Source organism: Apis mellifera, unplaced genomic scaffold (assembly GCF_003254395.2).
Source record: "Apis mellifera strain DH4 unplaced genomic scaffold, Amel_HAv3.1 GroupUN_248, whole genome shotgun sequence".
Classification (NCBI taxonomy): domain Eukaryota; kingdom Metazoa; phylum Arthropoda; class Insecta; order Hymenoptera; family Apidae; genus Apis; species Apis mellifera.
The window spans coordinates 66,389-188,284 of NW_020555859.1; the positions used below are offsets into that span (position 1 = coordinate 66,389).

At 19.6% G+C, this 121,896-nt stretch overlaps 2 protein-coding genes and 1 non-coding gene across 8 annotated transcripts; 1 reads left to right on the forward strand and 2 right to left on the reverse strand.

The window, feature by feature from the left end:
* Nucleotides 1–3,591: 3,591 nt before the first annotated feature.
* TRNAD-GUC lies at nucleotides 3,592–3,663 on the forward strand. Its single transcript has one exon. It is a non-coding gene; the product is annotated as a tRNA-Asp (tRNA).
* Nucleotides 3,664–62,216: 58,553 nt separating this feature from the next.
* Nucleotides 62,217–64,605, reverse strand: LOC102654216. Its single transcript, XM_006571914.3, has 6 exons — nucleotides 64,453–64,605; nucleotides 63,755–64,155; nucleotides 63,593–63,692; nucleotides 63,428–63,529; nucleotides 62,426–62,581; nucleotides 62,217–62,323 (listed from the first exon to the last, which is right to left on the reverse strand). Exons 1-6 carry the CDS (start codon nucleotides 64,603–64,605, stop codon nucleotides 62,264–62,266), a joined length of 972 nt encoding a protein of 323 aa, XP_006571977.2. The 3' UTR covers nucleotides 62,217–62,263.
* A 6,256-nt stretch (nucleotides 64,606–70,861) lies between these two features.
* LOC726834 (mitochondrial inner membrane protease ATP23 homolog) lies at nucleotides 70,862–107,115 on the reverse strand. 6 transcript variants are annotated; one of them, XR_003306402.1, is made up of 9 exons: nucleotides 106,775–107,109; nucleotides 104,440–104,485; nucleotides 99,257–99,338; nucleotides 98,966–99,190; nucleotides 80,620–81,017; nucleotides 80,452–80,534; nucleotides 80,275–80,376; nucleotides 79,435–79,590; nucleotides 79,123–79,349 (listed from the first exon to the last, which is right to left on the reverse strand). XR_003306402.1 is itself a non-coding variant. In XM_026445956.1 (9 exons), the coding sequence occupies exons 1-9, from the start codon at nucleotides 106,971–106,973 to the stop codon at nucleotides 79,290–79,292; spliced, it is 1,368 nt and encodes a 455-aa protein (XP_026301741.1). In that variant the 5' UTR covers nucleotides 106,974–107,115; the 3' UTR covers nucleotides 79,123–79,289. The 6 variants fall into 6 exon arrangements, 5 of the variants coding, with proteins under 5 accessions (XP_026301743.1, XP_026301741.1, XP_016772783.1 ...); XM_026445956.1 differs by having other exon boundaries at nucleotides 80,435–80,534; nucleotides 106,775–107,115; XM_026445959.1 differs by lacking the exon at nucleotides 79,123–79,349 and having other exon boundaries at nucleotides 79,455–79,590; nucleotides 80,275–80,294; nucleotides 80,435–80,534; nucleotides 106,775–107,108.
* Between the last annotated feature and the right edge of the window lie 14,781 nt (nucleotides 107,116–121,896).

Genomic DNA, 121,896 nt, shown 5'->3' on the forward strand with positions numbered 1-121,896 from the left:
AATTTGAAAAGAAAAATCGATATTTGGAAGAAACAAACGATTGTCATCGCCAACAAAAAAATGATCAAAAAAATAAAAAAAAAAATAAAAAATTCGATTATTTTAACGAAAATAAAATAATAATAAGAAATCTAATTTATAATTTTTATATAAAAAATTATTTTTTTTGGAAACAACATATTATACAAATTATTTGGAAATAAAAAATGCTTTTGAGTATTTTGATATGCAATTTCATTCTCCTTTATTTCATATGATTTATTTTTCGACTTTATTTTTTTAACTTTCTCTTGCTCATAGAATATTGATATATTCTTGAATATATTCTTTGAACTATTTTATTGTCTAAGTCAATTTAACGATGTTAATGGCCTTCTGAATGTCTTAATTAAATCATCATAATTCTTGTCAATATAAATTATTCTGTCTATAATGAACAGATAATGGAGACAATTATTTAAGAATAATCTAAATTCTATATTTACATGCAATACATATCCATGTATCTCAAAGAAATACATCTTCATAAGATTTGTAACATGATTGTAAGAAATTTTTAACTATTTGATTATTTTGACTACTTTTTAATAGAAACTTTGAAATAGTTATGCAATTTGTCAATATCTGTTTTTAATTTTTTTCTTCAATAGCGAGGATATAATGTAAACTTGATATTTCCAAAAGATCTCAATCGCTTATAATGACATTAAATGCCAAATTTCTAATTCTGAAAAAATACCATGATTCTTTCAAAAAATTTTAAGATTTCGTATATTTATAAATATTTGTAATGCAAGATAAATATTATAGCTTAAAAAATTAATTTATTCGAGCAATAATATTTTAATATAAAAGTATATTAAAATAAGTGTCATCCTTTCAACCGTTGAAATGAAATTATTTAGCAATTAAAAGATTAATAAAAAAAGAAAAAAAACATACCTTGGCCAATACTTTAAATTTCAAATCTCAAAATATGATCTCAATTTCAAATCTTAAAACAGTTATATTCGATTATATATTATACGATTTGTTATTGAACGATTAAAATTTTCTCTTATGTTGAATCTAAATTAATATTCTTTCATAATCTTTATAAACATTTGATTAGTGATCAATCTCAATCACAATTATACAGCAATAATTTGATTTTTTTTCAGATTCTAACGGCCAAAAACGCTAATTTATAATTTATAATATGCATATTTTCGAAAACTTAATTTAAAAAGTTTATAATCAGAGTAAGAGATATAATCACATATTACAGAATATATCTAATATGATCAAATAAAAACTATCAACAGTGTAGTTTAGAAATTATTATTAAGAACAATCAGTGTAAGAAGTAACTATCTTTTAATAATGATTTCAATTTATTATTCAAATTGAAGATACTAGTATTAGATTCAACTCTAATACAAATAGAAGGATAAATTGATTTTGGAATTCATTATACACACATATATATATAAAAACAAATAAATCATAAATTATTAATAATCAATCACTATTTCTTAGTAATATAGTATCTCCGCCTATTACGCGAAAGATTAGTTTGATTCTCCACTGGAGAGAGTTTTGAATATAAAATTTTTTTGTTTATATATATTATTACAATTATTATATATATATTATTATATTGATATCATATATGACATAATTTATCAAACTATACTTATATCTTATATTAATATCTAGATTAAATTTTATGCGTGTAAGGTATTTTATACTTTAGAAATGTTATATAAGAATATTATAGAATATTATATAAGAATATATATATAATATTATATAAAAATTATATAACATTTTCAATTCCATAAATAAATTATAATAACAAAATTATAATAAAGCAAACGTGTTTTATTAATATTTTGTATAAAAATACTGGTTAAGGAATAAAGAATATATATTATTACGTATTCTCTGTATATTAGAAATATTGAAATAACGAAAATCATATTAATCATTATACATAATGATATAATTCATCAATTTGAAATTAAAAAATTTTCTGATCAATTTTTTTCTTTATAATAATTTCTAAAAAGTTGATGTACAATTTTTTTTTAAATAAAAGTTAAATCATCGGTATTGAAATTAACCAAGATATATCACGAGGAGATTAATTGTATTAGTATATTTCATGCATATGTACATTTATACATGACATTTTTGATAATTTTATTATTTTATTGCTTTGTGTATTATTTGTGTATGTTAAAACTTTGTTATATATCGTTCGAAAATCTTCAAAAATTATCTTTCAATTTTTGTAAATACAGAAAAACTTTTAATGACAAAAAAAAATATTCAATCTTTTTTAAAATATTCATTTTGTTCATTCGCTTTGTTTATTCATCATATCATATTCAATTGAATTATTTATCAATCACTGAATTTACATAAAAAATTTTTTAAATATTAATATATATATAATATTAAGAGCAATGATAAAGACAAATTTATTAAATTATAGACATAAAAATGTCTATTGAGGAATATAATAGTCAATTATACAATAGTCAATATAAGATAGAATATGGATGCGAATCTGTTATGAATTGAACATGGTTTCGATATAGGACAAAAAAATAAAAGACGCGATAATGAAAAAAAATTACAGTGCAATATGTATCATGTAATTCTGTAATATATGCGCATCAAATCTATGATGAACTTCGTTCTGTTTCTTCGGAAATTATAGTACAGAGATAATCTGATGAAAGGTTTGAAATCGAAAGAGGATCAACACTAATATTCAATCATCACACAATTTGATTTATGTATGTAATTATGTGTCTTAAATTTTAGACACAATAAAATTGCATGTTATTCATTGATCAATGCGATTTTGTTTATACAATAACGATCATCACTAACGAGTTTGGCATTGATTTCGTTTTCGATTAATGATAAAAATCTAAATCCAATATGAGCTTTCAGAGATGATTTCATGCTAATATGAATCAATATTTCATTTTTTTTTTATCTATAATAATAAATTTAAATATCATCTTTAAGTGCAACATAATACGTGGATAAAATTTTAAGTTTACATATACTGCCAATGCAAGACAGAATCAGATCAAGATTCTTATTTATGTAAAATAATATTTAACAGCATAATATATCATCCGTTCTTTGGAATTATACTAGAATCCTAATTCTTGATCAGTCATCATAGAATCTTAATTTTGACTTAAGCATGTATGGAATATCATTAGAGAAACTTAAAAAGATTTATAATGCAGTAGTCGTTATTAGACATATTCCAACAACTTTAGAATAATATCGCAAAAGTAAATACGATGATAAATCAATTCATAAATATTGTCAAAAAGTAATATTTATGTCAATATTGTCAATATTTACGACAACAAAAGGATAATATTTATTTTTAAAAATATTAAATATTTTAATTTTGTTAGAGAATTTTACTTCAGATTTAAAGGATAAAAATATAAATAATAGTATAGACAATATATAAATAATTGTATAAATACTATTAATAACTATAATTATAACTAATAACTATAACTAGTATTATATATCTATAATACTATCGAAACAAAATCACCCCGCACAATTTCCTCGGTAGTATAGTGGTCAGTATCCCCGCCTGTCACGCGGGAGACCGGGGTTCGATTCCCCGCCGGGGAGAAATCTTAAATTTTTGCAATTTTTTTTTTGTTTAATATTATAATTTGTAATTATAATATAAAATAATATTATATTATAAATAATATTATAATTATATTATCATTATTATATTATAATTATCATACTATACAAATATCATTATTATTATATAATATTAAAACTGTATTATAAACCGTAATACAATATAAACTATATACAAAATGTTAACAACTATATAATATAATAATTCGTTTTTCTTTTTGTTATATCTTTTTTTTATATCTCTTTTTTCTTTTTTTTTTCCAAATGTATATTAATAGTACAGTTTTAATATCATTTTCTATACAAATAGTATAAATGATATATCTTTTCATTCCATTAGATTTTAATATATACATTAGTGAATTATATTTAAAAATTATATAAATTATGCATATTTCATAAAGGAATTTTTAATTTTTATAATTTTTATGCATTTCGATTTATTATAATATTCTATAAATTTAAAAGTTTTTTAAATTTAAAAGAACAAAATTTAATTAAAAATTGTATTAATTATTAATATATTTTATAATTAATTATTATATTAATAATTATATAAATAATTAATTAATTATATCAATAATTTATATATTATATATTATAATAATTAATAATTTATTATTTTTTATTATGAAATTTATCTATATATAACATGAGCAATAAATATATATATATATATATATTTATCGTTATACATTATCAGTTATCATATTTAAAGAAAAAATTCTGAATATTTGGCAAAATCAAAAAAATTAAAAAAAAAATATTATTAATATCAATTAGTATTTATATAATTAAAATTAATATTTAATAATCAAAATTTAAATTATTAATATTTTAATATCCCAGATAAATATTTCGAAAAATACAGAAGATAAAAATATTTTGATATATAAAAGTTACATATGTAGAATAAAGAAAAAATAATTTTATTTATTTTATCTTATGATTATTTTTTTTCTTTGATTTTACATAAAGAAAAACAACTTTGAAAATGTTCACAAAATTAATTTTTTTTATTAATTATAATTTTAAAATTATTTTTGAAATATAAACTGTATAATTTGACATATATTTACATACATTATAATATTGTCTTTTCTGTTGTTTATAAATATTTCGTTTTTTATTTTGTTAATTATATAAATTGCAAAATCCAGACAAAACATTGCTATGTTCTTTACGCAATTTCATTACTTATTTACTTATATATATATTTATATATATTTAGATTCTAAATTTTTTTATTTTTAATTATCAAATGATCATCTTTTGAAAAAAATTATGGATAAGAATAATTGGAACAAGTTCTTCATAAAACAGTTCTTCAAAAATGTTTTTATGTTGAATGATATCTAAATAGAAAATGTAAAGATTAAACATTATATTATGTATTGAAAGATCGAAATTTGAACATTTAAAACAATATTGATTGGTTTCATTCGTCTTCGTAAGTTAGATATATTAAGAGTTATATATACGAAATATTAAGCTAAGCTTTAAATAAAATTTTTAATTTACCACATTTAAGAACTTTATGATATCTCACAATTATAAGATATAATATCTTTATAATTTCCTCCACATTATATTTCATTGTATTTCAAAAATTAATTATTAAATATGATATTATAATTAAATGATTCTAAGTATTTTTATTAAGAATATTCATCAAAAAATAAATAAAGCTTCCAATCTATTTTCATACGACAAATAAAGTCATTATTAATCAGACTGTAATATCCATAGGCAAATATGATCAAATATCAAGATCAATATGTATGAAGTGGATTTATAATGGATATAATTGAGTTATAATTCTTTAAATTTTTGACAACTGATTATTATATAAATTTGTTGAAAATTAAGTACTAATTCTTTTAGAAAATATTGATTGAACAAGATAATATTTATGATTCTAAAGTGAAATTCTTATATTTATTCTTTGGAATATTAAATTATTTTAAAGTAATTGACTTGAAAAAGTGGAATTGTAGAATTTCTATTATATTTACCAAATTTAACTTCTTTAAATATTTTATGCAAATATTATTTAAAAAATAATATTTTTCAATCAACGATATTCCAAAAAATGATATATATGTGATTGTTAATTGATATGATTATTGATTGTTGTGTTAAAATCAAGTGGCAGCAATATTATAAAAAGTAAAAAACTTTTTTCGAAAATAAGCGATCAAAAATTTGAAAATTTATTTACTTAATTTGTTGTTTACTTAAGTTGTTTATATTATGATTTTTTTATAATTTATATATGTGCCAATAATAATCAATAATGATAACTTTATATTTTGATATATATTGATATGATATATCACAATGATATTATTTCAATTATCAACATTAAATTTATATAATAAATACCGAAGATAATATTTCATTAATATTTTTCTATAATAATCAATATATTTATATTCAATAATACCCAATATGTTTATATCCGTTTTTCCATATAACAATAATAATCAATAATAATACTTTATATTTTGATATATTGATATGATGTATCATAATGATATTATTTAATTATTATCATTAATATAATAAATACTATAATACTATAATAAATAAAAGATAATATTTCTCTATAATATCCAATATGCTTATATTCAATAATATCCAATATGTTTATATCTGTTTTTAAATTATTGAATGATTCTTCAGCTATATCAATATACTCAATATTAGTAATATTGAGAAATCGTGTTATTTTTTTTCTTGTAATGATTTTTTCTTATTATTTTCCTAATTGAAATACATCAGTGTTCATAAATTATATATTATATTCTTAATCTCTTATTTTGTCATCTTTTTATTGTCTTTTTGTTAAAATTAATATTTTCTATTTCTTAAATGTAAATATATTTTTATAATTAATTTGTATATCAGTAATTTGTTATAATTTGTTAATTGTATTATTAATTTTTTTCCAATTACCTTTTTTATATCTTTCGTTTAATTAATCTTTTATCTTGTGAATGTGTGAATAATAATTTTTTATTTAAGTGTATAAGATAAGATATTTCCTTTTTTATTTAATTATTGTTAATTTCATAGTATTTCTTGAGTTATGTGAAAATAATATAAATATATTTTATAGTATTAATTTTAATCTTCTATAATTAATATTTTAATTATTTTTTTAACTAATATTTTATTTTATTATAATAATGTTGTAATTTTTTTGAAATTTTAAATGCATTGATCGAAGAGTAATATAACAGAGTAATATAAGAGTAATATATCGTTACAGAGGCAGTTGTGATTTGACATTGAAAAATCTAAATTTTAATAAAAATATATATAATACTGATATAGAGATCTCAGTTAAATGCATTTTGATTATCAATCACATTTAATTTATACTAGTTTGTTCGTAACATAAAATTTTAGAAGATGATAAAACATTGAAAATAATAATTTTTTGATTTCAATTGCAGATTAGCACATCGAACTTCATTAAATGCCTAGAATATCTAGGAATGCTATCGATTATTTTTTTATCATTGAGATTTGATTTTCTTATTTTGTATTAAAAATTTGTATATTACAAATAATTATATATAAAATTGTTGACACTTTTTCAATATTATATAAAAAAATCTAAATTTTGATTTATAAAATTTGAAATTTATTTTACTTTCTTAAAATTTTTAAAAAATCAAATAAATAATAGCGTGTCTATTTCTTTTGATATCATATAATTTTCTTTGGGAACAGTTTTCTATATTTTTATATTTTTTTATATTTCAAAATATTTATTCCGAAAATTAAAATAAAATTACATGCATTTGAAATTTATAATTGCTGAACACTTGTGCAAATAAATTTCTATTAGACTTTTATTTAATTTAGTATTTATTTCAACACGATAATTGTTATTGAAAAAATTTCTAAAATATTTTCATCTTTTTAATTTGTTTAAAAATTGAAACAAATACAAATTACAATACTAAAAAATTACTTTATTAAAAATATAGAATATATTATTATATATATTATATTTATTATATTTTTTAAACTTAGTTTAAAATAATCTATCAAAATTCGGAATTATTCTAATTCAAAAAAATTAGCTGCTTTATTAAAATTGTGTAAACTTTGCGATATTATATATTAAAAATATATTTTTTATTAAAGTTATATATTATATTGATATTATTTATTTATATATGTTTTATATTTCCAAACATAATAATAATAAAAAAATAATTGTATTGTATTTTTATGATTGTTATTATTATTAACTGTTATTATTATTAAATATTCAATGACTTATTTAAAATTTTCTATAATTTTCATAATTGTAATATAGAAAGCAAGAAATATAAAATTTGCTAATTATAATTTAATAAATAATATTTTTAATTTTTATATTTTTAATAAAAATATTTGAAATATATCAATCTTTCCATATTTTTTTATATAATTTAGATAAATAAAAATTATTCCAAATCTATAAGACTTCCATTGATTTGATAATAAAAAAACAATATATTATTATTGAATTAATAATTAAAATTTTTAGAATACAAATAATAATATAGAAAAGCATGTAAAAAAAATATTTTATTAAATTTTCTGTATTAATTGTAAATAACTTTCATAAAAAAGTTTTTCTTAAATTTTTATTAAATTTAATTTAATTTAATACTAATTAGAAAGATAAAATTTTAAATCAGATATATTGATAATAAAAAATGCATTAATATAAGTTACATAAATATAAATTATAGCATGCTGAATATTCATTTTATAAGCATTATCACATATATCATTATATTATGTTAATCATTAACTATTATGCTATTAAATCAAGACCATCATTTTTTCATTTATTACTCTATGTTTTATATTTTTTTTGTTTACTCCAAACAATCATAAAATAAATCTTTTTCTTATGTCACATTGAATTTTATCGAATCTTCTAAAATACGACACAATATTTGTTTTAAATCTATAGTTGTTCTTAATAACCAAGTGTCTCATTGATTAAAAAATGTTCAAATATTCTTCGTTCAATAAACCATAAATAAATTCTTTCTACAATAGTTTTATTTTTTTCTAATATCTTTTAATTATTGTAAAAATCTGAAAATATTCTTCTATATCAGATAAATTGTTGATAAGTTAATGCTTTGTACTGATACCATGATGCTTTACAACAATGATTGAAATGATCTTAATATTTTAAAATTCTATAGTTATTATATGAATAAAGTTTTGTATTGATCTATTTGATGTATTATATTTTGTAATTCGCACTGTTTCATTCACTATTGGAAGCGTACAAAAATATACGTGAGTATCTATTTACATTTAATGCAGAATGTTAAGAACAAATTCAGATCTGTTCTGATGTATTATAGATGATCTATCTGATGTATTGTATTTTGTACTCGTAACTCGCACTGTTTCATTCACTATTGGAAGCGTACAAAAATAACTATCTATTTACATTTAATGCAGGTAATGCAGAATGTTAAGAATAGATCCAGAACTTGTGAAACGATCGAATAGCCTGGCTTTTCTTTTCAATAGCTCGAGTATTTCAATAACAATAATTTATGAATGGGTATAGTTTTTTAACACTTTTCAGAAATCAATTTAAATAGTAACAACGACTATTTCACAAGTCAGACTTGCATATCTTGCGATAGATATCGTGGAAATAAGCACAAAGGTTCTGATCTTCATACTACGACGCAACTTAGAAGATCCCTCCAACGCAACGATTGGTTTTTATGAGAATTCCTTTTAGTGAGAATTTTCACAAAAAATAAGGATTATAGAGAAAACCAAATCTTTTAATTCATTTAGAATAAAAATAGAATATAGTTCAAATAGAATTCAACGACGATACAATTCATATCAGAATATATTTAGAATCATAGTTACCAATCAACCACGAATATTTAAATAAACCATTCGTTCACTTTAAGTTTATAATATAAACGATTATATAATTCTATAGCAATAAGTAATCCTTTGAACAATAACATCAGTTTAGATATTTGTGCAATAAATCGTTCAATTTTTGATTTAATCCTTCGAACCAAATCGACAGTCGGATACAGTCAAAGAGTGAATATTCAAAATTGAGCTCAATTCAAGTAGTCAATGAATAATCGTGAATAGCAATCAAGAATCTTTATTATCAAAAAAGGACTCATTATAACATCAGACGGTCTCCATTGCGTTCTTGATTCGATCTATAGCGAAAGTCAATGCAATCATCAACACAGTAAGATTATGTCTGGATTTCCAATTGCGTGCAGCTAACAAGTAATGAAACGAACAACAATAACAAAAACGGTTGCAGAATTGAAGAAAAATAATGATCAAATTATGAATCAACTCAAGAATCTATGAGAAGAAATAGCGATTCTTTATAGTAGATCAAATCGAATCAATCAGGAATCGATTATAATCTACTAATGCAAATAATAATACTTCGAAATTTCGACAAAGATGATGGAAGGAATATTTTAGCACAAGCCAGATTTCTCTTATGAAAAACTTCCATTTCAACAATTGTAGCTGATTCCTATGATCGATGATGAGTTTTCTATCATTATAGCTACACATTCGCACGTGATTAAATGAGCAATACTATCCCAAATAACACAAATTTACAACTGTTAAGATTACTAGGATTAATAATTACCCGAGCAAAAATTCTCATGCAAGATTCCATAAGGAAAGTCCAATTAGAATAGAACGAATAGTTCCTCGAGAAATCTGATTGGATATTGTTTCGATCAGATTTAGAGCAATTAGCAGTTTTCAAAATTCCGTGCCGCATTAGCAACAAGCAAGGAAATCCAGAATTGCATGACTTCTCCGATCCCTCCAAAAAAGCTTACGAAGCATTTATCTGCGTTTGCCGATAGAAATGGGAAGCATGGCGCGAAATATAGAGTAATTCCTCTTAAATCATTTTTTTCCATGATTAGAAATGTAATACATTGTTATTGCATCACAATTGATATCAAAGGTTAAAATTTCATTTATATTAAACACTCTTCCTGAATATTACTAATCAGATTCCATCATCATGCTTGCATAAATAAATGATTAATTCAGCAAGTGAAAAACCTTCGTAGCTAATAGGATTGTGAAAATAAAGTGCATGCGATCATCAGGCATGGCATCACATAATTTCACTCAATAATCCCGCCCATTTTATATCTCACAATGCAAATTCCTAAATTCCTTCCAAACTAATCTCTTATGGTAATCAGAATTAATTTGATTAGCAGCAAATGCTAATGTGATTTTTTTCAGCAAATAATTGATATGTCAGAGAAAAAATTGCTTTGACAAATTATAGATAGAAAAACGATAACATTTATATATTGTTGGAGATATTCTGGCTATATGTGTTTGCTTCACACTTATTGTATTAGATTTATAAGAAATTCGCATATAAAGACTCACGATAGATATTCAAAAAATCAGAGAAAAATTGGAAATTTGACTATTACCAAATTGCAAATAAAACATAAAACATTAGAATTCAGAAGAAATCTTTTCAGCCGAGTTTATTGTAAAAATAGGCAAGTTGCTGTCAAAATCCAAATTATTTTCATTGTGTGATTTTTTTTATTTTTAAACAAGAATGGAATTATAAAGCAGATTGCAAAATGTACTCATACTCTTTCAGAAAACATCCTATAGCATTATCTTATAGCATCCCTTTAAGCATCTATTTATAGAAATCATAATAAGAAACGATTATATTAGAGTACATATGCCGAATGTTAACAAACAATAACATCATTGTAAGAACAATATTGACCCATAACCTCCGTAAAGAAAATTGTGCGAAAATAAAGTGTTGTAAAGCCATGAATCTTAGAATGCATAATGAGTCAGCTATCTACAGTCCGAATAATGTCCGTTTTTTATCTGCAGTCTTGACTACGTAGATCCGTTTTTAATATGTAAGAGACCCATAACAAAACTATAGTGAAACTCTGTTTATGTATTTTTGAATGCTTTATCATGAAAACCAGAATCTAGAATTAGCCACGGACTTCTTCACTGAGAGACTTCTTCTTTTTAAATTTTTTGCAGATTCATAGCTAGATATTTTAGATTCATAGCTCGCGGAGAATTATGCAGAACAATATTTTCAGATAATGAAACAAATTTCATAGGTATGCGAAATGAGTTCTAGGCGTGAATTCGAATTAGGCGTGCTCTTGGAAAGCAAAGAATTTAAATAATTATAGAATACAAAGATGTCAGATGCATTAGAAAAGTACAGAATGACGTCTGAACCCTTCGCAGATATCATATTTTAATAAGTTATGGGAGAGTATCTACCAAACATCAGTTGCGGTATGTTATTGATGAACAAAAATTGATATTCAAAAAGTTATACATTCTGTTGCAAATAGAATTTTGTCTAAACTTCCAATTTATCATTCTTTTGTCATCCGATCCAAACAATTTGAATCTTTTGATCATTTTTTGGTCGACAATATATTGACTTCATTACCAGAAAACGATTTATAAGAGATCAAAATGAATCGTTTCGCCCGATCATTTATTAATTTAACAAATGTTCCAGCATTTTTGGCAGCGTTGAAATAAAAAATAATTATAGCAGTTGCAACAAAGGAAAAAATGACACAATAGACAGCATGCAAAAAAAACTGACTTGATAATACAAAAAAAAAATCTTTCCCTCTAGAATAGTGCATGGATAGAGTGATACAGCTTCTTGGGATCATCTTGGGACGATATCCCGCGCGTGGCCATAATATGTGGCGTAAAAATCGCCGGCATTATCAAATGGTCAACAGCGAAATTATACATCTTATTTATATATAAAAATAGCGGATCCGATTGTCATCGGATCCAGGTAACGATCAAGAAGAAACGAATTAGCATATTTCAGCTCATTTGGATGACAGAGAGGCAGAAACATTTATAAAGATATTTTGCAGAATTAGTGTGCGTTAATAGCATATATAAGGTGTCCCAAAATTAACGCAAGATTTGAATTAAATATAAAAGAAAGTTTTTAATCTTTAGATATTTATTTTTTAAGTGAATCATAAAGTACATAGAATAGAATTATTTATGGAATAACACATCGGGCAAATGGCCTCCACGGCTTTGCTGGCACATATGCACCCTTTCGTCGAAATTTTTCATGATCTTTCTGCATAATTGTAGTTGAATTTCGTTGATGCAGCGTTTAATTTCCTCTTGTAATGCACATGTGGTTGTGGGATTGTTGACATAGATCTTTGACTTCAAATAACCCCATAAGAAGAAATCTAATGGTATTAAATCACATGATCTAGGGGGCCAATTCTGATCACCGAAACGAGAAAGTACACGACCAGGAAATATCTCTCTACATCAATTCTAATTGAATTGGCTGTATGGCATCGTCTTGTTGAAACCACATATTGGTCACATCAATATTATCCAATTTCGGCAGAAAGAACTGTGTTATCATATCGCGAATTGAGCACCATTAACAGTTGCTGCTTGACCAGCTACCAAAAAGTATAGTCCGATGATGCCTCCTGCCCAAAATCCGCATCAAACAGTGACATGTTGACACAGTTATGGATGCATTTGTTTCGCTAATCACACGTGGGTTCTCCGAATCCCAAACACGGCAATTTTGGCGATTAACAAAGCCATCGAGGTGAAAATGTGCTTCATCGCTTAGGATTATTTTGCTCGAAAAATCAGCATCCACTTTTTGATGATTGATTTCACGTTATTGTATCGTAACGCCCCATTTTTACTAACTCTAAACTCTCAGCTATCAAACTGTTCTTTTTTCAGGGTTACTAACAACTTAATGCAAAAATGGCGGCAAATTCAAATCTTGCGTTAATTTTGGGACACTCTTTATTACATATTGACATTGTCAATGATTTCAAAGCGAGTGCCATGTTTAAGAATAAATTCAAGACTTGTGAAGCGGTCGGATAGCTTCGCTTTTATTTTTAACACTTCGAATATTTCAATAGTCTAATAATAATTTACAATATAGTTTTCTAACACTTTCCATATCCTCAATTTAAAAACAAAGAGATAATGGCCACTTCATAAATCACACTTGCAGGATTTGTGATAAATCACCATGAAAACAAAAGCAAAGGTCCTGACTCGCATGCACTGCGACACGTCCATTCTTCGAAATCATCCTCTAATGCAATGATTGATTCCTCTAACCTTTTCTTAGTGAGGATTTTTACGAAAAGTACGGATTCGAAGAAAAACCAGTTTTCTAGTATAATTAGAATAATAGAATAGTAAAAATAGAATATAGTTCAGATAGAATTCAACGATCATATAATTCGCATCAAAATACAATTTCAAATCAAAATCATATATATCACCATTATCACTCAATATCAGGAATACCACCATTCGTTCACTCATAATATAAATGATTATATAGTTCTACGACAATAAGTGATCCTTTGAGCAATAGCATCAGTTTAGATACCATATTTGTATAATAATCCAAAGTCGTTCAACTTTTGATTTTAACACAAAATTTCTGAATAATTTATAAATTTTGATATTAAATTTCAACAAGGACAAATAATATATTTAAAATTTTTATCAATAAACTTCGATGATTGTTTAAATTTGTTATTAAAAAATAATTAAAAATTTATCAAAAATTACAGTATTAATATTTATATCGTAAATCCAATTAGTCAAATTTGTATATTTATATTTACAAAGAAACAAAGAAGTATTAAAAATAATAAAGAATAAAAGCAAAAAAACTGAAAAATTGAAAATATTAATTTTTGTATAATATGTATAGATAAGTGATATTAAATTCTTGATGTTCGATTTTATTTTTTAATAAAATAATATGGATCAAATCAGAATTTCTTAAAATAAAATATATAAGTTTAAAGTTAAAGTTTTTACTCTGAAGCATTCATGTTAATGCAATATCAAAATTTTAACAAATATTCAACAATAATTATTCAGTACTGTGAGCAAAAGAAGTCTTGCTGAAGATTAATTTTCCAAGCTAATAAAAATTCTTAATTTATTTATTTATTCTTAAAATATGTCTTTAATTTTTTTCTTGAATATTTTCAAATTTTGATTGTTCCATAAATTCATTTATCGCAATAACTTCAACTCAAAAAAATTTATTAATAATTTATGTCAAATATTTAAAAATTTGATATTCTATTTTTTATAAATCAAAATATTTTTATTCTTTCTTATTTACTTATATTTTTAGTTATTTTTCGATATCTTTCCATTATTTTTATTTTAAAAATTAAGATAAGATCTAATAATTTCTCTAGTTAATTATAACTTCTACCTTTTTTTATCTATTTTTATTCTTAATCCAAAATAACTCTGACTTTACAATTGCAAATCAATAATTTATTCTTTATTTATACTGCGATAGAGAATTTCTTTATTTAAGATGTACAAAAAAATCTTCCATCAGAAGAATCTTTCATTTTATAATTTTAATTAGTCATAGAGTTAACAGAAACTAATCTTCTTAAATGCTAAAATTATTAAATTCGCACGATTTGAGCGTAATCATTCTACAAATATCTAGCATTTTTATTTTTCTAATATCAAAGCAACAATTCGATTATCTCATATGTTATTTCAATCATTTATTTAATTGATTAGTTTCATTAGTTTAAATAATAGATTAGTAACAAACATTAACAATATCTTATATTTTTAATTTGAATAGAGTATTTTTTTTATTTTTTGAATATATAATGATTTGATGTATAAATCATAAAAATAATAGTTGTTGTGAATGTTCAAAAATGTTGTAATTCAATAACATAACGAACAATTTCAAGATCTATTGTTACAAAATCAAATTATTCATTATACAATTCATTATATAATTATTTGGCAATAATTACATAATAAAATCTAAATCCCAGTTGAAATTAATCTTCAAGTTAAATCGCATAAAAGAAAAATATTCTGAATTTAACAACATTCAAATATATTCGGAAACAACAACAAACAAAACGAAAGAAATCTAGCAATACGAATTGGATAAAATTATATATATTAATGCAATAATGGTTATACAGAAATTTCTAATAAATCACTGAAAAATCCAAATTTAAAAAAATCATCCATTTTGTTTATAAGCATTACAAAATTAATCAAGCTGCCGAAAATTTAACTTTAACAATTCTAAAAATTTATATTTACATTCCATATTATTCAATAATAATAATAAGCTCATTATATTTCTATTTCTATAGAGATTATTAGAATATGGATTTAAAAAAGCAGGCTAGTTTATATAAGAAAATATAAATTGAAAATTTTTAACTTATCAATATTCCATTTAGAGATTAAAACTGAATATTTATAATATATATCATGTGTCTGCGAATAACGATCAAACTATATCAATATGTTCTATGAATAAAAATAAAAAAAGAATATTATATAAATATAGATTCGTAAATATTTTATAAGAAAATTATAATAAAAATATGAAACTTAAGTTAATAAAATTCGTTGTTGGTATATTGGAATGAAACAATAAGACGACGGTATTTATGAAAGCTACTCCTTCTAGTCATATTACTATTTAAAATAATCAAATAATAATTAAATACGATAACAACAGCCATATTTAGATATCAGAAAATCCTTACATTTTGTGACAAACAGTTTTTCAATATTAGTTTCAATGTAATAATATATAGATGGAAATTTATAATGATACATTGCTAGAATCTTATATTTTATAAGAAAAATTGATTACATCTTTGTTTTTAAATTTTTTAAATAACATTTTACTAGATCTTTTAGAAGAAATTTCACTCCTTTATAATCAATGTATGTATGATTCCAATTAGATTGCTGTCTAGAATATCCACAAGACTTGTTAGAGAATAGTTAAAATATTTTCATGAAAGATGGATTGATCAAGGAGAACATATAATTTGGCTTCCGAAATCACTAGATCTTATATCGCTAAATTTTTATCTGTAGAAAACAGTGAAAGCGATTGTGTATTATTCAAACACGGTAAGAACTAATAGAAAAAATTAATAGTATATTCATTAAATTAAAACAAGATAACGATAAAATTCGGAAAATAATAAATTCAGTTTCTCTAATATGTTAAGCTTGCATTTGTAATATAATTTTGGGGGATGGCTTTAAAATGGAAACAAAAATTTCTTTTCAATAATAAAGCATAATAATAATTTGCAGTCTATGTTTATATAGCATTTTTTCTTATTTTTACTCATAAAACGTATATACATATTATTATATTTATTATAGTATATTTGTTAGTTCATTATGCTTAATTATTCTTATTATACTTATGAGAATAAAAGATAATACGAAGAAAGTATATTTTAAACATTATATACATTAAAGAAAATGTAATATGCAAGAATAATTTAGAAAAAAAAAGTTAATTATTGATAAATTATAATCAAATTTTGATTTAAACAATGATGATAATATGACTCATAAATTTTTTAAATTTTTAAAAAAAATTCAGAAATTATAAAAATAAATGTAATAATTAAAATTTAGAAATTTTATTGCAAACATTATCATGTAACTATATAATTAATGTAAAAAAATGTTAAACTATGTTAAATTATGTTAACAAGAAATTTATATTTAAATTATAATATATCAATTATAAATTATCATATATTAATCATAAATTATTTTTTATTATGTTGTATTATGAAATTGTCATTTTTATGATTCTTATTGGTCAAATATCAGAAAAGATTTAGACAAACACAAAGATTTAAAAAAAAAGTATAATAATATTCAAAAAATTGGGACTCGATTAAATAGCAACTAAAATCAATTAGATCACATTTCGAAGTCGCAGAAAAATTAGACGTTAAAAAATTCAAAAATTAGTCAGAATCATTAAGCTTACTCAAGATTCACAATATAAAAAGTTTCACACAGTAGATAATTTTATAGTTCCACATTATTTAATAGTGAATAATTCTTCAAGTATTCAATTGAAGTATTCTTTTTGGTATAATAGAATACAATATGTATAATCCAAAGTTATTAAATTTTAACAAATTAATAATAATTTTAATAATTTTAATAATAATTTATATATATATATCTAGTCACATTTTGTTAATATTTTTTATTAAAATAATAAATTAAAATAATATAATAAGAATCAGATTTTCTTTCTAAAAATTAAAACATAAATTTCACAAAACTGCAAAAAAAATAATTTTATCTCATTATTATTTAATAGTTGAATCATAGTGCGTTGCATAGATTTTTATTTTAACATCATTCTATGTATTTATATTATTATCAATATGCTAACTTTTAAATTTATAGATTTCATTCCATTTTTTTCTTTTTTGATTAATAGTAAAAATAAAGAGAAGATTCGATTTATATCGAAATTATATCTTCTAAATTATACAAATTGAAAAATAACGTGAAAAGCATTATTTATAATTTATATATATAATTTAGAAGAACAAATTCAAAAAGCAATAGATTAGAATGGTAATTACAGTTTAAATTAAATACTAATAGAAGCAATAAAAAATAAGTACTGTAGAGAAAGAAAATAAAACTTTTAAAAACAATACGCTTTCGTATCAAAAAACATAGAATTCTAAGATCTATTCTATATTTTGTATTTTACTATTTACGAATGTTACATTTGTCAAAATAAGATTCATTTCTTGTATTTATCGCAGTGAAAATAAATTAAATATAATTTTTTATCTTATATAATTACATAACTTTGTAAAGACTTAAACAAATAAAAATCAGAGGAGGCATATTTAGAGACACATATTATGCAGTAAAATTTCTCTACGTAACAAATGATTTCTTTTGTTGTATGTATTATAAAAAGCATTAATTTAAAACTATTTGTTTATGATTTTTTTTTAAATTTTGTGATTCAAAAATAATTGCAACAATTAGAATTGTTTCTTTTAATTTCATTAATACAATACTCTTTTCATATCCCATCATATGCAAAGAAATATCTCGACATAAATATGTTTTGCAAGCGATATAATCGGTTGATCAAAATCTACCTATGATTTTCTATGTTTTGGATTATAAATTTGGATTATAAATTTTTCATTTGTGACAATTTGATAAAAAAAAAATTTTTTTGTGAAATCAGCTTAATAAAGTTAGTACCATCTCATATCGACATATTTTATTTTTTTTGATCAAAATATATCAAATAGACATTTTCCAAATTTTTACATTTTACCCATTTAATATAAATGAATAATATTGAAAATGTTCTGCCAATTCTATTTATATGCCAATTTGGTTTTTATTAGATATTGCTATTTTATATTGCAAAATTTCTGAGTTTCCAAAGTATAGTTAATTTTTTAAATTAAATTCATTTTTTTTTAAACAATGATAAATTCCTGCATTTTCTATCACTTACAATTTTTTCATATGTACTACGAACTATTTGAATAATTCTTAAAAGTCTTTAAGAAATTAAATAAATTAACTACAATACTTAATATATTTTTTAATACGTGTTATTACCATACTAATTTAGGATATATGGTAATATATGTCTTATCTTTATTACAGATCTACTTCAGACCAATTATAGGCTAGAAATTATATTTAGATGACTATGAATGATTTTATTTTATGTGGAGTTTATCAAAAAATTGGAGTTTCAATTCTTCCAGATATTTATCAATTATTAATATTAATTAAGAAAATAATATTAATTAACTTATTAATTAATAATTTATTAGCATTATCTATGGCAGAGAACGAGTGATGAAACCAATTTTCTACTTTGTTCACTTCCTTATGCGATTCTTAGAGAATGTAATTATTTCCAGTTACGAAAATTTTTAATAATATTGAGGTATTTGTACATTTAGCATTAATAGAAAAAATTAACTTCTATACTATAATATTTTTATTCTTATCTCAAAAAAAATTTATATTCCTATTATTTTATTAATTGATCGCCACTGTAGTCATGTTTTTTTAGCAATTATTAAATACAAATATATATTTATCTTATATATAATAATTTTTAAAAAATACACAAATAATAAAAGTATTCATTATTCAATAACACAACTTACTTTTTTACAATAATCACATTTATCAAATCAATTTTTTAAAATGATTATATAATAAGTTAACATCAAGCTATAAAACAATATTATAATTATAATGTAATCTTAAACTATAAATTTATATGTTTATACTTTCTATAACACTAATACATAAATGAAATTCTATATTATATTCTATACGAAATTTTTCTCTAAAAAAATTTAATATTTATTAAATTATATTAATATATATTAATTATATATAAATTTAATAAACTAAAAAGAATAAAATATTAGATGACAAACCAATTTATCAAAATAAATATTAACAAATGCTGACTCGATGTCTCGATTTGTCCCGAGAAAAACATTTTTCGTTTTTTGAAAAGACTCTAATGATTTTTTTTTTTTTTTTTGAATCATAAAGTTTTAGAAATCATGATCAAAATTTTTCTCTTTTTTCATTACAATATATGTAAAATCAAGGATAACTCTGGAGATTCTGTACATGAAAACGAAAAAATTCATGTGAATACATGTCTTAATCAATTTTTAAATTATTTATAAAATTGATATATAGTTTTTGATATATTTCAGAGACCTAAAAAAATTTTGCAATTTACGTCGAATTTTCAAAATCTATTTTTTTTCAATTTTTAGATATTTTATGTCCACTGATACTGGCAATAAACTATATATAATAATTATCAGTTCAATAAAAAACAAATATAATTATAATAATATAAACAAATATAATTATTATAAATTTTACTTGGAGATAAATCTATCGAATCAATATTTTGCCAGAAGATTTGAAAAAGGTTTCTAAAAAAATCTGAATAATACCAAAAGAATACAAAAGTTAAGATCAATGATAAAAATTTTTAAACTTGTATTCAGATATAAGAATGTCATAATATTTCTTATAAAGATAATCAGAAACTTGTTACAACTCAAAAACAAAATCAAATAAAATATTCATACATTTCATACATTTTTTTATTATTTTCATGTAAAAATTCATTATTAATAGGTGTTCTTGATATTATAGAATATTTTATTATAAAATCGTTGAAAATATCATAAGAATATTCATATAAATAATTATATAAGAATATTCATATAGATAAGGAATATAAAACATGCTATTTTAACATATTGTAAAATATTTTTTTTTCAAATAAATTTTATTGAATTCTAAAATTTTGTTATCTGGACTTATTATTTGAAATATTTACTGACTTTTGATAATACTCATTATTTTATAATGATAGTAAAATTTCATTCACGCAAAATTTGACGTCATTGCAATATGTATAGCAGTATACAATATATATATATATATATATATATATATATATATATAACAGCTTTATACAAAGTTCATAAAAATATAAAACACCTTTGGAAGATGGATTCTAGACATCAAAATGATGAAAAAAATTTATATATATATCCGATACGAATTTGTATTGATAGAATGAGACAACAATGCTCAGCTGGATGCGCGATAGCACCGTATTGCAAGCAGAGTTCCTCAGTAAAAATAAATATTAATATTTTTTTTATATATAATTAATTATTTCAAATGAATCAAATGAATTTTAGTAAATAGTATTCCAAAATTCACGCAAGAAGTAATTTGGATATAAAATACAAATTTATAATAAAAAATTGTAAATATTTATTGATTCATAAAGTATATAAGATAATCATTAATGAATCAATTTGAAATTCACGGATTAATTGAAGCATCAGAAAAACTTTTGTTTTTATTTTAATTGAATTCAATGTTTTTTATTCCGATATGATATTACTAGACAGAAAAAAATAATAGTCGAAATACAATATTTATATTTTAATCACATCATACTAATACTAATAAATCTACTAATGTATAAATATATATTTTAATGTATAAATCTTATATACATTAAAAAATCATATAAACATTGCACTTTTTTTTCATGTTATTATTATATATTAGATATTTTTTTTATTCATTATTCACATTAATTTCTTTGAATAAAATTGTCTCGATTATTATTTATTATTGTATATTTTATATGAAAATTTAATTAAAACTTTATTTTAAACAAATATTCGAATATATATTATTTCATAACTCTGAATTTTATTCTGTGATATAACAATGTATTATTGAAATACATAATATTATTAATAATTGAATGGTAATTGTGGGCGTTAGAAAAAGAGACTTGATAGAAAGAAAAAATGAGATAATATTCGAAATCGAATGTTATATTTGTGTGTATTGAATATAAGAATACAAAAGTCTAAGTTTTTCCCATTAAGATAGTATTACTTTGTTCTAGGTTCAATTCATAATATTTGTGTAAAGTATAATATTTGCCAGTGCAAATTCACTTATATAAAAATTTTTCGCAGAAATTATATTAGTAACGTTTTATTTTTTATTGAACTGATAATAACATTATAGAGTGAGCAAATTTATAATAGTTTATTTGTTTAATTTTTTAAATTTATTAACAATTTTATTATGACTTGACTTATTCATTTTTGCATAAATTTTTAACTTTTATGCTTACAATGCAAAAAAAAATTAATTCTGAATTTTTTTGCATTAACATTTTATAACTGAAATTATAGTTTACAAACAATTTGAAATTAACAAATTGTTTTTCCTTTTTTATCTATCATTAAATTTTGATGACAGATAAGAGAATTTATTGATATTTTACAATTTACAATTTTATATCAATATGTACATCGTCTTACACAAATTATTATTATAAAAAAAAATTATATTTCCTATAATATAATTTCTACATCATGTATTTGTATTTATTGTTTTGAAAACTTCTATACTAAGAGAGGTCTCATATTTAACGTGTTTATATTATATTGCAAATGAGATTTTGACTCTAAATTTTTCAATTTCTTTAAATTCTTCAAATTTTTCAATTAATTTTTTATTTAGCTCCTACATATCTCTGTTGTATTCGAATGTAATGAAAAATAAATAGTGCAGTATGATGAAAAATATTTGAGATAATTTTTTCAAGCAAATATTTACATATTTATTACATATTATTTTTTCTTTTTTTTATTAATTTAAATTTTATTTTGTATAGTTTATAATTTAATATTTTATCTTATATTTAGTGTTATATATGTTATATATAGTGTTATATTATATATGTACATATATGTATGTATATGTATTTATTCAATTATTTGTCATTTATTTAAATTAATTATAATTTATATTGAAATTATATTTTATATTACATTTATATTATACTTTATTTTATTGATAAATAAAATAAAACATTTTAACATACAAAATATTTTTCGCGTTTAGTATTTTCCTCTTTATTATTCAAATATATGTTTTATTTTATATATATGATATTATTTCAAACTATTACAAAATCATCTAATCAACAAAAAATTAATGAAATCAATTGTTTGTATATAATACAATAATACCGCGCAAATATTAATAATAAATTAGAACTGAAAATTGAAAATTGAAAATTTTTTATTAATTTAAGATAATTACTCAAAAGATGAACGTAATATTTAAAATAAGATATTTTTTTTAAATCAGAATTATTTAGGGAAGTAAATAATTAATTAGAGAAAGAATTTTAAAATAAAATACAAAAATTAATTTACAGCCATTGAAATTCTTATAAAAAATATCTTAAGTTCGACATTAAAACTAAAACTTTCATTAATTTATGTAGATGAAGCAAAAAAACAAAAGATTTTCAAAAAAATAAAGATTGAAAAATTATATGTGCAACTTAGTACTAAGATCACTTGATTTAATAAATGTTATAAATGTTTCAATAGTATGTTATGGATAAATGTTTCAATAGTATTATAAAAAATTATGAAATTTTCTATATATGCAAAAAAATACATGTTTTATGATCCAACTATCTAAATATAATTTTAGAATACTTGGGTTAGAATGTCGATCTTAAACACTTAGAAAAATAAAATCTTATTTGTTTTCTTTAATTTAGAGTGATTCTTCGAATTAGTTATTGGAAAACTCTCGGTACTCCATATGCTAAATTAATCACTTCGAAAGATCTATTGATCGAGATATTAACAAATCAACAAATCAACAATCTACTCATTATAAATGAAGAAATAAATTATATATAAAATCAATAATAAACAACACAAAAATTGAAAGAAATAGATTTATTAAATATATTGTTTACAATAATAAATGAAAAAATATATAATAGAACAGTAAATTATGAAATATGATATATATGGATTAATTTTCAATTATTAAATTTCAATAATTAATTTCCATAATTAATCAAAAAGAAAGAAAAAATTTTTAATCCAATTTATTAAAATTTTTATATAATAATATTAATATCACATAATTGTAATTAATATAATTTTACTATTGCCGTCCCATCTGGCTTCGATTTGAAAAGGAAATAATAAAAACAAGAATAAATTAATTATATTCAAAAACAAATTAATAATTTACAATTATTAAAAATCTCATTTATAATTGAAATAAAATTTCATAGTTTTCAGACAAGTCAACAATATATTGAGCTCATCCAATTTTTCAAATTGTTTTTTACTAATGAATAAAAAAATAGAATTAGAAAAACAAATAAATATGCACATACAAAAATAGCGAATAAAGATCTTTCAATATATTCAACTTGGAATAGTTAAATTGATATTACAGATATTGAAATTTCTGCATTTCTGAGAATAATAATGAAATATAGGTATTATATCTCTTTCAAAATTTAAACATACGCTAAAATAGTATATTTTGAAGAAATTTTCAAAAGAGATAGGTTTTTTCAGATTTTTTTAGATGCTCTATACAAATAAAAAAAACAAAACATTAGAATAACAATTAAAAAAAATTATTTAGAGTAATTATTTAGAGTCTACTTCGAGAAAATTTTATGTCAAGTAGGGAATTATCTATTGATATGAGTAATTAGTAATAAAGATTAATAATAAAGATTAATAATAAAGTTCAAAGGAAAGATAAGTTTCATAATAAATTTTTTTTAAAAATCTATAACATGAGAGATTCGTATATATATTAACTGATGCTAATATTATATATGTTCAAAATATTTTATCCTATTACTGTAATTTGACTATTGAAAATTTTATAAGCCTTATTATGACTATTATTATATCTTATTATGACCCCATTAATTCCAAAATTGTTTTATAACTATCAAAAGGTTTTAGATTTATATTCTGATTTCAGGATATATCATATTTATAGATAGATATAGATATAGATATAAATATTTCAGCATTAATAAATGCTGTTGCAAAAAAAAAATATTATTTAACGAGTATTTATACAAATAAATACTGTGTAGAACAAAATGGTTCCTACATATGAAATTGTTTCGAAAAATATCATGTTATAACTTTAAAAATTTTTTAAATTTTTATCTTGTGAAGAAAAAACTAAAACTATTAATAAAAAAAATTATTAATATCTATACAATTATCTTAAAAATTCTATGAAATCCTTCAAAGATTCCCCATCTAGATAGTATCACAAAAGATAAAGTTATTTTGGCGGTAATATTAACTATAACATTAATAAAAATAAATTTAAAGTTTATATCACAAAAATAACAAAGTATTACATTATTTGTATCTGTGACATCCAATAATCTCCAAAATATAAGATATTTATATTCATACAAATCAGTAGTAGTGCAAAATGCATTAATACCAATTAGAATTGTACAAAGAAGCAGCAAGAAACGTGAAATAAACATATTTTTTTCTTCTTTTTTTTTTTTTTTTGCAAGAAAACTCCAGAAAACAATACAACAATTGTTGAAGTTGAAAATAAACGACTTTGAATATTGCACAAATGCCTAAACTAATGTTACTAATGTTCGAAAGATCACCTACTACCATAGGATTGTATATTCGTTTATATTATGAACTCTAAATAAATGTGATAGTTTGACTCTTTGCGGCTAACTAAATAATGATTCTAACTGTATTTTAATGTACATTATATCATCGAATTCTATTTGCCCTAGTTTCTATTTCTTTATCAATTATATTATAAGACTGTCGCGAATCTTGGTTTTTCCTCCAATTCTTGCTTCTCAAGAAAAATGCACAGAGAGGGAGTTGGAGGAACCAATAGTCACGCTGGAAGACGGTCTTGAAGGATGGCCCTCGCTGGATTGCGTTGCAGCATGTGGATGTCAGAACTTTCGTGTTCGCTTCCACAGTTTACTATCGCATGATGTGAAAATGTATCTCGTGAAATGGTCATTGCTGTGATATCTTTGTTTAAATTAGAAATATGGAAAAATATTAGAAAAAGCATGCCTGCTCATAAATTATTATCAGATCGTTGACAGTATTCGAACTGTTGAAAATAAAGGCCGACTGCTTCACAAGCCCTAGTTTTAACAACGATGATGCTAAAATTAGAACAATACCTTAATTTTTTAAAATTGATTATAAAATTGATTCAAACAATCAATTATATACTTTAATTATAAATAGATATTCACATCAGATCCTTATTTCTAGTAAACGAAAGATAAGTAAAAAAAAGACAGCAATTTTCATTTTCAAGAGATAATGAAATTATTTCTTTTAATGCACATTTTTGAAGATGAGGATAAAGATAAAAACGATAATATATATATCGAATGAAAAATATTGAAGCAATTAAAAAAAAAAATAACAAATATTATCTAAAGTACAAATCAATTATTTAATAAAAATATATCTATACATTACGAAATTTCTTAAAATTTAAAAAATTTGATGGACTGAGTGATATTTGTTTTATTTATTTTTATGTAGCGTATAATATTATGTAAAACAACTCTTTCTCTCTCTCTCTCTTTCTCTCTCGCTTTCTCTCTTGACTCTGTGTTCCTGAATAAGATAAATTCAAAATCAAGAGAAACAATAATAAAAAACAAAAAAATTATAATTGAATTTCAAAAGAAAGAAAATTTCTTCTAGAAGTAAATATAATATCATTGCAAAAAATTAACTGATTATTTATTGTTAAAAAATATAAAACGATACAGACAACAACAATAAAATTAATAAAAAAAACATTTTTTCTAAATTTCTCAAAGAAAGTTTATAGTTATTATTTATAGTATATTGGTTACTAAAATTCTGATAAAAAGTAATATTCTCGACGAAAATTTATGTGTAGAAATAGTCGCAAAATAATTTAAAGAAAAAATGAAAAATTTTTAAATAAAAATAACATTAGATTTAAAACAGCGAGAATAGCAAAATAGTATGGACATCCAACTACAAATGATATAGGAAATTTACAAATTATAAATGGAATATATATTTAAATATATATTTAAATATTTTAAAAAACAATTTATTATAAAATAACAAAAAATTTAATCTTTTCGGATTGTTATCATTTTTATCGAGACAATGACGAAATATAAATCATTATTAATAAGAATGGTTATTATATAATCCGATATATTCTATAACATACAGTTTCTGAACATCAATCCTATTGATTATTTATAAGAAAAATTCGACCAAAAAGTAAAAAAACATTATATAATAAATTAAAAAAGAATTAAAACAAAATTTTAATAGAATATAAAAAAATAGATAATATAATAAAAAATAATTTAGTAAATTATTTAAAAATAACGATAAAATCAAATATTGATCGGTATCCAATCAAATCCAATTAATTTATCATTCATTTTTAAAAAAAAAATAAAAAATATACTTTTTTCGATTATTATGAATTAACTTACTAACTTACATTACTTTTTTATTTTAAATTTAATAGATTTTAAAAAAATATATAATTCCATTTAAAAAAATATATGATTTCATTAAGAAAAACAAGTTTTATCTTAAAAATTTTGAAATTTTGAAATCCATATAAAAAAAAACTGATATGTTATCATCTGTTCACTTTTAAATTTATATAATTTTTTTATTTAATAATTCATTAGATGCATAATGTAAAAGTTATTTGCAATGTGCAAGTTATGTAAATCACCTTTATTCTTGTTAAGATTTCAATTTAATCAACATCAATTTAATCAAACATCATTATACCTTTTATGATTTCATCTTTCTTCCAATATTCTTTTTTTAAATTTTTTATATCACAATATTTTTTTTAATCATTTTCTGTTATTCTATGTATGGCATTATAAATCAATCGTTATAATTCAGCATGTGATAATATTACAATGTTCGGCGACAATCGCAATATATCAAAATTTTTTGATTTTAATATTTTATTAATTTTGTAAAATCTTTCTTTTTTTTTTCTTTTTATCTATTAATTCTATTATTGATATTTTTTGATTATGAATATTCTTATTCACTAATCTATTAATTATAGTCCTTTTATAGAATATTTAATAGGAATTTTATTCAATTAAATAGGAGGATAAAAAGCATTATCCATTATGATAATCGGCAATATAATATTAATTTTTCATTTTTCAAAATTATTTGAGTTCATTTATCTATGATAATCTCCATTTATTGTTCTTGATTAAAAATTAATTCTACATTATTAAAACTATATCTTTCTTTGGTATATACAATAAAAAATCAATATGATGAAGTTATTTCTTAATATTTCTAATATTAAATTTGCTTATGTTAATATTTTTGAAAATATATTATGAATCTGTAGTATTGAATAATTTTTAAATAATTTAAGGCTACAATATGATTTTTTCGTTAAAATTTTTCTAATAGAATTATTTTTTTTCTATCTGAAATTCATATTTTTGAACAATCTGTATAATATATTAATCTTTATTCCTATATCGAGTGTGACTCAACGTGATATTTTTTACATTAATTCCAATATCGAGCTAGACTTATTATATATATATAATATTATACAATACAACTTCTAAAATAATTTAAAATGTTTTTCTTTTTTTTTCAAATACTTTGTAATACTTAAATAAGCAACTAATTTGTCATATTTCGCCATTTTTACATAGTTTTATATTATTATATTATATTTTATATTATTATTATTATTATTATAGAATTAAAATAGTCATTTGTAGAATTGCCTTCAATGAATGCAAATCCGCTATATGTTGAAAAAAAAAAATATTTTTTTTTATGATGTTTCATATTTTGTTTATATAAAAACATATCAGTATTATTAATTAAAATTATTATCGTAATAATAATTAAACCATTACATTATTTTATTTGTTTTATGTGCTAAATAATATAAAAATAAAAATAAAAAGAAAACGATTAGTAACCAATGAATATGAAAGTAGTGATGACGAATATATGACTCAAACAATGAACTTGGTTTATTGGAAAACGATATAAATTTTACTAAAGCATCTGAGCTACTGTTTTCGACTCCTTTTCAAACTGATTCCAATTCTGATGAAAAAATTGTAAGAAGAAAGAGAAAAATTAGAAGATTTATAAGCGATGATGAGGATATAAATAGCATCGAGCAATCATTTACATCTACATATATTAGGCCATTTATTGGAAATGATGAAACATTATGGACAAATGTTACTGAGGATGAAAATTATTGTCATATCGTAAACTTCTCAATTGGTAAAAATGTATAATAACTAATTAAAAATTCCATCCAATTGTTCATCCATCATATTACCTCTTCAGTTTTTTGAGTTGTTTTTTACTCTTAAAAAAAATAATAAGTGAAATTAATGCATATAATATTAAAAAAATAATATTAAAAAAAACATTGAGAAAATATTTCATTTAGCAAAATTGGAAAAATATAACGGAAAGTAAAATGAAAGCCTTTATTGGTGTCATTATAAATATGGACATTCTCATTCAACCAAACTTGGAATCATACTGGTCTCTGAAGCATTTAATTTAAAAATGTCATTTTTTAAGAAAATCTTTTTATACAATATTTTCAAATATTTTGATCATTACATTTAGAAAAAATTTCGATGTCAAATATTGAGGATAAGGATATAAAGAGTTCAATAATTTTCTGGATTATCAATCAAAGATTTATGGAAAATTATATAATAATTTCGTGAAATTTTGATAATTGAATCTATAGTCTCGTTAAAAGCAAAAATAAATTTTTTCACGTTTTTATAACCTCAAAAAACCAACAAAATAGGGACTTCGATGTGTTTTTTCTTTTATGTGTTAGCAGATTCTAAAACAAATTACTTGTATATATTCATTCCATATTATGGTAAAATTACAACAGATTACAACAGGCTTAATTAGATCAGATCTTAATTTCACTAGAAGAATTGTGTTTGCAACTTTATCAAAATTACGAAATTCGATTTCTGAAGCCAAAGAATATCATATATTTACTGACAGATTTTATACGAATCTCATTATAGGTACAGAATTTCTAAAAGCTGATTACTTTCTTATTGGAATAATTATGAACAATCGAAAAGGATTTCCAGAACAAATTAAAAAGACCAATCTAGGTATTGAACAGAAAATCACTTACAGGAAGAAAGGAAAAATGTTAGTAATGGTGTGAGAAAAAAATCATAATGTTTAGTACAATACTTCTATTTCACAATTTGCGAGAAGAAGATCGAAAACTAGAAATGCTAATGATAAAGAAATAAAGGAACCATCATATTAAATTACAATAAGAATTTGGGTAAATATCACCAATAGCACGCCACATCCTATTATTTAAAAACATTAAAATGGTGGAGAAAATTATTTTTCTGGAACTGGAAACTTCCATTGTGAATTCATTTATTTTATTCAATGAATATACTACGAAGGAAAATATTAAAAAAATGTCACATACAAAATTTAGAGAAAAATTATTGATGAGTCTAATCAAAGATTTCGTGCTCCTATTCGAAAATTCGGCCAATTGTTCACAAATGATATTATCTAACGTTTAAATGGAAAAACTCATTTTATTTTATTTATTTATTTTTTTTTATAAAAAATACATTGTATAATGTATTCTAATCGGAAGATCAAAGGAGGAAGGAAACAATATTCTATGGTGATACTTGTGATAGAAAACCTGATCTTTATTCAAGAAAATGTTTTAAAAAATTTCATACTTTAAAAAATTATAAATAATTCAAACAAATAAATTAATTGAATATATATAGTTTATTTATTTAGTAGTATGCTTAATTAATATAAATGAAAATATTTATTACATACTTTGCATTGTTTTACACAATATTTTATTAAGATCCTCTTTTTAGATTTTTTTGTAAATGAATTAAGGAATTGTTGCTAGGTAAAAAAAAAAAAAAAAATTAAAGAGTGCAAAGGATTAAATTTCCAAAGAAAAATAATTTTTTCTCTAATGGCCATTAATAATTTGAGTCCAGGAGGTAAAATTCTTTTTTGTACAACATAAATAAAAAATTGTAGAAATCATAAATTTCTTATTGTTATTTTGTTTTTATCAAAACAATAGAATTTTTTATCTTCATTTGTTAGTTTTTTTCCCAGTAATAATAATCGTTCATCTCTTTCAAATATCGAATTCATGAAATTATTTTCGAAATAATCGACAATTCAAAGTACGAAGATTGGATTATTTTAATAGATAAAAAAACTTTTTCTCTTTTTTTTTCATTACTTATTATTCAAGAGATTATTAAGAATTAAATTTTATATCTTACAATAGATTGTCCTTGTTTGTGATCCATAACAATTTTAGAGTATTTAATAATAATCAATCAATAACAATAGCATTATAATAAAAAAATTAAAAATTATAAAATTAAATTAAAATTAAAATTATTAAAAAATTAATTTAAAAACAAACATTAGGAACTATGATAAACAAATTATAAGAAAAAATTAAAAAACAAGAAATTATCACTGTATTCTAACACTATATCTTAATATTAGTTTCTAACATTAATTTACTCTAGAAATTTAATTTCTAATATTAATTAAAAAATTAAATTTTAATATAAAATAAATCAAAATTATGCAAAAACAAATTATTGAAAGAATAAAACTAAATTATAATAAAGCTATAAAAAATTGAAATAAAAAAAAATAAACTTTTATAATAAAATATTATAAACAAATACTATAATAAATATAAATATAAATAAATACTATAATATACAATACTGAATTTTTTTGATTTCGAAAGTTTCTAACGTATTCACGCATTAAAGTATTTAACAGAAATCACTCAATTGTTTATTTTTTGCAGAAATCAATTTAACAGATGATAAAATATATTTATAATATATTATAATATATAAATATTATAAATATATTTATATTGAATACTATATAAATTCTATTTTTAACTTTCTGTTTGAAATTTTTTTCATTTTTATTGTTTATGCTTACTGTGTAAGCAGTAATGCATATTTCATCATAGCTTCTAAATACAAAATCCAATGGACGTAATTATGAAAACAAGCAAAACTATCGATACAAATCTATCTAATTCTTGCACCTCTGTAATTAAGAATAATATATTTCCTATCAAAAAAGAAAAAAAAAAGAAAAAAAAAAGCAATCGTAATTGACACAGTGAATGGATCCTCCATGGAAAACTATGTTCAAGCAATTACTAATATCACTGATAATTCGTTTTGCATCCCATATTTCTAACGGACGAATCTATATTTATCTTGATAATTCAAATATTACTAGAAATTTCAGTCATTCGAAATTGCTAATTCAAAACATTCACACAATAGTTAGATTGCTAATAAATCCATTTCAAAAAGTTATTTTATCAAATATATTGCATGAGTACATACAAAATATATTCAAAAAGCAAAAGAGCAATTAAAAAGCATTAGAGCAATTTCTTTATTCAAGCTGGAATTCAGGATGGTTTTTCGCATATCATGAGTTTCAGAATATCAAATTACTTTTTAATTACTTAATGACAATACAAAACACAATACAGAATTTTTGTATCTACAGATAAAATCAGTTGTTTTATATGTAAACAAGAGGGGCACGTAACTAATGAGACAATCTTATGAAAACATCACATCGAGTGATAATGTAAACGCTGATGATAAATGTTACTAACAACACACATACACAAATTATTTCCAACGACTGTGCTCTAAAACATAACAATCAATCAGAGATTTCAAATAATATGAAATAAAAGAATCAATCTTTCCTCATTAGAAACATGTAAAGGTTCTGATGCTACAGAAAGCAATTTAGAACAAGTTGGAAGCCCATCATTTAAAATTATATCATTTAAAACTGCTATAATGTCGTGAATAACTAAAATAATCAAACAGAACCTATAGAAAAATCGCTATAAGTAGCAACGTCAGCGAATTGCTAACACGTTTAAATGAATTAGACAAATTAAATAAAAAAGTGTGAGATGAGATGGAGTTTTGATCATTTTCCAATTTATATAAATATAGATACTTTACAAAAAGCATGCTTTTAAAATCAAAACTATGTGAACTGATTGGAAAATGTTCAATTCTTTTTTTGAGAATTTATATAATCATCAAAACATCTTTTCTTACCGTTTTCTTACCATTGAGTATAAACAACTTTTCCATACTTTAAAATATGATGCGTTTGTTGATATTATTTCTGCACTTGAATAATATACTCCTCGGAAAAAAACCGCTCCATATGGGAAAAAAAGTAATCCAATTCCCTAATGGGACTCCGAATATAACAAAATTAAAAGACTTCACGCTGCGATCTACAAAAATGGTACATCTTTAAGCTGAATGATTTAATACATTACAAGAAAATGTGTGCTTTAACTATTAAGACTTTTAAAAAGAAGAAAAAGGATTGATTCAAAAATTTTGCTGAGAGCATTAACTTCCAAATAAATTTTTCATACATTTAGAATAAAATTTTCAAAAATTGTTGGATCAAAATTACTCCTCAATATTTGCTTGATAATATGCCTGATAATCATCTAAGATCACATGAAAATTGAATTGATTCTTGAAAAGATAAATCTTTTATGGGATGATCCCTATCGGTTTTCTTATATGTTCAAGCTTAAAATTTCATTTCGGTCAAAGAGCATCACATACAATACTTCTATATTTACGACGAAATGTATCGTCTTAAATGATACTCTAGGTTTAATATTAAGATACAACAAAGTATTGAGATGCCTAATTTTTTCTGATTCTCTTAGCATCTTACAAAGCCAAACTCAATGTTGAGATTAATAATTATATCCTTGATATAAAAAGAAAAATATAATCTGTTTTTATACAATAATTCTAATAGATATTAAATAAAATTCTACTGGATCTTCCCCCCCTATAGGAATCTGCGGGAATGAGAAAACTGATGCTCTAACTAAGGAAACTATTGTTTCTAACTCTTTGAACGTTCTTAAGATTCCATTTACGAATCTACCGGATATTTAAAACAAAAAAAATGTTTGTAAATACAAATGTTTATCAAATAAAAAAGGAGGAATTTTTCAGGGGCAAATTCTACTATATTTCCAACAATATTATAGGGATAATAGTTTTTCGTGATTTGTGCACAAGAAATTAAGTCAATAATGCATTGTTATGGTTAATAGTAGGATGAATTACTATCATTTTTCAGTTTCGCTTGCACGCATAAATAAGTTGTTGATGATTCGAAATATAAATGCAATCTAAAAGATAAAATATTCGATCATGTATTTTAGCAATGTAATTTATATAAAGATAGAATTAAATTTATTAAAAATTTTTGTAAGGAAAGATTTCAACTGCCTCTACACATTGATTCTTTAATATTTGAGATTAATATTAAAGTTTAATATTAAAGTACATATTAATTAAACTTAAAGCACATGTTAAGCTTTCTTAATAATTATCGTCTTAGAATATAAACAAATTATTATAATTAAAGTGATATATTGTAATTTGTTAATTAAATATATCTCCTAGAAAATTTTCAAATAAAAAAAAATATATATAATATTAAATATTATAATAAATATTCAATACTATAAATAAAAAATATTAAATTAAATATTAATTAAATTTTTTATAAATCAAAAATGCACGATGATGATTAATTAACTTTAAAAAGATTCTGAATTATTTCCAGTTTTTTTAAATTAATAACAATTTGCAATTTACAATTTGACAAATTGTTTGCGTTTTCACTATGGTTCGCTTACTCACTAATATGTTTTCTATTTTCTTTATTGTTTTCTATTATCTTTATTAGTTTAATTGTTGAACTTGAAAAAATATAACTTGTTTTTACAATTTATTTTATTTATAATTTTCTTTGCAATAGTCACAATAATTAATTTATTTAATTATGCACTATTATTTAATAAACAATATAATGTTCGTGCAAAGAATGGAGAACTAATCTGCTCCATGTCTGGAGTTTGCTAAATATTTTCAATATTAATGATTGATTTTATTATTTTCTATGCTATAATTATATGCATTTATAAAATACACATGAAATATTCAATTCCATATAAACAGATTAAAGCGACTATTATTTTATGTAAAAAAAAAGAATACTTATCGCATAAACAATATTGTAAACATTTCATTTAATATCCTATTAAATCAAATTTCATCAATTAATAATATTATAAATCCAATCCATTTTTCTGAAGTTGAAATTATCTAAAGATAACAATAATATAGATTGTTGGCTCATTTTGCTATAATGAAATCAAAATCGTCGTTTTAAAAAGTGATTTTGGTTTTTTTTAAAAAAGAGATTAATATTATTAATTAATACTGAAATATAATATATTTATAGACGACAAATATGCAGATGGTATATTTATAAATATCCATAAATATCCATAAGATTCTGTGCGTTTGTATTCTTATAATTCAATTGCTTTCTTTTTATTTTTTTTTTTAACAATTATAAACTTTAAATTATTAAATTTATTATAATATTTAATACTATTAATACTAAATTATTTTATATTGAAATTTATTTGAAATAATCAATTATTGTGAATAATATGTTATTGATATAATATGAATATCAATTGTATATGTTGTGAATAATCAATTGTATATTATTGTGAATAAATTCATTCTTTCTCTACAAAAGAATAATTTATATACAAAGTATATATTTTTGGAATAAAAAACTTAGCCATATAATTCATTTTTTAAAAAAAATTAATTCATTCATTTATTCAAAAGATCATTTATTAAAAATTCATTAAAATATTTTATTAAAAAATAGAAATAAAAAATTTAAATCTATTTGTATTCTTTAGTTTCATAACTTCTTTACATAATTATACAATAATTTTTCAACAATATAAATATAGATAAAGGATAATACATATAAGTACATATATATAACGAGAATAAGTAATATGAATAAATAAATATTTTTGTAAAAATAAATAAAAATATATTAATAATATTTTTATTAATTAATGTAAATAATTTAATTATATAATTAGTAATATATTTTTTAAATAAATAGATTTTTTAAAAATAGTTCAACTAAATATTTTATTAAAAAGTATATTTTATTAAAAGTATATTATTAAAATAATTAACTAATCAGTTATATTATTTTATATAAATATATAGAATTATAATATTATATTATTATTTCTTTACTTTTTATTTATCATTATATTTATATATATTTTTATTATATTATATCTATAAATATATGTTTTTAAAATCAAAATATCATAATTTTTACACCATGCAGTGAATAAAAAGATTATTCAGTTCGTATCTTTTTATCGTAATTTTTAAATAATAATATATTATAATAATATAAATAATATCTTTGAAATAATAAAAATAATTGTTTTAGATTAAGTTTTAGATTAGAAGTTCAAAATCAAAAAAATTTTCAAAATGCAAAAATTATAGAATTAAAAAATTTTTTTATAAATCCCAAAATGAATTAAAACTATATAATTCATTTAAATATAATAATCAGTCATAAATAAAGAAATAATAAGAATAATACATTTGTTAGATTTGTATGAAGCATTTTTATTTTTATTATAGAGATTATATTTATTATTGATGTTTATAATAGGCTATAAAGAAATCAATATTTTTTACTATCAATAAATCTTCATTAATCAAATATCTGCAAAAATAGTAAATATGACAAGAATAACGAATAATTATTTGTTTATTTCATTAGATATAACCATAAAATGAAATTTATAAATAATTCATATAATTTCTTTTATAAATATTTTCTTTGTTTTGTATAATACATTCAAATCAGATAATGTATATGTGTGCATAAAATCTTCTGTTACATGTACAATACATCATACAATAAAATCCAAAAGTCCTTTTAGATTATCGCGGAATAAAATACAGCAATACAATAAATCTTTTATTTAACAATAAAAAAATCTTTATTTCTTTATTTTTTATGCTATTTCATAATTATTAAAATTATTAATTAATATTTCATGTGAATAATCATTGAAAAGACATATCTCATACAAGACAACTCATCGAGATATTTTCGTTTCAAAGTTACCAACAATATGTTGTATAACGTTGATTATCGCGAAAATAAAAATGATGCGCTAAAGATCAAAGATCGTTTGCCGAAATGCAGTTTCATATTGCACTGTATGGAATCATCGATATCTTGAAGTATTTAAAAAATAATTGAAATATTAAAAAAATAAAATATTCAATCTTATATATCAAAAAGAAGCATTAAGATTTTCATATTTGTGCTTTTTATATTTTACTAATAATGATGTTGTAAGCAAAGCTGATAATCATTTATGTAAATTACGATATATAATTATTTAAATGAATAATTAATTTAATTATTATTATATATAATTTAATATTTAATTTACTCTCGAATATGTATCATTAAATAAATTTCTAATGAAGAATACAGACCGTATATTGTATGAGCAATATAATCCATCAAAAAAAGTATGTTTGATAGGATTGAGATTTTAAGATAGACTATGCAAATCTGAAATCGGAATATTGCACTAAATTTAAAATATGTATAAATCAAGATATAATAAAAAATTCAAATACTAATACATCAAAAAATGTTATCATGTTTATGTGTATTATTACATCAATAGCTAATTATGGACATATTCTGTTTACGGATAATTGGTATTCTTCACCAAATCTGTTTCAAAAATTGCAGACTATGAAAACTAACGCTAGGAATAATGAGATTCAATAACAAAAATATAAGAAAAATTAAAAGAACTCAATGTGACAAAATTAAAACGATCTGAAGTTATTTCAAAATCATTGTTAAATCATTACACAAATGGTACAGAGTAATATTATAATAATCGTTTTTGATAGAAGAATTCGAAGGATTTTGCATTTATATTTATATTTTTTAAAAACATTTCGATGTGGTTGGAATGTCAACGTATTGAAACTTGAGATGATATTTTCCAGCCATGTTTCAATGGCAATCAGCATCATCCTTAAAAAAAATTATTGCAAATACTTCTCAGTTTTCTGGAATAATAGACTCTGGCATAGCCCCTCAGTCTCATTCTATTCAATTTTTCTTAAAATGTTATCAGGGAATTGATCTACGATGTTATTAACTGTTTGTGTACCTGATCGAAAATCCATCATGATTTTGCTAGATGAGCATGAAAAGGTCTTTAGAGGTACAAGCATTTTGCGAGAACCTTTTCAATTTCGGAACTATTTGAACTTTTTGAACTTCAAAATTGTTTGGATCTTAAAAATTTTTCAAAATCAGAACTTTATAACTTTAGAATTTCTTAAATTTCCGAATTTTACAATTTAGAATCTTTCTAATTCTTAAAATTTTGAACAATAGAACTATAGATTTAATGAAATTTGTAAATTTAGTGAACGTAATTTTCATTAACATATGAATTTTGTTTTTGACTATTTTAGAATAAAACTTATTAATAGCGAACTTTGTAATAATCAATTTTATTATTACATATCATAATTCTAGAAATGGAATTAACAATTATATAATGGTATTTTAGCTGTAAAATGGAAAAACAAAAAAGATATGTATATTTATTGTTCACGAAACATAAGAAAATTGAAAAATAAAAAAAAAGAGATGGAAAAATAATAATAATTCTCGTTACAAAATTCAATATCGTTTTAAAAAAAAAATTTTATTTAATGAATATTGGATTTTTTAACGTTTATTTTATTTTATAAAAAAAATAAATATAGCAAAAAGTAAAAAAATACTTCTTCTTAAAATTTCGATTATAATGTATGCTACATTTAATGTAGCATAACAAATTTTACAAAATATATATATTTCTAATTATTAAGAAGATAGAATGATGTCTGTTGATAACACATCGCATTTACAAATAAAGCAATGGAAACATTTTCTAAGAAATATTCTACCTATAAAAACTAAAAAAAGTCGATAAAGATGTAGAATATAAAACATAAAAAATACAATGAAATTATGTGGAAATACAAAGAATATCTTGTCGCATCATATATTCTAAATTGTTTTGAAATATATCATATTGTACAAGATTATTATATAAATTATTATATAACAATTATTATACAAAATTAATGTTCATATCTATATAAAATTCTTTACATAAGACTCTATCTTTTCATTTCAAATAACGCCTCACAACGAATTATAATACAGTATTTTGACACACCTATGAATCATGCATCTATGAATTAATTATTAGCGCAAGTGGTTAAAAAAAAATTGCAACTTTCTGTTTATTAATTTTTTTCTGATTACATAAACAATTGATAAATCAAATGATAATCATTAAAGGAAACAATTTTTGTCTGAAAACTTTTTTTCTATTTTTTAATTCATATATAATATTATATAACATATTATATATTATTATAACAAAGTCAAAAAATAATCGAATTTTTATGGATCAATTTTATTCTTTTAAAGAGAGTAAAAAAAAATTTCCACTCGGATCTCTGAGAAGATTAGATGTTTATAATATAATATAGTTTATTAAAAATTACAGATGAATTTATTTCACCGTAATTTCTTGAGAAATGCATTTTTTCTAAAGTTTTCTATTGAGATGGCATAAGAAAATAAATCAAAATATAGTAGAATTAACAAAATATGAAAAAAATAGCTGGTTTTCGGAAGAGAACGTGAGAAATGCTTTCATGTCTGAGTTTCTTTACTCAACTGAAAAAATAAAAATGATTTATAGAAAAAAAATTGATGTAAGTATGCTTCGCACTATATACTGCAATTTAAGAATATAAACAAGTTCAAAACTGAAGAAAAAAATTTTCAAAATTGAATTCAGTTCATATTAAAACATTGAATGTTATAGATAGATAACTCCGCATAAATCAAAAAATCAGAAAAATAATATTTTTTTGATAAATATCGTTTTGTAATTTCGTAACTTATAATTAGAGATTTCCAATCCATTTATTTTATTAGAACAATCGCAAAACGATGAAATACAAGTAAGTTTCATGATATAAATAATAACGAGTTTCAGATAGATGTTTATATAAACATGTTAAAAAAAATGAATATTAATCTGGAAGAAAACAATAATAATGATAATTATATTCAATCGATAAAATAACGAAGAAATCTCATAGATAATAATAACATGAAAATGGTGAAAAATAGAAAAAATATATCAATAGAAACCAATATATTACCAAGTGAAAAATGAGAAGAAGTCATTTCATCAACAACAATAAATTCTGACGTACATTATCAAATAACCAACCACAGAATAATATAAAAGAATGCATAAACTATTTTTTTTATATTTTACAAGTGAATTAGTAGATAATAAAAGAAACGAACTAATAAACCAATGAAAAAATAAAAAACAAACAATGACACAAATCAACTTGGCACAAATAACATGACATTATCAAACAAGAATTTTTAGCTTTCATCACAAAATATGATTTTCAATATTTCTTTTTTCTATTTTGAAATAACATCTGAAAATATTTCTCGACTTGATGTTCCATTACATTTATATAAAAAATTGTTAGATAGAGTTCCTAATATAGAAAAATATCATATATGTATATATGTATATATACTGATAGATATTATAGTAGTATTTTATTAGCAGAAAACTTGCTAAAGATGAAATATCATATTACTGATACAATAAAAATTAACTGAAAAAGAATATTTATACAAATATAAAAATCAATGTTTTTAACAAAAAAAAATAGTTAAAAACTAAAAAAAAGAGCATATAGAAAGAATGACATTACTTTTTTTGCTCTTCTTGAAAAGATAAAAAAATCATAATGCTCAACAAGTAGAATAATGCAATCTAGGCCTTAGAACATTACATGGTAAAAATGTTATATCAATCAATAAATCTAAAATGGTTTTAGATTATACATCAAATATAATCATGTGTTTTACAATACATTGTTTTATGCGAAAATAGTGAAGAAAATTTTTTGGGAAATTAAAATATGTTAAATATTCTAATATTAGAATGATATAGAATATGAAAATGTATATTATTAATTCATAATTTACTGAATCTCAAAAGAAAAAAAAAAATAAAAAACCAATGACATATTATAAGCTTATTAAAAATCTTCTAAATCAATTAAGAAGTGATTTTCGGGAAACATGTCCATCTATATCTTCATATATATATATTATATAATATTATACGATTCTTAGGTCCATTTTTCGAAACGTACCATCGAGTTGCTTATAATGTCCGAGATAGATCCGACTATAAAAGACTAAATATATATTAATATATTTCCAAAATTTTTTAAATTTATGAATTAGAGACTTTTTCTTATTAATTACCAAAACTTACTCCTCAATCGACACATATAAAATAAAAAAAAATTCAAAAAGAATAATAAAATGATAGATTGACTAAGATTGTTAACATTTTACTTCTTTAATTAATATATGCTAATTTTTTTTTGTTACACCATATTTACATATAAATAATATAATTTACTATATAAAAATAATTATTAAATAATATAATAAAAAAATATACAATATTTTATAGCACATAAATGCCAAGAAGTACATGATGTGCTTTTTATATATATATATAAATATATAATATATTTATATGTTATATTTATATTTATATATTTATATGTATATATATCAGAATACACAATTGCATTTTATTGAATATTTTGTCACACAAATTTTCATATTTAAAATTATTTTGGAATTTATCTCAGTCAGCATGGCGATTTATTTATTAAATATTCTAAGTGTACAAACCTAATGAAAACTATAATTCATTTTAATTTTTTTTAATTTGGATTTTATAGTGTTTTTCATGTCTTTTTCGTGAACTTTTTTATGCGTTTATTTTTTTTAGATTAGTCTTTTTTTTGTAAAATCATAATCATGATTTAGATTTAAATTTAATAATAATAAAATAAATTTAACATAAAATAAATAAAAATTTGCTAGAAGAAATTTTTCAAAATTATATATTTCATTATATATTTCAAAAATCTGAAAAAAATGGTAAAAACTATGAAAATATTTGTTTATTCTTACCCAACAATAGAAAAGAAAAAAATTTAATTATAGAATATATTGAATTTTAATATTGATAAAAATAATGACATTTTTGAAAATATTTTTAGCATAAAAATATTCCGGTAATCCAAAATGTCTTTATTTATTTATATTTATTTAATTATTATTTCGAAAAAATTATAAAAAAAAACTAATGCGTATTAAAAATTAAGTGGTAAGAAATACATAAGTTACAAAAATTTTTTTTTCAATGTAAAATATTAATTAGCAACCTAAATAACTATACGATAAAAAACAAAATAAATATTTTTTGGTTTTAATTAATAACTAATTTGTTTTTAATAAATAAAAATAAAAATTTTATTATGTTGCTGACTTTTGTTGCTGAATTTTCAAAAAGAGAAAAATTTATATTATATATTTATTATATTAAAAAGAAAAAAATTTTATAAAATAATTATATAAGTTATTTTTTTCTCTCTATTCTCATTTGATCCAATATTAAATATAATGATCTAATGTTTAATAAAAAACAGAATATATAACATAAATTTTCCTACTTTTTAAAGTTTAACAACAAAAATCAGTAACATAACGAAGTTATTTATTTATTAAAAAATATTTATTTTATTTGCATAGTTATTTAGATTGTTGATTAAAATTTTTTGTTGAAAAATAAATTTAGAAAAAATTATTAATTTTAAATTTATTAATTTTAAAAAATTGTTTATTAACTTTTTTAATTAAATAAATAATTAATAAATATTTTATCAGACTTATTTATCTGACAACTTTTATCTGAAAATTTTTTTTGTATCTTTTATATTTTGCGATTTTAATATAAAATCAAAAAATAATCGAATTTAGATTTCATTTCTACAAGAGAATTTAGATTACATTTCTAGTTGATATAGTGATTTCGGATAATAAAAAAAAAATCACATAATATATACCTATATAAATACAACATATTTCTAATGTTTTATAATTTTTTTAAGGGTTAAAGATATTTCCTTAGTGAAAAATTATAAAATCAATAAAAATGATGAAAAAAAAAAAAAAAGAAAAAGTGTAAAACTTATCTATCTCATAAAATAAAAAAACTTTTTATATAAATAATTGCTTTTCATATTAGTGAATGTTTTTATTTATATTAAAAAAAAAAAATATTGATTTTATTTCTTAGTTTTTATTCTAGTTATTATCTTATGTTTATCATATATTATTATTATTATATTATATGTTATATTATATATTATATATTATTATTATTATATGTTTCATTTATATTTTATTAAAAATATATAAGAAATATTATATTTATAAAAAATTATAAAACATTTCAAAAAAACAAATAGATTTATTTTTTATTTTTCAAATTATTTATTTTAATTAATAAAAACAATTAATAATTAATGAAAAATTTTAATTAATAAAAGATTTAAAAGTTTAAAAAGAATAAATTAATAAATTAATTTGTTTCTGTCCCAATAAATTATTAGAAAAAATGTTATAATATTTTTGTCAAATATTTAAAAAAAAAAATTATAAATTTGTTCAGTACAACAAATAGCGTGAACTAATCCATATATGATCAAATTAAATTAATATAATAAAACAAAATCTTAGCTTTTAGATAATAATATAATATAATTTTATTCTTATATAAATTCTTGTCATTATTATAATAAAAATGTTATTTTTTTAAAATAAATATTCCAAAATTATAGAAAAAGTATATGAAGTATGCCAAAAATGTAGAATTATCCTTTAATTGAAAATTCTTGAAGTAATTTCAAGCAAAATTTTCTTTTGCAAAAATTTTCATTACAATTTTATTAAAAAGTTATTACAAAAAGAACTAATTAATCATAGAACGCATAATACTCAAATTACGAAATTGGCTATGTGCCACTAACCAAGTACAAATAAGTCTAAACAATATATAGTCTAAACATATATTAAAGAAAATATAGAAAATGTTGAAATTATAGTTTATTCATTGTTTTTAATATAATATAATATAATTTTTTTATAAAAAAAAATTTGTTATATTCAATATATTTTCTTCGACGATATATCGCTTCAACTTCTTCGTGTTTGGTCATATATCTAATATTATACATATAACATATATCTGTTGCGCTTCGACTAAATTATAAACAACTTCATGATATTCTCTGTTTTCTGTTAATAACAAAACTATAACGAAAATTTTTTCAAAGAAAAATATTATTTGAAATTAGGAAATTTCTAATTAACGGGTATTCACACATTTTTGGGATATTTGTATATTTATATTCATATTTGATTTCCATCTTATTCCAATTTATTTTATATATAAATAATTTTAATTTTATATATAAATTATTTTATTAAATAATAATATGTAAAAAAATAATTTACTTTGTAACAAGTATGAAATATATTTTCTTTTCAAATATATTATAAATATATAATAAACTTATAAATATATTTATAAATATATAATAAACTCTCATATAATGCGATTAATATATGAATTTGTAAAAATCATGCTATATAAAAATTTTTCTCATATAACGCTATATTGTTAGCAAACTAATACCATCTATTCAGCATCTTAAAAAAATAATCTTAAATATAATATATATACATCTTAAATATATTGTCTTAAATATAATATAAATTATTTGAAATGATTATTATGATATAAATTTTTATTTTCTATTTTATTTTATTATTTCTATTCTGTTTTATCACAAAAAATAATTTTTTTAAAAATAAATAGAATATATATTATTGATTTAAAAAAATAATATATATATATATATATATATATATATATATATATATATATGAATGCATTATACAAAGAATTATATAATTTCAATTCACTGTATTATTAAAATATATCAAAATATAAATAAACATATTTCTTTCATTTTAAAATAAATTTGTATAAACAAAATTCAATGAATTTATATTAATAAAATTCATTTGCAAATAATTTAACAATTAAAATTAACCGATGCATCGGTTATGTGCAAAGAAAAAAATTTTGAAAATGATATATTTTAAGATTAACATATTTTAAGATTAAATGAGAAAAAACTAATCATTTTTATAAATAATTACTGTGGATATGTATTAAGAATATATCAGAATATGTTAGACCATATATTTTTGAAATCCATATTTTTTTATCCATCAGAAATTGAATAATTGAATTGGATAATATTAATTAATTGAATATGCAAATCTAAAGTCATAAATTATTTTCAAGAATCATTAGCAAACCTCATCTGATGTATCTTAAACTTTAGACTTGGCAGTCTATTAACAACTTTTTAAGTTGACCTAATGGATCAATCCAATTTTCATTATCAAGGAAAAATTATTTTCTATGCACACTGATCTCTGATCATTTTTTTTTTTTTTCTTTGAACATTACATAAAAGAATACAAAGTAAGATAGATGGAAGCTCTTAAAAAACTACACTTTTTGATCACAAAATGACTTGAGATTACTAAATCAAAAAAACAGACTTAAAAAAACAACAAAGAAAGAGAATAAATAAACATAAAAAATCAAAGCATAGATATAATCTTTCACACTATACTATTGCAAAATATAAAAATGCACTCAATAAATGATAATCACAAAATTTTACATACATATATAATTTATGAATAAAATCAATAAAGTATAAAAAACAATGTCTTTATATTATATAAAGATTTCAATAAAATACAAGAATGCCAATTGTAATTTAAACAGTTCTATACCATAACATATTCAATTAATTACCATAATATATATATACTATATATAATAATAATAATTTTGAAAAATAAATTTTTTGCTAAATATATATATATTCAAATATATATATTTTTAGAATATTCAAATATATCAAATAGAATATAAAATATAATTCAAATATATATATATAGAATATATATATAGAATATATATATTTAGCAAAAAAATTTATTTTTCAAAATTTATTTTAAATTTTCATTAAATATATTTATTATGTATATATATTTATGATAATACTTCTTAATATTTTTTAATATTTCATAATATTTTAAATATTTTATAAAATTAAAAAAATAAAACAAAATGACTTCATAAAACAAGAATATCAATTCTTACATTACATTAAGTTTTTATTAACATTAAGTTAAAATATTTACTATCTAATAAAAAGAAACTTTTTTATAAGCAAAATTTTTATTTTTCTTTTTGAATATTATTATTTTCTGTTTCTTTACATTCACAAAATAATTATTATAAATTACTATTACGAATAGTATCAATAATTATATAAAATGTTTATAAAATTAATCATAAATTATCTTTTTCAATAATATACATATATATATGCTCACAAAAATACAATTAAAAATTAAAATATCTCTTATTTTGTTAAAGAATTAAAATTTTTATATTTATAATATGATTTTAATGTAAAAAAAAAATTAACAATAAAAATTATGAAAATAAAAATTATTTAATATAAATATTTATAAAATATTTTTATTATTAAATCTACTTTTCTAATGATAAAAAAATATGATAAAAAATATATCCTATCCTATATATCCTATATATCCTATTTAAAAATAATATATTTATATTTTATTTTTTTTATATAAATATATAAATAGAAATTTAAGATAATTTATATATGAATAATATTACATATTATATTTATCTGAAATTATTATATATTAAATATATAATATTATATTATATTATATTATTATATAATATTATTATATATTATATTTATCTTAATTTTCTATTCCTGAAATATTTAATAATTTTATATTTTAATATATTATAATATCATTAATATTTTTAAAAATGAATTAATAATAATAAGATCTTAATAAAATTACTTAATAAGATTAAGTAATAAAATTAAGTAAGATATAAATGAAATAATTAAATACATACCACTCTAAAAATATTTTTTAATGCTCTTAACTAATGTAATTCTTGAAGTAGTATATAATTAGTTTAACCAATAGACCTGAAACATACATTATATATACATTTAATTTCTTGAATTAAAACTCAATATAAAATTTTTATAAAAATAATATAATACATATATATGTACATATATATAAATAATATAATATAATATATAATATTAATATAATATATATTAATAAATATTATATATATATAATATTATAATAGTTTCATATATATATAATATTTATTAATACAATTTATAATATTAATTCTTTTAAACTATTTCTTTTTCAAATTTGCTTTTTATTTTCTTTTTTTTTCAAATAATATTATGTTGTATCAATTTGAAACTTCTATTAGAATTTTAAAATTAAAAATTTATATGTCCAAGCAAAATTTTTTTCATTAAGATTAAATAGCATAAAATATTCTCCATATTCCATTACTATATATGTTAATTTACTATATATCTATTTATAATAATATATATACATAAATTATAATTAAAAAGAATTTCATTTTTACTTTTTTTTTCTTTTATTAAATTTCTATCATCATATTCTTAATATTTTTCAATAATTTTTCTAAATATAATACATTTTCCATTATATTTAAAAATAAGAATAAACAAATCTTTTGGAATATATATATTTCAAAAAAAACAGAGATGATAATTTTATATTAATAATTAATACAATGAATTAATAAAACATAATAACTAAAAACTAGGAAATAAAAATTAGAATTGTTAATTTAAGAATTAATTTAGTAAAAATTAAAAAAATATAATAAAAAATATAATAAAAGATCATAAATAAAAGAAACAACAATTCTATTATTATAATACATTGTTAAATAAAGATTATTTTAATAAAGATTAATTCATAGCTACTTAATCGTTGCAATTATCGCAAAGAATAACTTATATGTATAAATATATATATGAAAATATATATATATATATATATATATATATAAATAGAATATATTTTATATATTTTATATATATATGTATATAAATATAAAATATATATATTTTATATATATATGTATATAAATAGAAAATATATATATATTTTATATATATATAAATAGAAAAAATATATATTTTATATATATATATATAAAATAAATTTTTTTTTTTTTTTATAAATTAATCTTTTCTATATTTTTATTTATCTTTGCTACTAAATTTATAATTAATTCAAAAATCATTTATGTTAAAAACAAAATTTTATTTTTATTAAATATTTTAAATATTTTACTAGATGAAGAATTATTGCAATATTAATGTATAATAAAATGAAAACTTGAACTTTGAAATTATTCTATCTTTTAATCTAGATGTAGAATAGTCAACAAAAAATGTCATTGTGATTTTCATAAATAATCTGAAAGATGTACGAAATATACTTACACATAATGAATTGATGTTAATGTTTGTTAATTATTATGGATAAATAATATAGATTCATAATCTGAAGACAATAATAAAAATAACAAGCAAATAAAAAAAGAATAATAATAAAATTTTTAAAAAGTGAATATCGAATCTTACAATCTTATATACACTTATACATTAATTTTACCTTATGTCTTTTCTAACTATTCTTTATTTTCTTTCAAAAAAATTTATTAACTCAAATCATGCACATTTTTTTCTTTCTAAATAAAGATCAAAATATTAATTCTATTTCAATATTTTCAGTTATTTTTTTTATCTATATTTTCAATAATTATTTTTCTAATATTATAATATTATAATATTTTTCTAATATTTAAATTATTATTTTTAAGAAACATTATAATTATAAGAAAAATAAAGAATAAGTTACAAATGCAATCTTATATCGTAATCTTGGATAACACGTGTATATCGTATACTGCTATTGAATACTACTATTATTAAAGAAACTTCACAAAAATTGTTTCTAGACAATGATTACTTAAATATCATTAATGTAAAAACATTTTATAAAACGCTATATTTATAAAATAATATAACAAATTTGTAAATAAAATATTTATATATATAATATTGTTTTAAAAATGTAAAAATATCAATTAATTCAGAAAATTTTAAACAATATTTTTCTTTTCACTATGGTTTTGTTAAAAAAAAAAACACTAGGATCGCGCCAATCACAGAGTATTATTTAAATTGTGAAACAATATTTAGTATATTGCCAATCAAGCTTGAATAAATAATAATCTATACAATATGTGTTAAAAAAATATTGAATATAACAAATATTTTTTTATTAAAGGAAAATTATATTGAATTAAACAATGAATAAACTAATCAATTATTATTACAGTATGAATAAATCGCATTTCATCAAAATGAACAATGCAAAATTGATATAAAAAAAAAAATACAAAATTTTTCTAACAAATGAATGATAAATAATATTTATTTATTAGTATTTAAAAAACTATTAGTATTAAAAAAATAAATAATAAATTACAATTTATATTATAAATTCTAAAATAATAATAAGAAGAAAATAAAGTTAAATAAATAAAAAAATACATCAATAATCATAAAAAAAGTAAAAAAAACAGGAAATTCAAATCAAATCATTTTAAAAATAATATTATTTATTTTTTTCTAGATATCCTTTCTTAATATTTTTTTTAATTATTTTTTTATATTTTTTACATTTTTTACAACAAATTTACGTATAAATTGTATCTATTGTTCATTTTTCATCACTATATTTTATCACTGACAGTAACTATTTTATCACTTATAATAGAAAAATATATTATATATATAATATATTAAAAATATATTATATATATTATATATATTATATATATTATATATATAGTAGAAAAATTGATTTTAATTTTTCTTTAATTTTCCATTCACATTATACTTTAAATTATTTTAATATTATGACTATGTTTTATTTAATGTATGTCATTATAATTTATTTTTTTGGCTTAAGTTTATATATGTACTTATTTATAGAGTTAATTAATTAGCCATATATACATAAAATAGAATATTAATTTAAAATAAATTTTATTATTATAGAATATATTATTTAATATATATTATTTAATATATTGAAAATACATAATACTTAATACATAAAATACTTTATTAACTAAATTTTAGTGAATATTTTTTTATTACTGTTTTAAATAATTGAATATGAAATTAATTTTTTCCTATCAATTAATCAAATTTATTTATTTTTCAAAACTTAATCAATTGATTTAATGTAATTCTTTTGAAGATTAGATTGATGAAGATTGTTATGCTCTTTACTTTATATTATTTGATTTTTATTTATAGAAAATCAGTTATTTATTTTGAAAAAGTTACAAATTTCGACTAATCAAAAGAAAGAACAGTTTCACATTAAAACAATTATCAGAACAATTAAAAATTGTTCATAAAAATTTAGAATATAATTGTGTATTCGGCAAAATGGCCAATAATTTCTATAATAATAAAATTTATTATTATTAAGTTAATATTTTATTTCATTGTATATTTTTAATTATCCAATACAATAAACATAAATTTGAACCAAGAAAACAAATTACAATAAAAATTGTTAGGAGTATAATCAAATGCACCTGTATTCGACAAATATTTAAAGTCTCGAAAATAACTCTCGAAAGTTTCACAATTTATTTTGAAAAAATTTTATTCTATTTTTCAATTTATTTTTTGATATAGAATTACCCTATTTTCAATTATCTGTATATCATATTATATGAAAATATATATTTGAATTATATTAAATTACATTTTTATATATATATAATACTTCTTGATTATTAAATAATAATTCAGTGTAAAAAAATAAATAATAATAATTGAATATGAAAATTTGGTGTAAATTGAATATATTCAATTTTTATTTTATCTTTTAATTATGAATGAAGTAATGATGCAACCAAAATTTAAGTATAAAATAAATGATATAATTCAACAATCTTTAATTCTAAAGTAAATTTATTTAAAATTTAAAACTATGTACAAAAAAAAATGATAATTAGAAATGTAATATCAAAAAACATTAGAAGTAAATTTTATAATTATAAAAAATATTTCTTAAGTTTTATTGCGAATAGATGTAGATTAATATTTTTTTATGTTTTACGTTTATATGTTTTTTATGGCTATATATATAAGAGCATACAGAAAAAAATCAAATTTTATTTTATATCTTAAAAATTGTGTGTAAAATTTGAAAAATTTGAAAAATTTTTGCAGCAAAAAAGATTGAATTTATTTTAAATACTAATAAATACTAATAATCTTGTTTTGTCATTCCTTAAAAATAAAGTTTTTGGATTTGAAATTTAATGAAAATTTCTAATCCGAATTCAATCATATGAGAATATTTTAATAATAATCAACAATTTTCTAACTAATATAGATTAACAACAAAAAAATATATAAAATGCACTTGAAATGTTATTAAATAAATGGAGAATATTATAAAATTTATTGATTCAACAAACAATTTATTGAAAATATTATTATTAAAGCTACTAATTATTTTTAAATAATTTTATAAAATGTAGGGATGATTTTGATTTTAATATATACATTATAATTACATTAGATACATAATAGATACATAATAGATACATTATTAAATCATATAGAATCATATGAATATTAAATTATATCATATGGAATTATATTATATTATATTTTCTAAATAAATATTACTGTTAAAAATTTTATTTAGAAATAATTTTATGTTATTATATTATTAAATAATTTTATCTTATTGAACAAAAGATAAAATATTTTATGATATCAAAAAAAAAAGATATTGCAATATATAATTATATTATATTATATATATTATATATATTATATTAAATATAAGCATATTTTGAATACAGTAAATAAAAATATTAAATGATATAAATAAAAAAATGATGAATATTTAATTTTACTTAATAGTCATATCTTTCGAATTTTTATATATTTATACTTTAATTTTATTTCATAATTTGATGTTTTTGCTTTTAAAATATTCTTTTTTCTATTAAAATATTTTCATCTAATACAGACTTTTTCAATTTCGACAATAAATTTGTCTGTATATATTTTTTCTATTACATTTTTATTTTTTCAATTTATTTTGAACACAAGTATTGATCTCCAAAAACATTGAATAATTTAACATTCTGTATATTATACATACATACATATATATATATATATATATATATATAAGATATTTATAAAAATGTGACATATACAGTTGATTCTAGACATTCTAGACATTCTAGACATCAAAATAATCAAATATACACATATGTCCAAATAAACTTAATTAAAGAATTATAAGTATTTTATATTTGAATTAGAGTGAATTAATATATAGTTAATTCATCTAATCAAAATAAAAATCTTCATATTTATTTTTTTCAATAAAATATGATAATACCATGTGATAATATTGTTCGCGCAACAATTATAATGAATTGTCAAATGCACATACATGTATACATGTATATACATATATATACATATATATATATATATATATATAAAGTGTATATATGTATCGAATGCTCTTTCGTCTGAGATAAATATATGTATGAAGAAGCAAGTGCTAGTGATTATTAATGTATTTCATAAAGATGAGTGGACTATATAAGCGGTTACACGTCTATAAGAGAATTGAGTCTCTCATAATTTTACAACAGAATCATCATGTCCGATGATCAGAACGATGTGTTCACTATCTAGTTGTCATATCCAACGGTCAAATTACGATATGTTCATCCTGAATTTACAACTGAAGCTTATATCCTCCTTTCCAATTAAATTGAAAGGATCACAATTTCCCAGTGTGATACGTCAACAATCAATAATCGTATCGGACTCGCGACATTCCCAAGTTAGAGGAAAATTATTCACTTGAGATGATGATCTCTATACGAAGATTTCAAGATAAGTAGGAACAGCACAATGTATTTCTTTTATAGATTTCCTCGAATTAGAATGTTAGTTGTCGCTGAATCAACCATGTTTGATTCCAAACATATTCATGTTACTCTTAAAATCGATTCAGCCAGACTAATTATGTCAAAATATACAATTATAATACTAAATTCTCAAAAATGATAGTTAACACTATCTCTTATTCAGGTCCAAAATAGGTTTGCGAATGATAATAATAAAAAAAAATTTCTATAAGGAATTTCTCCGAATAAGCTATTTATAAATCTCGTGATTAATAAGTGCTCACGAACAAATATAATTAATTATATAGTATATAATAATAAATTTATAAATATAAATTATAAATAATTATTTATATTTATACAAAAAATTATATATATATATGTAATAAATATTATATGGTATAATAATCCAGATATTGGTAGATATTAAATATTGATAGATACAGCCGAAGAGGATGCTGCAGGAAACGAGACAAAAAGATATGTTATTATGATAATATAATATTGTATATATATATATATATATATTTCTTTATTTATCTGTTTAAATTATAATAATGATGACCAAACTTATTTAATATATGTTACCAAATAATAAAAAAATAATTTTTTCTTAAATAATTTTTTAATATTTTTTCAATATCTTTTATTTTGTTTTTTTTTTAACATATATGAATAAATTATTGAATATAACATAATATAATATAATATATTATTGAATATAACAATGAAAACGATTAAAAGAATATTTATAAATGTTTTAATTTGCAAAAAATAGAAATAAAGAATAACATATGAATAAAAATTTTTATCTAAAAATTGTTTTGAATCAGATGATTTCTTATTTTTATAACTTCTTATTACGATTTATAATTTTACAGTGAAATTTCCAATGGCAAAAACATTTTTATTTTTCTCTTTCCTCTTCTCTTTTCCTCTTTTCTATGTTTAAAAATAATCTATTAATAACACCGAGATTATATAGGATGCTTATAAAAATGTGAAATATGAAAAGTGCATTTTAAACATCATGAAAAAAGTTCATACATACGTGTCCGATAAGGCTTAATTAATTAACAAGTTTTAAATTCGTATTAAATAAAGTGAGAGAGCGAGAACGCTTAGATGAATATGCAGCGATACCGTATTATCGTTTGCGTAGCGGAGGTCTCAATAAAAAAAATAAATATATTGATATTTTTTTATATAAAATTAATTATTTCAAATAAATTTCAATATAAAATAATATATAATGTATATAATTATCGTATAATATAATGCAACATTTTTATATTATTTAAAAAAAGTTTTAATTATACAAATTGAAATCTATATATTTAAATGTGAATCTAAAATAATTTGTTATTTAATAAAAACTTACTTTGGACAAATTATAGCAAATTTCACAATATTTGGAATTATATGATGATATATGATAATATTTTATTTAAAATCATAAATAAATCATTGTATTTCATTTAACCTATCGTGCTTATTAAAATTCATAGAAACAAAACAAAACAAAATATACTTCTATAAGATTTCAAATTAAAAAGGTTGAATATGTTTTTATATGTACAATTTTTTTTTAATTATTTTTATATATGTAGGAAAGTCCGAAATATTAATTTGAATCAATTGAAACAATTTGAATTTTAGATTATTAATCCAATCAAATCACTATCAAATCTTTATCTTTATTTTTATTTCACTTGTACTCAATATTTTTTATTTTTATACAGAGAGTATAATAGTCGAGATATCTCTTATTAATAATATGAATCAATATTACATATTAATATTATATAAATTGTTTTTTTTTATGTATTTTTTGAATGAATATTATAAATTCACTAATTTTTTTTTTTACATTCTTATTTTTGATATACATGACATAAATGTTATAAATAGAGCTCAGAACAAAACAACACTACTTTAGCAACGAGTAAGACTTTCATATTCTTATATTCAATATATACAAATATAACATTCAAATATTATTATTTTTTTCTCTGCCCAGTATTGTTAGCAACGCTATTTCAATAACATATTGTCGCATCGCGGAGTCAAATTCAGAGTTTGATGAAATAATATATATTTGAATATTTGTTTAAAATAAAATTTTAATTAAATAATTTTCATATAAAATTAAAATATATAATAATAAATAATAATCGAGATATGATTTATTCAAAAACATAATACAAATAGTGAATAAAAAAAAATATCTAATATGCAAACATGTAGTAACGTGAAAAAAAAGTGCAATTTCTATGTTTATTTTATTTTATATGATTTTTTTAGTGGATATAAGATTTATAATGATATTAATATAATATGATTAAAATATAGATATTGAATTTCAATTACTATTTTTTTTATTTATTTAATAATTTCATATCGGAATAAAAAACATTGAATTTAAATGAAATAGAGACAAAAGTTTTTCAATTGATTTTTCAATTGATCTGAATGTTAAATTGATTCAAGTATCATTAGATTTTCTTGTACATGTAAGATAAGCAATTTATGTATAGAAAAATATATTCAATCTTTCTAATTTAAAATTTTATGGGAGTTTTGATTTACTTCTATAGATTATTGATAAATAGATAAATTGAATGTTATACAACAATTCAGTTATGAATTTAAATAATTGTTTGTACAAAAATAATTTACTTATGGATTTAAATAATGTGTTATATGTGTTAATATTTTGGAATTTACTAAAACTTTATTAAAGAATTTACTAATCAAGATAAGTTTTTATTAAATAAAAAATTACATAATATGTTCGTTATATTACATTATATCGAAATTTGTTTAAAATAATCGTATTGTATATAAAAAAATATCAATATTTACTTTTATTGAGAAACTCTGCTACGCAAGCATTGCAATACGGTGCTGCCGTTCATCTATTTGAGGGTTCTCGCTTCTTACTCTATCTAATATAAATTTAAAACTCATTAATTAAGCCTTATCTAATATGTATATGAATTTTTTTCATCATTTTAATTTAGAATCCATCTTCCAAAAATGTCTTACATTTTTACGAATATCCTGCATATTTTTTTTCAAAATTTTATTAAATTAAATTTTTAAATAATTTGCCAATATCAAAAATGTTTATTACAAATTTCAGTTACTTTTTTCAATAATTGACTGATAAAAAAGTAAGATACTTTATTACAATAGAATCGTGCAATAAATTTTGTACATTGTTAATGTCAATCATACAAATTTATAAATAATTTGATAATGTTCAATGATTATTTTATATGTATATTTTTATATTTATTTTATAAATAGATATACTATAGATTATATATAAATAGATAATACTATAATATATAATAATATTATAAATAATACCCGATATTGTTTTTAAAATTATTTTTAATTATTTATTTAATATTTTATAATTATATAATTATTTTTAATTATATAATTATTCTTAAACTATATAAGATATCTATATAAGATTTCTTTATTAGTTCTGTTTTTTTAGAAAAATCAGAATTAGCAAAAAAAATTTTCTACTGACTTTTTTTATAATATTTCCAAAATTTGATTTGGAACATTTTTTGAAAGTTATTTTCAAATAATCAAATTTTTGCGTGTAAAAACACAAATCAAATTCAAATTTATATACTTATTAGATTTATATTCATTCTAATTTCACTAATTTCTTAAAGTCGCTTAATATTATTCCATAAATATAATATTTGTTTGTAGAAATGTTCGTGATAGTATTATATATTTATATATTTATACATACTATATTTCATTATCAACTAATTGTTAACATTATTTTATGTTGAATTGGAAAATAATTTTTCTATAATATTAGTTTTGCGAGTTTTAAAAAATTAATTGCATTATGTGTACTATTGATATTTATATTGAATATATAAATTTAAACGAATTTTATAAAAATATTTTATAATTTGAAACACAATTTAATTAGAAAAAAATAAACATTAGAAGACATAATTATAAGAAAATTACAGAAAAAAATAAAAATTGAAAGATATATTTATCAAAGTCGAATTCATTTTTAAATATTTGCATTTATAAAATTTATAATAAATTTTTAAAATCCATTAAAATCCCATTTCCGTCTATAAAGTTAGTAATTTGTAATCATTTTTGTTTAAAATTATTAAATTTAATATTTCAGACAAATCAGTAAATATGGTTTTATAAATTTTAAAAATTTATTTTGATAAATAATTATTCCTTAATGTTTTCAAAATATTTTTTTACATTAATTTATTTCTTTTTTAAAAATATGTTACAGAAAAGATATAATTTTTTATTTAATACTTCTAACAATTAAAATTGATATTTCGAAATCTTATAGAGTAATAAATTTTAATAGAGCTTATACTAAAAATGTAATAATTTTTCATTTTGAATTAATTCATTTATAATATTAGCTTAATATAGCTTTCATAGCGCACATTAATAATATAACTCATATATATATATATATACATATATATATATATATATATATATACATATATATATATATATATATACATATATATATATACATATATATATATATATACATACATATATATATACATATATATATATATGTATGTATATATATATATGATAATATATATATACATATATATATGTATATATATATATATATATATATATATATATATATATATGTATGTATGTATATATATATATATGTTTATATATATATATATATAAGTTTATATATATATATATATATATATATATATAAGTTTTAATTAAGTTTTTATTAAGTTTATTAAATTTATAAGGAGCAACAATATAAATTTCCAAGATTGATTCGAAATACAATCTAATCAATAGTTTAAATAATGTTTATCGTTAATTTAAATAACATTATAAATAATAATGAACCATGAATAACATAATTAATAACGAACAATGTAAATACTAATCTTTTTATCATTTATAGAAATAATCAAATAATATTTTAAAGAGCATCAATAAAAATAATAAATGTGAACAATAACATCATTATATAGATGATAAAAAAATTCTTTAGCAAACTGAAGTAAATTCTAATAAGACAAAATAAACAAATCAGCAATCTGTTGATAGTAATAATAATAACAAAAATGACAACAAATTCATGAGTAAAACTATATGAATCGCTCTGTGGCATGCAAATGAACTTATACATCACAAGTAGAATTAGATAGAAAAAAATATAACATGTATACAATAGAACATCCAATAGAACATATGATAATATCACTGTAATAATCAAATTTAACATAAAACCATGTACTTCTAACTTATAATCACGATTATTTAAAATTATACATATATTATATTATATAGGATATAATCTCATTACTATATCAACAGTATATTACCTCCTAAATATATAATTTTTAAAAAAGATTTTAATATCTTCTTTAGAATATTCTTTTGGATAATAAGCTTCTAATAAGATTATAATTTAATGCAAAAAATAATTTCTAAAGTTTCAAAAATCACAAATCCAAAAAGTAGACATTTTTATAAAGTTTTCAAAATAAAAAAGTTTATAAAAAAACAGACAGAAGATAGAATATAAAACATATAGAATACATAAGCACAGATAAATTGACTTACTAAAATAGGAAATCTATTCAATTTCTGCATTACCAAAAATTTCTCACCTCGTAACATACAAGCATATTTTAGTACTAATCTCGTTTGACTACACATCAATTGTTGCAGTCTTAAATGCATCAATAATACGACCATCACGATTAAATACAATACAAATATACAAGCTGGACAATTCTCAATCATCAAATCATCAATCCATCAAAACCTATTATTCACTATTCCATTAAAAGTTAGAGAGAGAGAATGAAATAGAGCAGTACATTTTATATATTTTATCATATTCAGAAGCAGCTGAATCCGCAACTCCTGCAATAATTCAATATATTAGTGAGTATAGTATCAATTAATTAAAATTCATTATGAAGTACATTAATTCATTAAAAAGAGAAAACTAAAAACATAGAAAAATATTAGGTCTCTTAACAATAAAAGACTATTAAATAGAAAACTTATCTGATTACTAAATAAAAACAAAAATATAAAAATATACAAATGAATCTTTTAGTGAATATTTAAACAATCTAATACTAACTAAAAATATCAATTACTCTTTTTGAAAGATAACAAAAGAATCACAAAATCACAAATAAAGACTTCGCTCATTTCGAGATCAACAGGAATTCTGAGCTAAGAGTTCTCAGGAAAAAATAAATGCATTCAGCATTTTTTTACTAAAGTATTTAAATCCTTTAATTCTTAAGCAACAGAATTTGAAATTCAAGAATATTTGCAATCTCCAGTTTTCTCCATCTATCAAATGATTCATCAAAAGAGATGAAACTAATGATAACTACAAAAATAAACTTTAAAAAGTAATGATCCAATCATAGGTAACATAGTTAAAGAGCTTTTTAAGAAAAGTCTCATATTAACTTCAATATTTAATGTCGCATTGGAAATACTTCTCTAATAATAATACACTGCTATCTTATATAAACTAAAAAAATTTTTACATCATAGATAAACATATAATCATATTTAATTACAAAATTCAAAGTTCGATATCAAGATATAATTATCTCAATTTATTCAATTAATTCTGGAATTCCTCAAAGTATGTTTGGATCCATTCTGTACTTAATCTATAGTGCACATATTTTAATTTTTTCAAAAGCAATCCCAACCACATTTATCAATACAATAATTCTTGTTTCAATAACGATCTTTCTCTAGCCTCTAAAAATTTACATCATCTAAATAATATAATTAGTTGTTTTAAAAACTGGAACATATAAGTAAATGAAAATAAATCGATCATTCACATCATTTTTATCTTGTGCAAAAACACATATTCTCTAGTGAAATTAAATAATATAATAATTTCACAAAATGAATCAGTTAAATATCTTGGCATGATAGACAGAAAACTAAAAAATATATTCAAACAAAATGTGCACAACTTAAAATAAAAGTAGAAAAACTGTATTAAATACTAAGAAAACATTTTAAATTAAAATTAGAAAACAAACTATTGATACAAGATTATTCTGAAATCTATTTGGACTTATAGAATACAATTATGGAATACAACAATACATAATTCGAACATTGAAATCATACAAAAATTTCAATCAAAAACTTTTCGTAACATATGTAGTGCTCCATAATATGTCTGTAACGATATATTATGTCGTTATTACAATGACCTTACAATATTAAGAAATATGAAACTATAACAAATATCATATATTATAATTATTAGAATATAAAAATCCATTGTAGAATAATTATAGAATTAGTTCATATCGATATTAGCGATTACAGATTAAAAAGATATATTTCCTTAAATTTAATCAATAAATACACTAATTAATTTTAATATTATTATTTATCCACAAACTCATATAAATACAATAATCTAATATAATAATATAATTTCAGTAAATTTCACATACAATGTTAACAAATTTACTTATAATTTCATGAGAGAAATTGATTATAATTTTATATATTTTAAATCATTAAAAAGAAAAAAAAAAAATAAATTCGCTTAAATTTAGCTCAAAGATTCTAATTTTAATTGAATAATATAATCTAATATTCAATCAGGATAGTTTATTTCGAAATATAATAATAAAAATTGTTATAATTGTAACGATAAACGTTTTTATCTACATATTGGTTTTTTATTTTTATTTATATTTGACCTTTCTAAAAAATTTCGTAAGGATATTAATTGAAATGATTTATTCAGAAACAAATTAATGTTAAATTGAATTCATATCTACATAAAATATTATATAAGTTAAATTTTAATATTTTAATTTCAATATTTTTAATTTTTTGATAACGAATGATTAAAATTTTAATGAATTATAAGTATAACATCCAATAAGATAGCTATTTCACTTAATAATAATAATTACTATAGTATAGTGATTATGTTATTATGAATTCCACAATTTACTATTTAATAACAACGATTATTATAGTACAATAATTATGTTAAAAATTATATGGATAATCAATAATTTAATTAATAATAATATTAATAACATCTGGATATACAATTTTCAATATTTAATAAAAAAAAATATTTTCATTATTATCTTAGAAATCAAAAATATTATGAATTTAAAATTTTATTTCCTTTCTTTACCAAGTCATATTTCTCCGTCAATATGCTGATGCTGAAGAAATTCCAACATAATTCTACAAAATATTATATTTATTTTATATTAAGTTTGAAAATTTATATCCAGAAATCATATAATATACAAAAAAGAAACAAAAAAAAAAATAATAATTATCTATTTCTGATATATATTATACATATTACATGATTATTATATCATAAGAGGTTTCATCTATAAATTTTCCATATTTCATTTATAAATATGATAATATCTTCAAAATTTAATTTATTTAGCTAATACATTAAATAAAAGATTTTAATATTTTATGTTATTATTATTAAATAAATATATTCATAAATGATCAAAGATAATTAAGAAATAAGTTAAAGATACCATTATTTTATAAATTGACACTAGCTTCAAATTAATAAGAATTAAATGTTCATACAATTCAATATTCTACTTGTACATTATTTTTCTATTAAAACAACAATAACAATAACAACATCATCATCATCAACAATAATAATAAAAGAAAAAATAAAATATATTTTCTGCATAATATTTATGATAATTTAATTTGTTAAATTAAATATTATTAATTTATAATTAAATATTAACAAATTTAAAGTATTGTAAAGTATTGTTATAGAAAAATTAATATTTCATTATATATGCATATTTATTTTCATAATACAAGAATATTGTTAAATTTCATAATAATTTTAACAATTATGGAATTTGCTCATGATTATCATAATTATCATTACATATTTTCTAATAATGACTATTATAATAAAGAGTTCATTATACATTAACAATTATTTAGAATATATTTATATTCAAGTAACTTCCACCACAGCTCGTAAAGCTGTGAAAATAGAAAGAGCATTTGACACATACTGAAATGTTAATAATATATAATTAGGAATAGAATTAATAATTAGGAATATTTTATTCATTCATCAAAATGTATATATGAATATTTCGATACTTTATCTTACCGAGCAACAATAACGTAAAGTAAGCTCTGGTAATAGAACATTAATGGAAAAAGTTACTGGTTTTTGATATGCCATCATTATCAGCAATGTTTTTTGCATATCTAATGTTTGTTCATACCATATTGAGTTATATGCACTTCGTAAAACATTTATGCTCTAGGAATTATGAAAGATCAATTGTTCTAAAGAACTGAATTTTATAAATTACAGTTATAAATTTATAGTAATTTAGAATTTTTAAATTTAAGTTAAAATATCTTAAAATTATATTTTTATGAAAGAAAATTATATATCATTTAAAGAAAAACATTTTTATTTTTATTTCGTTAAATTAATTTTTCTATGTTTTATATATTAAACAATTGAACATAAAAATGAAAATAGATTTTTTTCTAGAAATCAGACAAATCTATGAAATTAAAAAAATTGTGTTCACCATTTAAATTATATTGTATTTAGAAACTAAATATTTTTTATAAGAATTTCATATATTATAAGAATTTCATATATGTTTTATCACTTTCAGTACATTTTAAATGAAAACTGAACTATTGATTTCAAAGTGTAATTTTATAAATTCATTTCATTACAATATTATTTAAATATATATGAATTCATAAAATTCATTAAAGAAATAAAACACACACACACACATACATATTATATATATATACACAAGACAAATATCTAATATAATACAATATAATTTTTTAATATATCTTGAAATTATTGATATATTTTTTTCTTTAATCAAAATTAAAATCAAGAATTATTAAATTTTATATAATTGAATAATTTCCTAAAAAAGAAGCATTATCTTTACTTTTATATTTTTCATCGCTTATTTTTCTAACGATAAATAAAAAAATAAAAATTCATAAAAAAAGTTAATTTAACGATATAAACATTTTATTTTTTAAAATAGTTTAGTAAATTATTTGATTTTTTTTAATAGTTTTTTTATGATTTAATTTTATTATTTAAAATATAAATGTGACTTACCATATCTTGCATATAATCAGCTGGCCATGCATAAATATAAATTTGCACAAGAAGAGATATAGATATAGTTATGAATTCCATTTTCACAAATAATGGGCAATTCTGTTTATAAATCACAATATTAATTCATTATATTATAGGCATACCAATATAAATTTCACTTACTATGATCATTATAATACCAGATAAAGTCAAAGTAAATGTACTTATTGTTATAGCATAAAATACCAAAAAACGAATAGAGCTCACCACTTCCTCTGCGTATCTAAAAACCATTTAAAATAAATAATAATAAAATGAATAATATAAGTGACACAAAAAACTTACCTTCTTAAAAATAATAATTTTTTAAGACAAACGATTAACATATCAATACTTGTAATTTTCTGTAATTCCTTAATCAAACATTCAAATCTTGCAGTCGCAAACCAAAGAAGAAGTGCTCCAAATAAGCTTAAGCATGTATGCGCAGCACATTGATAAACGAGAAAAAATTGATGCGCGTATATAATGACATTTATTGTGGTATAATTAACTTGAAATGGATATTCTGTTCCCCATGGAAAAGAAATTGGCAAAAATATAGGTCCTAACACAAAAACAGTTGCGGTTCCATATATTAATACAATAGTTCCTCCATAGAAAATATTACATTTTTTGACATACATGCACAAAATATCATATAGTTGTTCTTCTTTAACACATATCATCATTTCTTCGACTACACGCTGTAATTTATAAGTGAAAATATATATATAAATATATATATATATATATATATATATATATATATATATATATATATATATATATATATATATATATATATATATATATATATATATCTTTAATCAAATGTTAAAAATAAGTGAAAGAAAACTTACTTGTAAAGCATTATATTTTATAAAACATATGACAGTTTGTATAATATGTTTAAATATACATATCAATAAACAAATACATTGGAAAAGATTGATTAAATTGTGCATATTTAAATGAATCGTATAAATTAAAGGTAAAAGTACCATAAAAGCGTTAACAACGGCACTAATTTGTAGAATTTTTATGTACATGATTTGTTTTCTAGTACTATTGATAGGAAGTGGCCAACAAAAAGACAAAGCAACACTAAGCCAAATAATATAAATACTCTTTTCTGGAGTTATTTGTTTCAACATGGTTTCTAGAAACTGTTTGTCTTAAGAATTGAACGAAATAGAATTTAACTGATACAATGGTGCAATATGTACAGGGTATTATTTGAGTATAGAATATTTAATAAAGCATATTCAGTGTATCAACTAATAACATGTTGGTTAGTAATTTGTATTTTTCCTACTACTGGTTAACCATACAGCAATAATTATCGATTGCATTATATATTGCATATGGTATGAAACAGGTGCAAAGAGAAATTATTGTGCACAGAATTAAAATTTTCTTCGAAGTATAATACCACTTAAAAGAAATATTTTTTCACATAAAACGGAAAACGGAAATGTTGCATATGTGCATCAAAATTACTTTGTTTATAATAACTTGTGATATTTATAAAATCTACAATTAAAGGGAATACTTATTAATGTATCAATTTATTTATTTTATATCGTAACAATACACATTTTCTGATAAAATTTCTGGTAAGTTTTTGTGATAGTTTTCTATTGTCACAAAATACAGATATTATGATGGAAATCTTCGAATGAAAATTTAAACTAATCTTTTAATATTTCTAACTTAAGCAACAAAAAATATTGTTAATATATATAAATAAATATATAAAATAATCGGATGAATAAAGTATAAATTATGTGAATTTTTCTGAATTATAATCATTCGTGAAGAAAAACAAATATAGTTTATAAAGTTTTTTAATTAATTAAATTAAATTTTTTAAAAGTAAAAAAATTTTATTAAAATATAATTGAAGCAATATAATTTTTTTTCTACTCATTTTTTTAAATCAACATTATACTTTGATACTACATTTATTTAATAAATATATATACATTTATTTAATAAATATATATATTTTTTATTTATATGTTATATATATGTTATATGAATATAACAATTGTTCACAGTTCAATATTTAGAATTAGATTTTATTATATGCAGAATTTTGGAAGTTTAGTCTTTTCAACTGTCTTATTTCTATTAAATTATCAATAAGCTTTTCAATGTATTTGGAAGATTTACTAATTTTAAAATAATTTTAAACTTTTAGGAGAGATAATATTATAATTAGCACTTTCGTTAAGTTGTTAAGTTCTATATATCGAGATAAGTGCAATTTTGTATAAAAAAAATTTATTCTCTAATAAGAACTGTGACTTAAGAATTCATTTTATTTAATTTTATTTTTCAATTGTTATAAAATTATAAAGTTTATATTATAAAATTATTTAGATAAGTTTTTTTTATCTAAATGTATACTTAAATATCTAATATGATATTTTATTATTAATATCTTATTATTTTGATTTTCATTTCTGTTATATTTTTCATTTTTAGACCAATGCTTTGATTTCATGGATTTCTATAAAATTTTTGAATGCTTATTCATATAAATAACTGTAAATATATTATTTGAGGAAAATCTATTATAAAAATTTAATACAAAATTGATTCAAGCATAACTTGCAAAACAATCATTAAAATGAAATAGAAACTTGAAAAACTACTAGAAAACGTTATAAGAAAAAAATGTAAAAAAAAACTTTCCGACTTTTTTTCAGATTGTAATAGAAAATAATAAATATGTAGAAGATATAATTTAATTTTATAACTATACATATTTTAACATTTATAAAGTACTTTGTGTTGCAAAGATTTTTGCTGTTTATGATAATTTTCAATTTCATTTTCAAGTCTATGTACTTTTTCAATTATTAAATGTTTCTCATACAATCCAAATTAATGTTGAAGAATTTTATACAACATTTTTATACAATAAAGATTTTCATTCATTTTATAATTAGTTTTTCAAGAAATTTTAAAATACTAAAAGTAGCATTGATCTATATGACGCATTGAATATTTTATTGAAATTGATATAGAAAATATGCTATATTTCAAGCCTCATGATCATGTTCATATATTCAATCACACCGAAATATTCTTAAAAAAAAATATACAATTTCAAGAATCTCCTAAATTCTTCCCTTAAAAACAACACTATTCTTATACAACATCTGTATTCCTATTTTAACAAGAGAAATGTATTGCGAATATTTATGTGATACTCTTATTATTTTTATGTTATCCTTTCTAAAAAGATTTTTTACATAGTTTCGTTTCTCTATTTTCGTTTTTATCTTCATATAAAAATTTGTTTAATTTATTATCCTTTATTTAATTTATTAAATTTATGTTCAGAATAAATGCTTAAATATCTCCATTTTTTTCTATAAATTTAACTTTTATTTGTTTGAGACAGTTTAAAATATTTATATTTGTTTGTTGAATATTTTGTAAAATTTGTTAAATATTTTGTTCAGAGTTTTTTTTCGATATCATTTCTATTTTTAAATTGAAATTTTAGATTTATATATTTATTTATATATTTTTTGAATTTTATTTAATTGTCTAATAATTTTATGATCATGGAATGAAATTTTTCTTATTTTTTTTATTAGAATCGAACTTATGGTTAATATAATCTCAAAGTAGTTAAATGAGAGATTATAATTTAATTTTCTAATATATTTTTGTAACCAAAAATATCTAAAATTTGACATGTTAAAAAGCTAATGAGTTAAGATACCAGTATTTACATTATTATATTCTTTCCATTGCAGAATCTTATAAAATTTTTTGCTCTTAGAATTGGCAACTTTTAAACTCGAGATGCTTTGCGTAATTCCCTCATGTAACGAATTTGTCTGCCAAAATTTAAAAGAAATTATCATCACAGAAGAATCAATTGATTTTGTTAATAAATCGAATTAAACAGATATCCAGTTTTATTTTTAAGAATTATTTTTAAGATTTATATATTTATTATATTTATTCTATTTATATATTTATATTTTTAAGATTTCAAATTTAATTAAAAGGATTTAAGAAATCTAAACGATACATTGTCTTCTTCAATAATATTTAATATTCAATAATATTTTTATTTTTTCGTTATTATATTTCGTTGCATTAGCGTAACTCATGTTGTAACTCATGTAACTTTTCATGTGATTTCGGTATGTATATCTTTTGTTAATTGGCATGTTTCTAATTTTTTGTATTTTTTTATAATTTTTGCAATTTATAATTTGGATGAGCTTCATTATATAAAATGTACTTAATAGATGAGTGATTTTGAGCATTCCTTGAAAAAATATTCCTCTGAATTTAATATATTTAACAATAGAATAATTTTATACAACATATTTTTATATGATCATATCTTTGACATACGATTATATTGCTATAAATATAACAGATACTCGATTTCATAAATTTTTATGAATAGATTTTTAATCGATAAAAATTTCTTTGTTTTCTAGTTACGGTTTTCTATTTTATAATACTTCTAATTTTAAAATCTTTATTTTTTAAATCTATTGTTTTTAAAACTTTAATTCTTCTTTTATATTTTCTGTTGAAATACTGAAATAGAATAATGTAGGTTTTTTTATTATCATTCTATATGTTCTTTTCTTTTGATTGATATGCAATATTTTTTATTTTAAAAAATGAATTAGTTTATAGCGTTATTTAAGAACTGAGTTTATGAAATGATCGGGTAACCTGGCTTTTATTTTCAACAGTTTGAGAATCGTCAATGGCCTGACAATAATTTATAAGCAGGCTAATTTTCTTAACGTTTTCCTTAACGATTTTCTTAATGATCTTTAATTTAAATAAAGATACCAGTAACGGCCATTTCACATTTGCACGCTATGCAATGGACATCGTGGGAACGAAACTAACCTTTACGCGCTATCACGCGACCTCGCGAGAGCCCATCTTTCAGGGCCGTCCTCCAATGCAACTATTGGTCCATCCAACTCCCTCTCACTGTGCATTTTTCCCGAAAAGCAACGATTGGAACAACCAAGACTCACAACAGTCTTGTAATTGAATTAGAATAAAAATAGAAAACTGAAGAGATAGAATTTGATAACACATCAAAATACAGTTAGAATCATTACAATTAGCCGCAAAGAATTAAAGTACCACCATTCGTTCATTCCTTCGAGCAATAATTTAGGCACTCCACTTATACAATATTCAAAGTTGTTACACATTTTCGACTTTAACAGTTACTTATTTATTTTTATTACATTTTTTAACAAGAAATTTATTCATAAAATCTTTTTTTAATATTTTTTAGTATTAAGATCTAATTTATGTTTCCACTTTATAAATTTTTAAAAATTCCATCTTTGTTAGTATAATTCAAAAATAATGTATTTATTAATGCAAATACAAATAGATTTGTTGGATCAGAGAATCTTCATTTATATATAATAAAAAGTTAAATAATATAATACTATTTGAAATAACATTATGTTGATTTAAGTAAGAGAAGAGAATAGTAATATACCTCTGTTACTGCTAGCACAACGACTAGAGTAAAATAATAGTCATTTAAATTTCTTAAACATTAAGATAATTTTCTTTGTAGCTATATATAGAGAAATATCGAATATATATCTATTAAAATTACTTATATTATCCTATATTATTTTATATATATAATTTTACTTATATTATAATTATTTATATTATTTTTAGTTAAAACTATTCATCATTCTATGAAACATTCTTTTCATTAATCGATAGAGATAATAAAAATTTTAAAAAAATCAACAATTTTAAATAATTGTATATATGTGTAGAAAATAAAGAAAATTATTATTATTATTATATTAAATTATCAATTTTAATTTTCGCATATGTATATACAAAATATCTCAATTAAATCTTGATCATCTTGAATAACTATTAAATTTTATGAAAATTATAAAATCTGTAATTTAAAGGATTTTCAAGGAGGAAGGAGTATATCATAAAATATCTTTTTATAAATTTAGAATAAATTTAATTTAAAAATTACAAAGATCACTTTGATTTTTTTATTATAATTTATTATAATTTTTATAATTTATTATAATTTTCTATAATTTATTATAATTTATTATAATTTTATTATAATAGATTAATCTATTTTTGATATTATAAATCAATAGAAAAGAATCTGTGAAATAAAATGTATTAAAATTAATAGTAAATCTAAATCTTATATTTGGCCAAACATTTTTTAATTATTCTTTATATTTTTATTATCAAGAAACTAAAATAAGTATTCGAATTGATGATATTCTTCAATTTCAATGATGCGTTAATATTTGTTATGATTTTATGAATAATGCTATCTTTATTAATCACAAACATATTAATTTTAAAAAATATGCATTTTCACAAAGCAACCAACAATAATAGAGTATGAATATGATGTCATATATTCAATAAGATAATTGGATCATACTTGTCATTAGTGAAAATTTAATGAAAATAGTTTTCTAATAGAAAAGACAATTTTTCAATCAATAAATTAATTGCAGATAGAGAATTTTCGAGACCATTATATTCATCTAATCTTACTTTTTAAACTAATTTTAAAAAATAAAATTTAATTATTTTCTTAATGACATAAGAAAATATCAATAAAAATGATTCAAAAAAACGTATAATATACTTTACAAATATTTAAAAATATTATTTCACATAATATAATATCTCTGATTTGAAAATCTTCTCTTGTTAATTTGAAATATTTTGAAATATTGTTAAAATATTTTTTTATTTTCTTTCATTTGATTATTATTCATTATAAAAAAAAAAATTTTTTATTCTAAATTATCTTTAAGAAATTTTATATATCAAAATTGATGTAAAGTATATATATATATATATTTAATTTCTATAATATTTTTCTTATTTCAAATAATAATATGTCATTTGACTTCAAATAATATCTCAATGAATTATGAAAAAACATTAATAAATCATAGAACACGTAGTCGAGTCGTGACGATAGCTTTGAATAATGCCGACCAATCTTAATAAACAAAGCCAAATTCATTGAAAAAAGTGTATTACATAAATATTTTTTTTAAATATTTTTTTATCGAAATTTAGTAGAATAGTAGTAAAAATTTAGTAGAATAAATAAATTATATTTATTCAATATTGAATATGAATATAAAATTATATAAAATATATATAAAAATATATATAAAAAAATAATATATATTTGAAATAGAAAAATAAATGATAAATTACCTTTATATATATAAATTATAAATATAAATTATAAAACAATTCATCAAATAAGATAAATAAAATTATAAATGAATAAAATCATTTATGAAAAATTTAATTTGAATTTTAAAATATACCATAAGATTATTTTTATCTAAATATTCTTTCTTCGGTAGTTGAAGCTAGAGTCCCGCAGTTGGAGAAGGCTGTAGTTGCACTATGCTAAATATCGGGGCATAAAAGATTCGTCACCTCTAGGAAGTATGTAGACATATGGTGCAATATAAAGCGCCCGTGTGGACGCAGACTTGATAGCAAGATCATATCGACACAGAAACGTTCCAAAATCGTGAACTTAAAGTTAAGATTTGCGTTATCTAGAAGATAAACGTTTCATAGCTATATTTTAATCATTTATCTAGGGCTGGAAAGATCCTACGATGACGCGCTGAAAGGAATGGTTTCACTTTTGTTGCACTGTCGAATTTAGCGTCTCGTTGATTCGATTGCTCTTGATGAATTCTCACAAAATCATACATTTTGGCATATGCCTCTGCCAAAAAATGGAAGAGTAGCAGCTCCGCTAGCAGCATCCTCTACAGGATAGAAGATCATGTGGTATTTTTTAACGACTTTGATGATGTACTAGCGTGACAGTTTATCAGTGCCACGGCAATTTGTTATCAGATTTGCAATTCACACACGCGCTCTATATAATCCCATTCTCCGCATAATTCCCAGGTAGAGGCAATGAACCTTCTCATCCTGTCCCTGGATATTGGGCTATATACGACAGGCATAACGCAGCACTCTCCAATTGGTGGAAGCCAAAGTGAACATTGAAGCACTAGAAGAGAAGACCGAGATACTTCATGTTATCACCATTCTAAATATATATGCCGCTGATTAGCAACCATAACCAGGGAACGGCATTATCCCGCATAAAACCAGAACATTTTGATCTTGCGAAGCGCTGTCCTCTTATGTCCAACTTCAGTTGGCGAATGGCAGAGATCTCGGAGATCTTCAAATTCCGCGAGACGGACAGTTCTTTTCATCACGCTGCGACCAAGAGCGTGTTGTCAGATTCTGTGTGATTCTGAAAAAATAATCAGCATTCAAAGGGGGCGCCTTGATCTGGTAAGGCAGATAAGAACGGATTTCTCCCTATCAGCCAACATTATATCTATGCTGATGGGAGAAACAATAGATACATAGCAATCTTCTTTTGCGAAACAGTCATATCGCAAAAAGGAGGCGATCCGCTTCAAGGCAAAGAGTCAGAGAAAAAGATAATGGCGCTCTTTTCCAAAGTCAGAACTTACTCAGAGGCTACAGAACGGTGCAGTGTGGGCTTTACGTTTACGAGTATGCTATGGTAAATCTAAAACATCGTTTATCCTATGATAATGGTCCATGCTATTGAACTCGATCAGTTATGTGAGTGTTAATGGAATGAAATGAAGTTGAATTGAATTTAATTAAGTTGAGTTGAGTTGAATTTAGTTCAGTTCAGTTCGATTCAATTAAGTCAAGTCGAGTCGAATTGAAGTGAAGTGAGGTGAGGTGAAGTAAAGAGAAGTGAAATGAAGTGATGAGCTGAATTGAGTTAAGCTGAGTAGAAGTGACAGATGGATTTGATCTTCAAAGACGGATGAATTTGACATCAACTCCATCTGTTTTTGAAAGATAATTCCACTTAATTTTAAAAATCAACTCCACCTGAATTTGAAGATCAATTCTGCTCTATTGAACTTGAAAATCAAATCTTTCAAAGACGAGCACTGTTTGCTAAAAGTTTCCGGTGCTTACCAGAGGTTCCAGAGAAGGTCACTGTAAAAATTTTAATCAATAAAAATCTAGCACTATCTTGGTTTCTTTCCTCTCCATGGGGGATCAGAATATCCTATAAGAATTTTTCCCATAATAAAAAAAATGTAACTGAATAACTCTACTCATATATCATTGTAGAAAGGATAAATTTTCCTTTCTTATTGTTACCAGATTATTTGCACGTGCCTATTGAATATATATCTATTAAATTTACTTTTTTTTTTTTTTGTTTTAATTACTGTAGATATTCCTTACTCTAGCATAAGCAGTATGTTGAAGTATCTATTGAATTAGATAATAATCCTTCGATATTTACAATCGATATATCGCCAATCAAGATGTAGAAAGATTTAATTATCGGGATCAGATAAGATCATAGAAAAATTAGGGAAATTCAAACAAAATGTTTTTTAAATTAGCAAAATGTATAGTTTTTTAAATAATAGTTTTTGCTTGCAAATAATATGCCGCTAATGATATTTTATAGGAATAGAAATATTTTGTCTTCTATAACCAAAATGTAATGTACGTAAAAATTCAAACATGAACTTCATGCATTTTTTCAACGCAATATCTTTATATTATACTAATATTTTTATATTATTCTTCAAAAGCATACTAATTCATGCAACTGATTTCACACACCTATAAAAATTGTTCCATTGTTCGAAAATATTGTCCTGAATTATTTTCTGTTGGTTATATATTTGTATACTCACGCGTTAAAGATCCGCATAGAAACTGCAGATAGAAAATGACCGCACCGATATTACGTGCGCCGCAAGTAATTGACTCACTTTATATTCAATGAATCAAAATTTTATCTTGAAACATCTTATTATCTCTTACATTTTTCTATGATTTTTTTTAATATTTGCAGACTATGAGCCAATATCGTCGCTTACTCAAGGATGATATTATTTATTAACATAACATAATATTTGTTATTGTATTACATATAATATATTATTAATTAATATGTAATATAATATATTAATATATTACATATTATATATATTATTATGTTACAAGAACTTTACTGATCTTACTCTACGCATAACAATTCCAAAATGTGCTCGCTCCGATAAATATGTCTATTTTCATATATTAATTAAACTAAAAATTGATTAATCCTATGTGTCTTGTGTATATCTTTAATTTTTCTAATTAATGAAAATATATATATTTATAGTTTTATCTATAATCAGATAATATATCTATGCTAACTAAACTTACTTCATCTGGAAAAAATATTAATATATGTTATGAAATTAATAAACTCCCGATAATCGAAATATTTGATTTTGTTTGTCATATTTTATTGCCAATTTTTTATATTTCTAATGAAATTATGCTGAAAGTTAGAATTCAACATTTCTATTTATTTCTATAAATGACTGCGATTGACGATATAATATTTTTTTCACAATAAATGAAATGTAATATTTGTGATACAAATAAAATTAATATATTTGTTGTATTATTCTAATTATTCTTTTTCGATCCGAAACTTTTTATAGAAGAAATCTTATGTTTTTTTTTGTTCAAAGATTATCTTGATGTAATAATGCTTGCACTTGCATGTCTTATGATATGCCTTCACGTAATATCGCAATTGCAAAATCCCAAATGAAGTAAAATCTTACATGCTGTAATATTTTTGTTTTTTTTTTTCTAAGTTTAATTTTTTGAACATCTTCTTCATTCTATTATAATAAAGTAATTGTCCAGATAAGACGAACAGACAGAAGAGATATTAACTGCATATATTGCTAATTGTTTCAATCGATATGTTGATAGATTTGCTCCATGAGTCGATTATTCGTCGTGAAATTTTTTATATGTTAGCCGATTCTCTATAAGATCATAGAAATCCTTGAATGTAGGCTTATGCATTAATATTCACTTTCCCATTCGCCTAATGTCTAAATTCCAAAAAGATTCCCAATACAAAGATGTTTTATGATGTCTCTTACTGTCTAATTTCTCAATACGAAAAAAAAATGATTGTTTGCATTATCAAATTAATAAATTCTGTTGATATGATGCAGGATTTATTTTTAATCGATAATAATTTTTAAAATACACCCATATGATGACGTTAATCTCATATCGCGTTTGTCTTCCAGATTAGCCTATAGTTTGTTTTGAATACGCTCAAAGATTGAATTATTATGCAAGTATCGTAATTCTTCTTTATTGTCTGCAAATAATGAAATCTTTGCAAATTTGAACCTTTTTATTCACTATTCTGAATCAATAAGATAAATGATTCATTTGGAACTTTTTTCGATCGAATTTTTTTTAGCAATCTTTTTGCGGCAAAATTGCTGCTGGATAACAATCCGGATAACAACTCGGAAGACATAATCTTAACAATAAACTTAACAATAGAGAAAGACTTTTTTCTCTTTGTTAACACGCGTGTGCCTCCTGCGTCTCCTGATTTTCAAAATCATCGCGAAAAGCTGCATGCAATGATTCTAACTGGATACTTGCGATAATTTATTCTATGTTATAAATACTGTAATATTTATCATTAAGAATTATACATTTTTAAGCACTATAAATACTATTAATTGCAATCTGGATTCCTCGAAAAATTTCTTAAATTTTGTCAGCGATATTTTAATGGAACATTCACATTCATATAGTTATCAATTGAATTCCATTTCCGCTAAGGTAAATAATGAAAATTCACTTACCGGAATTAGAAAATAGATTAATGATGCTAAAAATTGATTGCTGGTCAAAATACTATGAAACAGTTGCTATGAAATAGTAAGTTGAAATTTCATATTTGTACTGAATGTCGCTAAATTTAGATTGAAAGATGGATGTAACTCTCTGTGTTGATAGCTTTTTTTTCAGAATGAACGCAATAGTAGATTTCTAATAATGAAGTTGAATGAACTCCTTCTTGATAATAATTTCTATTATTTCTATTATTAACTATTACTCAATAGATATTGATTTAATTGAGTTTATTGCTAAATTCATTTTTTGATTGTGTTGAATCTGATTGAAAAGATCGAATATTAAATTCCAATAAATTGTGACTTTAAATATTGCATGACAAGGAATATGTCTCAATTGAATACCGCTCGAAGAATGTGTTGCAAGATTGTGTAACTATATTATTTTGAATGAGTTTAATGATAATTGACTTTATATTATTTTTACGGCTGATTAATAACTGAATTCTGCAATTTCTATCTAATATTTAATTTGATTTCCAAAACTAACCAAATTTGATTTCACAGAATCTTTTTGATCGGAATCTATATTCTGACTTATCAAAATTAAATGTATTTGACTTCTACGATGACTAATTGCGATTTGATATGAATTCTGATTTTTGAAATTGTTGTGGATTTTGTTTCTTCCAATAATTATTTTTAACGAAAATATAGTTAAAAGAGGATAAAAGAGTCAATAATAAAGTGCGATTTCTAAGAATAGCAGAATTCATGCAATCGTTTTTCTGGAAGTCGGTTATAAATATATATATAAAGCATGGCGCACAAATATGATTTACAATTATCATTATTTTATTTTAATCTTTTGAATAACTGCTATTGAAAGTTTGGAATGTAAATTATATTTATTTCTAAATTATTTTTAAAAACTTAAATTGATGGAAATATAAATTGTTAAAAATAATAAAGTTATTGAAAAGTAAACTTTAAACTACATATTAATCGCTTTATTATATAAATAAAAATTTTTCATTTTTGACATATTTGAAATCTTTGATAAAATTAAATTAAAATGACGGTTACTATGATTACAGTTATTATGATTAATTTTTATTCATAGCTATAATTGATTACTTCTCAAATAATTTTGATTAGTTTCATTTGCCACAAATTAAATTGGAATTATTTAAAAGTTTGAATTATAAATTGAAGTAATTTTATTTTTAATTTCAATTATTAAAATTTTGCCCATCTCTAATTGTAGACATAAATGTAAATAGTTCGTTTTTTTTTTTTTTGCAAATAAGTACATAAACATGTTACATGAAGTTCCAGAAAAGAATAAATTTTCATATGATATCGCGAATTATTACGATTGAGAAAAGAGGGACATATTGGGTTGGCAACTAAGTAATTGCGGATTTCACTCATAGATGGCTTCAGTTGAATTTTTAGGTTTGCTGGCGTAGTCCAAATGTAAAACACATTTTGTTATTTGATAGTTGGCAATTCAGCAAAGCAATAATCGATTCGGATCGTTACAGTACAACTCGTGAGATTGCAGAGAACCTTCATGTATCACATACATGCATTGAAAACCACTTAAAACAACTTGGCTATGTTCAAAAACTCGATACAGTTTAGGGTTCCTCACGAACTGAAAGAAAAGCATTTAACGCAACGCATTAACAGCTGCGATTTGCTAAAGAAACGTAATGAAAATGATCCATTTTTAAAACGACTGATAACTGGCGATGAAAAATGGGTTGTTTACAATAATATTAAGCGGAAAAGATCGTGGAGCAGGCCACGTGAACCAACTCAAACAACAAACAAAAGTTGGTATTCATCAAAAGAAGGTTTTGTTATCAGTTTGGTGGGATTACAAAGGAATTGTCTATTTTGAACTCTTACCACCCAACTGAACGATCAATTCTGTTGTCTACATTGAACAACGAAATTGAACAATGCAGTTGAAAAAAAGCGGCCCGAATTGACAAATCGAAAAGGTGTTGTATTCCATCATGACAATGCAAGGCCACACACATCTTTGGTCACTCGGCAAAAATTATTGGAGCTTGGTTGGGATGTTTTGTCACATCCACCATATAGTCCTGACCTTGCACCATCTGATTACTTTTTGTTTCGATCTTTACAAAACTCCTTGAATGGTAAAAATTTCAATAATGATGATGATATCAAATCGTACCTGATTCAGTTTTTTGCTAATAAAAACCAGAAGTTTTATGAACGTGGGATTATGATGCTGCCTGAAAGATGGCAAAAGGTCATTGATCAAAATGAACAACACATTACAGAATAAAGTTATTTAATTCCATGAAAAAATTGTCTTTGATTTTCTAAAAAAAATCCGCAATTACTTAGTTGCCAACCCAATATTTTAGATTTAAAAATTTATCAAGATATTAATAAAAAACTACATATTAAAATTATTATATATTAAAAGCTGTACATACAAATATCATTAACATATCATTAACTATTTTCATTATATCATTTGTCATTGAATGTCGAATTAAATCGTATATATATATATATATATATATATATATATAAAACTGATAACATAATGGCAGTTTTGTCATTATCTATAGCGTATAACATTTATCTAAGTTTCACGCAAAATTTTTAATTGTTTTCATGAAAATTCACAAATATTTGTACCTTACACGAGAACTGCTTTCAATTAATTTTTATTTAATAACCATATATTTTATTTATCTAATAATCAATACATAATAATTTTAATTCGAAATATATCCAAAATAATAGTAATTGTCGGATTTGTAGGGCAAATATTTTTATATTAATTTTTTTTTTTTTACATTTGCTTGTACTTCATATTTTTTTAAAAATATTAATTCTAATTTTTTATTCCATTGAAAAAATTAAATCAAACATAAATATTTGATTTAGTATAAATATTAGTATTTAATAAGTCAAATATTTTTAATTTTTGAAAAAAGTGATTAAATTTTTAATCGATTATAAGTAAGATATCTTAACATAGCAACTATAAATTTTTTCAATTAATCATGAATATCATTATATTGAATATCATTATATTATAGCAAAAACATGTCACATAATAACTAATCTTAATAATATTGTTGAATATATTAATAATATCTGTATATAATTTTCAACAGATGTTATTAAAAGTTTTTCAATAATATCTCAGAAACCAATAATTCGTTCCAAATATCATGCTGATTCGCCATCGGTATTATATGGAATTATAGTCCCATAAGATGTATTTGTGTTTTATTTGAGATTTATTTTGAAGGATATCGCACAGGATATAGGATATAGGATTAGTTAAAAAATATATAGTTATTAGATGAAATGTTTCATTTATAAATTTTCAATATCTCGTTCATATATGTGACAATATTTTTGAGATTCAATTTATTAAATTATTATTAAATAAAAGATTTCTGATATTTTATATTGTTATTATTAAAGAAATATAATTATATCTAATAATTACGAAATTGGTAAAAAATAACAGTATTTAACAAGAATTTAAGAAAGTAGGAAAAATTCTATCTAGAAGTATAACAAAAATTATTTATATATCACTTATATATATGAATTGACAGCAACATCAAATTAGAAATAATATATCATAAATATATCATAATGCAACTATAAATCTAATTTTATAAAAAAAATGTTACATTATAAGAACATCATAAAAATATTCTTCATTTTTAAATATTTACTATATGTCGATTTAATACATATTTTAATAAAAAAAAATGATAGAATTAAAAAAAAAAATAAAATTACTTTTTATAATATAATAATTTTATTTAATTAAGTATATTGAAATATTAATAAATTTTACGTTTTATTAATATAAAAAAATTAATGTATAGATATATAAACATATTTATTTTCAATAATATAAGAATATTGATAACTTTAATAATTATAGAATTTGCTCATGATCATTTATCACATTTTCTAATGATGACTATCATAATGATTATTATTATGATGAAGACTTCATTATACAACAATTCAACATGCATTTATATTCATTTATCTTCCACTACGGCTCGCAGAGCTGTGAAAACAGAGAAAGCATTTGCCACGTACTGGAAAAGTTATTAATTTATATTTAATTCTGTTTACTTTACTCCTTTATCATAATGCACATTTTAAATATTGAATTTATCTTACCGAACAATAATAACGTAAAGTAAGCTCTGGTAACAAAACATTAATGGAAAGAATTACTGGTCTTTGATACATTAATATAATCAGCAAATCCTTTTGCATATCTAAGCTCTGTTCATACCATATTGAGTTATATGCACTTCGTAAAATGTTTATACTCTAGGAATTATGAAAGATTAATTATTTTTAGGAAAAAATAAATGTTATAAATTGCGGTGAAAAATAAAGTTAAATATTTTAAACTAAATATTGTATATTTATAAAAAAAAATTATATAACATTGAAGGAAAACATTTCTATTTTTATTTTGTTAAGTCAATTTATATATTTTTATATATTAAAAAAATGAATATAAAAATAGATTTTTTCTAAATCAGATTTATCGTCTTATTATCATATCATTATACTTTGAATAAAAAATATGCTATTGATATTTAATTCAAAGTACTTTACTTTAACATTTATAACAATATAACAATTTATCACACATCAATTCAATAAATTCATTAAATAAATAAGTAAAATAAATATTCAACCATACAATTTTCTGATATGTCTTGAAGTTACTAGTATATTTTCTTTTTTAATTTAATTTTAAAATTAAGAATTGTTAAATTGAATATAATTTTATTTTATTTTAATTATTTAGAAAAAAGAAAACCAAACTAACTTTCATACTGACAAAAAACTCATATATCGTAATGATAAAAAATTCACAAAAAAAATCAATTAAACAATATAAATTTTATTTTGCAATACGATGTAACTGAATTATAAACGAATTTTCTTAACGAATAACAATTTTTCGTTAATTTTGTTATTCAAAATATAAATATAACTTACTGCATCTTGCATGTGATCAGCTGGCCATGCATACATGTAAATTTCCATAAGAGAAGACATACATATGATTATGAATTGAATTTTTACAAGTATTGGCGAATTCTGTTTATAAATTGCAATATTAATTCATCGTAGTCATAGTATCATAAATTTTACTTACTATGATCATTATAATACCAGATAAAGTCAGCATAAATGTGCCTACTGCTATAGCATAAAATACTAAAAAACGAATACAGCTCACTACTTCTTCTGCGTATCTGAACAAAAAAATTATACTTTAAATACTTTAAATTATTTAAAATAAACAAAAAATGAATAATTTAATTAACATGAGAAACATACCTTCTTAAAAGTAATAATTTTTTAAAACAAACGATCAGCATATCGATGTTTGTAATTTTCTGTAATTCCTCAACTAAACATTCAAATCTTGCAGCTGCAAACCAAAGAAGAAGTGCTCCGAATAAACTTAAGCATATATGTGCAGCACATTGATAAGTGAAGAAAAATTGATGGATGTATATAATATTTCTTGAGGTATCATTAATTTGAAATGGATATTCTGTTTCCCATGGGAAAGAAATTGGTAAGAATGTTGGTCCTAGTACAAAAACAGTTGCAGCTCCATATGTTAACACAATAGTTCCCCCGTAGAAAATATTACATTTCTTGACATATATGCATAAAACTTTATATAGTTGTTCTTCTTTAACACATGTCATCATTTCTTCGACTACACGCTATAACTTGTAATTAAAATATGTATCTTTTTAATCAAATAGTAAAAATAAATGAATAAAAACTTACTTGCAAAACATCATATTTTATGAAACATATGATAGTTTGTATAATATTTTGAAATACACATATCAATAAACAGATACATTTGAAAAGATTGATTAAATTGTGTATATTCAAATGAATTGCGTAAATTAAAGGTAAGAGTACCATAAAAGCGCTAATTATGGCACCAATCTGTAAAATTTTTATGCACACAATTTGTTTTCTGGTACTACTAGCAGGAAGTGGCCAACAAAGAGACAAAGCAACACTAAGCCAAACAATATAAATACCCTTTTCTGGAGTCACGTATTTCAACATAGTTTCAAGAAACTATTTCTCTTAGGAATCAAACCAAATATAACTCATCTGATGCAGTAGTAGGATATGTATAGGATATTATTTGAACGTAGAATATTTAATAAATAATACTCAGTGTATCAACTAATAACATGTTGGTGATTTCTTGTAACACATTCTTTCTGGTAAACCGATAATAATTATCGATTGCATTATTCATTAACGTACCATATGCTGTAAGACAGATGCAAAGGGGAATTATTTTGCAACAGAACTAAAATTTTCTTGGAAGTAGTATTTAAAAAAATATTCTTTTACGTAAAACGGAAAACGAATATTTTGCCTATAATAGCTTAGACGTGATATTTATGAAAAACTACAGTTAAAGAGATTTTAATGTAATTTAATCGTATAGTATCAATATGCGTTTCTTATAAGATTGATAGTTACAAAATAGAGATATTACGATACAATCTTAAACTATAAATGGAAAATGTAAATAATTGCTAATATATAACATATTTAAGTTAATCAAAGTTCGTGAAAAAATAAATAATAATACAAATAATAAAAATATGTGCACAATATTTCATAATTAAAGCAAACAAATATAACTTATAAAATTATTTTTAAAATTGAGAAATTTTACCAAAATATTGTGATTGACAGATGCAAAAAAAAAAGGGAATTGTATAACTGAAGTAAAATTTTCTTGAAAGTATCATTTAGAAAAATATTCTTTCACATAGAACAAAAAACAAATATTGTATATGTACATCAAAATATAATATATATAATATTTTATCTATAATACACGTGATACTCATGATTGAGAACTACTTAATTTAAAAAAATAAAAAAAAACATTGATATATTCTGTAAGAATACGAATTTTTTATATTATACATATTTAATACTAATAATTTTTTTTATATTGTAACAAAATATGAATGTTGCGATTTTTATGTAAAAAATTCAATTGATCTTCTAATATTCTATTTCTGTAAAATATAAATATATTTTCTTATTAAAAATCTTAAAATCTTAAATCATAAAATTTTATAAATCGAAATTGATAAAAAATATATATATATTTTTTGTTTTGCAAAGCATTTTTATTTCTACAAATACTAATAATGTGTTATCTGTGATAGTAGATAGCAAAATATGATATATATTCATTTATTTTTTTTTTTAATTAAATTATAGATCTTATGTCCGTGTTTGAATATTTGCAAAATATATTATTTTTCTTTATAATTTAAATATATTATTTCAAAACATTATATATTATTTTATTTATTTTTTTAAATATATATATTTTTTTTCGATAATTATTTACAAATATTACAATACATTTATATTTATATACAATATACATTTATATACAATACAAATATATTTTAGTAATTTTGAAATATATTATAATTTCTAATAACTATATATTTATATATAGTATATATACTTATATATTATATAAGTTACTCGATACTTTATAGTTTTCAAAATATTTACAAAAATATATTTGATAATATATATATAAATATAACAATATTATAGATTTATTTTTCTATATATATATATATATTATTTTATTTTGTTTTTTTATAGAGTTTACATAAAAAAATATATATTCATAAAAAAATTTATTATAAACAAGACAAAAATAAAAAATTTTTTTATATACAATTTCATATAAAAAACATAAAATGATTTTTATCTTTTATTGAATAAAAGATATATTGGTAATTTTTATTAATTGACAATACAAGTATTATTATAAACATTTGATCTAATCTTTTGATATAATTTCTTATTAAACAAAATTTCATACATTAATATTTCAATAGATCAATGAATTCAAGATTTATGAAAAATCATCTGACGATCATAATATTATAGAGTTTGATTATAGATTTTATTGAACATCAGTTATAATGCTATAAAATTAAAAATATATAGTGATATTTTAAAAAGTCAAGATGATTTTTTTATAAAAAGAAATATTTTTTTAAGATGTAATTGATTCAAAATAAATTAACTTTGAAATATGTTTTTTAATAAAAATATTTAAAAAATCATTTCACTAAATATATCTTGTATACAAAAGAATTAAAGAATCATTAAATTAATCGAAAAATTAATATTTAAACTATTATAATTAAAAAAAAAATTGTATAACAATTTATCTAGATTTACCTTAAAATATACATTACAATTAAATCTTGAAATTTATAAACTTTTTTTTTGAAAATCACTTTTTGTTATAAAACAAAATGAAAAATTAAATTGCTTTTTTCTTTTAAAATTTTATAAAATTTTTATATTAATGATTTTATGATGATATTATGAATTAAATGATTTTATGGAATTTAAAATGATTTTTTCAAGATTTGTTTTAAAATCATTTTTTTTTAAAGAAAAAGAATGTCATTTTTTATTTTTATAATGAAATAAATATATAATTATATATATATTAATATATAATTAATATATATTATAATAAATAATAATTTTTATAATGAAATTTTATAATGAATATCTATTTTTTTCATTATTTTATTTATTATTTAATTTTAAATAAAAATAAAAAAAATAGGCCAATATCGAAACAATTCATCACAAGAAGTTCAATTGAATTTATATTTCGTATGTAAATATATTTAATATATATATATATATATATATTGTATAAATGTAATGCATAATATAATAAAAAATTAATAATATTTTTTTTTAAGAATCCGTGAAATGCAAAAATAAAATATAAAATAATCTTTATTAAAAGATTAAAATTAAAATTCCGAGAGAAGAATTTACAAATTAAGAGAACGAGCCTTCGCTTTCTATATTTAGAAATAATTCGGCATGACTGAAGTATCAACATAGACTCGAGACATTTTCCAATCATATCATCTCAATGGTAATCAGTATTATCCTATTTGAGAAGAATTATTATAAACACTTAATTTCCTGAAACAATGGATTTTGTGGCATAACTTTTCGATCTCATTCTACAATTTTTCTTACAGTGTCGCTCAATCAGGAAGCTGATCTACAATTGGTCAGTATTTTGTCACTACTTCATTGAAGACCCGCGATCTCGTGAAGTGAGAGAGTTTTAGAGGATACCAGCGTTTTGAGAGAATTTTTTGAACTTCAGAACTTTTAGAACTTTTAAAAAACTTTTTGAATCTTTGCAACTTTTTGAACCATCAGAACTTTTCAAACTTTATTAATTTTTAAAACTTTTTAAATTTAAAACTCTTCCGAACTTGTAACCTCGAACTTTTATGATAAAGGTAAATCTTCATTAGCATATGGATTTTACATCTTTTTATGCATTTGCATGCACGAGAAGCATTGATCAAAATATCAAAATAAATGCACTTCAAAATAGAAATTCAGAATTTAAAGAACAGTTTAGAAATTCCTAAAAAATTCCAATACATTGCATTCATTAAATCTATTCTTAGTTATTTTAAGATTTTTTAGAGCGAGATTTTTAGTAGATTAAACAATATCCTCATTAAATTTAAACGCAAACATTCGATTATTATTCATCCAGACCATAAATTAAGTAGATTATTTATTGTCCATGAACATTTACGGTTGTTGCATGCGGGTCATCAAATTATAATTTTTTCGTTGCAAACAATTTTATTATTTACCATTATATATATATGTATATTTATTATTTGTTGTGTAAAAAGGTAATAAAGAGCATCATTCGAAAATGTTGCTCTTGAAATGAATTTTGAGTAAAACTCAAGGCAATAATACAAATAATAGGTAATTTAGCATGTCCCTTTGCTGCAAGGTGGACTATGCAGGTCCGTATATAATTATAGGTGCAAAAGCACTAAAGTCAATACTAAGGAATACATCTGTTTATTCGTATGTTTTGTCACAAAGACGGTTCATATTAAATTAGTCATTAATCTTTTCATAAATGCATTTTTAAATTGCTTAAAAAAATTTATTGCACACCAAGGATTATGCTACAATATTTATTCCGATAATTGAATTAATTTTGTTAGGACACGAAATGAGTTAATTGAATTTAAAAGACTTATACTGAGTAAGAAAAAAAATTCAAAAATCACACAATTTTTTTTAAATAAAAAAATACGGTGGCATATAATCCCTCCTTGTGGTATTTATCTAAAAATAAATTATTTTATCTAAAAATAAATAAATAAATAAATATTTTTATAAAAAAATTTTAAAAATTTTAATATCGATAATTTTCAAATCTATAAATATTCAATTCATATTAAAATTTATTAGAATTATAGATCAATATTATGATCAAAATAATTCATGTGATTTGCGTATAAGTCTGAAACACAAATATTTTCTGCTTAATAATTCTAAACCGATTATAGATTGAATATTTCAATCTTTTTTTTTATTCCTTTTCTTTGAAATCTTCTAAAAAAACAACTGATTCAGAAAAATTGTTAATATTATTTGAAATAATATTATATCTAGAATAAGAAATTGATATCTAGTTATGATATTAAAAATAAAAGTATTTGTATCAGTTTTACTAAAAATACACATAATTAGAAAAATGATATATTTATATTGGATTAAAAACTCAAAAATACTATAATTTCGAACAGATTCCAAAGTATTTTACATATTTTACACTAAAATGTTTACATATAATAAATAAGAAATATTTTGCATTAAATTATAAAAAATCTATATATCAAAAATTTAATTCTCCAGTTTTATTTATTTAAATATTATATAATATATATCGATCACAGAAGCATCCAAAATGAAATATTTTAGATAACATCAATTTATTGCATAATTTTTTATTATTATTAAAGTGCGAAATCAAAGATTAATAGATTGATAAAAATTAAATTTCATTATAACATTGTGAATAATCTATTAAAATATTGTTTAAATAAAAGATATATATGATATTTTTTTTTACGAGCACAAAGTTAGCTAAATTTTTCTAAAAATATATATTTAATAGATATAATAAAAAGAAATAAGAAAAACAAAAAAATAAAAATTGATATAATCAAATATTGTTTTATCTAGATACTAAACAAAAAAAGGTGTAGAAAAATTGTTTTATTATATTTTTATTTAAATTTTATAAAAGATATAAATATAACATATATATATTGATATAAATATAACATATATATATAACAATAAATAAAACATAAAGTGATAAATAAAGATAAAAAATAAAACGATCATCGTTCAAGCAAATAATTATATGGAATTAAATAATGATATTATGTACATATCTAAATAAACGTTACAACTTTAAATATTGGGAAAAAATCATTTTAAATATATTTGAAAAACTTAAATTTGTATATAATTGTAATATATAAAGTATATGTAATAATAATAATATATATATATAAGATAAAGACTGTGAAAAGAATACATTAGTTTTTCCAGCTTCGATATATATCATATTTCGGAAATGAAACGCAAATGGAAACAAGAAAAGAAACATCAATCATCAATGAAAAAAAAAAACAGATAAACAAAATTACTAGGACAGAATTTCAGATAATAATTTGCAATAAAACCAAAGTCATTTAAAGATTCAATTTAACTTGTATATTATGCGGAAAAAATTTTATATTAAGGATGTGTGAATATTCATTTCTTAAATATTTGAGCCTTGGACCAAATAGAGGAAGATTTCAAAAATTTTATCTATAATTTCATAATTTGAATATCAATTCGAGACTCAAAGTTTAATTCAAAATCAAAATTTAACTCGTGATCTAAAAGTCAATTCAGGAATATAATTGCATTTAAAATATGATTTTTTAAATTTGTCTTAAATTGTTAAGTTTAAGAGTGTTTTCATATGTTATTATACATAATCTAATGTAGAAATCTATAAAGAAAGACATAAATATGATGTGTGAAAATCTATGATTTGATAAATGATTATCAAATTTATATAAATTTGCATGATAATATAATATTAAAAGATTTTAAAATAGAATCGGATTTATTTTTTAACTTTAATATTTGTTTTATTATTTTAAGATCTTTCGAATTATCCTTAATTTTTATAATCTTTGTTTCTTATATTATTTAAACTTTCTGATAAATCCAATATAATCATATGATTACTATTGTTATTTGTTTCAAGAAATTTTTATTTAATTATCTTTATTTTAATTCATATTTCAAATATATTTCGATTGTAATAATTGTTTCATCAATGGTTTTATATTTATTCTTTAATATTTATGAATTAATATTTAATTATTAATATTTAGAGATATACAAACAATAATATTGCGTTTTACATTTACTTATTTTTATAAAATACTGTCGAATAAAAATTTTGTTTCATTACTGTTATTCAATTTACATTTTACTATTTGTATTGTTTTTTTTATTGACATGATTCATAATAAAAGTTTCAAGTTGAAAAAAAAATATGAAAAAAAAAAATATTTATATATTTAATTTTGACTTCATCTTTTAAATATTATATATATTTACACAAATTTTAAATATTATCTATATATTAAAAATTTAAAATTTAAAATTTTTATTCTATCATATATTTCTATTCTATCATAAAAATTTCTATTCTATCATAATATATATTGAATATTTTTAATTTTAATATATATTGTATGTTCTTGCTTAAAAAATTATTTTATAACTGATTTAGGAACTATTGCAATCCAAATTTTATATATTAGATTTTTTAATACTAAATATAATAATTTTAATACTAAATAATACTTAAATTATAATTAAGATAATTAAAATAGATTACAATATTATATTTTTGTTAAAATAATTTTGTTAAAATGTTATATTTATAACATTACATACTTAATTTTATCTGCTATTGTTTCGTCAAATCTATAAAACATTTTTATTCTTATTAACTTCAATAATTATATTTGTGCATCAATTTCAATTATCATATCATATTAAACCACATTATTTCTTAATCTCATTTTTACACCTTATTATTAAAAAATTCAATTATTGAATAATTTAAAATTTATTCATAGTCTGAATAATAATAAAAGATTTTTTTTATTATTTCCTAAAGAATTAAATCTGGGAAATATGAATAATGAGATCATTATACAAAGCATTATATAAAGCACTATATTTCTTTATTACATTCATTCATTACATTGCAAATATTTGATTTAAAAATTGCCGAAAGTCTGTAAAAAAAATTGTTATAGTGATTATATGATAAAATTTTACATAGTTCGGTTATAATAAGTCAAAAAATATTGTTTATTTGTATAGATTGATATATTCTTGAATTAATATATATATATATATATATATATATATATATATATTTATATATATATATAATAGAAATTATGTATAGATTATAGAAATTCTAGATCAAAAAAATCCTGCACTCATCTTTCATATCCATGTAAAACTATTCACTTTTCAAATATTAATCTTTATATATTTTTATCATTTTCGTAATTTAATAAACATATTTTATTATATCTTAAAATACATTTTATTTTTAAATTATTTTTTCGATGTTAGATATCCAGAAAATGCAATAAGAATGATCACATTATCTATGAATGAGTATTTTTTGAGATATAATAAAATAAAATACTACACTTAGACAAAATTTCTATATTTAATTTGAATATCCATAATATGTTCCTTCATAATATGCTTTTTCCATATCCATTGAATTTCTACGAAGTCGTCTTCCAACTGGTTCCAAATCATTATAACATTTATCGAAAACTCGCATTACAGCTTCCGTGGCTTCATCCTTTGATATGTTTTTTATTGCAACTAAGGATCTAACAGCCTTGTCTATAACACAATTCTGAAGGAAAGATATGACTATGATAATATTCATTTTAATATTAATATGTATAATAATAATGTAAAATATATAATATAAAAATAAAAATATGAAATTAAAATATTTTATTGTAATAAAAACTACCAAAATATTTAATATAAAGAAAATTTCATTTCAAATTTTCAATTTGGAATGAATCAATTATGATTTCAAAATTATTATTTTTATTTTAACAGAAATTAAAAAGTTTTTTTGATTTAGAAAAAATTTCATAATGAAATTTTACACATCAGTAAATATTATTATGTCAAAAGTATCAATTATAATTAAATTTTTTACAGTAAATTTGAAGAATATAAAAAAAATTTTAAAACCATACGTATCTTAGAATACGTATCTTAGATAGTTAGATTTATAAAATTTATTTCACATAGAATAAAAGTTTTGTCAAATAAAAATAATTATTGTAAATGTATATTTTATCGTTGAAATGTTAAATAATTCAAATTTCTAAATATAAAAATAAAACCAAAAGATTTAATCAAAGTTTGAGATAGATGAATATAGAAAGAGAAAAAACATTTTTAAGAAAAAAAGATAAAGAATCAAAAAAAGAACATATTTAAGAGATAAGATTTGTAAGAAATGGAATATTTTTTATGTAAATTATTATATATAAAAAAATATATATAAAATTATATATAAAAAAAAAATATAGGAATTAAATATTTGGAAAATAGGGCACAAAAGCTAAAGAAAGAAATAAATTGAAAGAAATAAATTCTGTTTTTGTTTAAGCACAAATCAAATAATTCTTAATATATTGATCATATAACGATAAGTCACACGATTCCTGAAAAAATTTTCCAACATAGAATTTACAATAAAATTATAATAAGAAATTAAAAATTAAGTTGGCATAATCTTAAGAAAAAGAATAAATAAATATAGCAAAAACAGAAAGATAATTATAAAACGTATTTTATATATTAAAACTGTATTCAAAAGTATGATATTGATTAAAAAAATGATGAAAAATAGATTTAAAATAAAATTCGAAATTAAAAAATAATTATAACACCAGATTGTACGTAATTTTCATAAATTCAAGACTGATCATAAAGTCATATCAACAAATAATAATAATAATAATAGTATAATCATAAATGTATACGTACATGCACAAAAAATTAAATCAACAAATGCATATAAATTTATTAGATCCAAATACTATATCAAGAGAGTTGTTGATATTTTTACAATATATTCCACAACTACAATATGAACGTGATATGTTAGTAAATACATAAAATCCTAAAAGAAAAAATAAGTCAGAAACCATTTTTAAAGTAGAAGATACAAAGGAAAGCAAAGAAAATACTAGAAAAGGATATATGAAAATCTATGTAATTGATGCAAAGAAAAAAATGATATGTATTTATAATATACGAATACAACAATTATATGAAAATATATTAAAATTTACATAGAATTATATGAACAAATAAAGAACAAATTTAATTTAATAATAATAATATATATATATATATATATATATATATATATATATATATTATATATATATATATATATATATAATGAAATAATCAATTATAAAAATGAAATTGCAAGATATAACGTGAACAGCGTATTTTTTTCTCAAAATGAAAAAGTTGAAAAAAAAATCTTTAATAACTAGAAAAATGCTCATAGATGCTAAACTTGAATAAAGGCGATAATAAACTGCAAGTTAATATAAAAAGTATAAAAACAAATAAAGTGATATTAATATCTTAATTCTTCCGATAAATGGAAGAAAGGTACAATTAAAAAATTAAAAAAAACATAAATTCTAATATGAAACATAGAATCAAGATTGAGCATAGACAAATTACACGATTGGAAGATACAAAAATTACATTTTATTATAATAAAAAATAAAAAATATTTTAATTAATAAATAAAGTTAATAAATAAAACAAATAAAATTATAAGTAAAAATATAATATTTTTAAAAAATATCACATTTTATTAAAATTTACTAAACTATCACACATCTTTAATTAAAATCTCTAATTAAAATATTTTCATAAACATACAAAGTTTAAAATGAATGAAAAGAAAATACAAATGAAATTAAAATATATTAACTAATTAAATCGCAAAATGAAAAAGAAAATCGAATTAAGAAAATCGCAAAGAACTAAGAAAAGCATAACTAATCTAATCATCAAAAAAAAGTCAAGATAATAGAATGTGAATTCAAAATAAAATAAAAACATGTGATATAAAGAAAGATTAAAGAAATTAGAATATTGAGATATGAAATTAATTAATAAAAAAATTAAACAGATGAATACTATTTGCGAATAGCACCAATCATTGAAAAAAGAGACAACAAATATCACTGCAATATCAAAAACACATTAAACGAGATGTTGAAGAAAATAATACACATGAGACAGCTAAAGAAGTTACGAAAGATATATAGTCATATGTAAATTTATAATATATGAAATAAATGTATCATCATAAAATTCAAAAAATTATAAATAAAGTAAAAAAACAGATCTTTATAATTTATATGTAATATAAAGTAAAATAAAGATCTAAGAAGCTATATTATATAATAAGATATAATATAATAAAAAGAATAAATATTATAATTCTGCAATTTGGTGTGTATGAATAAAGAGAGTGCATGTAGAAATAAGTAAGTGAATAAATAAGCAAGTAAGCAAGCGAGCGAGCGAGTGAGTGAATGAGTGAGTGAGTGAGTAAGTGAGTGAAAGAGAGATTCAAATAGGGATAAGAAATCAAGTAGAAAGTGAGAAAAATGTAAAGTCTGAAAATAGAAGTATTTTGAATTCAATTGAATATTTTTTGTACATATTAATTGCGAATTTATCGATGAAACGTTTAATGTATGTATCTTTTATATGATTGTATAATTATATTGTATGATTTTTTTTACTCAAATATACTTTTTAGTAAACTATATTCAACATTATAATATACATAGACGACATTATATAGGTAACAAGAAATTACATAAAAACATTAATTATCGCAATTATATGAAATCATAAAATTAGATAAGGTCACAATTATTTGGATATTTCAGTGAAGACTAATAACAATGGGATATATGTAATATATCAAATAGATATATAAATTATTAATATTAGAGTTTCCCATAAGTTTCTTTTACACGTTAGCAATGATTTTAATTGGCTATTTTTATATGAAATGTAAACTTATCTATTATATATCTTATATATTAGCCGTTTATGGTATCGGTTTCAGTCGTCCAAAAGCTCTTTTAAAATATGTTTAGTTGGTGACATTTCTTTTAAAATTTTTTTCTATACCTTTCAATATAGATAGCTAAAGGAAACATTTGTGATATGTTATACTTCATTGAAAAAGATGCAAATGATATTACAAACAAGATTTACTGTTTATGGAAATGGTATTACGATTATCTGCAATTGGTTTAAGAGATTTAGAGCTGGCAATTTTGAATTGAAAGATGAAGACCACAGCGACCACCTAGCAGCAATCTTATCAATGGCCATGTTATCATGGCAATCTATTCAAGGCCATGGTTGTTGAAAATACGCGATAATAGTGCGTGCAAGATAGTGAAATGCCACTAATATTCCCAAAACAATACATAATCACCTGATTAGGATAAGATATGTTGATCGATGTAAATTTTGGATTCCACAATTATTAACAGAGACTGACCTTATGAACCACGTCTCTATGTGCAATTTGTTCTGCAGCGACATAAAAGAGATCCTTTCTTGAAGAATCTTGTCACTGAAGAGAAGACTTGGATTTTATATCAAAATGTATCAAAAACGCATTGATTTAAAACTAATAGATTTAAAAACAATAGATCTTTGATTGTCGCGAAACTTGAACTTCACCCGAAGAAAGTTCTTTTGTTTATTTGATAGAATTGGAAAGATTTACTATGAATTCTTTTTTCAAGGTGAATTCATCAATTAAATATCGCAATCAGCTTGATAAATTAAAAACCGGCATAGCAGAAAAACAGCCAGAATTGGCGAATTGATGAAGCGTCATTTTTCATCACGACAAAACCCGCATATTGCACTGGCTATAAGAGAAAAGCTGTTCTAGTTTGATTGGGATGTTTTACCCCATTTTCTGATCTATTCTCCAGATTTTGTTCTATCCGATTATTATTTATTCCTGACATTAAAAAATTCTTTTCATGATAAACGATTCCAATCCGTAAGCGAAATAAAAACATACCTTAAGAAATATTTTGCAAATAAATCCCAACAATTTTGAAAAGAGGGAATAATAAGATTTCCTGAGAGATGAAAGAAGATGATAGAGCAGAACGATTTATATAACACGATAACAACAATCGTAAATAATAAATATCGTGTATTTATTTCATCAAAAAAAAAGAAAAATGAATTGAATGATGTCAAAGAATTAAATATTCTGAATAGGATATGAAAAATTAGAAACTCAATTTAGGAAATAATAATGATTTTTAAGCTATTATTGAGAGTCTGATATATATAATAATTTCAATAAGACTAATTGGATTACTGATGATATAGATTATACCATAATACTGAATAGGAAAATGAAAAATTCAAATACTAGATAGAAGCTAAACAAAGTATAATAATGAAATATCTAAAAAATTATATTAGATATAAATTAAAACTCGAATATTAGACAGAGAGAAAATTAATTACATATATAAATATGGAAAAAAATATAATTGGGAAAAAACAAGAATTGATAAAAAAATCCTATAACGAATTTTGAAAAAATATGATAAAATCTGAAATTTCAATCAATTAAATAAAATATAAAAAAGGATACATAGGGATACATAGCTAATTTACAGAAATGATTACTAAAATATTTTATAGAATTTTTGATGGATAGAAAAATTATTTCATAGAAAAAATAAAGTACCAATCAGTTTATAAAGATAAATTGCATTATATTAATATAAAGTAAAAAAGTTAAATAAGAGATCTTTTAATAAGAAATACATAAGAAGATCAATCCAAATAAAAATTACTTATAAAATATTTATTAATTTCAAATCTTATTTTTAAATTATAATCTTTACTAATTTAAACTAGAAAATTTACATATTTATTTGCGAAAAAAATAATAAAAATATGTCTCAAAATTGGACAAAAAACGAAGCAGCATAATTTAAAACATTATGTCTCGGAACATTCAATTCTTTTTTTGTTTCTGATTCCTGAACAACTAGTTTAAATAGGATGATTGTTTTTAATAAATATGTTTTTATGAAAATTTGCGAATAATATTTGAAAAGATATTTTTGATCCAGAATAGTATAGATACGATATGTATAAAATTGAGATAATTACAATACATAAGTTATGAAAAATAATTAGCATAAAAGGAAAAAAATAAATTTCCAAAACCACCGAACATTTTGATCAATATATTGTGTAATTAATTCTTTAGGAGATTTTCATTTTTTATTTTCTCTCAAATCTGTCAAGGAACTCTCCTAGTTCCATTGCAATTACACAATGAAAATGAATGAATGATAAAGAAAAATTTTATTAAATATCTTATTTATTTCATTAGACACGCTAAATGTCTAATAATAGAAAATGTCTTCTCGTTTTTGATAATCATATAAGTTACATCTTTTTATAATTTATTTTATTTTGCAAAAATAATAGAATACTTTTTTATTTATTATTTTTTATTATTATCATTCATTGGTTATCATCATCTCCATTAAATATTTCAGTTTTTACAATAAATAGATTTATATTAAATATTATATTAGATAATCATCCTTGCCAAACAATAGCATTATAAAAAATAGCAAAATTAATTAGATAGATATACAATCGACATACAACTTATATTATAAAAAAAAAGTTAATATTATAAAAGAAAGAATATTTTATGATAGAAATTTAATTCTTAATGATTTATTTAATGATTTTAAATACAAAAGTAAATATAAATAAAACTTTCGTAAACAATGTATTTTATTTTTATATATCTCTTCATGAAAATTTTTCTACTGAACTAGAATCAATTACAAGCAATTAGTCAGTTTCTCAATTTTTAAATTCTAATAATGCAGAATCACAATATATAAAAAACATTCTAATGAAATCATCTATTTTTTAGCAAAATATGTAAAATATAATTAAATAAAAATCCACGGAATTAATTATTTAGACATATTCAAGTAAATTTAATATATTTAATATATTAATATAAATTTAATATATTATCCGAATATTCGGATAAAAATTATCTATAATCTTTTTAGTAGGATATTTATATCTCAATTAATATTTTGAGTAACATTATTTATATAAACATTTTAACACCGAGAATATTTATATCCTAATATTCAACATTATTAAATATATTTATACTATGTATACTTATGTATACTTACTTTTAAAAATTATTTATCATATTTAATTTTGTCACAAAGTTCGTAAAATATAAATATTTTTATTATTTATGATATTTGTTAGATTATATACAGAACAGCATATACAATCTATAAAATAGGATAATAAATATTATTTATTATTTTACTTTAAAATTTCTATCATTAAATATAATGATATATATTGCATGAATATTAATATACGATAACAAGATTTCTGAGTACAAGAAAATTTAAATATGGAAATCAAATAATTTATTGAATGGAAAATTATTAAATCAACCAAATTCACAATTTTCAAAATCTTATACTTTTGCTACAATGAGTATTATATACTTCAATAAAAAACAAAATCATTATAATTGATAGCAAAAAAAATATAAATAATTATAGTTCTGCTATAATCGAAATTATGGATAATCATATGGTTTGCTTTCCGAATTTCAAATAGTCAAGTAGTTTATCTTAATAATAAAGATACAATCAATATTTTTGTATAATCAATTTTAATAATAATCATTCCAAATTATTAATTAATTATCAATTAACAATATGTTCATCACCGTCATTCCTACTCAATAATTGATGAAACATACAAAAAATTATTTTTTCTTTATATTCGATCCATGTCAATATATAGAAAATATTTTTATAAATTATAAAAAATAGATTAACTTACTAACTACTTTTATAAATTATAAAAAATAGATTAACTTATTACAGCCGAAGTTAAACAAGATGATTTTCGAACAAAAATTCAAAAAGCTCGGATTTCCATATTTTGTGAATAGTGAATATTTTGAAAAACAAATTTTCATCAATTCTGAAGAATTAAAAAATAAAATATCAAAAAATTCTTTTTAATCACCTATAATAGTCCTTTTTAATCATCTATAATAACATTCAATACAAAATTTTCTCATCTATGGATAAAATTGAATGTTTTTTATGTAAACAGGAAAATTATGTAATTAATCAATACGAAATCTTTATTAAAACAATAAATATTAATTAATAATGAAAGTAAATATAAATATAAATAAATAATAAAAACTAGTTGAATTCAATAAAAACAATATGGATAATATAAATTTCTTTTAAATAACTCTACATCTAACATGGAAATTCAATCTAGTGTTCAATTAGTATTACAAATTTAGATAAAAGCATTATATAAAGCTTCGGAATATTTAGTGATGTCAATATATATATATAAGTCACAATATAAAATAATTTAAATCTCATCAATAAACAAAATTTATACAATAAAATTTTTAAAGAAAAAGATTAATAAATAACAAAACAATCAGCAAGATTAATAATGTGATTAAATTAGTTAAAAATAAACAATGATGAAACAATGATCAAAAAAATGAAGAATTATATAAAGACATACATATCTCTGTGAAAAAAGAAATACAATAATTATCTAACAGTTATAAAGTACGAACAATAAACTATCTAAATCAGCCAATATTTATACACTAATATTATATCATGTAATATTATAAAAATATTACAAATATCCGTAGAATCTGACATAAAATCATGAAATAATATTATTCCATTGAGAACATCTATATGTTTCCTTTTATTGCTAAGACAATTGGATAAATATCTTATAAAATAAATTGTAAGAATTTGAATTTGGAATTATAAACAAAAAAATATATTAATATATGGAAGTGAAAACGATATACAATAACGATATCTATACAATAAATAGCAATATTGGAAAAGAATTTTCTAAATATGAAATATTATATCGTGAATTTAATATTAGAAACTTTATTTGTCATCGTAACAATATAATTTCCATTTTGTAAATTTCATATTTTACGAGTTTCATTTTCATTTTTTTATAAATTTAAGGATAACAATTAACTCTCGTTTTGTTTCTATTTTTTTTATTTAATTTTTCTATGCAAAATGACTTAATAATAATATTTGAATCCATTCATATGAATATATAATGAAAAATAAAGAATAATTTAAAAAGAAAAAACTCAAATATAGTTGAAACGTGAAAGCTGAATATTTAAATTAAATTAATTATATTTTTTAAAAAATAATTTCCAAAAATAAACAAAATTTAAGAATTTATAACAATCGTAATAACAATCATTATAACAATTAAATAAACGAAAAGAAATGATTCAAAATAAAAAAAATTTTAGATTTACATTTAACATAATTTAAAATAATAATTTTAAGAAAAATGTTTAAATAAAATGCAATGTTTAAATAAAATATAAGTTTTTTACACTTTTACACTCTGGACTTTATGAAATCTTGAGCAAAATAATAGAACTATAATAAATAATATAGTTTCTATATTCAAAATATTTTTATATTATTATGATCAAACAGACAATTTCACTATTAATAATCAATACTAGCAATATATTTTAATTAATTACATAATATTTGAATATCATGTATATAGTTAACTATATACATGACTAACATAACGTATGGTATGTGTGTGTGTGCACGCGCGCGCATACATAGCTATAATACTGAGATTGAAAATATGTAACTTAATAACAAATAATAATAATGAATTTAATAATAATTTTAAAATATAAGAAATAATGAAAAATATTTTAATTTCTTTTAATATATTACTTTTTCTTATTTAGAAAAATGTTTCTATATTATTAAGTGAAATAATATACTTTATTTATATGATATTAAATATTTTTTATATAAAGATAAATTTCATATACTCAAGATTGCTTAAGATTGCTTAATAAATGAAAAAAATAATCAATATTATGTAATTTATATTTTGATATATTCAAAAATATATTTAAACAATTGTAAATCAGTTTATAATAAGAAACAAAAGAAATATTTTTCTTAAATAAAATATTTATACTCAATTATTCCAATATAAGAAATACAAAATTAATGAACAATATATCACAAAAAAAGGTTTTGTAAAATAATTTGAAAATTTGAAAAAATTACAATTAGCATAAAATATTTAATCAAATTGTCAATAAATATTTTAATAACATAATCTCAATTAATAATATTTAATCTTATCACACTATTCGCTAAAAATATTTCATTTTTTAATACAGCAGAAAATTAGCAATTAAAATTTGCAAAGAGATATTATTTCTAAATAAATTTAAATTGATTAAAAGTTTACAAATCATAATTCAAAATGTAGCACATATTACGAAAAAATTTTCAGATTTGAACAAAAAATTTTCAATTTATAGATAAATATTTATCTACTGAACTATTAAGCAGTCTTAAATAGCTATAATCGCTTATATTTATATATAATAAATACATCTTACCTGATGTGCCTTTTTAATATTAAAAAGTGAAGCAGTTCCTCTAAACCATGCACCAAGAAAACTACAATGACATTGATTAGCTGCCCTTATTTCAGTGCAAGCTAAATGATCTATATTATTTAAATCTAATTTATTACGGCAATAATCAAACATATGAATCATTTCATGACTTAAAGTACTTTGAACATAATTTTTAGTACGAGCAGTATTTTGACAAATTATAATCTGAAATATATAAAATATTTTATATTAATAATATAGAAATATAAATACTTTATAATTAACATTTACCTGATTTGTTTCTGGATCATAACCACCAGTAACTTTTTCATCACATACTTCACATGCAATGTGACGACCAAGATCGACTTCACTAAAATTGTTATAAATAAAAAACACAAAATATAAAGTCTTTTTTTTTTATAACTTTTTATGATATTCATATCATTGCTACAATTTTTTTTTCATAAATAGTAACTGTTAGAAAAAAATGAAAGATAAAGAAGTTTTGCAATCTCCTAATCAAAATAATGAATATTAAATATTAATTCATTACATTTTATTAATATTGATATAACTAGATAATTATTAAACAAATATACAAAATTATATAAATATCGATCCCGTACAATGATCTTACATTTCAATTATTTGATTCATGATCAAAAAGAAGTTTGCACTTTTGTCACAATATTTAAGATATTTTCTTGTAAATAAAATTATTTTTTTGTTTAAATATGTGTATCGCATTCAATTTCATTTAAAAATCTTATAACAGTATTTTTAATCTTGTAACAGTATATATTGATTTTTATATTTAGAATATTTTTTGAAACATTTAGTTTCAAAATATATATATGTATATATGTCCTTTTATTAATTTTTAAAATTTAAAATATTTGACATTAAAAAATTATTACATAATGAATTATATATAAATGAATTTATTTTGTATTAACATGCATTATTGATAATTATGTAAATTGATATATACATTATTGTATACCATAAATAGATTGTAAAACTTTTTTTTTCTACTTTTTTTAACGCTTTTTTTTATACAAAATTTATATTTATTTACTATTATATATATATGTTTTTTCTATTTTTTTAATGCTATTTTTTTAAACAAAATTTATATGTATTTACTATTATATATTATTATTTTCTCACTATTTGCTATTTACGAAAAAAATATTGACACATAATGATTAATAATGACGACTAATAATGACGCAAATACATTATATAAATCATTGTATAAACAAACAAAATTCTAATAAGTAATTCTATATCTTAAAATATCTCATAAAAAGACTATCCAAATATTAATTGTTAATATGATAAAATTTCAGAATAAAACAGATTTAGAAAAAAATTAGATATTTTTTGTCAGAAAGTATTTATATATCTAGATATTAGTTTTTAAATATGAAAAAATCTTTGTTAATATACATTCGAAAATTATTTCATTTATAAAAAAAATGAAGTATATATTCTTAATGATATATTTAACCGTGCATATCTATTTATTCTGAAAATAAATTAATAAAAATATAAAAATTCATTAAAATTCATACTTCAAAATTTATATTTTATTAAAAAAAATAAAAATTTTCATTTTAGTTTCATAACTTCATAAATTTTTTATGCAATAATCTCATACAATAATTTTTCAATTTTCAGCATTTCTATAAAAAAAATAAAAATATGTTAATTAATAACATATTTTTTAAATAAATAATTGAAATATCAATCATTTTAAAATCGTGATAGTTTTTAAATTATGTTTTGATATTTGTAATAAATAGAAGTATTATTTATTTTAAATCTAAATTTTGTTTTATTTTTTCTTCCAGCAAAATAGCAAATGTTTCTACGAATTTGTAATATTTTCTATTTATATCTAAAGTAATAAAAATAATTAAAAACTTTTCAGATAAACTTCTCAAAATCATCATATTGCAAACTTACATTATACTTCGCAAGAATTATAGAATAAAGAAAAAATTTTTTTTTATAGCATTATGAATTAAAATCATATTGTTTTATTTTTTTAATTTTTTATATGATTTTAAAAATTATAAATTTAGAATTTAAATTTCTCAGATAATTTTGACAAAAAAAATATAATAGCATAATTAAAGTATTTATATTAAAAATTTTAATGTATTCTAGAAAGTTTCCAATTATTTTTAATAATTAAAAAAAAAATAAAAATATATAATATAATATAATATAAAAATAGAGAATATTAAGAAATTTTAAAAACATTTAATAAATCGATAAGATAAATGAAACAATAAGAAAACAAGATTATCTCAAACATATAATCATTTTCAATTAACATGTACGAATACTTATACTATATATTGTCAAAAATAAATTATGTAAAAATGAATAAAACATAACATATATTCACAAAAACATTTCTATTTTCTTTCAATATAAATAAATTTTTTTATTATCATATATAATATTTTTTTATTTTTATATAGCAAAATAATAAATAATATAATATAATATAGTATTATAATATATAATTATATATGTTAATTTTTTTTAGTTACCAATAATATCAATATCCAAAAATATCCAAAATTATTTTTCATCGAAAGTCTCAATCACTTCATATATTCGAATATTTCATCAAATTCATACTTAGATACTTGAATTTCTATTTACTTAAATTATTTGAATATATATATGTCAATATATCAATTACATATATATACATATAGAAACAAAAACATAATAAACTAATATGATTATAACTTGATTAATAATTTGAATCTAATTATTTTTCAATTATTTGGACGAAATATTAGAAGTAAAAATTAATAATTCATTATATGAATGATTTAATTATATTATTCAATTACATAATACAAATTTTATTTCTCAATAAGTTATTTCTTAACAAATAGATACTTGTTAAGAAATAAATAAGGAATAAAGAATATATAATGAATAAATAAAATGGTAAATTGAATATAATAATATAATAAATGCTAATTTCTTTCTTTTAACATTTAATACATGCTAATTTTTTTCGTTCTATTTTTTTCATTTCTGCATATGAGTTAATATATAATTTAGCATTTTAAGTATTTTATGTATTATATCATTAAATAATACAATAGAAAATTAGAAATCTTAATTTCATGCCTTATAATATTTTAATATATAATAATAGTATAATAAATTAATGAATAAAATTTAAATAAAATAAATATTTATTTAATAAATTTCGATGTTTATAAAAAAGTGTTAAACATTATAGTGATTTAAAAAAATTTGGATATTTCATTATTATTTATTTGTATAATCTAGATAGAATAATAAAATAATAAATCTAGATAAAATAATGAATTTTGAAATTTTTCCATAATAATTTATTCATTACATTTCAGAGTTCTTCATTAGAATATCATGAAATTAAAATATTATATTATATATCTTTCTTTAAAGGATACAGTGTTTAAATATTTATAAAGACAGCATGAATTTTACATTATAAATACTGAAGAAATATACTAAAATTATATTTATTAAATTAATATAAATATTTTATTCTACATAATCTTATTCAATCTTATCCAATTATTGAATCAAATAATTAAATATATATATTCATGAATTAATTTTTCATTTTATCTTAAGATAATTATAAAATCTTAATTATAATAAATAAAATTTTAATAATTATTATTCTTAAGATATTATTTAACATATTTTTTTATAATATTTTATAAATAATTTTATTGCTATTATATAAGATTATTATAATAAAATATTTTAAAATAATAATAAAAATAAAATAAATAAAAAATAAATAAAAAAATAAAAGTTATTTTACTATCTTATCTCATTTTTTTATACATATATAAATTAAATTTTATTTTAATTTTATATTAATTTAAATAATAGTATAAAATAGTAAATAAATAGTATAAAAATTAAAAAAGTAACATTTAATTTAATAAAACAACAAAAATATGAAACACATTTTTTTTTAATATTTTTAAAATTAATATAATATAAATATAAATTAATATAATATAATATAATATTAAATTAATATAATATATATAAATTAAATAAATATCAAAAAATAATAACATAATAAATTTTATCTTGAAATACAAATATAGACAGAATTTAATATATGAATGTATGAATAAAATATATGTATAAAATCAAAAAAATTTCGGCTCAAAAACTTAAAAAATCAATCGCTGATTACTGTATAAAAGAAAAAGTTGCCTAAATGGAATACCATATTTTAAGGTTATTAAAATCGTGAGGTGAGCTAATCAGCAAATTTACTAATTCTATCAATAATTACATAATATACGGAATTTAGTATAAAAAATAATATTAAAAATAATATTTTTTCAGTTTATAAATTTTTATTAATATTTTATAAATTTCAATTGAAAACTATATATATGTTTCATAAATTTTTTAATATTTCATAAAATATTAATAAGTTTTAAATATTATAATGCAATTGAAGACTTTTTTATAAATTATATAAAATACTTAAATATTTTAGATTCATATTAATTTTAAGACTTTTTTTGATTTTTACATTTATAAAATACTGAAAGAAAAAAGATTTATGAAATACATTTTTTCTTACATTAATTATATAATTAATTCTATCTATGATTTTTAATATAAAAATACAACAAGATAAAAATAAAAAAGTATAAATCTTTGATAAATTTTATTCTAAGCTAAAAATAAATATCAATATAGTTTATATTAGAATAATCATAAAAAATTAAATTGCAATATTTGTTTATTTTTCTACAAACAAAATTACTTTTATTTTTTTTTTTAACATAATTATTATTTTTATTTCTTCTTTTTTAACATAATAATTACTATAAATCATTAATAAAAATATCATAAATAATATAACATGTTAACAACATATAATTTTATAAATTGATTATTTTTCAAACAGTTGATTATTTTTTAGTATACAAAAAAAGAATATTGAAGATTATCTTTAAATTTTCTTTTGTTAGAAAAAAATTTTTAATATATTTTGAATGTTAATGATAAAAATTTCTTAATTTATTTAATTTTAATTCTTATTAATTCTATTTTTATAATATAATATATAAATAGAAAAATAGATAAAATAAATAAATCCATTTAAAAATAATATATATATTTATAAATATATAAATTCATTTGAATAATTTAAGATAATTATTATTTTAAAAAATTAAAAAATAAGATATTTATAAATAATAATGTTCAAAAAAAATGTTCAATAATAATTCAAAAATAATAATAAATAATATCTAAAATGTTTATTTTTCAAATATTTAATAATTTCATATTTTATATTTTAATATTCAATTTTAATATTCACAACATTACAAATATTTTGAAAATTGTTATATTTGATATATTATAATTAGAATAATATAAATGAAAAAAAATTTATTACATACCATCCAGATCCCTTTAATGCTCCTAACATTAGTTTAACCAGAGAACCTAAAATATTTAATTTTTTAAGTAAAATTCTGTATAAAATTCTTATATAAATGATAAATTGTATTACGATGTACAATTATATATGTATATATATTTGTTTATATAATTAATATTAACTTTCAAACTAATTTCAACTAAACTTTTTTTTACAATTTAATTTTTTTCTCTTTTCTTTTAAAAAACAATAATATATATATATATATATATATATATATATATATATATATATAATATTATAATATATTATATATATTATATAATATTATACATTCTAATATATAAATATATTTATATATACTATATAAATATTATATCAATTTTTGTAAGAATATTATTTTCATAACATTCTTTTCGTAAAAGGTATTTCTTTATTTAAATAAACTAATATGTAAATAATATGCTATATTTTATATAATAAATTAATATATATATAGTACATATAATATATAATATAATTTTATTTACTATTATATTATAATAATAATAGAAGATTGAAAATATTTTATATTATTTAATTTCGATGAAATATCTGCATATTCTATTATATTTTATAAATTATATCTTATTTGCATGGATATGTAAGTTTTGCTTTTAAAATTTTCATGGAAGTTTTAAAATTGATCTATATATAGAAAGAGAGAGAGAGAGAAAGAGAGAGATTATATACTAATCTATACTATATACTATATATTATATCGTTTCACTATAAATGAATAAAAGTCATATGATCTTAATTTTTTTTAAATGAAATAATTTTTTTGCCAAATGATATAGCTCATTATTTCTTAGAAAAAAAAAGTACTAAGTTATTTATATTAAAAAATTATCAATTTAAAAGATATCGTAATTTGAATTTCATAAAATTATTTATATGAAAGATAAAGAACACATACGGTAATATTCTACTATTTTCATTTATCTAGAAATTTTTCTATTATATTGAAATTTTATAAATTTTAAATTTATCTTAAATTAAAGATTTCTCAATATAAATAGTTTAGTATTTTTTTCTAAATAAATACATAAATTGATATGATAAAAATTATATAGTTTCATTTATAAAATTAAAATTGATATCTCATTTATCAATTTAGAAAAATTATTGATATTGTAGAATATATCTTTTTATTCAGTAGTATTTAAATAAAATAAATGTCTTATAAATATATATTAATAATAATATATATATATTATACATACATGTTAATACGAATTTTTTTTATAAAATTTTATCAACATATTTTTTCTTCTAAAAATATAATTAAATCATATTTTCTTTTGTATTCAGAAATAAGAATCTTTTTGAACATATATATTCTAAAAAAGATAAAGACAATGATTCTACGATTAAGAATGAATTAAAACATAATAATGTAAAATCTTTATCATAATAATTAATTTGATAATAAAAAATATAATAATATGATATAATATAATATAACATAATATAATATAATATAATATAACATAATATGATATAATATAATATAATAATAAATAATATAAAAATATAATAAAAGATACAGAATACTTGAAATAAAAATTATTTATCTCATAACTATACTGCTAATTATTGCAATTAATAACATATATACATATATATATATATAATAATAGAATATGTGTATATATATATATATATATACACACATACATACACATAAATATATTATATAGGCAAAATAAATATAAAATATTTATCGAGATATAATTGAAAAAATCAAATATGAATTTTTTATACTTTACTTCATTAATTTTTCATAATCATATTATTTTTTATAATAATAATACTTTTTAATATAATATATAGTGGTATAATATATATATTTATATTTAATTTTATATTTTGCTTTGCAATTTAATAGTTATGCAATTTTCTATACTTTTGTTTTCTTGTCATTAAATTAAATCATTTATATCTAAAATAAAATTTTATTGTACAATTTTATTAATGAAATTTTTATTTTTGATGATAAATATTTCACTGGATGAACAATTATATATTGAATTGTATATTATTTTACAATTTTTACAATTGTATATTATTTTAGATTTTTTTAATAATCTGAAACTATAAACAAAATAGTTATGATCATAAATGACTCAAGTTGTTCACAAAAAAAATGAAAAATATATTATCCAGAAATAGTTAACATTAAGATTCGTTAATTACTATATATAATTAAAAAGCATTCTAATAATCTAATGACAATAATAAAAATAATATGAAAAGTCAAATAAAAAAAAATATAATTAAAAATTCTTAAAAAGTAAATGTAGAAGTCTTACTATTTTGCACACACTTGTACACATTAATTTCACATTGTGTTTTATCTAATTGCTCTCTTTTTTCTTTTAAGAAAAGTTTATCAAACCAAGAACGAGAGCGTATTTCTTTCCGTCCTGGATAAAGATCAGAATATTCAGCTTCAGTATTACTTTTTTCAGATATTGATTTTTCTTTATTTTCTGTACTTTCAACAGTCATTATTATTTTTTTTTTCTTTTTGATATATTATTTAAATTACTATTTTTAAGAAATAATTATAAGAAAAATAAAGAAAGTATAGGTTACGGTGCAATCTTACGTCATATCGGGTAGCACGTGTACCTTACATCATATACTAATATATTATTGCTATTAAAGGGATTTTACTGTTTCAAAATAATAATTATTTGAATATCACCAGTATAAAAACATTTTATAATATATTTATAAAACATTAAAAAAATATATAACATTAATATATATTTAATTTTCTATTGATTTCATTAATGTAAATCAAAAATTAAAATCTTAATTTTTATAAAAATATATGTATATATATTAATTAAACAATTAAAAATATTATAAAAATATCATAATGTTGTATTCAAAACTATATAATAACTTTTGTTTTAAATGAGTCATAAATAAATGTAATAATTTTTTTATTTAATTCTTTTATCTAATATTCTTAAGCATATGCTTATTCATTATATATCAATACTATTGCATATTCTTTATAAATTAACTTTACTTTGACATATTTTCAATTTTAAATTTCTTTCGCAAACTAAAAAATCACTGTTGTTATAATATAAAGAAAAATAAATATTTTATAAAATTTTTTAACATTTTTTTTTTAATTTTTAACATTAGTCAGTTTTTATCATTTTTATATATTTGTACTGCTTATTATTTATGATTTTAATAACTATATCTGTTAGATTGTTTCTAGGATCTATATTTTATATTAATCCTCATTATTTTTAATAATAATGATATCTGAAAATATATTAATATTCATTATTCATATATGACTAAATCATTTCAATTTTCTTTATTATTTATATAAAATGCAATCAATTTTTTTGTTCAGTTCTTATAAATTTTTTAAATCACACAAATTACTTGCAGTTATAATATATTTAATTTTTGCAGTAATGAAAAATATAATCTTATATAAATTCATTTATGTAAGACTCAAAATATAAAATTACAGCATAAGATAGCATAGAATTTATTGATATTTTTTCTATTTTGTTTATCATTTCTTCAGTCAAAATCTGAATATTTCTAATTTTTGTATTTCATTCTTTCTTATCTAAATTATTTCTTATTTTAAATATTTCAAATCTTGTTTAGTTTTTAAACTGTTCTTGTATAATTTTTAGAAAATTACTTAAATGGTTTGTAATGTGCTAGATCTGTACTAACAAATATCAATTTATTATTTCTCTGAAAGATGGACTAATTTTTTTTTTCAAGATTATTAATTTGAAATTATTTATTTTTTTTTTAAATTTGTTTCATTATAAATTTTTATGTTAATTTTTTTTAATATATTTGATATTTGTTTTATTTATTTTTATTTTGTCTTTTTTTTTTATTTCTAAAAAATTGTTTGATTCTTTTAAATCTTTAATTTTAAATTGTTTTTTCAATTCTTTTCTGACTGTCAATTTCCTCTTTTCTTGTAATTAATCATCATCAAATTATCATCATCATCATCAACAAAAATTATATATTATCTTATTATCAATATAAATCAAAATTATTTTTAAATTTCTGTAATCCAATTTTTGATATAAATTACTAAATTAAATTTTCCATTCTAACATTTTGGATTTACTTTAAGTACATACAATTATTTATTTATTTTTATTCTTCCTTTTTATATTGTAATTCTTATTTTCATATATACTGTTTACTTCGTCGTTTAAAAATGTAGTTGATATATTTAATTGTCTTATTTTCTAATTCTTATGTATTATTTTATTAATAGAAATTAAATAAATAATCTAGCTAGTAAAATTTATATCAAAATTATCTAATTGTTGAAATTCTCTAATATTACTATGCATATTTTTTTTTCCATTTTCTTTAATTTTAAATATTCAATATGAATTTATTATCTATGTTTTTTTCTTTTAGCAAATCTGTTACATATATTCATTTTTCTGAGATTTTTAATTCCTGTGGTTTTGTATTTTTTTAGTTATTATCTCTACTTATTATTTCATATAATAATAAGTGAGATATATAGTGAGATTCTCTTCCATCATCAAACAAAATTATATACAATTCATAGTCATTTAAATTAGAGTTAGAATTTCTTATCTGAAATTCATAATTGATAATCATTTTTATTATACTTTATTATAAGCATTTCTTGAATTTTTTTTCTAATTTTTATTTTTGGATATGATTATTGTATATAAACTTTTGTTTATTTTTGATTCATTTAATTTACTAATATATATTTATACAGGTATTCTATTAATAATTGTTGATGTTGATAGACTGTTGATAAACATTTACTTATTTAAAATTAATTTAATATATAATATTGTTTCAGTTTTTAAATATTTAAGCATTCTAAAAAATTTAAAAATATTAATAATTCTTTTATCATTGTTTATTTTAATATATTTTATTCATTCTTATAGAGATTTGATTTTGTTAGAATGAATATAGCTATGAATATTTTATAATTATTCTTTTCTTTTGATAAAATTTTAATTATTAAAAGTTCACATCTATCATTTAATTTGCATCTAATTTTCTTTATTTTTATTTGTTTCTAAATATTTATTTTTTAAATATATTTAATTAGATTTTAATTAGATTTTATTTTCTGATTTTTATCTTAATAAATGTATCTTGAAAAAATGAATAATCATCAATAATAATAATTTAGAAATAAAAAAAATTATATTTTTCCATTGGTATGTGTCTATTACATTAATATGGATAAGTTTTTTAATTTTACTGTTCTATATTTTTATTTCTGGTAATTTTATTTTTTATATATGATTTATAGATATTATTCAAAATCAATAAATTTATAAATTTTAATCTCTTCTTTTTTAAATGTACAAATTTTAAATCCGATGTTCTATATTAGGTAATTATGTAATTTGTTTTTTTCATTGTATTTCTACGATTGATTTCTTTTTATTTTTACATCTTCATTTTATTTGTTGAATGCTATTTTATCTTATAATATTTCTTATAAATATTATATAATATTATATATTATATTTTTATTATATTCATTTTTTTATATATATATAAATATTATATTTATTTTGTAAATATTATATTATGGAATAACTTAAATTATAAAATGTTATATTTAATGTCTTCTTATTTATCTTTTTTCTATTGTAAATTACAATGAGTATATTTTTTTTCTTTGCTTATGACATTTTGTTATTTTAATATTAATCTCGTTTTTCAGTTTTATATTTTTCATTTATTTTATTAAATTCTGAATCCATTAATTTTATCTGATTCTAGCATATTAAATTTTATTACATTATTATATATTATTTATTTTTTTTTTCATTGCAAACAAATGTATATTCTTATACAAATATGCAAATGATTTCAATGTTTTTATTCATATTGTCTATTATTCTCTCGATAACTTGTATGTCTTATTTTATAATCTTATGTCTTGTACCTTTTTTTATGATATTTATAATGTTTGATTTATTTTAAAGTATTGAAAATTATTTTATATATGTATTATTTTTTTTTCTTATTTAATTTCCATGTCTATAAGATATAATTTTGAATGATTTCACATTCATTGTTTCAATTATTGTTATCATATTTTCATTATATTGTGACATGCTTAGCAATAAATGATATATTTGTCTCATTTTTATGCTGATAGTTTATTTTGTTTACTATGATTAAAAAATATTTTTTATAAATTAAAAAGTATTAATTATAAATAATTAAAATAAATTTAAAAAAATGATGTTTCATCAATATTATTAAATTTTAATGTTAATAAATATCTTCTTAAATTTACTTACTACTTTATTAAATATACTTTTTCTATTATTATAATATACTGTTTTTATTTTAAATATATTTTTCAAGCATTTAATCAATTCTTTTCTTTTTTTTAGATATTTTAAAATTTATCACACAGATATAATATTGTACTATATATTTGTACTATATGTAATTTTTGCTTTTTATAGTATTTTATATTGTATTACTCTTTTATTATTCTATTCAAAAATTTCTATACTTTCTTTCTTCAACAGACCAAATTTCTAATTATAAAAATTAGTATTTTCCTCTAGATCGATTTGCCTATCAAAATAGTATTTTTATATTTTGACATCATTTTTTATTTTTTTATTTTTAATATTTTTTTTTAACTTCTATTATTCGTTTTTTATTTTTAGTTTATCATCTTTTAGTCTATTCAGAGCTACTCTGAGCTCATTTTTTTTTAAAATTTTAAAAAAATGGAACATAATGAAATTTCTTTTATTTAATTTTTTTATTTGCTCTTATATATTATATCAATCATCATATTGAACTTATCGTACATTATCTATATTATTTCTTACAATTTTATTTTAATAATATATATGTATAAGTAACTAATTTTATTTTTATTAATTAATTTTTTAATATAATATCAATTTTATGATTATAAATTATGAAATATTGCATGTTTTTAATTTTTTGATTTCGCAAAACTGATATTTTTAAGAACATCTCGATATCATCTGTTTCCAATATTCCAAAACATAAGTTATCATTTATTGTATCTGTGTATAAATAATAATTATTTGAATTGAATTATTCATGTGCCTTAAAATTTTTTTCTATTATTTTTTTCTATTATTGGAGGAATCACACAACTTTGCATACATCGAAGCGCGCTATTTGATTTAATCATTAACGAATTATAATGATCATTAAAATGTGTTTAATTGAAATATTAAACGTAAACAATTTTTTAAACACCGATATTTCTCTTTCCCTAATTAATTTATGTAGTTTATATTAATTATAATTTCAAAAATAATTTTTTAATCGTTTTAATAGAAGTCATTGATTTGCATGGATAAAGTTTTATAAATTTGGTGAAATCATTAATAATTAAAAATATATATCTATAAATATATATCCTTTGAGAGAACCAAAATGATTAATATATAAAATTTAAAACAATTTGTTATTTTTTTTATAATATATAAGAATTTTTTTGAGTTAACTGACAAATAAAAATTCAATATATTTTAAACAATTGTTTATATAATTAAAATATGAATATGAATATTAAAAATTTAAAAAAAGAAGTCAAATAACTGTAGAATTAAAAAAATTTTGTTGTTTAATTATAATAAATTTGAAAATTTAATTTTCAATTTTTTTATTTTAATTTTCATTTTATCCTTTATTATTCCATTAAATATTATCTAAAATATTATGGATAATTTTTAGACATTAAAACAAAAGTAAAAAAAGTTTACTTATACATATCATTAATTTTCAATTAATGAGTTATAAATATTTTAAGTTTGCATTAGATAAAATGAGAGAATGAGAACAATAGAATGAAAGGGCTCAATTGAATATGTGACTGAATATCGTAGTATCGCTAATTTTTAACAATTCATCATTTCAGATACACAAATGATTATTTCTGAATTTTGATATAATATATTATATAATATACATAAATATAATATAATATGAAATATATTCATGTTTATTTTTCTCATTTTTAATTGCAAATTGTAATTTACGTAATTTGTTATTTATTCAAATAAATACAGCAAATTTCATGATATTTGATATTATATGATAATTGATGTTTCATTTAAAAAAATTATAAATAAATCATTAATTTTTTTAATGCTTGAATAGAAACAAATTAAGATATTTTCTTATAAGTATTAAAAAGTTTAAATGTGATTTTCTATACAAAGCTTGCTGCTTTTAATTATTTCGTATTGTATATATATAGATTTTGTGTATATATATATATATATATATATATATATATATATATATTGTGTATATATATATTTGTATATATAGAAAAATTATTTATTAAAAAATATATAAATTTATCTTTATGTCTTTTCTTTGAGAGATTCTATTACATAAACGATATTTCAATATTATTTATAAGATATTTCTATCTTTGATCAAAATATTTAAAATTTCAATATTATTTATAAGATATTTCTATCTTTGATCAAAATATTTAAAAAAATATATATTTTCTTTGACTATATCTCCTAATATTGATTATCTCGTAAAAAATTGATATTTTTTATTCATTTATTTTTTTAAATATTACATGATAGATGTTACATAATTTTTATTATTTTTCAGATTCAATATATAAAAATGCGTAATCATTTCATTTTCAAAACAAAAGTTCATTGAGTATTTTATCAAAATATATATTGATTAAATATTTTTTGCTCCTCTCGAATACTTAGTATTTTATTTTGAATTCTTTTTTTTTTAACACTTTGTATATAAAATTTAGTATATTAGTATATTAAGTCTCGACTATATATATTATATAATTTCGAAATTGAAAATCATTTATAATTATAGTTATAGTTATTGTGTCTTGCATAGATATTTATGAACAAATTTGAAGTTTCATTATAATAAAAAAAATTGATATATATATTTCTTTTGAATACAATAATTTATTCATAAATAATGGAATTATTTCATGATCATTATGATTAATATTAAATATCCTTTAATCATAATAAACTTTATTATATAACAATTATTGATAATGCATTTATATTGAATTATTTTCTATCATATTTTTCATATTTCTCACAAAATTATAAACATGAAAAGAGCATTTAATATGTATATATATATATATTTGTATATAAGTATATTTTATTTATTCGTTATATATGTTTGAACATTAACTTTTCTTATCGAACAATAATAATGCAAAGTAAATTTTGATAACATAATACTAATTAAAAGAATACTAATCTTTGATACATCAATATGGTCAACAGAATTTTTTGCATTTTTAATATTTTGTTAATATTAATATATTGTTCGTATTATATTAAATCATATATATTTCATGAAAGATATTTATACTTTAGAAATTATGAAAAATCGATTGTCCTTAGAAAAAAATGAATCTTATAAATTAATCATATAATCACCAGCAAAATTAAAATATTTTGAAATGAATGTTATTTATAAAAAAAAATGGATTATGTGTATATTTATAAAATTAAAAACATGAAAAGAAATATTTCTATTTTTATCTTAAAATTAATTTTATTAATTAAATTAATCTTTTTATATATTTTTATATATATGAAAAATACGAAAGTAAAAATGAATTTTTTCTAAAAGACAAATAACTTTATAGATTTAAAAAAAATTTGTTCATTATTATAATGAGTTCAAAAATTAAATATTATTTTTTATAATGATTTTATAATATAAATTAGCGTATGATATTTTATTATCGTTTTTATTTGCATTGTAAATATTAAATTATTTAATTCTCTTTTGGCAATTCAGAAAATCTTTAGTAATAAATATATATATACATTAATTCTGTAAAAAAAGTTTGTTATTGCGTATGAGAAATATAAACAGTAAAAATACGAATGCAAATTCTTTTCTTTTTTTTATTTGAATAATCAAAATTATTTAATTTAAGTCAACACAAAAAAATCGTAATTAATTTGTGTTTAATATATTTATGAATAAATATATTATAGGGATAGAAATAAAGGACGATTTTCTTTCCAAATTATTGAAATTATTAAATAATTTTTATTTTTTTATCTTATCTTTAGCTCATTATAAAATTATTTTTATTTTTATTTTTTCAAATAAAGTAATATATGGGACATAGACCATTTAAAATTATATTTTTTTATTTCGAAAATAGCATTTGAATATTAAGAAGAATTTCTTTTTTGAAAAAAAAAATTTAATTTTTATCATAATGTAATTCTCAAATCATTAGATTTTAATGAAATGTTTTTTTTAACGAATAATTTTTTTATAAATTTTCTTGAATTTATCAATTCTTACAGATGAAATATTGTTCATGAGATTTGTAAACAGCTTATTTGGAAAAAATCTCGTATGTCTTTTTTATAATAAATAATAAATAAAAATCACCGATTTCCATTGCGTTTGAATGGGGAATAATGTTATTTGAGAAGATTATCGTTTTTGAGAAGAGTTTTTAGTCGATATTTATAATTAATGTAAATTTAATTAATGTTAATTTAAAATAATTAAATTTATAATTAATAATATACATACATGTATATTTTTAATATGCTTCTGATTGAAACGAATTCTGATGATAACATCCTATGATAACATACTCCAGATATGGCTGAATAACAAGCAACATTATTCTAATTCTAATAGGAATTTTGCTCATTTAGGTATTACGAGTCAAGCATTGATTATTGGTTATCATGCTGAATATGATCCGATTGAATTGGAAAGGGATTTTTTGAGGGCACAAGCCTGATTTAAAAGAGAACAGTTGTACTCCAATTGTCGAATATGATAAATAAATACACATTATTCTTTGATTATTGAATCATCTATTAACATTGTGAGAGATCCAATTTTTTATAGACATATCGCATTAATGTAATCGCACTACATTATAATATAGTCTACTCATCGTGAAGAAAATAGTTACAAGCTCCAGCTTCTTCATATACATATATATACCTCAATTAAAAGAGTATTTCATATGTACATATGTATATATATTATGTATATGTACATATACATAATCCACCAACATTACTATATGTTACTATATTATATATTACTGTACATGAAAATGAAAAAGAGAAATGCATGTATATATATATATAATGTAGGGATAATTATAAAAAATTATAATTAATATTAGGTTTAAAATAAGAATATAAGAATAAAGTTAAATATTTTTTTTTTAAGTGTTAAGGATTTTAAATGTAATTATTTCTATCTGTGCCCAATATATATTATTAAACAAAAAATACTTTATATAAATGTATATATAAAATTTAAATACATATAATTTCGACAAATATTAAAAATCATAGAAAACCCTATCATTTTATAACATGTTTTAAATGTTTTTCTCTCTTAATATTTCTTTTCAAGTAAATTCTTTGCACACAATTTTTTTTGTATAAACTTAAATTATGAATAAAAATTATTAAATTATTAGAATTATATATTTGCTTGATTTTTTTTAAAAATGAATTATCTTTGTTCTCGTATTCTGTTCATTTTTCTGATAAAAAATTCTCAATGATGCTTAATCTGTATAAATCTTAGTATATAACAAATATACTCATAAAAAAATGGCAATTTTTTGTATTATAACGAGTATACTTATTTATATATTATTTTTATATTATTTATATATTATTATATATCATGTTTTCATATCATTTTTGCGACATAATTTAGATAAACTTTTAAAAAAAGACAACACAGCTAACAAATTAATTTAATAAAATGACTGAAATATTATAATTTGTATTACGAAATTAAATTTAAGATTGATAATTTTTTATGATTTTTTAATAATTTTTTAATTTAATTATTCAAAATATAAACTTAACTTATTATATCTAGTATATGATAAGCAAGCCATATATATATATATATATATATATATATATATATATATATAAATTTGTACGAGAAGAAATATATTGCAATTAAAAATTGTATTTTCACAAGTGAATTCTGTTTATAAATTGCAGTATTATTTCATATTACATATTAATATTTGATGTATTTTACTTACTTTAATCATTTAATATCAGAGAAAATCATAATAATTGTACTTAATAATATGATAACATATTATATGATTACAATGAATATAACTTCTGCATATCTAAATATATCTTCTGCATATCTAAATAAAGAAAATATTTATAAAATAATAAACAAAAATGTATAATTGAAATTAAAAATATTATCTTCTTAAAAATAATTGTTTTTTAAGATATATAATCAGTACATTAATATTTATAGTTTTTTGTATAATTCCATAATTAAACATTCAAATGTTGCGGCTATAAAAAGAAAAAATACTCTAAACGAATTTAAATATATATATTTACAACATATTGATAAGTGAAAAATTGATATTGTAGAGATATAATAGAAGATTTCTTGAAATATAATTAATTTGAAATGGATATTTCTATGGAAAAAAAATTAGTAAGAATATAGCTCAAAATATAGTACAAAAATAATAATAGTTTCATATATTAATATAATATAATATAATAAGTTCCTCCATACAAAATATTACATTTCTCAACATACATATATACATATACAAAATTTCATACATAATTCTTTTTCTTTATACATATATATATATATATATATATATATATATATATATATATATATATGTCTTCTATATGCTGTAACTTGTAATTAAAATATATTTCTTTTTAATTGAATGCTGAAAATAAATGAATATATAAATATTCACTTATAAAGTACCATATTTTATGGAACATATAATAATATCAAAGTATCATATTTTGTAAACATATAATAATCTATTAAATAACAATATTAAAAACGGACATAATAATAAATAAATATTTGGAGAGATTGATTAAATTGTTTGCATTTAAATAAATCACGTAAATCAGAGATAGGAATACTGAATGAATGCACTAATAATGATATTGTAAAATTTTCATACTCAGAATTTGCTTTTTATTGTTATTAACAGAAAGTTAAGTCAACATAGATTAATAGAAATAAAATCATCTGTGCCTAATATATAAAGCCACGCTAAATCAAATAATGTAAATATTTTTTTCAAAAAAATATTTAAGTTAAAAAATAATTTAATAATAAAATAGAATAAAAAAATAATAAAATAGAATTTAAGTGCAATAGTGCGATATATAATATACGATGTAGCGTATTATTTTACATAAAATATATAATAAATCATACTTTGCATGAGCATGGAAATATATTGAATAGTGATTTTTAAAATTTTTTTTATTGCTGATTAATTCGACAATAATAATTACTGCTATTGTAATGACAGTATATAAGTAGTAGTATATTAAACTAGTATATTAAATAGATGCAAAAGAAAGATATTGTACAGAAGGAACATTTACATAAATCACTAGACTTTGATACTTGTAATGAGTTTTTTTCTAAATTTTCTCGAATTTATCGATTCTTACATATATGTGTGTTCATTATTCAATGTTTAAGATAAAAAATCTTATGATTCCATTAAAAACTATTAAAAAATTTTAATTTCGATTAAAAATCGTTCTTTTTTTTTTCTTTCAAAGTATTGTTTGTTTTTTGTAATGATAATTTTGTTATTTTGTTATTTTTTGCTAATTGAATGATGAATACACTTCAGATAAAAAATGGATGGCATAAGATCATAATTAAGAAATGTTTATTAATCTTTGTAAGTAAAAGTAATTGAAAAATTGTATTAAAAAAGTTTGATACAATTGAATAATACCACATTCTACATTTTTAAATTAAAGATTAAAAATTAATAAGTCTATATATAAGATATTAACACTATTACATTTGAGTGGTCTAAAACTCATATTATAGGTTAACTAGAGATCTTTATAATTTCAAATAATTTTTTCTTTTGTGTCGGTTTTATTAATGAATTATTCACAAAAAAAATTGGCCAATTCTAAATTTATTGCAGTATGTTCTTCTTGATAATGTATGAACAAATAAATTTAAATATTGTGAATAAACTAATTAGTTACTATTTGAATGAAAAAATGCAATGGAATAGTGAAGTAGAGTTATTAAAAATATACTGAAAAATTTTTAGATTTCATGTAATTATAAGGTAATTATAAGAGTTTAGAGTTTCAAAAACAGTTTCAAAAATCAAAATTTAATGATTTAATAGAAATTATTTACTATTAAAAGATTATTGATTAATAGTTTCATGTATATTTTTTGTAATATTTTATTAATTTCATTTATTATGCCTTAATCTATTATAAATTAATTATCAATAAGTCGTAACAACAATATACATTTTAAAATTCAAATTGAATTTTTGATGAGTAATTTAAAATGGTAAATTGTTTTTTAATTTAATATAGGATTATTATAAAATTGTATAATCGTCTTTTCAAATCAGAATTTTTCATTATTCAAATCATTATTTATTTTGAATGTCAAAAAAATTCGATTTATTCATTTTATAAGCAATTAATTAGCAATTTTATTCATTGTTTATAAATAAAATTTAATTGACTATAATTTTGTCCGATAAATATTTATTTGTTTAACATATTATTTCTTATTCTTATTTCTCTTATTTTATATTGAATCTGATCGGCGCTCAGTAGGATATTTGTCTTCCAAAAGCAATAAAAATTATTTTTTGATTAATTCATATATTTATTATAATAATACGATTAATTAATTAATGATTACAAATATTATTGTATATAATAAATATAATTTAAAAATATTATTTTATAATTAATTTTTTTTAATTAATTTTTATAAATATTAATTTTTTAAAAAATTATTTTTGATTTATTTTAATTTAAAAATCTAATTTTTAATTTTTTATTATAATATAATTTTTTATTTACTTGTTATAACATATTTTTATTTTACATGTAACATAAAAGTATAAATCTATCAATTAAATAACTTTATAAATCAATAATAACTATCAATAATAACCTTCATTCAATCAAAATTGGATCAAATGATTTAAATTTTTTAAGAAGTTAGATTAAATAGTTTACTATGTGATACATATAAAAATTTTTGAAAAAATTTCAACTTATTAAAATTTCGAACAAAATAATAAAAGATGATTTTTTTAAAAATCTCTTTCTCTCTTTTTAAAAAATCTAAATCTATAATGAAAATTTGAAATACACATTCTAGATTTATGTCAGTTATATATACATATATGTATATATTTGTTTAAAATTTCATTAAATTTAATTGATGTAGAAACAAATAGATATCAAGTAACAAATACAAAAAAATCTTTACATGAAAGTTCTACGATTTTCACAATTTTTATTGTTTATAGTTCATAGTAACGTTTATTGATTTCAATTTTTTAATATATATATATAATTGATATAAATTTATAAAATATATTTTTTGTAATTTTCATTACAAAAGATCAAAATTATTAAAAAAGTTATAAAATCTTTATTATTTGTAATTTCGATCAATTGTCATTTTTAAAAAAAATTTTATAGCTGTACTTTTCCAAAAAATTTGTCATTTGTTTTTAAAAAAGTTATTCTGTTTTAATTGATAGACATATTTTTATCCGTTATTCTATATTAATTTATGTATTTCTTTTGAATATATTTTTACTTATTGTTTTTTCTTTTTGTTAATTTACTATTTTCTATTTGCACTACTAAAGATTTTAAAAAACATTAAGATTTTTTAATTTATATCTTAATCAAATTCTTAGAATAATTAAACTCAAATTTAGCATATCTATTTATTATATTTTACATATTTTATAAAAAATTATACTATTTATAAATTAAAATTATTTCGTGATATTCAAAGTGACTTAGAGAATAATAAAAAAGTAAATTTTGAAAGTTTACTATTTTAAAAAATTTAATATTAATATTATAAAAATTTTATATAAAAATTTTGATTAATAATTTTGAGATTGATGATGTACTATTTGTATAATTAATATTAATAATAATAAAAATCATTGTATTAATAATAATAAAAATTAGCTATCTTAGTAGTAGCTATCTTAGTAGTAGCTGGTACAATTAATTTCTTTATTTTAAAGCTAACTCTTTATAATAATATCAGAAAAAATACTGAAACTCTACTAAACTCCTTTTTAAAATTAAGATTGAAAATAAATATTAAATAATATATAATTCCAAAAATATTAATATCAAAATGAAATTTGATATCACAAATATATATCTAGTACATTTCAATCAAAAATTAATGAAATTAAAAAAAAAAATAATAAAATTGTAAATAATAATTTTATTTTTCAGTAAGTGGAAGATTGACTTCTTTAAAACAATATAATAATAACATATAATAACTATGTTAATAATTAAAAAATATGAAGAAAATCTGTATTAAATTTATAAATAAATACTATATTATACAGTAGTAGACCAAATGTTAATTATTTATAAATAAAAAATTTTTTCATTTTGATACTTATAAAAAAGGGACTTTTTTCGCTTTTGAGAGGTAAATATCTCACTGTGCAGCAGCACATATCCAACATAAGTTTATATACTGTGGTTAATAATTAATATTGATAATATAGTTTTTATAATTCATTAACAAAATTCAAACAAAAATTTTGTTTGAATTATTTATTAAGTTATTTGACTTTTCAGGTATCTTGTATTGATTGAAAAGTTGATTCTAGAAGTCAAAATAAATGTGAAAGTTAACATACAAAAAAAAGCGATTGAGATTTTTTTATTAATTTATAAGCAATTTAATTTTATTTATATATATAACTCTATTATATAACTTTATCTTTATAGAGCAAAATTTTATTCTATTTCCATATTGCTTTGTATGATATATTTTATAATAAATCAATATTTTCGTATTCGTTTTAATCAACTCCAAAATCGATTCTCTAGAAATATCCCAAATATATTTCTATCTTGTATATTTTAAAGATTCTAAAGAATATACATTTTGAAAACAATTATATTTATGTGAACCAAAATAATGATTTTCTGTAATTTTATCTTTTTTGTTATACCAAATGTATTTTTAAATTCATCTGTTGTACGAAATCATTATAGTAATTAATTTTAATTTATAAATTTATTAAACAAATAATTACACATACATACATGAAGAGTCCGGATCAAAATGGTAGAATATAAAATATCAATTTTTAGTATATTTACAAAAGTATTCTAAAGAAAGAATTTTTTTTTAATAATTTTGTTAATTCTATCATATAATATTATTATTCTTCTTTTATAATATATTATTATTTTTCTCCTGTCGAATTTAAGACGAATTCAATTTATCATCATAAAATTATTTTATGTATTTTAAAGTTATTCTATTTTGAATCTAT

What these genes read in the sequence shown, in the direction of transcription:
- LOC726834 (XM_026445956.1), bottom strand. Translation starts at nt 106,973, where the DNA reads ATGACTGTTGAAAGTACAGAAAATAAAGAAAAATCAATATCTGAAAAA. An exon ending in GCATTAAAGGGATCTGGATG is followed by an intron (nt 99,339 to 104,439) that starts GTATGTAATAAA and finishes TAACAATTTTAG; the next exon opens with TGAAGTCGATCTTGGTCGTC. An exon ending in CTGGTATTATAATGATCATA is followed by an intron (nt 80,377 to 80,434) that starts GTAAGTAAAATT and finishes ATTTATAAACAG; the next exon opens with AATTCGCCAATACTTGTAAA.
- LOC102654216 (XM_006571914.3), bottom strand. Translation starts at nt 64,605, where the DNA reads ATGTTGAAACAAATAACTCCAGAAAAGAGTATTTATATTATTTGGCTT. An exon ending in AAATTATTATTTTTAAGAAG is followed by an intron (nt 63,693 to 63,754) that starts GTAAGTTTTTTG and finishes AATGGTTTTTAG; the next exon opens with ATACGCAGAGGAAGTGGTGA. An exon ending in CTGATTATATGCAAGATATG is followed by an intron (nt 62,582 to 63,427) that starts GTAAGTCACATT and finishes CATAATTCCTAG; the next exon opens with AGCATAAATGTTTTACGAAG.